Source organism: Carcharhinus amblyrhynchos, chromosome 20, assembly GCF_965287045.1.
Source record: "Carcharhinus amblyrhynchos chromosome 20, sCarAmb.v2.hapA, whole genome shotgun sequence".
NCBI lineage: Eukaryota > Metazoa > Chordata > Chondrichthyes > Carcharhiniformes > Carcharhinidae > Carcharhinus > Carcharhinus amblyrhynchos.
Genome location: NC_137343.1, coordinates 21,514,742 through 21,632,539, shown reverse-complemented (window position 1 = coordinate 21,632,539; position 117,798 = coordinate 21,514,742). Strand labels below are relative to the sequence as shown.

General features: G+C 44.7%; 1 protein-coding gene across 1 annotated transcript; it reads right to left on the bottom strand.

The window, feature by feature from the left end:
• Positions 1-56,678: 56,678 nt before the first annotated feature.
• On the bottom strand, positions 56,679-93,389 carry LOC145355814 (proline dehydrogenase 1, mitochondrial-like). The gene is made up of 14 exons (XM_080208207.1): positions 92,946-93,389; positions 91,256-91,464; positions 76,514-76,548; positions 72,263-72,412; positions 71,822-71,886; positions 71,574-71,690; positions 69,973-70,052; positions 66,799-66,880; positions 65,057-65,149; positions 64,292-64,438; positions 62,878-63,053; positions 61,881-61,979; positions 59,333-59,421; positions 56,679-58,646 (listed from the first exon to the last, which is right to left on the bottom strand). Exons 1-14 carry the CDS (start codon positions 93,387-93,389, stop codon positions 58,459-58,461), a joined length of 1,974 nt encoding a protein of 657 aa, XP_080064333.1. The 3' UTR covers positions 56,679-58,458.
• Between the last annotated feature and the right edge of the window lie 24,409 nt (positions 93,390-117,798).

Sequence of the window (117,798 nt, the reverse complement as noted above, 5' to 3'; positions counted from 1 at the left end):
TTCTTCCATAAAAATTCACCAGCAAACACTGTAACACGAGTCAAATTACAGAGTCGTTGTAAGGACTAATACACAAATTGCTCTCAAACCATTTCTGTGGTCACTCTTGTCCTTAGACTTCTTATAATGATAGCTTGTAGATTTAAATCCATAAAACTGCTTACAACATTCATGCATAAATGAAGATATAATGTGGGAAGAAATTAAATAATGATTGGAAAAGCAGAAAACATCCTGACACTTAATCCTCCATGAATTGGGGAAATTGATTCACACAGTCCAGATTCAATGCTACTTATGTTGCCATTGAACACGACCTAAAGATTTCATAAATCAATTCATTTGAGAAATGACTTAATATCCATTAAATGTCACATAACTGGAGAGGAAGCATTTTACAGGCAGGCTACGCTAACTGTTCCACATAAAACAGGCGTACACTGGGGACTGCAATTGGCTGGGTCATAAACCAATTGAGCAGTGTAGTCACTGGCACAAATAAAACATTCACTTCAGAGTTAAGTAGAATATGAACAAGGAGAGAAGAGAGTTGCTGTTCAGGACAAAAAAGATGAAAAAGACATGCTGGGTGTGAACTTCATTGGCAGGGCAATGGGTGCCTCTTTGCACTTATGCTGGCGGGCACTATGTCACCAGCTGCTTTTTTTAAAAAGTTTTTAGAAGTTTATTTATCAGTCACAAGTAGGCTTACATGCACTGAAGTTACTGTGAAAATCCCCTAGTCACCACACCCCGGAGTCTGTGTGCAGACTTCACACAGTCGCTGACCCAAGCCAGGAGTTGAACTCAGGTCCCTAGTGCTGTGAGGCAGCACTGCTTACCACTATGCCACTATGCCACCCTGGTTTCTGGCATAGTCTGCATGGAACTTCATTATTAAAAGCGTGATCATGCAGGTAATCCCATTGTGGGGTCCGGTGTTCTGACATGGCGCTGTCATGATGCCACAAGGCCCTACCAGCAGATGTGACTCTCCCATTCTCTTAATTCGGATCACATCGGATCCAGGGACAATTTTGTACATCACTCACTAAGGATCAGGTATCCTGCTACAAGATAGACCCTAAACCCTATATCAGGGACCCTCAGAGGTGAAGGGAGGTGAGGTGATTTACTTTAACTAAGGCTGGGTTTCTACAGTGGAACTCATCTGCTGCCTTGCCATCTGGAGAATTGGCACATGAGCCACTCTTTCTCACTGACCTGGCTTCAGCCCACTCATACTTGTTAACTCCAACTCTAAACTATGCACTAAACTACACACAGTTCCAGTGTGTGAGTTGGTGGCTGGGATCAAGCAACAACGCATCCTCATTACTGGCATGGATTGTTCATCCACTTGCTACTGGTGGTATTGAGACTGTCCAGGTGGCAGATGGTACAGGTGGTATCTGAAAGCAAACAAAAGGGTAACGGAAGGTAGGGAAGGGGAAGGAAAGAACGCATGAGATCTCCCGACCATCTGCAGCTTTCATGCCACATCTCAGTGTGAAGGTGAGAAGGGAGTTGAGAATGGATATGAGGCAGTCACCGAAGTCATTCTGGAGGCCTCAGTGACACCAGATGACTTGATTGTTATTCTAAACACTGTCTCCAAAATGAGGCTGCCAGCCCTTGTCCTGGATTCTTGGGCAACCTTGTCCTGCAAGAGATACAGCAGGATGTCATTGTTTATTGACATTGGGTGGCATGCCTCCCATTGCTGAATAGCTGGAAGCATATGGAAGCAGTGAGAGCTTGATATGGGGCTAGCATCAATGGAATATACATATGGGGGAGGTGGAGCATCTGAATGCCAGGCATGGGGTTGCGAGTTCCACTGACGGCTGATGTGGATGTTGTGCACTGAGCAGTGTAAGAGGTTGGTAGTGTGATGGGCAGGAGGTGTTATTTGAGAATATATTCACTGACCTTGACAACACTGCATTCATTAAACTTCTTGTGGCACTGCTATCCAACGTTTGTGGCTAGGCATTCGCCACAGTTGGCACATGCTCTTCAGAGTTTGCTATGAGGGCCTCCTGACCCCTGTGGGAATGCGGCCTTGCTCCTGGACTCCACCAGAGTCATCATTGTCATAGAATCCTACATTGCAGAAAGAGGCCTTTTGGCCCATTAAGCCAGCACTGACAACAATCCCACCCAGGCCCTATCCCTGTAATCCACGTATTTATCCTCCTAGTTCCCCTGACACAAAAGAGCAATTTAGCAGGGGCAATCAATCTAACCCACGCATCTTTGGAGTGTGGGAAGAAACCGGAACACCCTGAGGAAACCCACACAGACGTGGGGTGAATGTGCAAACTCCACACAGACAAGCTGGGAATCAAACCCGGATCCCTGGTGCTGTGAGGCTGCAGTGTTAACCACAGTGCCACTCTCCCATGTAGAGTCACTAAGTTGTGGAGGTGCCTGATGCCTGAATTTCAATGTTCCAAAATTGCTTTCTGTCAGCCTTCAGTTCATGAGTATAGTTAGCAAAGCATGCTAACATCAAGCTTAGTTTAAATCCCCTACATTGTACACACAGGCAGCCGGCAGTATTCAATCCTATTTATAGTCCTGGTAATGAGGGGCCACCAGGCATATTTCTCCAATGAAACCAATGTGGGCAGTTCATCCTGAGCCCAGAAAACAGGAAAGTCACTATTTTGAGAGTGCTTTCTATGGATAAAGGCAAGATGAAGCATATTTACTGGATGCTCATTAATCATTTGTTAAGAAGGTTGAGATGCAGTGTTCATGCACACAGGGGACCAAATCTGAGACGGATGAGAGGGAAACAGGCTCACAACTTTCTGCAGGCAGCCAGTGTGCCAGTCTCATGCCATGGTCTTGCCACTGGGCAATTTTCATGGAGGCAAGATTGGGTGTGGGGTGGTGGGTGGATAGGTGACAGTGACCCACCTGCAAGTAGCAGATAGACAATAAGTAGACTGAAGAGCCTGTTAAGGCCACTTGGCACACTGTAACTGGAATTTCCCAGTCAACGTGCCGGCCTCCTGCTGAGGCTGAAACAAGCCGAACGATGGAAGCGTATTCCCAATGGCAAACCAGGGTTTGCAGGTATAGGTGCACAGCCGTCCAACCATCCAGGACAGCACATTCCCAGACCCACCTTAACCTCAGAGCTGTATCTGGGGCAGCTGGCCACCCAGCTAAGGGTTTTCCCTTTCAGCTATGCCTTCTTTGATTTTAAAAAGTTGTGAAAGCTCTATGGAGGGAGATTCCATCTAGAGAGATGCTCCGTTTTTCTCCCAACGACACTGGCAGCTCCCATCCCTGAGAGTGGAACTGCTGACCATTCAGCATTGGAGGCCCCTCTTGTGTACCTCCAGACTCACGAGCCCTCTCCCCCATTCTTATTTGGACGGTGCTCCTAAAGGCAGCCACTTAATTAGCTGCTGCCTCAAAAATCACCCACTGGATCCCATCACTAACATATGGGCTCCCAATCCACATTTCCCCCCATCAGAAGGGTTGACACCAACAAACACAAATCCAGCCCAAGAGGATCCAGTCACTGAGGTAAGATGTACAGATTATTAATATTGCTTTCATCTACCAATTTTTACCACAGATCCTCAGATTTCTTTTCAAGTTGCGCATCAAGTTTTCCAGTGGTTGTTTTGAAGCCATCTTCCTTACTTTTGCGTCTCTTCTATTCTGACTTGTCGCTGTCTTACTTTGAGGAAAGTGTGAAGGCAAACGGGTGCATGGTTTACTGGTACTGGAGCCGTATGCAGTTACAAGACTTGTAGATCCAGAAGCTCGAGCAGGCATCAATTCTGCAAGTGATGCCAAGGGCTGTTGTGGGTCAGATACATGTGTCGTGGGTTGGCTACTGGGATCATGGGTGGTACAATGGCACAATGGTTAACACTGCTGCCTCACAGCACCAGGGACCTGGGTTCAATTCCGGTCTTGGGTCACTAACTGTGTGGAATTTGCACATTCTCCCCATGCCTGCATGGGTTTTCTTCCAGGTCCTCCAGTTTTCTTCTACATTCCAAAGATGTGTGGGTAAGGTTGATTGGCCATGCTAAATTGCTCCTTTGTGTCAGAGGAATTAGTAGGGTAAATATGTGGGGTTACAGAGATAGGGCCTGGGTGGGATTGTGGTTTGTGTAGACTCGATGTGCCAAATGGCCTCCTTCTGCACTGCAGGGATTCTATGGGGCACTGAGGCTAGGGGCAGGGGAAACTGGGGATCAAGATGGGGATCAGAAATGGTTCTTTTAATATGGGGTCAGACAGAACTTTCTTGACCTGGCCCAGTAGGCTATACCTATGTTTAGTGACATGAAATTGGCACTTGATCAGTATAATCAGTCTTGCAGAGAGAGTTCTCAAACAGGCTTTTGGCTGCTTATTTGCATAAATGGTGAGCCTAAATCCTTTTTCATGTGTGTGCAAATGTTACATAACTTTCGCCTTAAACAATATAGAGGGCAATGCTTTTTAGCCAGAAATAGACACATAATTCTTGTCTGCCATATTAGGAGCTTAGTAGTCCAAATGGTGCCTGTAAACACTGGCACAGTGGTTAGCACTGCTCCCTCACATCATCAAAGACCCAGGTTCAATTACAGTCTTCGGTGATCATCCATGTGGAGTTTGCATGTTTTCCTTGTGCCTGTGTAGGTTTCCACTAATTTCCTACCACTGTCCAAAGATGTGCAGGTTACGTGAATTGGCCATGCTAAATTGTCTCTTTGGCCCTGATATTATCAGCATGGCCGCCAAAGGCTCTTAAGATCGCGCCTGAGGCCAATGGGAAATACAGTTCTGCGATTTTGGGGCAGGAGTACTGGTAAAATCAGGGCCTTAGTGTCCAAAGATGTGTGGATTAGCGGGCTAAATATGTAGCGTTACACATGGCAGGGAGATGGGCCTGGGTAAGATGCTTCGTTGGAGAGTAGGAGCAGACATTATGGGCCAAGTAGCCTCCTACTGCACTGTAGGGTTTCCAGGAAAAATAAGTTTAATTCTATACTGAATGTAATAGAAAAATCAAGTTTAATAAAGAGATATTAAATGGACATCAAAACTTGCAAACATGTATCTGTGCCTTTCAGACACAATTTTCTTTTATTTTGCAAATTGTTTCTTCCGTCAGGCAGAGATCTAGTGGTCTGGATGTTAGAGGTTTCCAAGTCTAGATGGGATGATCCCAATGCTTTTGGTTTAAAGGATTTTTTTAAAGAGATCTGAAATATTTTGCATTTAGTTGATTCAATTAAGTTTAAGCAATTCCAGGTTGTGAAAGTTGTGTAAAGTACAGAAAGCAAGTGTCAGAACGGAGTTGAAAGCATCAGATCTCTGTGGAGTTATTAGATTCCGTAAGGCAAACCTCAAAGGAATTTGTAAACCTTTGGGGGCTGTGTCTGGGAAATTCAGGATGGTTCTTGTAACAACCACATCAAATAAAGGAGGCAAGACAGATGGACTAAGTGAACAATTATTCTGAGGTTAGTAATGAGGAAATGCTTAGCGCACAAAGCCCAGAAAGGGCACCATGGATTTAGAAGCTATGTGTCATGCTTGAGCAGAGTGTCGCAATTCTCTGAAGTGACAACTAAAGCAATGAGTGAGGCGTCTCCATCCATTGGATATAATTAGATATTCAGAAGGCATTTTTAAATTTGTCTGCCCGAGGCTTCCAAAGGTTAAGCTTTATGGAATTAATGGCAAATTAGATGTTAGACTGAAAACTGGCTTAGCAATAAGAATCAGGAGATGGTGATAAATTTGTACCCACCCCAGGGCAGTGACTAGACAGAGGTCCCTCAAGGTCCCTTTTCTAGGTCACCTGTAGTTCAGATTATTCAGATGAAGGCTGTGGGGATGGGACTTCTCATATATATACATATATTCTAATTATTTCAAGTTGTGAATTCAGGCGACTACAGAAAACTGGCCACATCAAAAGATGCAAGCAAATTAAATCTTAGAAGGTAGGGGCCGTGGTGTGCCGGGATACCGTGTGAGAAGCTGCATTCTGGGACTATGAGAGGGGAAATGGAGGATTGACAGTACTGACATCAATGGTGGAGTTTAGAGGAAGGTGAATTGAATCTGGATAAGTATATGATAAGCAGATTGGAGCAGGAAACGTTCACAGCCAAAGATCAAATGTTATAATTGTGTGCATGTGGAACTGAAAAGTATGTAGGCGTGATTTTTATAATTGATGAAGATGTAACGAGTGCAGTTGACAGAGGGGAACCGGTGGGTGTGGTGTTTTTAGATTTCCAGAAGGCGTTCGATAAGGTGCCTCACAAAAGGTTGCTGCATAAGATTAAGGTACACGGAGTTGGGGGTAAAGTGTTAGCGCGGATTGAGGATTGGCTGTCTAACAGGAAGCAGAGAGTTGGAATGAATGGGTGCTTTTCTGGTTGGCAGTTAGCAGTTAGTGACTAGTGGCGTGCCGCAGAGATCAGCGCTGGGGCCTCAACTGTTTACCATTTACATAGACGATCTGGAGGAGAGGACTGAGTGTAGGGTAACAAAGATGAGTGGGAAAGTGAATTGCATGGAGGACGCGGAAAGTCTGCAGAGAGATTTGGATAGGCTAAGTGAGTGGGCGAGGATCTGGCAGTTGGAGTATAATGTTGGTAAGTGTGAGGTTATCCACTTTGGAAGGAATAATAGTAAAATGGATTATTATTTAAATGGTGAAAAATTACAACATGCTACAGTGCAGAGGGACCTGGGGGTCCTTGTGCATGAATCACAAAAACTCAGTTTGCAGGTGCAGCAGGTGATCAAGAAGGTGAATGGAATGTTGGCCTTTATTGCGAGGGGGATGGAGTATAAAAGCAGGGAGGTCTTGCTGCAATTGTACAAGGTACTGGTGAGGCTGCAACTAGAGTGCTGTATGCAATTTTGGTCCCCTTATTTGCGAAAGGGTATATTGGCCTTGGAGGGAGTACAGAGAAGGTTCACCAGGTTGATTCTGGAGATGAGGGGGTTAGCTTATGAGGAAAGATTGAGTAGATTGGGCCTGTACTCATTGGAGTTTAGAAGGCTGAGGGGAGAACTTATAGAGACACATAAGATAATGAAGGGGCTAGATAGGATAGAAGCAAGAGATTATTTCCACTTAGAAAGGGAATAAGAACTAGAGGGCACAGCCTCAAAATAAGGGGGAGTCAATTTAGAACAGAGTTGAGGAGGAACTTCTTCTCCCAGAGGGTAATGAATCTTTGAAATTCTCTGCCCTTTGAAGCAGTGGAGGCTACTTCGTTAAATGTGTTTAAGTCATAGGTAGATAGATTTCTGATCAATAAGGGAATTAAGGGTTATGGGGAGCAGGCGGGTAAGTGGAACTGAACCACTATCAGATCAGCCATGATCTTATTGAATAGCAGGGCAGGTTCAAGGGGCTATATGGCCTACTCCTGCTCCTATTTCTTATGTTTTTATAATTCCTTAAATTATCTAGTGATTATGAGGCTGTTATCTAAAGGTTGAAACATTGGGCAGGGCTTTTTGGCACTTCCTGCCAGTGAGATCACCAAAGTTGACCCCCTCCCCGCCCCGCACCGTACAGCAAGTTGCCTGGCAGCAGAGCTGGAGACCCATACAAAACATTGTAGACCTAAGCAGGACCAGAACTTCCAACCAATAGCCAAATGAAGAACGCCTCTGCTTCCAGGAAATATACTGTGGGGGGAACCAGAAAATCTCAGCCGCTGTCTTTAACATCGAGTTATCAATTGAAGCTATGTATTTCAATCCATTCGCTGAGTGATATGTTTCTACTGCACAAAATCCATTGTTCACCTTTATTGGCAGTGTCTGCTACTTCTTCAAAGGAGTCCAATAAATTGTTTGAGCATAATTTCCCTTTCACAAAATCATGTTGACTCACCCTGAATTTTTTTAAGTGCCCTGCTGGAACATCTTTAATAATAACTTCAAACGTTTGTGCCATGACAGATGTTAAGCTAATTGACCTGTAGTTGCCTGCTTTCTGCCTCCCTCCCTTTTTTTAATCAAAGGAGTTACATTTGCTAATTCCCAATCTAACGGAATCTTCTCCGAGTTACTTAACTACAGTCAGAATAGTGTGTTCAGCTTCTCTATGAAGCATGCCAATTCTGTGGAGAATATGCAGAAAAGATTCACTGAAGTGATATGAGACATTAAAAAAATTGAAAACGTTTTCCTTAGGGCTGAAAAGGTGAGTCAAACTGATACTCAAAGTTGTGAAGAGTTTTGATTAGTCACAAGGAATATCCATTTCCATTGGTCAAAGAAGTTGACAACTAGAGGATATAAATTTAAGGTTGTTAAGAGAACAAAAGGGACAGCACAGTGGCAGAGTGGCTAGCATTGCTGCTTCACAGTGTCAGGGAGCCAGGTTTAATACGGATTTGAGTGATTGTAGGTGCGGAGTTTGCACATTCTCCTTGTATCTGCTGGGTTTCCTCTGGCTGCTCTGGTTTCCTCACACAGTCCAAAGATGCGCAGGTTAGGTGGATTGGCCATGCTAAGTTGCCCCGAGTGTACCAGGATGTGTGGTTTAGTGTGATTAGCCATGGTAAATATGTAGGTTTACGGGAATAGGGCCTGGCTAGAGTGTTCTGTTGTTGGTGCAGACTCGATGGGCTGAATGGCCTCCTACTGCAGTGTAGGGTTTCTGTGATTCTATGAAAAGGAGAGACTTATTTTTTAATCTCAAATGAAGTTTGTTGGAGGGTGGCATGTGTTACCAAAGGCAATGGTGGAAGCAAAACCCAGAGTTATTTTCCAAAAGGAAGTGGCTAAGTAACAAGAAACTAACTGAACTAAATGCTGTTGCAAATGGGCAAAGGGGAGCTGGTTTAGGTCCAATAGACCAAATGGTCTCCCTCTGTGCTGTAAAATTCTGATTCCATGATTTGATGTAAATCTGTGTCCATCACACCTCAGACATTGCAGTCCAGGCCCCAGATTCAGCATGTAAAGTATGTGTCATGTTTGCACCTGATTTGCTCAAATGTCACACTCAAAAAATAGCTACCAGCCACAGCTAAGAGGTCAAAACTCACCCAAGTAGCACACAGCAATAAAAACCAGCAATTAACATTTCCAAAAGCTATCAATTAATAAAGCTCCCAATAGCAAAAGAGTAAATGCTTTCGGTGGTCGTTTGCTCCCTCACACCTGCACACAAATAACTAATAGAATTAATAATGTAAAATTAAGTAATTTGCAAAAGAGGAAAATTAACTTCCCCATAAAATTACCCACTTTCTGCTGGAAATGGATCTATTAACCTAATCTCTGTCAGGAGGCTGAGCCTTGAGTTTAGTTTTAAAGCTGCAGCCTTTGTCTTCAGTGCAGTCCTATTCAACATAATCACAATCAGCAAAATCACCCTATTTATTTTGGGTGGCACGGTGGCATAGTGGTTAGCACTGCTATCTCACAGTGCCAGGGATCTGGGTTCAATTCCTGGCTTGGGTCGCTGTCTGTGTGGAGTCTGCACATTCTCCCCATGTCTGTGTGGATTTCCTCCCACAGTCCAAAGATATGCAGGTTAGGTGAATTGGCCATGCTAAATTCTCCCTCAGTGTACCTGAACAGGTGCTGGAGCGTGGCAACTTGAAGATTTTCACAATAACTTCATTACAGTGTGAATGTAAGCTTACTTGTGACTAATAAACTTTCTACTTTATTCTGCCTGCTTTTTCCTGTTATATGTGGGTCCTTAAACCAACTCACCTCAACATCCCCCAATGTCAACAACCCTAAGTGGCACAGAACCCTTCCTGTCTGGTCAAACCCCAATCAACTCCAATCTGCCATCTCCTGGCCAGCACAGAATCCATGCTTGACTCTGCTTCCCAATACCAGGCTGTGTTCTTGGGAGCAATGTTTCCTCTGAGGTGCATGTGCAAATTTCCATATAGCAATCTGGAATGTCCTGTGCATTGAAATGGACAGACCAATCATAACCTCATCAGGAGAGCTTTCCAGAAAAATGTAAGCCATGACTTTCAAAATGTAAACTTCCCAGTACAAAGACATTTAGTAGGAACATTGCCCCTGAGTCCTACAAGAGCACAGTGGTTAGCACTGCTGCCTCACAGCACCTGGAACCCAGATTCAATTCAAGCCTCGGGTAACTGTGGAGTTTGCACATTCTCCCCATACCTGCGTGGGTTTTGCCTGGGTTTTCCAGTTTCCTCCCACAGTCCAAAGATGTGCGGTTAGGTTAATTGTCCATGCTAAATTACCCCTCAGCATCAGGGAAATTAGCAGGGTAAATATGTGGGTTTAAGGGGTTTAACAGGCCTGGGTGGAATTATTGTCAGTGCAGGCTCGATGGGACAAAGGGCCTCTCTTTGCACTGTAGGGATTCTATGATTTCCATATTTATTGTGTGCTGCTGAGGTATTTGGGAATGGAAGAAGGGAGCTTAAGTCTGGAGAAAAGATATACAACTGAAGAAATCATAATGGTCGTGGAGGAGAAACAAAGAGAGAGGATTTGATTTATTTATTATTGTCACATGTATCAGTATACAATGAAAAGTATTGTTTCTTGCACATTATACAAACAAAGCATACCTTATATAGAGGAAAGGAGAGAGTACAAAATGAGGTGTTGCAGTCATAATTAGGGAATAGAGCAAGATTAATTTAATACGAGATATGTCTATTCAAAAGTCTGATGGCAGCAGGGAGGAAGCAGTTCTTGAATCGGTTGGTATGTGGCCTCAGACTTCTGTATCTTTTTTCCACTAGAAGAAGGCGGAAGAGAGAATACCTGGTGTGCGTGGGGGTCCTTGATTATGCTGGCTGTTTTCCCAAGGCAGCGGGAAGTGTAGACAGTGGATGGGAGGCTGGTTTCCGTGATGGACTGGGCTTCGTTCACAACCCTTTGTGCTGTTTATTGATGACTGTAGCCCTGTATTTGTTTCCTTTGTGAGTGTGAGTGAATATTGGGTAGCAATAACTGATGATTAGGGTAACAACAATAGATGTTAAATTAACAGCAACTGAGCAGCTCTCACATACTGCTTGTCTGCCCACACTCCAGAAGAACTCTGATGCTCCTGACACATGATCCCTTTGCCCCCGTATCATCCCAACGCTTATGTCTATAGTGAGAGGAGTATGAAAGGCATGGATACTTTTTGGTGGGTCTCTGCCCAAAAAGCCTTGCAATCTATTGGTGATATTTATTGCAAGATCCAGCCTCAAGCAAAAGTAAGTTTTAAAGAACCAGGGAGGAGGTGGGGTGAAATGGGTGACACAGTGGCAAAGTGGTTAGCACTGCTGCCTCACAGTGCCAGGGACCTGGGTTTGATTCCCAGCTTGGGTCACTGTCTTTGTGGAGTTTGCACATTCTCCCCATGTCTGTGTGGGTTTCCTTTGGGTGCCCTGGTTTCCTCCCACAGTCCAAAGGTGTGCCATGCCAAATTGCCCCTTAGTGTCGGGGTACTAGCTAGGGTAAATTTATGGGGCCTTGGGGAATAGGGGCTGGTTAGGATTGTGGCAGTCTTGATGGGCCAAATGGCCTCCTTCTGCACTGTAGAATTCTATAAATGTTTTAAATACAACATGTTGTCATGAGCTGGAATGAACTGCCTGAAAAGGGTGGTGAAAACAGATTCAAGATTAACTTTCAAAAAGGCATTGGATATATACATAAAAACTGAAAAATGACAGGGCTCGTAAAGAAAAAGCAGGGAAGTTGGACAAAATGGATAACTCCTTCAAGGAGCTAACACAGGTACAATGGGATGAATTACTTCTTAAATTGCATGATGCTATGAAAAACAAAAAAAATTAATGTGCTGAATTAACCCATCAGACACATCGAGCACCAGCTTTAAACCACAACATGATCAATTTATCAAACAGAGAATGCTGGAAAAGCTCAGCAGGTCTGAGTTCTCTGTTTGTTTCAGATTCCAGCATCCGCAGCATGTTGCTTATGTTAGTGATCAATTTATTGCTGTACAAGCTACGCTGTCAGAATGTACTTCTGATATTTCCAGGTCAGCTAACGCTTCCTCCCAGATTGCAAACTGCTGTTACTTTTCGGTCAACAGATAATAATCCCTACTCAATTCACACATCCAGCTAAATATTTTGATTCAGACCTTCAACATTTTGCTTATTTAAAATTAAATGTGCCCAGCACTTTCTCCTGCCAGTAGATTAAGGACAAGATTCTCTCGCATCCCCACGGCATCTTTCTCATGGTGGGAGTTAGCGCGCCATTGGCTGATGGCCGGATCTTCTAGCCCCACTGCAGTCAGTTAGATTTCCCATTGACTCCCACCCCACACTGCTGGGAAACCCATGGCGGGGTTGTGCCACCAGCAGGGCCCAAAAATCCGGGCCAGATGAGCAGCCGGAAAGTTCCAGACTAAATATCCTCAGTTTAGTTAGGTTCTGTCAATAGTGGCCTGTGCTCCACTAAGAAACATCCTCAATAGTCTCTTCAGCTATACTTTATCTTTAATGCCTCCTGCCTGTTACATTGTCAATTGGGTCTGCCACAATCCAGCACATCTCTTTAATTGTGTGCCTTTTACTGCTGCCCTGGGATCTGGCAGTCCCAAATCTGGGTTTACTGTATGTGTTAGACCTAAGCTTGTGTGTTGAACAAATTCCTTCCTCATGTATCTATCATCCCAACACTCATCTTCACTGTTACTTATCATCCAATTCACCCCCATGAAGTTTCATTTAGTCTCTTTAGTCTCATCCTTCTCCCTACTTAAAGTAAAATTTATTTATTATTCACAAGTAAGGCTTACATTAATACTGCAATGAAGTTACTGTTCGATTCCCGTCGTTGCCACATCTGGCACCTGTTCAGGTCAATGCACTTAACCAGCACATCTTTCAGACTGCTGGAGGAAACCAGAGCACCCAGAGGAAACTCACGCAGACACGGGGAGAATGTGCAAACTCCACACAGACAGTGACCCAAGCCTGGAATTGAACCTGGGTCCCTGGCGCTGTGAGGCAGCAGTGCTAACCACTGTGGGATGTACATTGGTTGTGAATATCCAAAGATATGTGGGTGGGTTGGGATGTGTGAGGTGCTCGCAAAATATGTTTCAGAACCTCTGCTCCAAGCTGATGGCTTTTCTTTGGCAATTACCCTGCGTCACCTTGGGGTTTGACTGCTTGCAGACATGGGGAGAATGCGCAAACTCCACACAGACAGTGACCCAAGCTTCGAATCAAACCTGGGTCCCTGGTGCTGTGGGGCAGCATGCCACCCCATCTGCCTCCCCCGGTCCCCACTGTTCTCCCTAAATGCCCCCTGCTTCCCCATTGGTGCTACGAGTGATCAACCCTGTCCTGTGGTGCATTTACGTCTCCCAGCATTTACAAACTGCAGACCATTGTAATCTTCCCCATGGCAGGTGGCATATCTCACTCTTTCCTTGTGTTGCTGGCTTTTGAATTCTACCAGTGAATAATAAATGGTCTATGTTAATTATATATTCATTAGATGTTTAATTGTCTTCAGGTAATGGGCATTAACTGGGAATTCACTTATGCTCCTATAAATAGCAGCAAAGGCAGGGAAGGAAAAGGACCTCCTTGCACATCTGCACTTTGCCAAACTCACCATAAACAGGTCCAGGCAGCAGGTGATCGAGGGGGTCATCCAGTCCGACCGCTGCCTCTCGACCGTGACTATATTTGCAGCTGGGCATCCCTGGAGAGGGTAGCACAGAGTGTCTGCCAACCCCACTGAGGCCTTCCGTGATGGATGGCCACCACGAGGCTTGGGCGTTTTGCAGACTCCTGTATCACATTTTGATTTGGTGTTTTAAGTTGCCTTTGTCATTTGTTTTTGTTTGACGCGGTATCCTTTTAAGAGGCTGCTCCTTTCATTTGTCCCTCCATTTGTTTCATTCAGTCTAATTCGGTTAGCTTCAAAATACTATACAAGAGCAGACAGAAATGGAGGTAAATGTTTGCAATGTGTACCTCTGTAACTGTTAAAAGACGAGGCAATATTCTATCCTTCACCTGTTTATCTTAGTAGTAACTAGTCCATATCCAAAACACGAACCTGTATTGTCTTGTTCAGAAGTTGATTCTTTTTTATTGAAGCTTTTTCAGTTTCTGCCTCTTCTAATGACATACACTTGGAGAAAGGGTGGATTTTCATGGTTGGAGAGAGAGAAGGGTATTTGTGGCTGGTAATTCCCAATAACTGTAACAGCAGTTGTCCATTCAGAACGTACGGTTTAAAACCCAATGGAGCTGGATGGTGTTAATTAACTTCCAGTGGAAGTATTTGTTGATGCTGAGACATGTTTCCAGACTTAGAGTTTTATACCTTTGAAATGAGTGCAGCAGATCTTGACAGGCTATCAATGTAAAACACAAATTTTGTTTACTTGCAGGTGTCACTGAGGGCTTTTACTTGTTTATCACTGCTCGCTAAGCTGTAAGCCAGGCAAAGCTCTGCAATGGATATATTGCTGGTTTAAATTTAAGTCGATGAAATAGCCCACAGTGCATCCACCGCCTTGAACCACACCATCACAGAAAGGGCCGATGAAACATCTATTTAATTCATGAGGAAATGAGTTGAAGAGTCGAGATCCAAATGTGCAGAATGTGGCTGGGGTTAATTGCTCTTGAGGGTGAATATAGTGGTTTGCTAAAGCAAAGTTTGTTATAAATTATGGTAGATAAGGTTTTGGAATCCTCGAAGACAAAGGGTCAGAGGCAGGGGATGGTGTGAAGAATATTGATTTGAACATGAAATACAAAGAACAAAGAAAATTTCAGCCCTTCGGTCCTCCAAGCCTGCCTCCGACCATGCTGCATGACTGAACCAAAATCCCCTATCCTTCTGGGGACTATATCCCTCTATTCTCATCCTATTCATGTATTTGTCTAGATGCCCCATAAAAATCACTATCGTATCTGCTTCCACTACCTCTCCCGGTAGCGAGTTCCAGGCACCTACCACCCTCTGTTGCCTCGTACATCTAAAAGACTTGCCTCGTACATCTAAAAAACTTACCTCGTACATCTAAGAGTAGAGGAAGAGAGAGGTAGATTTTCAAATTTTATCATGCCCCCACCCACCCCCTACCTCTCAACCCCAGCAAAAAAACTGTTGATCGAATGCTTGCAATAAAAATAAACTAACTCCCCCATCCCAATTTACATTTCTGCTGAAATCCACAGTTTTCATTTTAATACTGGAGACCATTTGAGTAATTTAACGAGCTGCTCAAAATTCTGAAGAAATAAAGGAATCTACAATATGGGGACATAGAAATAAGATTAAAAATGAACAGAGGGAGAAAATGTCTGTTTTATACAAAGGATTGTAAGACTGTGAAGTGCACCAGCACAGTTGCTGAATGAAACAGAGATATGGGACTAATTCTAACCTCTAAAAATGGGTGGGTTTGGATTGGGCAGGTAGCGAAAAGGTTAAATATTTCAAAATGGCCTCAACACTTCTGGTTTTAATGGAGGTGTTGTGAGAGGTGGGCAACCAATTTGTTCTCAGGAAGCGGGTCCAACGGGCGCCATCTTACTTGCTGTTCGCGCCCACGCTGCAGCCAAGTCAGAGAATTTGGCAGGCAGAGAAATCTCCGCTCACTGTGGCAGGATGGGAAAATCATGCTGGCGTGAACAGTGGTATTTTCCATTTCAGAGGCTACGTGCCTTCATTTCCTATTTTAAGTAATGTTGGCTAGGTTTTCCAGACCTCAAGAAACCCAGTCAGTAAAAGAACTGTTTGATGAACACTCGAAGAACAAAGAACAACTCATAGGGGTGAATTTTCCCATTCCACCCACCACGGGAATCTTTGCAGACAAGCTGCGGACCATGGAAAGGTCTGTTGACAGCGGGCGGGATTTTCTAGTTTCGGGATTAGCATGGCCGGAAAATCCCCCCCATAATGTTGATAAAATAGAGAGACAAGAAAGGTAAAATAGAAGACAGTTTAGGGGCTAGGAGAAAGAGATTAGATTACATTTGTTGTATTCCCAAATATTGAAGCAGTGTTGACATCTTGGAAAGACTTGTCTTTTGGGAAAATTTAAGGGGTTTCGAGGATAAGATTCTTTTGGCATGAAAAAGAAAGCTATGTTTCAGGGGGCCATCTGAATGCCTGATTAGAGAAAACAAGCTACAGCATATCCACTGTCTATTCTCTGTAATTAGCAACATCCCAGTCTTAAGAGCAGCAACTGCTATTAGTTCAGGCAATTAGCAGCATCTCTAATGCAACACTAATAATTAATAACTGCTCTGATATCGAACATAGTATAAAGCAGCATCCTTGGTACAGCTCCTAGTAGTTCTCTGGTACAGCTCCTAGTAGCAGTATCTCTGGTACAGCTCCTAGTAACTAGCCATATCACTGGTACAGCTCCAGCAATTAGCAGTATCTCTGGTACAGCTCCGGGTAACTAGCAGTATCTCTGGTACAGCTCCGAGTAACTAGCAGTATCTCTGGTACAGTTCCAAGTAACTAGCAGTATCTCTGGTACAGCTCCTAGTAACAAGCAGTATCTCTGGTACAGCTCCTAGTAACTAGCAGTATCTCTGGTACAGGTCCTAGTAACAAGCAGTATCTCTGGTACAGGTCCTAGTAACAAGCAGTATCTCTGGTACAGCTCCTAGTAACTAGCCATATCACTGGTACAGCTCCTAGTAACTAGCAGTATCTCTGGTACAGGTCCTAGTAACAAGCAGTATCTCTGGTACAGCTCCTAGTAACTAGCCATATCACTGGTACAGCTCCTAGTAACTAGCAGTATCTCTGGTACAGGTCCTAGTAACAAGCAGTATCTCTGGTACAGCTCCTAGTAACTAGCCATATCACTGGTACAGCTCCTAGTAACTAGCAGTATCTCTGGTACAGGTCCTAGTAACAAGCAGTATCTCTGGTACAGGTCCTAGTAACAAGCAGTATCTCTGGTACAGCTCCTAGTAACTAGCCATATCACTGGTACAGCTCCTAGTAACTAGCAGTATCTCTGGTACAGCTCCTAGTAACAAGCAGTATCTCTGGTACAGCTCCTAGTAACTAGCCATATCACTGGTACAGCTCCAGTAATTAGCAGTATCTCTGGTCCAGCTCCGAGTAACTAGCAGTATCTGTGGTACAGCTCCTAGTAACTAGCAGTATCTCTGGTACAGCTCCTAGTAACAAGGAGTATCTCTGGGACAGCTCCTAGTAACTAGCAGTATCTCTGGTACAGCTCCTAGTAACTAGCAGTATCTCTGGTACGGCTCCAGTAACTAGCGGTATCTCTGGTATAGCTCCAGTAATGAGCAGTATCTCTGGTACAGCTCCAATAACTAGCAGTATCGCTGGTGCAGCTCCTAGTAACTAACAGGATTGCTTGTACAGCTCCTAGTAACTAGCAGAATCCATTCCTGTTGCTGGTAACTAACAGATTCACCAGTTCAGCTCCTACTAACTAGCAGCATTCCTGATGCTGCCCTGGCAACTAGCAATATCATTGCAAAACTTTGTATGACAGCAAACTGAGCACCCTCTACTGGAACTACCTCAGGTCACAGGTTTATCGATTCAGGTGATTTCAGAAGGAGGGACATGAGAACTGACAGCTTGGTAGATTGTGGTGCGTTTATTGTTGCCATTGATGGGAGGTTCCTAGATTTGATGCAACAGTTCCCTGTGTTTGGGACCATGTTGCAGGAATAACAAACAGGATTAGTGCCTTCACTGCGATTGATTTGATTTGATTTTGATTTGATTTATTATTGTCGCAAGTATTAACATACAGTGATAACTATTGTTTCTTGCACACTATACAGACAAAAGAAAAGGAAATGAGAGAGTGCAGAAGGTAGTGTTACTGTCATACAGGGTGTAGAGCAAGATCAACTTAGTGCAGGGTAAGTCCATTCAAAAGTCTGACAGCAGCAGGGAAGAAGTGGTTCTTGAGTCAGTTGGTACGTGACCTCAGATTTTTGTATTTTTTTTCCAAAGGAAGAAGGTGGGAGAGAGAATGCCTGGTGTTGTGCAGTCCTTAATTATGCTGGCTGCTTTGCGGAGGCAGCAGGAAGTGTAGACAGAGTCAACAGTTAGGAGGCTAGTTTGCGTGATGGATTGGGCTACACTCACAACCTTTTTGTAGTTTCTTGCAGTCTTGGGCAGAGCAGGAGCCATACCAAGCTGTGATACAACCAGAAAGAATGCTTTCTATGGCGCATTTGTAAATGTTGGTGGCAGTCATAGCTGACATGCCCAATTTCTAAGGAAGTAGAGGCGTTGGTGGGCTTTCTTAATTATAGTATCGGCATGGGGCGACCTGGACAGGTTGTTGGTGATCTGGACATCTAAAAACTTGAAGCTCTCAATGCTTTCTACTTCATCCCCGTTGATTTAGACAGGGGCATGTTCCCCTCTACACTTCCTGAAGTTGATGACTATCTCCTTCATTGTGTTGATATTGAAGGAGAGATTATTGTTGCCGCACCCGTTCACCAGGTTCTCTATCTCATTCTTGTACTCTGTCTCATCATTGTTTGAGATCCAACCCACTAAGGTGGGGTCGTCAGCAAACTTCAAAATCAAATTGGAGGGGAACTTGGCCACACAATTGGAGGGGAATTTGGCCATGCATTGCTATTGCTGAAATTGCTTCCTGAGATAGTACTGAAGAAAGTTATTAATTGACAAGATAGTTTGCCTCTTTTGACTGCAATCTTGCTTGAATCTGAAGGAAAAACTGAAAATGTTTCAATTTGTGATTTTGATTTGAGAATGACACAATGATCCTGCTAATAAAACTGCTTTTATCAGGAAAAAGCTTTTCACCATCAAACCATTTTTATTAGTAAGAAAAAAGCTTTAAACTTTTGCAAAGCTTCTATTAACAAGACTCAAAACTTATAAAGGGTTTACAAAGCAATTTTTAGAAAGTATACAGCTACCCTTAGCTGTGAAGGTTGACTGCAGGATTGGATCTGATCCAATTAGGACTGATCTGGTTTGCAACAGAGGTTACTGGTTTAGAGTGGGTGATTTTGCTAAGTATCTCCAAATGAGGCACTGCTATGAGATTGCTCATGACCCAATTTGTACAGGAGTCATATTGCATGTGAGTCTGTGGTTGACTCTCCAGATGGTTCCCATTTCTGCCCACTGGTGGTTTGGTCTCACTAGTCAGGCTGGGGGCAAGAAATATGGATTTCCTGGTGTAATGCTTCAACTCCCACCCACTGCATGGTGACACTGTGGGTAACACTGCTGCCTCACAGCGCCAGGGGCCTGGGTTCAATTTTGGCCTTGGGTCAATGTCTGTGCGGAGTTTGCACAGTCTCCCCATGCTGCGTGGGTTTCTTTTGGGTGCTCCGGTTTCTTTCCACAGTCCAAAGATGTGCGAGTTAGGTGGATTGCTCATGCTAAATTGCCCCTTAGTATCAGGGGGGGCGAGCTGGGATAAATGCATGGGGTTATGGAAATAGGGCCTGGGTGGGATTGTAGTCAGTGCAGACTCGACGGGCCAAATGTTTCTTTCTGTACTGTAGGGATTCTATGGTTTGCCCCAATGGCATCCTGGACAGGAGTGTGTCACAGAGGCTTTAGACTTTCAGCCCCAAATGTTATGAGTTGTGTAAATCTGAAATGAAGAATGTTGGAAATAAGCAGAAGATTTTAATAATCTCAGGACAGCTTCATATGTAGACTGGGATGTTCATTTGGAATGCAATTCAATGGAAAAATCAAAGTACAGAAAATAACTTAGAAATCATAGAAAACCTTAAGTGCAGAAAGAGGCCATTCAGCCCATTAAGTGTGCACTGACAACATCCCATCCAGGCCCTGTCCCCGTAACCCCACATACTTACCCTGCTAAACCCTCTAACCAACACACCCCAGGACTCTAAAGGACAACTTAGCATGGCCAATGCACCTAACCAGCACATCTTTGGACTGTGGGAGGAAACCGGAACACCTGGAGGAAACCCAAGCAGACACAGGGAGAACATGCAAACTCCACACAGACAGTGACCCAAGCTGTGAATCGAACCCAGGTCCTGGAGCTGTGAGGAAGCAGTGGCAACCGCTATGGCACCGTGCCATCTCTGAGTCACTCCAGTTCTGACGAAGGGTTAACTCTGTTTCTTTCTCCACTGATGCTGCCTGACCTGCTGAGTATTCAAATCAGTTACTATTTTTGTTCTCAGAAATAAGAAGCTGCAGTACACAACTGTACAACCCCATAAACATCCTTTTAACAGCCCAGAAAATAACAGCATCAGCTCCATTCATCCAGAACTTCTTGAGTTCTCTGCCAGAGGGGAGATCCAACCCAAGCACCATTCCTTCCACCAGGGTTAGGGCAAGGAGGTACCCTGAATCCACCCCAGCTGGATCAGGGAATTAAAACCTCTCACTGTTGGCACCAACTTGATCCACACTAGCCATCCAGCCAACTGGACCCCTCAAAGGGGCCTGAGTTTATGTGGCAACATATACCTTTACGTGTCTCTTGTGGCCATGAGCTACGGATACTGAGAGCAGAGGCTCAAATTTCTTTCCATCACATGGCTGACCAGGAATTGCTTCAACTCTTACCACCTGCCATTAGCATACGTTGAAAGAATTTACAGGTTGACACTCATCCTGTTTGGCCACATTACGAACACACCTTCCTTGGTCATCAAGTCCTAGGAGCACTACCAACTGCGCCACAAGGCCTCCTCATGAATTCATATAACTAGCAGCATCCTTTATCCACACCTAATAACTAAGAACAGCTCTTGTATTGTTCCTAATAACTAGCAACATTGCTGGTACATGCCAAGGTAACTGGCATCATTCCTCACACAGTTCCTAGTAACTGGCAGCTTCCTGGGTATAGGCTCTGGTAACTAGCAACATCTCTATAAAGCTTCTCAAACCAATAATAATTATGCATTGAGCATGGAGCTGGGCGTATGCCCTCTATTGGAACACACCAGGTTACAGATTTATAGATTTTGGTGATTTCTGAAAGGAATTTGCAAGATTGCTAGCCAAGATTCATTAAAGGCTTCTAATGACAAAAGAAAATAAAAGCATACATAACACTTCCATCTGGTATGTTCTTGTCTACTTACCCAACCTCTCTACATTCCTCTTCAATGTTCTTGAAGCCTCACTGCTTGCTTTCCCACTTAACTTTGTATCGTCAATAAACTTAGATATGTTATATTCAGCTCCCTCCCTCATCTAAGTCATTCATATGAATTGTAAGTAGCTGAGGCCCAAGTGCCGATCCTAGTGGTACTCCACAAGCTGCAGCCTTCCAAATCAAAAAATGTCCTGTTTATTCCTATTATTTTCTGTTTATTCACTAATTTTGGAGGCAAATTTGCAGATGCTGTCCCCATATATCTGTTGCCCTTGATCTTCTGGCTGATAGAGGTGACAAGTTTGGAAGGTGCTGTTGAAGAAGCCTTGGTGCATTATTACAATTCTTCTTGTAGGTGGTACATACTGCTGTTACTGCGCGATGGAGGGGGTGAATGTTTAAGATGGTGGATGGAGTGTTGATCAAATGGATTGCTTTGTCCTGGATGGTGTTGAACTTAAATTCATAAAGTCATAGAAGTTTGCAGCATGGAAACAGGTCCTTCGGCCCAACCTGTTCATGCCGCCCTTTTTTTTAAAACCCTTGAACTAATCCCAATTGCCAGCATTTGGCTCATATCCCTCTATATCCATCGTACCCACGTAACTATCTAAATGCTTTTTAAAAGACAAAATTGTACCCCAGGCAGCTTGTTCCAGATACTTACCACCCTCTGTGTTAAAAAATTGCCCCCCTGGACTTTTTGTATCTCTCCCCTCTCACCTTAAACCTACGTCCTCTAGTTTTAGACTCCCATACCTTTGGGAAAAGATATTGACTATCTCGCTGATCTGTGCCTCTCATTATTTTATAGACCTTTATAAGGTCACCCCTCAGTCTCCTATGCTCCAGAGAAAAAAGTTCCAGTCTATCCAGCCTCTCCTTATAACTCAATCCATTAAGTCCCGGTAGCATCCTAGTAAATCTTTTCTGCATTCTTTCTAGTTTAATAATATCCTTCCTATAATAGGGTACTAGAATTGCACACAGTATTCCAAGTGTGGCCTTACCAATGTCTTTTACAACTTCAACAGGGCATTCCAACTCCTGTATTCAATGTTCTGACTGAAGAAACCAAGCATGCCAAATGCCTTCTTCACCATTTTGTCCACCTGTGACTCCACTTTCAAAGAGCTATGAACATGTACCCCTAGATCTCTTTGTTCTGTAATTCTCCCCAGTGCCCTACCATTATCTGAATAAGTCCTGCCCTGGTTCAATCTACCAAAATGCATCACCTTGCATTTGTCTAAATTAAACTCCATCCACCATTCGTCAGCCCGCAGGCTGACGACTGTTCTCTTCCAGTTGGCGAACACTTCAGCAGTCACAGGCATTCGGCCTCTGATCTTCGGCTAAGCGTTCTCCAAGGTGGCCTTCATGACACATGACAGCGCAGAGTCGCTGAGCAGAGACTAATAGCCAAGTTCGGCAACTTCTACGGCCTCATGTCATACTATTTGTAACCCCCATGACTTGCCTGGGCTTGCAACTGGGCAGAGCCCCGAAAGCTAGTGGCATTTGCTACCAAATGAACCTGTTGGACTTTAACCTGGTATTGGGAGACTTCTTACTCCCTTTAAGTATGGCCAGTTAAGCTACTGAAGGCTGAGTACCAAACTGAGCACCACAGACCTTGCCCATTCATAACTCAATTTAGCACTGGGGCCCTACAAAAGGTATAATCAGTTCTCAACTTTACAACGTTCCAACTATGATGAACAACACTAAAAATGGTTAAAAATTGACACCCTGTTTCAGACTTTACCTTTCCATACCAGTCTGTCTTTTACATTTTTATAAGTTTTGATCCAATCTGGGGAAACTGTAAAATCTCCTGTCAAAATATTGAGCCCCCCCCCCACACCCTTCACTCACCAGGCCGTACTTCCAGACCGACAGGTCGTTCTGTAGAATGGCTGCTCTGGCCTGTTGGCAGCACACTTCCCGGCTGAGCTCAGAAATCGGAGAACTATTTTTGAAAACCGGGAAACGAGGCTGCAGTTTACCAGTAGAAATCCTGCCTTTCCCTCTTGGCTGACCTTCCTTTGATTACAATGGGATTTTACACTCTTGTGGTCTGAAATCTTTTGCTTGGCCAGCTACAGACAATGGTTGCTATGGTGCGCTGACAGAGGTCTGAATACTTTGGGACAAACATCCAAAACCTGCGAGAAAGAAGATGGCAACTTGCTGATAAAAATGCCGCCCAGCTGATGGAACCAATCATCCATTTTTAACATGGGGAAATCAGATCTGACTTGTATGACATGGTTTGCAGGAACCAATTGTATCATAAATCTGGTCACTGCCTGTACACTGGACTCAGATTTGCATTATATATTATTATCTTATGCCTATTTAAATTAGGCACCAACTCACCAATGTCCAGGCCAGTGTGAAAAAGGCATGAAGCAAACCTTCAGCTTCAATGAGGTGCTGATTCACGATTTTCAACTTGGAGCTTTCTATTTTCAGCTAAGTTGGATTTGTCCTACATGGGGTTGCAGTGCCACTGTATGCAATACGTGTACGCTTTATTTAAAGCTAGATTGTGTGGGTCGTAACCACTTCATAAGCGTTTAATATTTTTATCTTCATGAGAAAAACTTGATGTAACACAGTAAGATTGGATTAATGCCACAATTCTCACAGGCCTAATTTAAAATAGGATCTTTTTTACATTAGCCTATGATTGATACTTGGAGAATGCCTTCCCCAATCTCAGAATCTGAGTCAGTTCAGGGATAGTTGCCACTCAGGTGAGAAACTTCCTGGGAATACCAAGTGCTTTTAAACCTCCCTGATTAAATCAGGAGTCCTCTTTCTAGGGAAAACACCTGATATATCTCCAAGGATTCTCTTAATCGAGAGACTAATTCAAAGACAGACGTTTTCTATGCTTCTATGTTTGGTATTACCATGTGATTTTATTAGCTATTTCTCTTCAAGATTTGAAGAGGAAATGTTTGTTGTATTCTGGTGATGTTGTGCTCAGTCCAAACCCAAAACCCTTTCAAATTAGTCAGTAGACTCTTGTGGTGCCTGTGCACAACTACTGGAATTTTTGTTCATTTCCCCTGCCCACACCATTGTATCTAATTCTTACAGAATACACATCAATTACCAAAGTAATTTACAAAACAGATACTGATTTATGATATGTATATTCAATCCTCTTGAGAAATTAATCCAATGAGATAGTAAACTGCAAAAATTCTTTGTCACAGTGGTTGCACAAAAAGGCTTTACCATATCTGCACTAATCACCCAGTCTTTTTAATACTGTAAAGTCATGACAATTGGCAAATATGAATAATCAGTTCCAGTTCAAATATGAACAAAATTACATTTCACGGTCAATTGAAGTTTTAAATACTACAATGCAAACTGAGAACTGTGACACACAGAATCAGGGGATAATCCTGCCATTCTGATTATTATCTTAATCTGGTCTCCCAGCGCAGGTGATTTTTTTTAATACATCATTGTGGAGAATATATTTTCAAACAATTCTATTTCTGATATAACTAATTACATATACAGTACTATATACATATACACAAAGAATGCTTTGCTCGATCATCACACAACATTTTGATCCTTTCGTACTATATTGTATCAGTCTGAGTGTGTCTTCATTTGCTTTGCAGCTTCAAGCTTGGTCAGCGTTCCTTCCCATTGAACAAAGTGCTTTGAGAGGAGCAGAATTGTTTGTGTTACTTTCATTGGGCACCTTGCTTTATGTAAGATAAAGGCAAAATACTATAGATGCTGAATCTGAAACATGACACAGGGTGGCATGATGGCACAGTGGTTAGCACTGCTGTCTCACAGCATCAGGGACTTGGGTTCGATTCCCAGCTTGGGTCACTGTCTGTGTGGGGTTTGCACATTCTCTCTATGTCTACATGGGTTTTCTCCGGGTGCTCTGGTTTCCTCCCACACTCCAATGATCTGCAGGTTAGGTGAATTAGCCATGCTAAGTTGCCCCTTAGTGTACCCAAACTGGTGCCAGAATGTGATGACTTGGGGTTTTCATAGTAACTTCATTGCAGTGTGAATGCAAGCCTATTTGTGACCAATAAATCTTAAAAAAACAGAAAATGCTGGAAAATCCTGGCAGGTCAGACAGTTTTTGTGGAGCTGAAAGCTCTATTCTCTCTCCACAGTTGCTGTTGGGCCTGCTGAGATTTCCTGACCTTGCTTTACATCTTTTCAGATCGCACGGTAATTCCACTCCTGAATTTGAGTGTAGCGCCTGTAGCTTTGAGGAGTAGTTTGCAACAACCTTAATGTGTTCCCTCTCCAGATACATTGTGTTTCTTTTCACAAGCCGGCCCTGAATTGTTAAGTGAATCGTGGCAAGGATCAAAAGCCACAAGTAAATTCAGGCTGAACAATTTTGATGGAGATGGGGCAATGGGAGCACGGTGACCAACCATCTCGTATTCCACACAATCATCCCATATAGTGACAAAGTATCTGCCAGACTCAAAACATCAGCTCTATTCTCTCTCCACAGAGGCTGTCAGACCTGCTGAGATTTTCCAGTATTTTCTGTATTTGTTTAGATTCCAGCATCCACAGTATTTTGCTTTTATCCTACACAGTGTGTTTGTTTGCCTGGGCCTTGTTTGATCCCCAGATTCTGTAACCAAGCCGCCATTTTATCTGTGTTTCCCTGACCCTGTTTAGCTAGCCGGGCTCTCTGTTTATTCCTTGGGCACCATTAGGGTCCACGGGCTGTGTGTGATTGTCGAGTCAGCACAGGGGCAGCCAGCACGGAGCCGCCATTTTACCTGTATTTCCTCCGGGCTCAGTTTAGTTACCCTGTTTGGGGTCCCTTGGCTCTGCATTGATACCCAGGCTCTCTCTGTATTAAAAGAGTCAGACTCAAAACGTCAGCTCGTTATTCTCCTCACAGATTCTGCCACACCTGCTGAGATTTTCCAGCATTTTCTCATTCGGCCTCTGATCTTCGGGTAAGCATTCTCCAAGGCGGCTTTCACAACACTCGACAATGCAGAATTGCTGAGCAGAGACCGATAGCCAAGTTCCGCACACATGAGGACGGCCTCAACTGGGATCTTGGGTTCATGTCACACTATCTGTAACCCCCATGACTTGCCTGGTCTTGCAAAATCTCACTAACTGTCCTGGCTGGAGACCATAAACATCCCTTTAACGTGTGCTTAACCCTCTTTTCACTCACATTGTTTGTACCTTTAAAACTTGATTACTTGTAATGACTCACATTCCAACCATTAATTTGTAAATTGAGTTTGTGTCTTCATATGCCGTGTTTGTGAACAGAACTCCCACTCACCTGATGAAGGGGCAGTGCTCCAAAAGCTAGTGGCTTGTGCTACCAAATAAACCTGTTGGACTTTAACGGGTGTTATGAGACTTTCTTACTGTGTTTACCCCAGTCCAATGCCGACATCTCCACATCTGTGTCGATCCCCAGGCTCTCTGTATATTACCCAGGTGCAGTTCCCCTGGACTGTGTATTGATTCCCAGGCTCTCTCTGTGTATGGCTCAGTGTGGTTACCCACCCCCACCTCCCAGGCTCTGTGTATGGCGTGTTGCGGTTCTCCCGTGCTCTGTGCATGGCCCGGTGTAGTTCCCCCTGTATATAGAGCAGTGTGGAGTGTCAGGAGAGCAGTGTACAATGTCAGGGGAGCAGTGTGGAATGCCGAGAGTGAAGTGCAGAGTGTCAGGAGAGCAGTGTGGAATGCAGAGAGTACAGTGCGGAGTGTCGGGAGCAGTGTGCAATGTCAGGGAAGTAGTGTGGAATGCCAAGAGTGCAGTGCGGATTGTCAAGGCAGCAGTGCAGTGTACTGAGTATTGTGTAATGTCACGGGAGCTGAGCAGAGCGTTGAAGGAGCACAGCCAAACTTCAGGGGTTAGGAGTAGTGCAGAATGTCAATGGGGCAGTGCGGAGCATCGAGAGAGCGGTGTGGAATATCAAGGGAGTGTTACGGGATCAGCATGAATGATGAAGGAACAATATGAAACATTGAGGTTGCAGTGGTGAGCATCAAGGAAGCAACATGGCACGCTGAAAGATCAGTGAGGAGTGTCTAGGCAGCAGTGTGGAGCGTCGATGGAGCAGTGTGGAGCTTGAAGGGAGCAGTGTGGAGCGTCTAGGGAGCAGTGTGGAGTGTCTAGGGAGCAGTGTGGAGCATTGAAGGAGCAGTGTGGAGTGTCGATGGAGCAGTGTGGAATGTCTAGGGAGCAGCGTGGAGCGTCTAGGGAGCAGTGTGGAATGTCGAGGGAGCAGTGTGGAGCGTCTAGGGAGCAGTGTGGAATGTCCAGGGAGCAGTGTGGAGCGTCTAGGGAGCAGTGTGGAGCGTCAAGGGAGCAGTGTGGAATGTCGAGGGAGCAGTGTGGAGCGTCTAGGGAGCAGTGTGGAGTGTCGAGGGAGCAGTGTGGAATGTCTAGGGAGCAGTGTGGAGTGTCGAGGGAGCAGTGTGGAGTGTCGAGGGAGCAGTGTGGAGCGTCGAGGGAGCAGTGTGGAATGTCCAGGGAGCAGTGTGGAGTGTCGAGGGAGCAGTGTGGAGCGTCTAGGGAGCAGTGTGGAATGTCCAGGGAGCAGTGTGGAATGTCGAGGGAGCAGTGCAGAGTGTCTAGGGAGCAGTGCGGAATGTCGAGGGAGCAGTGTGGAGTTTCTAGGGAGCAGTGTGGAGCGTCGAGGGAGCAGTGTGGAATGTCGAGGGAGCAGTGTGGAGTTTCTAGGGAGCAGTGTGGAGCGTTGAGGGAGCAGTGTGGAGCGTCTAGGGAGCAGTGTGGAGTGTCGAGGGAGCAGTGTGGAATGTCGAGGGAGCAGTGTGGAGCGTCTAGGGAGCAGTGTGGAGTGTCGAGGGAGCAGTGTGGAGCGTCGAGGGAGCAGTGTGGAGTGTCGAGGGAGCAGTGTGGAATGTCGAGGGAGCAGTGTGGAGCGTCGAGGGAGCAGTGTGGAATGTCGAGGGAGCAGTGTGGAGTGTCGAGGGAGCAGTGTGGAGCGTCGAGGGAGCAGTGTGGAATGTCGAGGGAGCAGTGTGGAGCGTCGAGGGAGCAGTGTGGAGTGTCGAGGGAGCAGTGTGGAATGTCGAGGGAGCAGTGTGGAGCGTCGAGGGAGCAGTGTGGAATGTCGAGGGAGCAGTGTGGAATGTCGAGGGAGCAGTGTGGAGCGTCGAGGGAGCAGTGTGGAATGTCGAGGGAGCAGTGTGGAGTGTCGAGGGAGCAGTGTGGAATGTCGAGGGAGCAGTGTGGAATGTTGAGGGAGCAGTGTGGAGCGTCGAGGGAGCAGTGTGGAATGTCGAGGGAGCAGTGTGGAGTTTCTAGGGAGCAGTGTGGAGTGTCGAGGGAGCAGTGTGGAATGTCGAGGGAGCAGTGTGGAGTGTCGAGGGAGCAGTGTGGAGCGTCGAGGGAGCAGTGTGGAGTGTCGAGGGAGCAGTGTGGAGTGTCGAGGGAGCAGTGTGGAGTGTCTAGGGAGCAGTGTGGAGCGTCGAGGGAGCAGTGTGGAGTGTCGAGGGAGCAGTGTGGAGTGTCTAGGGAGCAGTGTGGAGCGTCGAGGGAGCAGTGTGGAGTGTCGAGGGAGCAGTGTGGAGCATCGAGGGAGCAGTGTGGAGTGTCTAGGGAGCAGTGTGGAGCGTCGAGGGAGCAGTGTGGAGTGTCGAGGGAGCAGTGTGGAGTGTCGAGGGAGCAGTGTGGAGTGTCTAGGGAGCAGTGTGGAGCGTCGAGGGAGCAGTGTGGAGTGTCTAGGGAGCAGTGTGGAGTGTCGAGGGAGCAGTGTGGAGCATCGAGGGAGCAGTGTGGAGTGTCTAGGGAGCAGTGTGGAGTGTCGAGGGAGCAGTGTGGAGCATCGAGGGAGCAGTGTGGAGTGTCGAGGGAGCAGTGCGGAATGTCGAGGGAGCAGTGCGGAATGTCGAGGGAGCAGTGTGGAACGTCAAGGGAGCAGTGCAGAGTGTCTAGGGAGCAGTGCAGAGTGTCTAGGGAGCAGTGTGGAGTGTCGAGGGAGCAGTGTGGAGCGTCGAGGGAGCAGTGTGGAGTGTCTAGGGAGCAGTGTGGAGTGTCGAGGGAGCAGTGTGGAGTGTCGAGGGAGCAGTGTGGAGTGTCTAGGGAGCAGTGTGGAGTGTCTAGGGAGCAGTGTGGAGTGTCGAGGGAGCAGTGTGGAGTGTCGAGGGAGCAGTGTGGAATGTCGAGGGAGCAGTGTGGAGTTTCTAGGGAGCAGTGTGGAGTGTCTAGGGAGCAGTGTGGAGTTTGTAGGGAGCAGTGTGGAGTGTCGAGGGAGCAGTGTGGAGTTTCTAGGGAGCAGTGTGGAGTTTGTAGGGAGCAGTGTGGAGTGTCGAGGGAGCAGTGTGGAGTTTCTAGGGAGCAGTGTGGAGTTTGTAGGGAGCAGTGTGGAGTGTCTAGGGAGCAGTGTGGAATGTCTAGGGAGCAGTGTGGAGTGTCTAGGGAGCAGTGTGGAGTGTCGAGGGAGCAGTGCAGAGTGTCTAGGGAGCAGTGTGGAATGTCTAGGGAGCAGTGTGGAGTGTCTAGGGAGCAGTGTGGAGTGTCGAGGGAGCAGTGTGGAATGTCGAGGGAGCAGTGCAGAGTGTCTAGGGAGCAGTGTGGAGCGTCGAGGGAGCAGTGTGGAGTTTCTAGGGAGCAGTGTGGAGCGTCGAGGGAGCAGTGTGGAGCGTCGAGGGAGCAGTGTGGAGTTTCTAGGGAGCAGTGTGGAGCGTCGAGGGAGCAGTGTGGAATATCGAGGGAGCAGTGCGGAATGTCTAGGGAGCAGTGTGGAGTGTCGAGGGAGCAGTGTGGAATGTCGAGGGAGCAGTGTGGAATGTTGAGGGAGCAGTGCGGAATGTCTAGGGAGCAGTGTGGAATGTTGAGGGAGCAGTGTGGAATGTCGAGGGAGCAGTGTGGAATGTTGAGGGAGCAGTGTGGAATGTCGAGGGAGCAGTGTGGAATGTCGAGGGAGCAGTGCGGAGCATTGAGGGAGCAGTGTGGAATGTCGAGGGAGCAGTGTGGAATGTTGAGGGAGCAGTGCGGAATGTCTAGGGAGCAGTGTGGAGCGTCGAGGGAGCAGTGTGGAATGTTGAGGGAGCAGTGTGGAATGTCGAGGGAGCAGTGTGGAGCATTGAGGGAGCAGTGTGGAATGTTGAGGGAGCAGTGTGGAGTGTTGAGGGAGCAGTGTGGAATGTCGAGGGAGCAGTGTGGAATGTCGAGGGAGCAGTGTGGAATGTTGAGGGAGCAGTGTGGAATGTCGAGGGAGCAGTGTGGAATGTTGAGGGAGTAGTGTGGAATGTTGAGGGAGCAGTGTGGAATGTTGAGGGAGCAGTGTGGAATGTTGAGGGAGCAGTGTGGAATGTCGAGGGAGCAGTGTGGAATGTTGAGGGAGCAGTGCGGAGCATGGGGCGTTGAGGGATCTAGCAGGCATGCTTGATGTAAAGTATATCACGTGTGTGGAATGTTATGAATGGGTTAATTTTTTGTTGGGTGGCTTCCCTTTAAGTGGGGTATCTTTGTTGTTTTCACCTTACAGCACGAAAATGAAAACCATTATCATTTATAATCCAGCTTCTACAACAGCAGTAAAAAGGCTATAAATCCTCTGGGAGGGCAATCATCAGTTAACAAAGGTGCCACACATATAGAACTTGGATGTTTGTCAAGACCCACCGCCCCTCATCCCTGGTCTCATCAGCTCCCCAGTCCTCTGATTTTGCCAATCTCGACAACAATCTCCTCCAACCAACCACCCCCCCCACCCTCTCCAACTCACCCCCTCACCCTCCACCCTTCCTGAGAGCCGGTCATCCGAGCAGGGGGTTTGGGGAGGTGTGGAGGGTGCAGTTGGGGAGAGGGGCTGTGCCTTAATTCGCTGTGTAAATGATTCCTCCCCAACTAAATGCTGTAAACAGCCTGGATATTCTCGGCTCTTATAGCAGATCTCTGCCTTCTCTGATACTGACTGACTTAGGCTCCGTGTTAACCTAAATTGTACAGATTGCAACACCTGGTTGGCTGAGGTATTTCTCTTCTCTTGCAGCCTGTTTTGCTGGAGCTCAGGAACTGCTGCATATTTAATGCAGTTCTTCAGTGCTTCATGGCATTAAGTGTTTGACGTGTGGCTTTTTGATATGTCAGTTTCAGTGAGGCATCACACTTGCAGCTCAGTCTGTCATTTGGAACAAAGCCTGAGATTCCAACCAACCCACAGGGGCCCAGGTTACTTATTCATAAATGGCAGTGTTCCCGGCTTAAAGGGACAGGAATGTCAAAATGCAAAGACAATGAGTAGTTCTCAGCTCTCAGAGATTCTGAGATGGGTAGATATGAAGGAAAATACAATGAACTCTTGTACTGGATTTTTGAATTACTTCTGCTACTTCAACATAGGACAATCAGAATCAGGCTTATCCACAAAAACAAAAGGTATCAAAAGAAGTGGAAAAGTATGTTCGTTCATCTTTCAAAATACATTTAAAGATTTCTGGCTTTTTGACACAAATTTCACACATATCGGCATATATCATTCCCTTTTGTAGGCATGGCACCTTTGAGGTCACCACGGTTTTTATTGCCAGACAACAATGAAAACTCAACTACAGAAGCTGGATAGTCAGAAATGATTCATTTTCCTGAAATTACTCATTTTCCTCGAGTGCTTTGCAAACTGAATCCAGCTCACGCCAGATATTACTGGGTCATCTTAACGAATTTGTTGAAAGATTGGAGGGGATTGAAAGGGCTTGGATGAAATGGGTCGAACAATGAAAGGCAGAGGGAAGACCAAGGGGAGAGAAGCTAGACGCTCCAGCAAGGTGGCATGAAACACAGGCAAAAAAGAGGGTCAAATGGATAGTACGTGTAGCAGTGTATGACAATGAATACAGATTATGGGGTGGGGGCCTGTTCGTGTGGCAAACATTAGAGAAGTTTAGCACAAACGTTGAACAGGTCGGGCTACAGTAGTTTGTTGAGGTTACTGTTGTCCATTGTCCTCTTTGGAAACAGGAACTGGTGGGGGGGTGGTGGTCATCTTCCTATGGTGGAGGCTGACTGGGCTGCAGGATTCCAGGCTAAAATGTCCTTTATAGGTATAAAGTAGCCTTTATATTCTTTATTTATTGATTGTTTATAATTGAACGAGGGAAGAGTTGAAGTTTGAAATTTATTTATTGTTGTCACGAGGAGGTTTACATTAACACTGCATTGAAGTTACTGTGAAAATCCCTCAATCACTGCATTCATCATCCAGCCAGTTACTGGGTGAAATTCTCCCATTTTGAGACTGCCTGATACGGGAATCGTAGTGGGCGGGACATGGACCATGCAAAGGTCTGTTAACTTTGGGTGGGATTTTCCGGTCTTGGGGCTAGTGTGGCCAGAAAGTCCCACCCAAAGTGAGATGGTGGGCAGCTCTGGAGGCTCCTGTCCCACTGACCAGAATGGCATGATCCTGTGCCAGGTTGGAACCTCATTTGTTATGCACATATGAGTCCCCTTCTGATCCTCTTAGCAGGCCGACAGCTGGTATGTCTCCCTACACTCCAGGTCCAGGCACTATTAGTGAAACACCAATCCATCATACTCATATCACTCTCTCCAGCTCACCTGTCCTCAGCAGACCATGCAGGATGTCAGCGATCCAGAGGAAAAGGACTAGCAGCCTCAAGAATAAGGCTTTCAGCCTTGAGGCTTTTACTTGAGGAGCTCTGGCCCACTAGTATGTCCTCTACCACAAGGAAGGGTCAAAAAAGCACACCAACCTCATATCTCCAGCCTGGGAGGCCAGTACCCAGGAGATCAGGAAGGCTGTCACCCACCTGCAATGTACCATACACATACAGTGCAAGAAGTAGATGAATGATCTCAATGTCTGTGCCAGGGTAAGATCTCTCTCAGCTTCCTCCACTACCAAACTCTCGTCACATACTCAAATGGCTACTCTTCATAGATCTCAATCATTTAATCATGGGGCACCCATTAACACTCGCGCTCTTAACATGATTTTCACAACACCACCATCCCACCTGTCTTCTTGCTCAAGGTCCAATCTCTGTCCTTTCTGGGGATTGCTCACCACACAAAGAGGACATGCATTTCACCCTCTGCTCCATTTCCTCTGCTTATACCTTTCTTTTGTCTCTATACAGCCAAACTTGTGCACAGTCAGGGTGAGCGAGCCCAGATAGGGGGAGGGTCAGCAGAGATCCTAGGCTTCAATGAGTTTGATGTGACTGCTGCAGGGATCACCAGTGAGGACTGGGATCACGCCTGTGACAATGCAGAGCTTGGCCTCCAGCAACAACCTTGTACGGATCTCAGCTCCATTTCTTCAGTCAGTCCTGCAGTTCACACTGAGAGCCATAAACTCAGAATCAGCTTCAGGTCATCCTCTAAAACTGTCCTTTTGTGGGTACCAGCAGGTTGTGGCCAGCTAGCCAGCCCAATAGCTCCCTGAGGATGAGGAGGCTCAGGAGAGATCATCGCAGCCCTCACATGCAATTTCCATTGGCACACACCTTTCTGGGATGTAGCTGAAGGTTAGAATCAGGGTCACTTTCTAGAGAGCACTTCACAGATATGTCCCCACAGTGGTCAGAGACAGGGACAGCTCAGGTCTCTCTCAGGGCTGCTGCAGACCAGCTAGCTGCTCGCTGCCAGTCAGATGCTAAGCCTCTGGAAGCGATTGTCAGCTCACTGGTGAAGATGCAGAGGGAAGCTGTGGGAACATTGCCAAATCTTCAACAGTTACTTGTCAGAGAAGAGTGTGATGTACTTTTGCCTTGGCTGGAGACTGAGGACGACACACTGAAGTCATGAACCACTGTTTAAATGTCTCAAGAACAGCTCCTTTCCTGCTGCCATCAGACTTTTGAATGGTCCTACCTCATATTATACCTTGCAGTGACTGTAACACTAGATTCTGCACTCGCCCTTCCTTCTCTATGAATGCTTTGATTTTTCTGTATAGTGCACAAGAAAAAATACTTCTCACTGTATACTAATACACATGACAATAATAAATTTTAAAAAAAGCGAGTAGCCACATATCCCAGAAACAATCCCTTGTTTCTGGACCCTTGAAGATCCCAAGATCTAGGAGTTACTGAGGATGTAGATGTCATGGCAACTCACAGGGAACACTCAAGGATTTCCCTTTGATGGTCACAAGCCAACTGCATGTTGGCAGAATGAAAGCACTTGTGGATGATGAACTTCAAAGGCTGCTGCCAGGGAGCCTATATAGCCACATAATTGCAGTCCGTTGCTCTCCAGCGATAACTGCAAAGCCTGTAAATCTGAGCATGGCTATCCTCATCCAAAACAACTTAAACATAATGATGTCCCTCCTGGAAAGAACCTTGAGCACATAGAAACTGAAAGCAGGAATAGGCCATTTGGCCCTTTGAGCCTGCTCCACCATTCATTTTGATCATGGCTGATCATTGAATTCAATATCCTGATCCCCCTTTCTTCCATATCGCTTTAGTTCCAGGAGCTATCTCTAATTTCTTCTTGAAACCTGGCATTTTGGTCTCAACCTCTGAAGGCACCAATAGGTTGCTGACAGTGAAATGCCGCACACATCCTCAGTTGTTCCTTGGAAACACCCAGCAGCACAAAATTGAGTGCTGCCTTCACCTTCAGGGTGGGGGGGGAAGCCTCTAAATCCACACGGCATCAGATCTTCACACAGCATGTGGCGTATGTGGCACACCAGATATCTAAACTATCACAGCCTTCCCCTGCACTGCCTCTCATCCACTTGTAGAAAGGAGATTTGTGGACAACAGACCTTGGTGTTGCCAGAAACCTCCACAGTCTGGGTCTCTGCTCCTCAGCTGCCTGTTGATGCCTTGTCCCACATGCAGTGCTTCCTGCAGAACTGCACACGTAGATACTTTTCCCTCCTTCACCTCCTGCCTTGAATAAGGATTTGTATAAAAGTTCCTCTGACACTGGATCCATTCTCACCTTCGCCTTCGCTCTGAAGCACAATACTGAAGACCAGACTGCTGAAAAGAAAGGTGTGACCAACAGCCCAATGGGAGAAATGGAGCTGCTAAGTGTTGGCTTCTTAGGTTACATTGTTCCTCATGCCACCTTACCCCTGGGACTCTAGTACACATAGAAAGGTTAACAGCATCCCATTCCACTGATGTGACATCTGGAACTCTGTGGAGGATGAGAACTTGTGATTTACATCATTGAACCAATGTGGCTATGACTTCCACTCACTGACTTGTCAGAACTATGAGCACTCATTTGTTCATGATGAGTGAATGGAATTTGTTTGCCCACTGACGAATTGCCTTAATTTGTTCATCCATGACTCCCCTTGACTGATGGGATTGCGCATGTAAAGCAGCTGTGCCACCTTCCCTCCAATCCTGCATTACTGCCTTACGCATTGTAGCTTTTCCAGTTTTGATGTAAGGCTATTTAATTGTGGCTATCTCTTTACCAGTTCAAATTTAGATACCTGGTTTGCTGTTGCTTCCACGGTGCACATCCTGTATAATTGACCTGGATCCTATCCAATGTAGCAGTGATGTGGAGATGCCAGCACTAGATTGCGGTAAACACGGTAAGAAGTCTCACATCACCAGATTAAAGTCCAATAGGTTTATTTGCTGGCAAAACAGGTTTATTTGCTACCAAATAAACCTGTTGGACTTTAACCTGGTGTTGTGAGACTTCTTACAATGTAGCAGCACCAACATAAGCATCAACAGGAGACTGAGGGGCAGAGACCCAGACTGTGGAAGTTTCTGGCAACACCAAGGGTCGATTGTTCGTGAGTCTCTTTTCAACAAGTGGGTGAGAGGCAGTGCAGGGAAAAGCTGCGATTGTCTAGATGTCTGGTGTGCCACATATGCCACATGCTGTGTGAAGATCTGATGCCACGTGGATTTGGAGGCTTCCCCCCCACCCTGGAGGTGAAGGCAGCACTCAGTTTTGTGCTGCTGGGTGTTTCCATGGAACAACTGAGGATGTGAGCGGCATTTCACTGTCAGCAACCGATTGGTGCCTTCAGAGGTTAAGACCAAAACATCTGATTTCAAGAAGAAATTAGAGATAACTCCTGGAACTAAAGAGATATGGAAGGAAAGGGGATCAGGATATTGAATTTGATGATCAGCCATGATCAAAATGAATGGTGGAGCATGCTCGAAGGGCCGAATGGCCTACTCCTGCTTTTAGTTTCAATGTGGTCAATGTCCTTTCCAGGAGGGCCATCATTATGTGCAAGTTCTTTTGGATGAGGATAGTATATGTTCCGAAATGGAGCCCCAGAGCTCAGTTTAGTGGCCCTCCAACACTTCTGACTGTGAGGTCCACATAACCCCTGGACTGCCTATTTGCATGTTTCAGCAGGAATGCCTGCACTCTATGAAACCTGTCTCCCAGCCCCTGAACTTAAACCAGAAGTTTGATATAAGGTGGAATTTTCCAAGCCTTCCTGCCAGCACAATCTTCTGCCAAAGTTGAGCCCCCACCATGATGGGTTTCCAGAAGATCCTACCAGTGGCGATCTGCCTCCACTATAAGAAGATCCCTCCCCCGGCCATAGTTCCTGTTTCCAAAGAGGACAATGGAGAACAGTAACTTCAACAGACCCCACTATAGCCCCGACCTGTTCAATGCTAACCTTTGCTAATGTGCCACACAAACAGGCCCCCACCCCATAATCTGCATTCATCGCCATACACAAGTACATGTGCTATCCATTTGACCCCTTATTTGTCTGTGTTTCATGCCATTTTGTTGAACGTCTAGCTTCTCTTCCCTTGGTCTTCTCTCTGCCTTTCTTTGCCTGACCACTTCATCCACCCCCTTGCCTGTTTGTCTTGCCCTTACCCCATTCCCTCTTGCACAGTCTTCCTTCCACATCTCCCCTAGTCTTTGCTTGTTTTCATCATGCCACAGTATCAGATCCACTTCCACCCAGCTACGCCTTATGTTCCAGCCCCGTTCAACATTCAGACCATTATTATATGGTTGTACGAGTCCGCAACACAGTGCCATCCAAATGGACACTGGTTTTGGCATGGAGAGGAAAGTCCTGCCCAAAACCCAGACACAGTACTGAACTGAGATCATGACACAAGAGAGTCCATGGGTTCAGCAGCACAGTACTGTTCATGACGACCAGCTTGATATGGAGATGGAGGACCGGAACTGGTCTGTCCTAGCAGAGTGGTGTTCAGTGCATTATGAGCAACAAAGCTAGCCTTTGTCGTACTCACCTCAAAGTCTGCGGTGAACTGAGGGCCAGCTTGTGCACACCACCCTTTATCAATAATGCTTGGTGCTAACATGATTTCATGCTGGCATACCCTAAAGTTGGAAGGTCTGATGTGACACCGATAGGGAGGTGTTTTAATGAACATTCACTTTAAAGGCCAGTTGTTTGGAGGACAGGACAGGCATGTCCCCGCAAAAATGAAGGATAGGAAAGGTAGGATTTGGTAACCGTGGATGACAAGGGAATTTTTATGCTTCGTTAAAAAGTAAGTAATATTGTGTGGGGGAGATCTCTAATATCTATGCGTGGGAGGGGGAGACTGTATCTCGCCCAGGGGCGTTCTGTCAAGAGAGCTGTTTTTATTTTAGCTTTTTCTGCACATATACAATTTGTGGTTCTGATCTGAGCTGCTGGCTGCCTAGAGAATTAAACCCCACCCACTGTCTCTAGTGACTAGAAATGGTCTAGCCCACTTTTTCAAAAACTCAGCACATGAGACTTGGTGTGAAAACTCACCCAAAAAATGAATCAGGAACTCTCCCATTTTCACGCTCGCTGGACACTTCGAAAAAAATCTCCTAAAACTCCATCCCATGGCTCACGTTGAATGTACGCAGTGAATGTATCACAATTGTACGGAAGCACCTCAGAGTACAACTTTCTCAAGATCAACTTAAATACCCTTGCACCATTTGTAACGACCATTTTGAAGAATTTCTAACATTTTCTTGGCTATACTGAAGCACGTTGAGTGCAACATGATGTACGTAGAGAACCTAACTATCATTACACTTTGTGTGATGACCATTTTGAAATGTTTGTTATGTTCCTTCAGATATTTTATGAATAAAGAATATTTTTGCAAAAGAAAAGCATTCACCGAGACCTGAATTTCCTTATACACCAGTTGCTAATTGCTAAAAGTAAGTGTGCAGGTACAGCAGACAACAAAGAAGGCAAACAGTGTGTGACTTTCATAGCGAGAATACAGGAGCAAGAATGTTTTGCAGCACTTATGCAGGATATTGGTGAGATCACAGTGGAACATTGAGTGCAGTTTTGGCTGGATTATCTGAGGAAAGATGTCTTTGAGTGCAGTAAAGGGAGTGCAGTAAAGTTTTACCAGACTGATTCCTGGGGTGGCAGGACTAACGCATGAGAGATTGAGTTAGTTAGGATTATACTTGCTGGGTTGAGTGGATCTCATAGAAATATATAAGATTCTAACAGGGGTGGACAGGGAAGATGCAGGAAGAAAGTTCCAGATGGTGGCTAAATCCAGAACCAGAGACACAGCCTGAGGATACAGGGTTGACTATTTAGGACTAAGATGAGGAGAATTTTTTTCGGAGTGGTGAGCCTGTGGAATTTTCTACCATGGAAAGCAGTTGAGACCAAAACATTGTGGGCGAATGTTCTCGTCCCACCCCATGGCTATACATAGATCCGTTGATCATGGGTGGAACTTTCCGGTTTTGGGCGAGTGTAGCCAGAAAATCCCATCCTGTATGTTTTCAAGAAGGGGTTAGATATAACTCTTGGGGCTAAAGAAATCAAAAGATAAGGGGGAAAGCGGGAACAGGTTACTGAGTTGGACGATGAAGGATGATCATAATGAATGGCAGAGCAGGCTCGAAAGATCGAATGGCCTTCTCCTGCTCCTATTTTCTATGTATCTATTATTATGATATTCCTATCTGTTTAACAGTAGTGCTAATTCACTGTATAAATGAATTAACAGTTCTACTAACAGAGAATTCTATATGAACATATTAAATTAATACTGCTAATTATAGCTATTACTCCCATGCTGAATATTCACAAGAGAAGACATGATTGACATTACCTTCACAAACTTAAGTAAAATCAATGTAAATTGATGTTTATAAATTAATATGAAGCTCCCTAAAAAAGGTAGTAGAAGCAGATTCAATAGTTATTGAATGTATTATTTGAAAAAGCAATATAAAGTCATTGAAGTTTACAGCTAGGAAACAGGCCCTTCAGCCCAACTTGCCCATGCTACCTTTTTTTTAACCACTAAGCTAGTCCTAATTACCCACATCTGACCCATAACCCTCTATACCCTCCTTACCCGTGTCTAAATGCTTTTTCAAAGACAAAATTGTACCCGATTCTACTACTACTGCTGGCAGCTCATTTCAGACACTCACCACCCTCTGTGTTCAAAAATTGCCCCCCCGGACATTTTTGTATCTCTCCCTTCTCACCTCAAACCTATGCCCTTAGTTTTAGACTCCCCTTTGGGAAAAGATGTTCACAATCTACCTTATCTATGCCTCTCATTATTTTATAGACCTTGATAAGATCACCCCTCAGCCTTCTATGCTTCAGAGAAAAAAAATCCCAGTCTATCCAGCCTCTCCTTATAACTCAATCCACCAAGACCTGGTAGCATCCTAGTAAATCTTTTCTGCACTCTTTCTAGTTTAATAATATCCTTTCTAAATTAGGGGACCAAAACTGTACATAGTATTCCAATTGTGGTCTTATCAGTGTCTTGTACAACTTCAACAAGGCATCCCAATTCCTGTATTCAATGTTCTGACCAACGAAACCAAGCATGCTGAATGCCTTCTTCACCATCTGTCCCTCTGTGACTCCACTTTCAAGGAGCTATGAACCTGTATTCCTAGATATCCTTGTTCTATAACTCTCCCCAACATCTTACCATTAACGGAGTAAGCCCTGCCATGATTTGACCTACCAAAATGTATCACCTCCATTTATCTAAATAAAACTCCATCTGCCATTCATCAGCCCACTGGCGCAATTGATCAAGATCCTGTGGCAATCCTAGATAACCTTCTTCACTGTCCACTATGCCACCAATTTGCAAATTTATTAACCATGCCTCCTAAATTCTCATCCAAATCATTAATATAAATGACAAATAACAGTGGATCCAACATCGATCTCTGAAGCACACCACTGGTCACAGGCCTTCAGTTTGAAGAGCAACTCTCTACAACCACCCTCTGGCTTCTGTCATCAACTCCTATTTACCTGATGATGGGGCAGTGCTGCAAACATTTGTGGCTTATGCTACCAAATAAACCTGTTGGACTTTAACCTGGTGTTGTGAGACTTCCTGCTGTGTTTACTCCAGTCCAATGCTGGCATCTCCAAATTCTGTTATCAAACCAATTTTATATCCAATTGGCTAACTCACCCTGGATCCTGTGAGATTTAAACTTATGCAACAACCTACCATGCAGTACCTTGTCAAAGGTCTTGCTAAAGTTCATGTAGACAGTGTCGACTGTACTGCCCTCATCTACCTTTTTGGTTCTTCAAAAACCTTAATCAAGTTCGCAAAACATGATTTCCCACACAGAAAGCCATGCTGACTGTTTCTAATCGGTCTTTGGCTCTCTAAGTGTCTGTTGATCCTGTCTCTCAACTTACCCACTACAGACATATTAGGCTCAGCGGTCTATAGTTCCCAGACTTTTCCCTGCAGCCCTTCTTAAGTAAAGGCATAACATTTGTCACCCTCCAGTCGTCAGGCATCTCACTTGTGGCTTTTGCCGATTCAAGTATCACTGCTAGAGGACCTGCAATTTCCTCCTTAGCCTCCCATAACATCTTGGGATGCACTTTATCAAGTCCCTGGGAGTTAGTTACCTCAATGCGTAAAATTTACAGAGCTATGGGGGAATAATGGGGGAGCGAGTCGAATTAGGTAGCCTCACAAAGATGCACAATGGGCTGAATGGTCTCCTCTGCTATATGCTTCTATGGAAGTCAAGGTAGCCCAGAAGGGCTTGAAATCGATAGAGTGGTGGAAGCAAAAGCACAATAGACATTGAAGAAACATCTAGTGGGATGCTATGACAAGGGAAGCTGGGATGTTTCTGAATGGATGAGTCAAGGTTGACAAAGTGGCTTTCTACATCTTGGCACTGCCGCCTCACAGTGCCAGGGAGCCGGGTTCAATTCCGGCCTTGGGTTACTGTCTATGTGGAGTTTGCACATTCTTCCCATGTCTGCATGGGTTTCCTCCGGGTGCTCCAGTTTCCTCCCACAGTCCAAAAGACGTGCTGATTAGATGCATTAGTCATGCTAAATTGACACTAGTGAGAGGGGATTAGCAAGGTAAATATGTGGGGTTACAGGAATAGAGTCTGGGTGGGATTGTGGTTGGTGCAGACTCAATGGGCTGAATGGCTTCCTTCTACACTATAGGGATTCGATGATCTGTAATTGTCTCGTTATCCTGCTCTGCCTCTTCTTTCCCAGCTTTGCTACAGTCAGTACTTGACAATTACACATGGTGGCGCCACAGACCAGCACTGAATTATTAAAAGGACTTGTCCGGATTGCAAATCTGAGTAAACAGCAACTCTGAATTAAAATAGCTGGAGAGAAATTGCACTCATATAGTGCCCTTCACACAACAATCCCAAAGCATGATACAGCCAAGAATGTACTGAACTTTAGTCCCTGTATTAATACAGGGATGATGTGGAGATGCCGGTGTTGGACTTGGGTAAACACAGTAAGAAGTTTCACAACACCAGGTTAAAGTCCAACAGGTTTATTTGATAGTAAATGCCACTAGCTTTTGGGGTTTGCCCTTTCGTCAGGTAAGTGGGAGTCCCACCCTTCTGACGAAAGGGCAAACCCCGAAAGCTAGTGACGTTTACTAGCAAATAAACGTGTTGGACTTTAACCTGGTGTTGTGAAACTTCTTAATTCAGGGAAACAGCAGCCAAATTACATTCAGCAATGTTCTACAAACAAAACTATGATATATATTTTAGTGGAATTTGTTGATGGATAAATATTGTTGAGGACACTTTTTGCTCTTCAAATAGGATTGAACAAGGAACAGGAGGTGACCATTTGGTCCTTTGAGCCTGCTCCAAAACTTAATATTGTAGCTAATGTAATAGTATCCTCAAATCTGTATCCCCAATCACCTCCTCACTTTATTAAGCATTTATCCACTAATGCCTTAAAAATATTGACCACTTTTACTGGAAGAGAGTTTCAAAGTCTCTTGACCCTCTGAGAAAAAAATTATGCCTCACCCCTAGTTTAAATGAGTGACCCTTTATTTTTAAACAATGACCTCTCGTCCTAGAATCTCCCACAAGAGGAAACATCCTGTCCATGTCGACCCTGTCAAGACCCCTCAGAATCTTCTGGGTTTCAGTAAAGTCACCTCTTACTCTTCCAAACTCCAACAGATACGTGCCTAACCTGTCCAACATTTCCCCATAAGACATCCCATTCCAGGCATTAGTTTAGTAAGCCCCTAAACTGTTTTCAATGCATTTATTTCCTTCCGTAAATAAGGAGACCAATACTATATACAGTTCTCCACATATGGTCTCACCAAAGCCCTGTATAACTAAGCAAAAGCTTTCTACTTTTGTATTCAATGCCTCTCAATAAACAACTATCTTTCCTAATTACTTGTACCTGCAAACTAGCCTTTTGTGATTCCTGCATTAAGACACCCAGATCCCTCTGCAATTTCTCAACTTTTAGATGATAAGCTCCTCTTTTATTCTTCCTACTAAAATGGACAGTTTCATATTTTCCCACGTTATTGGGCGATTCTCCCAGCACACTGTGCTGCTCTAGCAGTGCAGCCGGCTGGGACACTCAAGCGGAGGCCGTGTAGTGGGCTTCCTGCTGGGCGTCATAGCCTCCGTGCACCTCCGGCCACCGGATTTCGGTCATCATCAGCTCCGAGCCAGAAATCAGCTCCGAGCTGTATAAATAATTACAATGAGTATTTGCATGTCATTAGCGAGCCCGGGGCTGAAGCTTTCAGGCCTCTCTCCCACCCCGCCAGGAGCGTTTCACTCCAGCAGGGTTTTCAACAGCTCCCCACTTGCGGGGAGCTGGCAGCCCGACCTTGCTGGAGTGAAGGGAGGGTATGAAGGCCCCTCAGAGAGTCGGGGGTAAAGGAGGGGGTGACCCCTGCGCATTGCCAACCTGGGCTCTGGCACTGCCCAAGGGGCAAAGTGGCAATGCCCAGGAGGCACCTTGACACTGTCCACTGGGGTGTGGCCTGAAGAGGGCAGGGTCTATAGGGGGTAAGACCTCTGGGAGGGGAGATTTGTGCACAGAGTATGGGAGATTCATTTTGAAAATCCCACTAGAAAAAGCAACAGGTTTTACTCCAGATTTTACACAAGTTCAGCATTTCAAATTGTTTTGGGGAAATCCCACCACATACTTCATTTGTCAGATCTTTATCCACTCACTTGATCTGTCAATATATTTTTATAATCCCATTCTGTCCTATTTACAACTTACTTTCCTACCTATCTTTCATCAGCAAATTTGGCAACCATCCCATCCATTCCTTCTTCATTTAATTGATATAAATTGCAAACAATTGAGATCCCTGTGGCACACCATCTGTTACATCTTGCCAACATGACAAAGACTCATTTATGCCTACTCTCTGCTTCCTGTTAACCAATCAATCTTTTACCTAAGTCAGTACATGCATTCTGTCCTTCCTAAGTATCCTTTATCCTTTAATAGTCAGGTCTTAATCCATGTCCTCCTTCAGCCATGTCTCTGTAATGATTATCAAATCATATTTATAGTATGTGCACTCACGGTTCATCTGCTTGTTTTGAATATTTCATGCATTCAGTTACAGAGACATTAGTTTTATCTTTTATTCTTTCTATAACATTTAATTATAACTGATTTACAGTTGTATCTGTACACTATTCCTGTCACAGTCTGTTTATCATTCCCTGTGACTCTTTTGCCTTGTTTTCACTCTTTGATTCATCACATCTTCTCAAATTTGATCCATGGCCCTGATTTTAGTTTAAAATCCTCTATACTTCCCTAGTTATATAACTCACAATAACACTGGTCCCAGTACAGTTCAGGTGTCGACCATCTGAATGGTACAGATCCCACTTCCCCAGTGCCAGTGCCCCGCGAACTGGAACCCACTTCTCCCACACCAGTCTTTCAGTCATGAATTCATCTGCTTTGCCCTGTATCAATTTGCACGTGGTTCACGTAATAATCCAGACATTACAGCCTTTGAGGATTTGCTTCCCAATTTGGTTCCAAACTCCACATGTTGACTATGCAGAACCTTCTTTGTCCTGCCTATGTCATTGGTAACCGCATGAACCAGTATGACTGGATTCTCCCTCTTTCACTGCTGGTTCCTCTCCAACTCTAAGCAGATTTTTAAAAAATTCATCCCTGAGACATGGGCGTCGCTGGCTGACCAGCATTTATTGCCCATCCCTAATTGCCCCTTGAACTGAGTGGCTTGCTAGGCTGCTTCAGAGGGCAATTGAGAGTCAACCACGTTGCTATGCTCTGGAGTCACATGTAGGCCAGACCAAGTAAGGATGGCAGATTTCCTTCCCTAAAGGAACATCAGTGAACCAGATAGGTTTTTCCAACAATGGACAATGGTTTCATGGTCATCAGTAGAATTTTTAATTCCAATTTTTTTTTATTGAATTAAAATTCAACCATCCGCCTTGGCGGGATTCAAACCCAGGTCTCCAGAATATTCTCTGAGTTGTTGATTTAATAATCTAATAATAATACCAGTAGGCCACCGCGTCCCCAGATGTCCCAAACTCAGGCACCCGGCAGGCAACACAGCTATTTGGAGTCATGTTTTTTCTTGCAGGAAACGGTGTCAATCCCTCTGACTACACTGTCTCCTACTACTACCACGTTCAACCCTTGTAGCAGATTAATTTGCCCTGGATCACACTGGATCTGAAATCCTGCAATTACCCCACATCACCTGCCCTGCTAGCTCCTATAGCTGTTAATTCATTAACAATTGCTAATGAATTAATTTATAGCAAAGCATACAGCTCTTAATAGGTTTCAGCACTGCCTGTAAATTTTACAATACTAATCAAGTAACACAATACTTATAACACTGATAAAACTTACAATTTCTAATCATCATTAGCTTGCTTCTTCTAATGCAACAAAGTGGAAATCAAATACTGGAAGCTGAAAAAGAATTAAAGGATAAAGCACTTCCTCCCTACTCTTCACCAAACTCCCCACACCTAACTTCTTGCAGTTAACCTTATCCAAAGCACCTCTTTTCCCCTTATGCACCGAATTCACACTTCAATTCAAATTTCCAAATGTACTCACAGCATCTGTAAGGAGATCTCCTTACAAGTGCTGCCAGACTTGTTGGGTTTTTCCAGCCTGGCCTGTTCTTGTTTCAGGATCCAGTGTCCGCATTATTTTGTTTGTTTGCGAAGAAACTCACTTGGTCTCTGCCTGTCAGGCGAAGCCTCCTCACTCACTGATGCATGCCTTTACTGATATCATGGGATATTTTGCAACAAATAAATGTAAACCACTTACTTACAGATATAAATAATTTCCACATGAATGGAGAAAATTGCTAGAAGTTTGAATGCAATTTAAATGCCTAACAAGTTCCACGGCTTAATTATGAATGTTTTATGCAATGATTTTATTGCTATAGGTAATGTTCCTATTGATAAGGGTTCATTATAACCCTCTGCATACAGCATGAGCAGTGCAGGCAGAAGTGGATGTGCAAGGGTGGAAATGACATTTCAGAAAGTTCAGCCCACGAGTCTGATGATTCCAGCCTGCTGGAGGCAGTACCATCCCAGGGGATTGGATGGTTCCTCCTCACTGGGACTCCAGCATCACCTGATTTTCATCCTGAGTTAAAATAGACCCTGTAGATTCACAGCTGACAGCCCCTCAGCCCCACTCATAACTCAGAGCTTTTTCCACCTCTCCTGACTGGTGGGGAGTGTCCTACTGGTCCCTGGTTGTGATCTTCTGCCAATACTTACGGGGACTGGACAGTCAATCAAACTGTACTACAAGGTTGTTCAGGTTTGTGAGGGTGAATGTGGAATTGGAGAAACAGTAACAGTAGAATGCAGAGAGTCACGTAATGGTAGAGGGTGTGGAGAGAGCATGAAGGGCTGGCACCTTGACAGGGCTATACTTTGGAGATATGTGTATAATTGTATGTGAACTGTAAACAGTTTATGTTCAAACATAAAATCTCCAGGCCTCTTATTGAGACACCAAACAATCTTGCAAACCTGTCTGGGGTCAGTTGACAATTATTCAAGTGATTTTGACTGGCGGGATGTCCGTGACCGCACCCTGCCAAATTCTCTGTCTGCTCCCAGCTTGCCCAGCTCCCTGCTTTCCGATTAATAAATTGGGACCATGATGCCCATTCCCACATCCCATTAACATTAAGAACAGACTTGGCGTACTTCTGGTACAGAAATGCAGCTTTTGGTCACCATTGGGATGCACTCACTTTCTGACCCCAGTGTAATTTTCTAATCAGAAGTAGAAACTCAGGCCACCACCGCCTTGAGAAAGTGGAGGTTGTAACACAAAAGGTTATCAGTGGCCCAGCCCAAGCAACAGAGCATAGTCTGCCTGCCAGTCTGGGCAACACGGTGGCACAGTGGTTATTACTGTTGCCTCACAACTCCAGGAACCTGTGGTCAATTCCCAGCTAGGGTCACTGTCCGTGTGGAGTTTGAACGTTCCCCCTGTATCTGTGTGGGTTTCCTCCGGGTGCTGTGGTTTCCACCCACAGTCCAAAGATGTGTGGGTTAGGTGCATTGGCCATGCAAAATTGCCCTTAGTGTCCCGGGATGCAGAGGTTAGCAGGATTAGCGGGGTAAATATATGAGGTTATGGGGATCAAGGCTGGGTGGGATTGGTGTTGATGCAAACTCGATGGGCCGAATGGCCTCCTTCTGCACTGTGTGTTTTCTACGAAAATGCCATTCTATGACTTTAACATTCTGGCTACTCCTCTCGAGGCTTCTGGAAGGTATTGCTCCCCAGCCTATTGAACAGGATCTGGACAAAATGAAATGGTCTTGATCCATCCGACTTTGACAGATCAGTTAAACTAGGGCTGCATCTATATTCATTGCTCAAATTAAGCTGCATCATCTTCGTGGCAACCATCTGCCCACACACAGAATGGGTAGCCACATCTGACTCTGATAAGTTCCCTATTCGTAGGAGGGAGGGAGAGAAGAATGAGAATATGCCCTTTGAGTGCTGTTGGGGCCATGCCTGGCTCAAGTCTACCAGAAAGCTTACAAAGCAGCCTAGGCCAGTGTGTAAGGTTGAGAGATTTTGGCTGGCGTAAGTCTCAGTTAAACAGTAACGCAGATAGGGAAAGTAGGTGAGATATTTTAACCGTTATCAGGCTGTCAGTGTCACAGGCAGTAGTTAGTACAGAAAATCTTTAGAGTCCCTTATCATATCTTGCTGAAATGCAAACTCAAAGGCAGGATCGATATAATAGCAATGGCATTTGCTGGAAGATTTCCCAGTGTAAGCTGGGTATACATCAAGTTTGTTTCAATCCTGCAATGTTGGAACTGCCTAATGAGGCCTGAGGAGATACCTGGAGTTCCATGCATCAGGCATAGCTCCATTAATTGCCAGTAATTGAGACGCACTCTATGAGCTCCATAGCCATAGGCTAGATTGATTGGATTGCAATGGCACATTTTGCACTAAATGCAGTGACTGTTATTAATATTTGCAAGATTGGGCTGAGCAAACTGTATTTGTATTACTGAGCGTCACAGCTTGTGCCCATCTGCCCGATCATTATTAGTAGTCTCTGACAGGCAGCCTGGTGCGGGCTCCGTGCATAATGATTCCTTCCGAAGTTTGCAGGGTGCTAAGCAGCCACGGGTTGTACACTAATGACAGCATGGTTCACACAAACAAGCTGATGGCCTCATTAAACTGAGGGTTTGACAGCCCGTGAGAGGGAAGCTGGCCATCTTTTTTTTCAATCACGAGTTGCCGGGTTGGAAAATGTTTTGTCTGCCGAGGCATTTTCATGGGCCACCGTCTGCTACTGCTCATTTTCTGAAACATGTCAGTGTGCTCACCAGAACCCAATGGGACAGCGATCAGGAATTAATTGAAGCCAACAGCATGGGGCTGAACTGTTTAGAAGAAATTATCTCTTCATGCTCCCAACAAAAACTCAAAAGGACACGAAAGGCTGATTGAAGGAGTCCTGACGGAGTGCCGCGCTGTTGAGCGTATCATCTTTCAGATGAGACTTTAAACTGCGGCCTCACCATTAGGCAGAGGTAAATGATCCAATGGCACTGTCTGGGAGAACAACAGGGAGAATCTCTCCTCTCCTTTGGCCTACCCAACATTCATCTCTCAACCAACATCATGAAAAACAAATGATCTGGTCATTGCCACATTGTTATTTGTGGGCGAATGCTGTGCATAAATTGGCAGCCAAGTTTCCTCCATTACAACTGTGACTACAATTCAATAGTACTGTATTGGCTGCAATGCACTTTGGAGCATCCTGTGTTGTGAAAGGCATTATAAGAAGCAAGCCGTTCTTCATAAACTAATTGAATGTTCCTTTCTACTCACAGAGACTTGCAGTTCTTGTAGGTAATGGTTAAAGCTTTCATAAAATCATAGCGTCAGTGCAGAAGGAAGCTTTTCGGCCTATCAGGTCTGCACCAACTCTCCGAAAGAGCATCCCACCTTCCCTCCGACAAGCACCACATACCTACACATTTTTAGACATTAAGGAGCAATTTAGCATGGCCAATCCATCTAACCCAGAGGAAACCCATGCAGACACAGGAAGAACTCCACACAGACAGTCACGAAAGACCAGAATTGAACTCAGGTCCCTGGTGCTGTGAGGCAGCACTGCCACCATGCTGCTCCAGCACTTTGATGAAGCTTTGGGTCACCTGTCTAGTCCAATGTTTTTAGGCGACTGAAAGATCATTTTTAAATACGCTAATTAAGCACTTTGGGGTATTTTGCTACATTAAGGGCATTATAACTGCAATTTGTTGTTGTTAAAACCCATAGTATTTCTCCATGAGATGTCTGATGTACTTACAGACAGATCCAGGGGCACCACCAACCCCCAAACAAGGAGAGGCAAGCTCCCTCCCACAGCACGCAGGCATGTGGGTGACCAGACCCCACCTCAGACCACCACCTCCGCCCCACCCCCCCCCCCCAACCCGTCCCCACCCCCACCCTCCGGCTCTTCCAGCCTTGGATCATTGTCTGTGTGGAGTTTGCACATTCTCCCTGCGTCAGTGTGGGTTCCCTCCAGGTGCTTCAGTTTCCTCCCACAGTCTGAAGGGTGAGCTGGTTAGGCGCATTGACCACACTAAATTCTCCTTCAGTGTGTCCCAACAGGCACTGGAGTGTGGAGATTAGGGGATTTTCACAGTAACTTCATTGCAGTGTTAATGTAAGCCTACTTGTAACAAGTTGAGAGCCCAGCACAGACCCTTGGAGGACTTCACTCATCACATTCTGCCAATCAGAAATAGAACAACTTATGCATACCCTCTGTTTTCTGCTAGCCAGCCAGTCTTTTATTCATGCTGATATGTATACCACGAGCTTTCATCTTCCACAATAGCCTTTGATGTGGCACATTATCAAATGCCTTCTGGAAATCTGAATACCATATGTCTACTTGTTCCCCTTTATCCACAGCGCATGTTACTCATTCACAGAACTCCAGTAAGTTGGTGAAACATGATTTCCCATCAGTATAAAACCCAAGAGGTCAAAATCTAGAAGATAGGGCTTGCTCAAACATGATTCTAGTTGCTGGAGACCATCCTTGTCTACTCTACCACTTCCTAGTGGGACATGATTGCATATCCGATATTGACAAAAACTGGAGGAGAAACCGTCACTTATTTCCTGTACCTGTGGAAAACAGCTACTGCCACTTTAAGTTACCATAGGTTTTTTAATTTGACATAGGATGAGTATTTTTAACTTTCTACTTAATTTGTAAAAGAGTTAACTGGACAAATTCCTGCAGGATCAGCAATAGCACCTCCTCCCCCCTCCCCCTTTAAATATAATGTAAATAGCATTGTGGATGCTTCTAACATCATAGAATCCCTCCAGTATAGAAGGAGGCCATTTGGCCCATTGAGTTTGTACCAAGCATAATCCCACCCACGCCCTATTCCCATAACCCCATACTTTTACCCTGCTAATTCCTCTGACACTCGTGTCAATTTAGCATAACCAATCAACCTAACCCGCACATCTTTGGACTGTGGAAGGAAACTGGCGCATCCGAGGAAACCCACACAGACATGAAAGAAAGTGCAAACTCCACACAGGCAATGACCCAAGCCAGGAATCAAACCTGGGTCCCTGGCGCTGTGAGGCAGCAGTGCTAACCACTGTGCTGTCCAAAAACCTTCTCCACCTGGTGTTCTCACGCAGTCTCCCATCCAAGTATGAGCTGGGCCTCGAGCCTGTTTAGCTTCCAAGATCAGACATTTTCAGACTAATATAGTTCTACATCATTTAATTCCCATTATATAGGTGGTGAAGAAGAAATTGTTGTAATTGTGTTACTGGAAGTTATCATCAGCAGTAAAAACAAGGAATAGAGCGTCTACATCAGAATTATATAATGTGTCATTTCACCAACAGAATTGGGAGGACAGTATTTCATATTCTGCTTTGCTGAAGTCAGCTTATATCCTGGAAACAGTGTGTTTTGTGCCATTGATTTTAATTTACCACCAAGCCTTTAAAGATTCATAAATATTTGGCGCACTTACTTCCTGACCTCTGTCTTACAGTCTCAATTGACGATTCTGCAAAACATTTCAAATTACTAAGTTTTTTTTCTCATTTATGCTACCAGATAGTCGACCAATAATCATTCAAACAGAATCTCATCCTCTATTTCACACCTTCTGGTCATCCAAAATGTACTTGATAATTGTAGCTAAGTTGAGTGCTCAATGATGAAAGCTTCAGGTACAGCAGATTTGTATCAATTCAACGGCTGCTTTCTACAACATTTCTCATCAATTAAGTGCTTTTTGATGTACTGATTCATAATTGCTGATCCCATTGTGTATTTATTCATCGATCTGTTTCTATGCAAGCTTAGGAATATCGCTAAACTCTTTTATACTGTCCAAATAGCACAGTGGATTAGCAGTGATAATGTACTTTATTTTTGTTCATTCATGGGATGTTAGCATTGCTGACTAGGCCAGTATTTATTGCCCATCTCTAACTGCCCTTAGGGTGCTGAGTTGCCTTTTAGAATTGCTGCAACACATGAGGTGTAGGTATACCCATCATGTTGTTTGGGAAGGTGTTCCAGGACTTTAACCCAGAGACTGTGAAAGAGCAGCAATATAGTTCCAAGTCAGAGATATCCAAGTGGGGATGCTTTCTGGACCTGCTGCCCTACGCCTTCTATATGGTAGTAGTCATGGGTTTGGAAGATGATGTCTAAGGAACCTTGGTGAGCTACTATAATGCTGCCATTGTGCAGGTGGTGGAGGAAGTAAATGTTTGTGGGATCCCTATCAAGCAAGCTGCTTTGTCCTGGATGGTGTTAAGCTTCTCCCATTTTGTTGGAGTTATACTGATCCTGACAAGGATCTTGCATTGCTGTTGCATTCTTGTGTACTAACAGATGGTTTGGAGTGATGTGACCACACAACATCACTTCTTGCAAATCACAGCTCAGCACTGTATAGATGGAATTGTGCGGAAAGATGCCATGAGGAATATCCGAAAAAGGAAGAACTAGTACTGCCAAGAAAAATTATTTTATTTCTCTCAGTATCACATGTTCAAACTCTTGCCAGTTCAACCAGCGGTCAGGTATTGCATAATAAGTATTTTGTTCTCTTATGTCTGTGGGAAAACAGGCCTTCATTCCGAATCTTCCCACAGAATGCATGTTAAAAACAAAGGTCCTCCAACTGGTAAAAACATCAGTCATTGGTTAGGAGATGATATCAAATGCATTCATTCTGTGGTATGTTATGCTGTTCAAAAGATGCTGGAGGAAGTCACTCAAGCTCATAATTTTTCAAAACAACATTTGCATGCTCACTTGCCCACAGTTAACATGAATAATTTGTGGGCTGGCAAGAGCAACCCTGTTCCCACTAGTTTATTTAATGACCAATTGTCAGGCATCCTGCTGGGGGAGGGAGGACAGGGGTCAATTTGTTACAAAGATAGATAACTGGGTTGATTTGCTGTGCAGAATCCATAATGGATACCTGCTGGAGCCAGTGGGTCGATAACTGACAAACCAACAAAGATCAGCAACAAGAATTGAAGGAACAGACTGACCTCAAGATAGGATTCTTCTTGCCTGCCTCCAGATCAGCTAACAAGTCATTGCTTGGGACGACATTGTTAGGTCAGTAGCCAGCAGCCCTATCCATGCTGTGTTAGAGTACACACCTGATATGCTAATGGCTTTTCCTCTTGGCAGATTCTGACTGACCAACTGTACGTTTTGATTAATACTTGGATGTTCACCAGCTGCTGTGTTCTGATTAACCGTGCAGTTAAGAGCCAGTGGGATCCTGAAATGTTTGCTCATTCCCAATTAATCTCTTTAAAGTTATGCACGTGGGGTGACTCTAAACCTCTGACTGGACAAACAAACTTTACTTGTGTGGATTGATTGGTAAAGTTAGGGGGCAGGGAGAAGTAAACTTAAAAGGACCAAAATCCTTAGCAGATATGTAAACATCTCATTGAATCCTTACAGCGCAGAAGAAGGGAATTCAGTCCATTGAATCTGCAGACTCCTCAAAAGAATAGCCCAACCAGGTCCTATCCCCGTAACCCCACATATTTACTCCCCTAATTCCCCTAACCTACACATCTTAAAGGGACAATTCACCATGGCCAATCCACATAAGTTGCACATCTTTAGGCTGTGGGAGGAAACCGGAGCACCCGGTTGAAACCCACGTAGACACAGAGACAGTACCAATTCCACAGAGTGAGTGGATCTGAGGTTGGAATTGAACTTGGGTCCCTGGCACTGTGAGACAGCAATGCTAACCACTGTGCCACCGTGCAGCCCCTGAAGTCAATGCGCCAATACTTCTATTGTTTGAATACACATTATAGTTGTCCTTTTTCCTGATGCCAAGGAATCTGTTGTGTATTTGCATCATTTGTTTTGAACTGCACAGTCAGTTGGACAGTCAAGCACGTTTGATCAGGTGTTCGGCTGGCCCGAACATTTAAAAATCAAAACACACACGTTGTAAGCAATCTACACACAAATATATTTATTGAAACTTGAAACACACAAAAAGGTAAATCAGTAGAGAACAGAGGAAAACTTTTTTAAGTTAAAATAAACCTCTTAGTCATCTCAAGTACATACAGATCACCCCTTTTCTCCAGTTTAAATAATCGGATAGCCAAGTGATCTCTCCAGTCATGTTCGCTGTAGGGTTGGCACTAAGCAACACTACATTAGCAGCTAAGACACATAATCAAACTTCACCCCTTATGGCCCTATGCCTCGGGCACTTTGCAGAAAACTAATAGTAACTTTGAAACAGACATTCTGAACCGATCAAGTCCTTCAGGAAGTAAGAACTTGCAACAACCTTACAGAAGTACAAGCTTATCTAAACGAATGGTTAAGAGTCCAATATTTTCTGAAGTTCATTTTGCTTTGCTTATTTCACATTTGTTGAGCTATACGTCCCTCTCCCCATCACAGTATAGCCCCCAAACCTTTCAAATGAACATTTAAAAATTCTTTGCACTGTAAATCTTTTGTCTAAAATGTCAGCAGCCATTCCAACCATTCATTCTTTCCCCTCAGACACAAAGACCAAATCTCCCAATTCCTAATCTAAGGGTGCAGTGCAATTCATGATCTTCATGAACATCTGCAAAGACAATGTCCCCCGCACAAAGAAAGGGATAAGGCATCAGATCCCTTCCAAAGGCACAAAGGAGAAAGTAACAGCAACAGTTCAGCATCCAGGCCAACAACAATGCAGTAGTGGTTCAGTGTGGCAGTGGTTCTCAAACCATGGTCCCTACGGGGTCTGTGTAGACTTTCCAAGGGGTCCACGAAACAATGTGAATGTGCTTTCCAAGAAGCGTTGGCCTACTGTTGAGCTACATGGGCAGAGGGGGTAAGAGGTAAAAGGAAAGTTTCCATAGTCCCAGATTTGAGCAGCACATGGTTAGCACAGCTGCCTCAAAGTGCCAGGGACCCAGGTTCAATTCTGGACTCGGGTCACCGTGTGTGCTGAGTTTGCACGTTCTCCCCATGTCTGCGTGCTTCCTCCGGGTGCTCCGGTTTCCTTTCACAGTCCAAAGATACACGGGTTAGGTTGACTGGCCATGCTAAATTGACCCTTGCATCAGGGGATTAGCAGGGTAAGTGTGTGGGGTTATGTGAATAGGGCCTGGGTGGGACTGTGGTCAGTACAGACTTGATGGGCCAAATGGCCTCCTTCTGTACTGAAGGGATTCTACGATCATGAGGGGCTGGGAGGAGACAGGGAGGGTGAGAGGGGCAGAGGGGGAGAGAGAAGAGGGCTGACTTGTGACGATTGACCCTGAGGATCAGACCGGGGTAAGGTTGAGAAGGCTGGGGCCTTCATGAATAACCTCAGCAGGTGTGGGAATAGAACGTGCACTATTATCATCACTGTGTCACAAACCAGCCATCCAGCCAACTGAACTAACCCAATCCAGACTGCAACATGGACAGCACAGATTGGGCTGGCTTGCCTCACCTCAGAGTGTGTGTGTATAAAAGGGGCTCTGAAAAAGACATGAAGGTAAGTAAAGATCAAAGTAAAAACCGGCTTGCTTCACAGTATCACTGAACATGTTTTTCATTCAGCACTTACATGTTCTGTTTATACAGCTACATTATCCAAAATCCAGCGGTTCATCATTCCGTTGTCACATCACAATCACCAAATATCTCGTGACCCACTCAGTAAAAAGTGAGCAAGTCTGTAACTAAACAAACAAAGTGTCTCTGGACATTTTTCTCTCGAGGGATCTGGGTGCTGGTCCCTCAAATCAAGCGAGCGTGGGAATGAAGGGGCCATTCCCAGGCTGATTCCAGATGACACAATCAGCGAGAGTTTGGCAGAGGACCAAAATCTACTGCAGCATGTTCTTCTACAGCTTCCTCCCACCCCCCGCCACCACCCTAAAGGTGTGCAGGGTTAGTCAGAGTGATGGAGCTGCATTCCAAGTCTTGTTGACAGATTTCCCACATAAAATATTAGCAGACACATTTGACAAGGTTTTGTAAATAACTCTCCCATTAATGGGCCTGGGCCCATTAATTCCTTCCAACTAAGATCCAATTCTTTTCCCCAAATCCAGTGAAGCGATTCAAAGAATGGGGGGGGGGGGGGGGGGTGGCGGTGTGAGATTCTGAGAAGCAGCAGTTAGTCTCTAGCACTGCAGCCCAATTCTAATGATGGATAATCCAAGATCCAGAATCCAGCATGGACTCTGCCCCGAGGGGGCTGGGTATTGGATATCCGACCTGTTGTTTAGATAGTGGGGCCTGGATTCACCGATCCTTTTGAAATTGGACCCTTCAGCCAAAAATATTCAACAGCCCAGTCCACTGCTTGCAGTATTCAGGCTTAAATCCCGCACCCCCACCCCAGACTCTCTTCTCTCTACAATGAAATCCTTTCTGAATGCAACATCAAGTGCTCACCATCACCTTTACAAGGCTGTAGGATGTCTGACGCAGATAGACACCCTTCTTTGATAAAGGGCGAGGCATGTTGTTGGATTGGAGAGAGAAAGAGAGGCTTATCCATGACTTGCCAGCCCACCAGGCATTCCCAGGCCTGGCACAAAGTGTTATCAACTCTGATGCCTTTGAAATGAGTGATGGAATAACGGAGGAGTTTGATTTTACATGTGGCAGTGGTTGATGGGACAAGTGCTCCTGATGGGAATGGAATTTTTACTCCATGAATAAAATTCCATTGTCACATCACAGTCATCAAACCTCTCGTGACCCATACAGTAAAAACTGAGCAAGTCTTTAATTAAAATGAAAAGAGTCTCTGAGTCAGTTCTGTATGCATTATACAGAGGTAAGTCTAACTTTCCCCTTTAAAGTAGGGTGCTTGAGGTTGACTGAAATACTGCAAGGTGCTTTTCCTAGTGTCAGGAGGATTAGCAAGGTAAATAGATGGCATTGCAGGAATAAGGCCTGGATGGGATTGTGGTCAATGCAGACTCGATGGGTCGAATGGCCTCCTTCTGCACTGTAGGGATTCTATGATTCTCTATTAGTGAGATCAGACAGCAGGTATAGAGTGTACACATAACACAAAAAAAACCACATGGGACAACACAAAAAAAAAATTGACTCGCATCCTTCTGTGAGTAATGGAGCGACTGAGCTTCTGAGGCCAAATTATAACAAAGCAATGGCACATTAAGGGTTGTGTCATAAACAATGCATTTACCTAGAACTCTGATAGATCACATAAGGAATAGAGCTAATTTTCACATTTATAAATTAAGTTACAATTGGAGATGATTCAGTCTATTTTCAGTGCTGAGGTTGAGGTCAATAGTGTGGAGTCACACTCATCAATACTCAGTAACTGCAGTAGTAACTTAATATTTACATACGTAGATACACCGCCAAAATCTAGCAAGCACAGTCCAAGTGGAATATTCAGCTCATATAATACATGGCAACATTCCTGTGAGATGTGCATAGTCTTCAATCTGTGAGAAAGGTCACATCCTGCACAGCAACTGGTGCTCACGTGCAAACAGTGTCGGAGTATAAGGACCTAGCAATCCAACTGCCAGGGAGATCTTGTGGCACTGTGGGTGATGTCCCCGCCCCTGAGACAGAAGTTCCGGGTTCAACACCCACTCCAGAACTTGATGGTCATGGGAGGTGTGTTCATAACTTGTCCAAACAGGTTGGAAATCAGCCTGTAAACCCTTCCAATATGTCAATGGCAGGTGGCAAGAGCATCTAAAAAGAGGGTCTCCAGGTCAGTTATGCTTTATGTGGAGTGGCACCCCTCAACCTAAAGTCTCTGTTTACAGGCTAAGTGATCTGTTCCATGTAAAACTACATGAAACACACATAAGCATGTATGTTTTTATCTGCCGCAAGTGCCATCAGACAAACGAAAGGCTCCCAAGTGCAGCATGGTGGCACAGTGGTTAGCACTGCTGCCTCATAGTGCCAGAGACCCTGGTTCAATTCTGGCCACACTCTTGTTTGTGTTGGGTTTGCATGTTCTCCCCATATCTGTGTGGAGTCTCCTCCGGTTTCCTACCACACTCCAAAGATGCACGGGTTAGGTTGATTGGCCATGCTAAATTGCCCCTTAGTGTCAGGGGGATTAGCAGGGTAAATACATGGGGTTACGGGGATAGGGCCTGGGTGGGATTGTAGTTAATACAGGCTCAGTGGACTGAATATCCTCCTCCTGCATTGTAAGGATTCTATAATTCTGAAATCTAATCCCCCTGTGAAGCCAGGCAGCCCAACACTCTTCCTGCAGCTATGAAGGTGGTTATTAAGATAAATATTTCAGGGAAGGGAAAATTTTGTCCTGCTGTTGCCACTTAAGGAAAAAATGAAAGAACACATGTGGTGAGTGACATGTACCACGATCGAGGAGGGCGGGGTGGGGGGGGGCGTTTTCGAGAGAGGTTCCTAGCTTGTCTACTGGAGCTTCTTGCAGTACAACAGCAGAAGCCTCAGAAATTTGCGCAGTGTCAACACCATTTAACTGTAGCCTTTCTACCAGAGTTACGCTAAACAAATAGAAGCATGTCCACAACCCATCTTCTTAATACCAATCAGGAATTTTTTTTAAAAACATATCTATATATTTATATATTTAAATATTTATATCACCAAAACGCCAACATATCCAATCGGCTAGGTTGACATTGAGTAGAAGGAAAGGCCTGAATAATCAGTCAGCACAAGCTAAGGAGCAAGGTCCAATGATGGTCCAGCTACTGAAGGCCACCAAGCAGGATTATTTTCATGTAGAGCTTTGTTTGAGGAAAACACTGGTCCCCAGAGCTTTGAGTGCTTCTCATCCAGTAACAGGAGAGTACGCCCTTCCCTGGCACTACTAAAACACGCTGTGCCTTAACACAGATAGACTATGCCCCCTCTCCCACATGAGTGGTCATCTTGTTAAACCAGAATGCCAGGCCCTCCTCTTGCACACGCCCTTCTTAATACGCAGCCTTGAATAGGTCCCCATTCAAAGTCCTGCGTTTCAGCTCATTCCACAGGAGTTCTCGTTCCCGTTGGGTTCCTGCCACCATGCCCCGGTTTTCTTGTGCACGTCTGGACAGGTAGGGCAAAACCTCTTCCACTGGACCATAGGGGACATACTTGTACACTGGATACCCAGCCTGGCCTGTGAAAGACACAATAAAGAGGGTTACCTTAAGAGCAACACTGCCTGGAGCACGAGTCAAGTGCGATTGGCCGTATTCCTGATATTTTTGGGGTTTTTTTGTACCTACAAAGAACAATACAGCACAGGAACAGGCCGTTTAGCCGTCAAGTCTGTGCTGACACAATGCCTCTCTAATCTAATATTTTCTTGCCCCTATGTGGTCCAAATCCCTCTATTCCCTGCCTATTCAGGTATCTACTCAGATGCCTCTTGAACGTTGTTACAGAATCTGCTTCCAACACCTCCTCTGTTAGTGTGTTCCAGGCATTCACCACCTAGTGGTACTATCGCTGGACCATTAACCCAGAAACTGGGGACCCGGGTTTGAAACCCGCCACAGCAGATGGTGAAATTTGAATTCAATAAAAAATATCTGGAATTAAGAATCTACTGATGACCATGAAACCATTGTCGATTGTGGGAAAAAAATCTACCTGGCTCTTCTTCAGGGAAGGGAATCTTTTGTTCTTATCTGGTCTGGCCTACATGTGACTCCAGAGCCACAGCACTGTGGTTGACTTTCAACTATCTTCGGGCAAAGAGGGATGGGCAATAAATGCTGGCCAGCCAGCAACACCCATGTCCCATGAATGATTGAATAAATAAATAACAACATAGGATAATTGCATTTCTGGTTCACATACCAAGGGGGAAGCTGATCTGATCAGACATGCCCAGTAATTGGCCAAAGTAGACTTTCTTAGCAGACGGATGGAGCCCAAGCTCATGCATTCTGTGAGGAAAAGAACAAGAGAGTTTATAACTAAAGGATAAACAGATTTACTTCCTGCACAAGCAGCAGAGATGGTCGGATGGCTAAGAGGTCAAGTCAGAAACACAACAATTCTCCTCTATTCATTAAAACTTGACTATAATTCCACAGCCTAGCTCAAGGACATAAGAACATAAGAAATAGGAGCAGGAGTAGGCCATCTAGCCCTTCGAGCCTGCCCCGCCATTCATTAAGATCATGGCTGATCTGTCGTGGCTCAGTTCCACTTTACCGCCCTCTCCCCATAACCCTTAATCCCCTCTCTTATCAAAAACCCATCAACCCGCGTCTTAAAAATATTTAGCGAGGCAGCCTCCACCACTTCAACGGGCAGAGAATTCCAGAGATTCACCACCCTTTGAGTGAAGAAGTTCCTCCTCAACTCTGTTCTAAACCGCCCCCCCTTTATCCTGCGGCTGTGCCCCCTAGTCCTACTGTCTTTTTTGAGCGGGAAGAGTCTCTCCACCTCTATCCTATCCATCCCATTCATCATCTTATACGTCTCAATGAGATCTCCCCTCATTTTTCTAAACTCTAACGAGTACAAGCCTAGTTTATTCAGCCTCTCCTCATAGCTCAACCCCCTCAACTCCGGTATCAGCCTAGTAAACCTCCTCTGCACTCCCTCCAAGGCCAAAATATCTTTGCGCAGGTGCGGCGCCCAAAACTGCACACAGTACTCCAGCTGCGGCCTCACCAATGCCCTATACAGCTGCAGCAAGACCTCCCTACTTTTATATTCAATCCCCCTCGCTATGAAGGCCAGCATCCCATTCACCTTCCTGACCACCTGCTGCACCTGCAAGCTGGGTTTTTGCGACTCATGCACAAGGACCCCGAGGTCCCTCTGCACCGTCGCCTGCTGCAGTTTTTCGCCCCGTAAGTAATAGTCCTTCCTACCATTCTTCCTACCAAAGTGGACCACCTCACACTTGCCAACATTAAATTCCATTTGCCATTTCCTGGCCCATTCGCCCAGCCTATCTAGATCCTTCTGCAGACTCTCCACACCCTCCGCACAATTTGCCGTTCCCCCAATCTTGGTGTCATCAGCAAATTTCGACACCCTACACTCGGTTCCCTCCTCCAGATCATCTATATAAATGGTAAAAAGCTGAGGCCCCAGCACCGACCATGGATGCTGATGCTACACAATCCAAGGCATGGAATGTCCTGAGCTGCAACGTTAATAAAAGCAAGAGAACATGAGAAAATCTGCAGCTGAAATATAGTGAGCCGTGTGTGTGCGTGTGTGTGTGTGTGTGTGTATATGTGTGTGTGTGTGTGTGTGTGTGTGTGTGTGTGTGTAAGAAATGATGATGCATTGAGGATCAGTAACGTGAAGAAAAGGAGACTCTAACATTCACATCCCTACTCCCACAATAAGGACCACAAAACATAGAACAGAATTAGGCCACTCGGTCCATCGAGTCTGCTCCGCCATTCAATCATGGCTGACATTTTTCTCATCCCACAATGTCCAGCATGTACTCCTTTCTAATGGATGAAAAATAATTCACGTACAAATAAAAGATTCAAAAGCTCTCATGAATCCACTCTGGAACCACTGGAAGAGGGAGTGGTTTCAAACAAGCAAGGACAATTTATTTTATTCAGAACATCCAGACTAGTTTTTAAACCAGTAAGAATCCTTTCAAAGATTTTTAAAAAAATTTTTACTCCATCCTTACAGTTACAAAGCCAATGCTCAGAAAGGTCCAGGCAAACACAAATCCATTCAAACTCCAACTGATTCCATCTCATGGTGTCCATAAAAGGGACAGCCACGATCCAAGCTGACAAGGTGAGGGATTGCACCCCACCTCAGGCTTGAACCGACACTGCTCTTAGCCAAAAAGCGACAGATGTTGGTGTCATAGAATAGAGTCATGGAATCCGTACAATGCACAAGGTCGTCATTCGGCCCATCAAGTCTGCACTGATTCTGTAATAAAGCATTTTACTCAGGCTCTATTCCTGCAACTCCATGTATTTACCCTACTAATCCCTCCAAACCCACACATCTTTGGATACTAAGAGGCAATTTAGCATGGCCAATCCAGCTAACCTGCACATCTTTGGACTGTGGGAGGAAATCAGAGCACATGGAGGCAACCCACGCAGACACAGGGAGAATGTGCAACCTCCACACAGATGGTGACTCAAGCCGGGAATCAAACCCGGGTCCCTGGCACTGTGAGGCAGCACTGCTAACCACTATGCTACCGTGCAATGGAAGTCAGGAGGAGGAAAGAGACAAGACAAGATCCCAACTGGCCGAACAATGCTCCTTCAATTCCACAACCCCCACCTTGGCAGAGTATAAAAGCACTGGTATAATATAACCATATTTCTGATCCCAGAATCACATCAGCAATGCGGCACCCAAAAAGATGCATGGTCAAACATTCTTCCGTTACCTGTGCAGTGTATATGCAACTGATTTTTCATTGTGCGATGCCACCATTACATTGGCCTTCTTGTTCACTTTGATTTCCTCCAGGATGTAATCCAAGCACCTGAATGACAACAACAGAAGATCAGGAACTCCAGAAACCCAGCACCTGTCCATCAGATACAAGGCCAGCAGGAATAATAAGCAACCTAATCGAGGCAGGGTGGACATAAACTGCTGACTGCCATTACTTTGACTTGAGTCCAGTTCTGTTCACACAGTGAAGGGCACAGTGGTTAGCACTGCTGCCTCACAGCACTAGGGACCTGGGTTTAACTCCCGGCTTGGGTCACTGTCTGTGCGAAGTCTGCACATTCTCCCAGTGCCTGTGTGGGTTTCCTCCGGGTGTTCCGGTTTCCTCCCAGTCCTAAAGACGTGCTGATTAGGTGCATTGGCCGTGCTAAATTCTCCCTCAGCGTACTTGAACGGGCGCCCGAGTATGGCGACTAGGGGATTTTCACAGTAACTTCATTGCAGGGTTAAGGTAAGCCTATGTGATGCTATTAAACAAAGGAACTGACCAGGTGGTAACCAGACTACACTGTGACCTCACTGAAGGACGGCAGCAACTTTGGAGGAAGCCCTCCTCCTGCATTCTATCATATCATTGTGTCGACTTGTGTGTGCATGTGAGCTTTCTTTAACATGATATGACTGGTTGATTAATTCACAGCCAAGCTAGAAGGTCTGGCAATGCCAGCCAACCTCCCTTAAAAAGGCCACTGTGATCAAAATGCTCCACAAGGAGCTGCTGAACCAAGATCAGAATGCAACATCCATCTGCAGACACACCCCAAGCCTTCTCATCAGCTAGTGCAGTTATGGGGATCTTCCTGTGCCGCCCAACCTCAACGGGTGCAACGCCTGCCTCGAAGGAGATGGTTAGAGAGAAACTCCTCTCAGTGCAGACGCAAAGCAAGCTCAATTCATTCCTTGTGCACAGATAAGGCAAGGATCCCTACCTGTGATACATGGCATTCGTGTCTTCATAGGTTTCATTGATGGGATCCTCGTACCCAATCTCCTGGGCACGTTTTCGTTCCTGGGCCATGTATGCACCCCGCACCAGCTTTGCTCCAAAGTACCAGTTTTCCCGGCGCGACAGTTCCACATCCACAGTAACGGTATCATAAGCGTCCTGGGGGGATAGAAAGGAAATAGGAAACCGTCAGTGTGGCTTTGGTACAGCAGTCCAGCGACAGAATCAGCCAGTGTCTAATTGGATTGTTCAAAACTTGGCTCACATTGCCTATCCCTTACTGAGCCAATGGACACTCCACACTGCTCGGGATGCCCTGACCTCCATCTGTGCTATTCACCTCCCTTCCTAGATCACTCATCAGTTGGAAGCACACTTGACAAAAGAAAGAATCCAAGAGCTCTAGCCCCATTTTATCTCTCAAGCACATAATGCAGGATGGCATACTGACGGACTATTGCACTGTTAAAGATGCCATCTTTTGGCTGAGATATTGTGGGATCCTTTGTATGGTTTGCTTCAATTAATGAAAAGACTTCATTTTAAGATATTTCTGCCTATGTAACTAAATGCTAAGCTTTTAGAACTAACTTGACCAAATTTTAAACTCAGCAGGCATGGTGGAACTAGCTTGAAAATTGACTGCAATCTTTGAAAGTACAATGCTAGCAGAAATGGCTTTCTCATAAGCCAAAACAAAGCTTTCATGGCCACAGCTGCAAATTGTTTATGAAAGTTGGAGACACAGCTCATACCAAGCGATTTCCATACGAGATAATGGAGAAGTTATAATTCTGTATACAGTCTTATGTGTCCAGTGAGGTTTGGGTCAAGCCTGTCAGGACTGGCTTTTGATGGTATCTATCTCTCTCTTTAACAAAGGGTCATGTGAACTCAAAATATCAGCTCTTTTCTCTCCTTTCGTATGCTGCCAGACTTGCTGAGATTTTCTAGCATTTTCTCTTTTGATTTCTAACCTTTTCTCTCTCTTTCTAGTAAATCTTTCTTTTCTTTCATTGTAATGTGTTAATTTTAAAATTCTAAGTCAATAAAACAAATTCAACGTACCACTGCTGTCTTCGTCTATTCTGAGGAATGAATGGGCCCTACAGATATCAAACATGGCCCAGTCTCTCCTTTCCAGTGAAAGTAAAAGATCCTATGGCGCCATTTGTAAGCACAAGCCACTAGCTCTCTGAAAGCTAGTGGCTTCTGCTACCAAATAAACCTGTTGGACTTTAACCTGGTGTTGTGAGACTTCTTACTGTGTTTACCCCAGTCCAACGCCAGCATCTCCACATCATGACTATCATTTGTGAGAGCAGCAGAACTTGTCCTGGTATCCTATATCTCACCGTTTTCAAATACTGTCTCCCCCTACCCCTGCAGTGCCTCACCTTCAGGTAGCACTGGTAGGTGTTGAAGATGACGGGCTTCTTGGTGTTGAATTTCCGCTGCATCTCCAGGGTCAGTCTGCTGATAGCCGGCTGGAAATAGGTCTGCTCGGCATCGACCATGAGGCGGACCTTCCTCTGCAAGGCTTCCTGTGGAGAGTGGGCATGTCAAAAAGTGACTGTTTTAGTCCCAGATCACGAGAGTTAGGACATCTCCGTGCTTCTCTCAAATAAAACGCAAACTTCACTGCGGCCAAAGTCAGGTCTTTGGCTGCTTCATCATGAGGTCATGTGGCACTGACTTTCTGACTGAACAAAAAGGGTCTGAGGGGAGAACATTTGTGTGCAGGAGAAATGTCGGAGAAGCAACAGCACTGTGGTTCAGGTGAACCGAGAGCGCCCCCTCCACACCATCATACACTTCCAGTGCCTCGGAAAAGCAGCCAGCACAATTAAGGACCCCACGCACCCCGGACATTCTCTCCTCCACCTTCTTCCATCGGGCAAAAGATACAAAAGTCTGAGGTCACGTAACAACCCACTCAAGAACAGCTTCTTCCCTGTTGCCATTAGACTTTTGAATAGACCTACCTTGCATTAAGTTGATCTTTCTCTATACTCTATGACTGTAACAAAACATTCTGCACTTTCTCCTGTCCTTCTCTATGTCTGTATAGCACGCAAAAAACAATACTGTATACCAACACATCTGATAATAGTAAATTGAATCAAATCAGTTGGAGCTCTGTGCCCTTTCGCCTCCCCTACCTTTGCCAAGACATCCATCCTCTGCAGCATCCTTTTCATCTGCAGCTCCTCCTCCTCTGTGAACTGTAGGAGAAGTGGTTCAACCTCGCCCGTCTGCAGGAAAAGCACAACCAGCCGTCACTCCTTCATAGTCATCTCTTGATGTGGATGCGCGGGTTAACACAGTCGCAGCAACTGCATACCAACATAGCTTGTATAAATAGCACCTTTCAATTTGCAATACATCCCAATGTGCTGTACAGGGCTTTATTCAGGAAAGAAAATCGCCACCAAGTCAAAGATGGTTACACTGGGACAGATTGTCTAACGCTTGATCAACAGAGTTTCTTTAAAAAGGAGAGTCTTAAAAGGTGAATCATAGTGCAGAAGGCAGCCACTCAGCCCATCGAGCCTGCACCAACAACAATCCCACCCAAACCCTATCCCCTTAACCTCCACCCTGCTAGTCCCCTGACACTATGGGCAATTTAGCATGACCAATTAAGACGACCTGCATCTCGCTGGGAGAAGGCCAGGGAGTAGCACTAGCTAAATTGCTCCTTGGGAAAGCCAGTGTGGGCACGACAGGGGTGAATGGCCTTCTTCTGTGCCTCTGGGATACAATAGAAATCTTAGAATCCCTGCAGTGCAGAAGGAGGCCATTCGGCCCATCGAGCCTTGACTGACAACAATCCCACCCAGGCTCAATCCCCATTACCCCACTAATCCCTCTAACCTACGCATCCCAGGACACTAAGGGGCAATTTAGCATAGCCAATGCACCTAACCCGCACATCTTTGGACTGGGAGCTTCACATCTCATTGAACAATGGAATGCTGGTGAAATAAAACAGACAAAGCTTAATCCGTATGTAAAGGACTCTACTGTCCATTACATCAAAACCTTCCAGCAAGCAATACGGGGACAAAAATAAAAGAACTTCAAAACAGAAGTATGCAAAACAGCTTGGCTAAAAATACCTGGGGAGTAAAGTGTCAAGAAAAGGTGAAGCTTCAAGATACAAGAGTTTCTGAAACTCCTGGGGTTTAAGGGATAAAAACAGTCTTAACAACTTCCAGAGGACCACAATTTGGAATAGTACCTCAATCAGCTTGGATCGTGCCCCATCAAATTATGGTCTTCTGGAGTGGGAGAAAGTCTGAGGGGCTTGTATGCTCTCACCTTCGGAAGGGTTGTGGAGTCTGGGAGAATTCTTAATGTGTTCATGTGGAACTATGCTTGTTTTTAAGCAGGGATTGGCTCTACTATTGGTGAAAAGGTGATCTCCAGGCCTTTACTGGATCAGGGTAAGTAAGCCTGGAGGACAGCGATTACTTCATTCATTCTGAACAGACAGTGTTTTAAACGGGAAGCAAAGACATTCAGCAGATTTTTTTTCCCCTTCAGCTCACAGCGTCGGTGAGCCATTCTGGCTGCTGTCAGGTGAACTGGGGCAGAACTTGTCCTGGTATCCTATATCTCACTGTGACACAGCTCTCAAGTGTGAGGCACCACTTCCGTTATAACGTTCCCACCTCTAGCATTAGGGGTGGGGATTTCTGAACTGGCTAGGGTGGAAGAATCAGCATTAGCAAAGTTTCCCCCCCAGGAACTGCAGAGTGAAGAATCTGCCAAGCTCTGAACTAAAGAGAGCAACGTGGCACTGGTTACCACCCTGACTTACACAGGCATCATTTCCTCAACACAAAATATCCCGTACACGTATAGCCCAACTCTACCGACCAACACATTTGCTCCGCACCTTCAGATTTGGAACTACAAAGAGCTTGGCAACTTTTGTGCGGTTGTCAATCAGGTTGTTCCAATCCAATAGGTCTACCGTGCTGAAAAGGAGACAAGATACACAAGAGTCAGTATCATGATAAAGGATGTGCTGATGTCAGCAACCTGACACAAGCCAATAGTGAGCACATGCGTGACAATTTCCCCACGGGACATGTGCACCAATGAACGAAAATGGACACTCTTTCATTATTTTCACCAGTTCTTTTGCTACCTTTTCCCCATGTCAACTTCCTTCATTCTCCTCATACAGACACACGCCGTTTCTACAATACTGTTTCTTGGACACCAACAGCCATCCCACGTGAACAAGTATTTACACAGAAAAATGTGACGTGATACGTTATGGTCAGAGGAACAAGGAGACAGGATAAAAGATACAATTCTAACGTGGGTGCCGGAGCAGAGGGATTTGAGGGCATGTGCACAAACTGCTGAAGGTGATAGGGCAGGTAGAGAAAATTATTAATGAAGTATACAATATCTTGGAATTTATAAATAGAGGGACAGGGTACAAGAGCAAGGAAGCTATAGTGAACATTTATAAAAATATTGGTTCGGCCTTAACCGTAGTAGTATGCCCAATTCTGAATGCCACATTTTGAAAAATATCTGAAAGCTTTAGAAAGAGTGCAGAAAAAGGTTTATCACAATGTTTCCTGGAATGAGGGACTTTAGTTGCACAGATGCACAGTGGCACAGTGGTTAGCGCTGCTGCCTCATAGTGCCAGGGGGCGGGGGGGGTTTTGATTCTAGGCTTGGTCACTGTCTATGTGGAGTTTGGACATTCTCCCTGTGTCTGCATGGGTTATCTCCAGTTTCCTCCCACAGTCTCAAAGATGTGCTGGTTAGCTGCATTGGCCAAGCTAAATTCTCCCTCAGTGTACCCGAACAGGCGTCACAGTGTGGCAACTAGGGGATTTTCACAGTAACTTCATTGGACTGTTAGTGTAAGCTTACTGGTGATACTAATAAATAAACTTTGAAAGTTGGGACTGTTCTGCTTGCAGAAGAGAGCTCTTCAAAACAATGAGGGGTCTGAGGAGAGAATCAGGGAGAAACTGTTCCCATTGTCAACTTGTTCCTAACACTACTGCCAGATTTAAAGATGATTGACAAAGCATCAAAGATGACATGAGGGAATACTTTTATTTTTACACGAGTGGTTAGGAACTGGAACCCTCTGCCAGAGTGTGTGGTGGGGACAGATTCAATCATGGCATTCAAGAGAACTGAACAAACTCCTGAAGAGAAAAAGCAATGCAAGGGCTTGAGGGAAAAGATGAGGGTGGAACGAGCTGAATTGCTCTTGTAGCGGGCTAGCACAATCAGGACAGGCCAAATGGACTCCTTCTGTGCTACAACCATTCTATGGAGTGTGCGAATCTGGACAATGAGGTTATTCAGCCATACAGGAAATTAAATTTGCACTCAATCATATTCTTATTCACAATTTATACAAGTACTCTCCAGTAGGACTCACTGAGCATCATTCAAGAGCAGAAATGGGCTGATTTTATCGTTTGCTGGTCCAGGGCAAAGTAAAAATCATTGAGAGCTTCAGGTTTTTAGGTGTCCAGATCATCAACAACCTGTTCTGCCACCCCCCTGCACCGCCCCCACCCCCCATGCCAACAATACAGTTAAGAAAGCGCACCAACGCCTCTATTTTTTCAGAGGACTAAAGAAATTTGGCATGTCCGCTACAACTCTCACCAATGTTTACAGATGCACCATGCAAACCATTCTTTCTGGTTGTATCACAGCTTGGTATGGCTCCTGCTCAGCCCAAGGCTGCCAGGAACAACAAACGATTGTGAATGAAGCCCAGTCCATCACGCAAACCAGCTTTCCATCCATTGATTCTGTCCATACTTCCCAATGCCTCAGAAAAGCAGCCAGCATAATTAAGGACCCCCTGGGCATACTCTCTTCCATCTTCTGTTGGGAAAAAGGACACATACCAACTGACTCAAGAACATTTTCTTCCCTGCTGCCATCAAACTTTTGAACAGACCAATCTCGCATTAAGTTGATCTTTGTCCATACCCCAGCTATGACTGGAACACTACATTCTGCACTCTCTACTTTCCTTCTCTATGTATGGTATGCTTTGTCTGTACAGCCGCAGGAAACAATTCTTCTCACTGTATAGTAATACATATGACAATAATAAATCAAATCAAAAGGAGTAGTTCATCCAAAGACAACCTTGGCTGAGATCAGCTAACTTAATACATACAGAAGCTAAGGCCCTGCTGACTAGTCTGGAACAGATCTCACTGACTTATTAAATGTAGCCAAGAATGAGCTTTACTTCAAGGCTCCAAAGTCTAGAAGTTGCTGCAGTGGGGCAAGTCCTAGCAAGCTCCATTATTTAACAATCCTTTCTCATCAAGAATTTTTGCCCTACAAGTTGCTTTAAGTGCAAGCTATTAATTAGGATAACCAGGGCATCTGGACCCTGGGAACAATAGTCCAGCTCCTTACTCAGCAAGATTTAACAATGAGGAAGAGATTGAGGAACAACACAGAATGAAACAGGATAAATTTTGAGCCAAATTAGATACTAGAAAAGGAAAGATTTGATTGTGTAATAGGAGAAAAAGAGAAAATTTAAAACTAACAAAAAAAATTCCAACAACAATTTATTAGCTGCAGGAATAAAGAGTCCAGTTTCAATTATTACATACCAAATTAATAACTTTAGACAATGGATGGGGGGAGGGTGGGATGGTGGTTGGGGTGGTGGAGAGAGCGCACATGCACAGGGCAACTGACCATCGCGTTTACAGAGTTCAACCATACCTGTCAGAATACCTGAGGATACCTCTTAATGCTGGAGGATCCTCATGTGACTGGTTCATTAAACTTGTTCACGCGCTACACCTCTTCCTGCACTTGAAAACTTGCACTTCCCCAAGAGGGCCTTCGCGTGGGTACCAGGAATCTCCCTCGTATCTCTGCTGTGTAATTAACGTTAATGTCAGCACTGCTGGGTCACAGCCCATGAAACTTGCACAGAACATTCTAGAAAAGCAGAGGATGACAGTAAACAGCGCCCACAGCCATACACACACACACATACGCACACAGTGAGATACAGAGAAATGCGCTTGAACCAGGTGCTTACCCAGACAGTCCAATGTTCTCTCCAGTAAACCAGTGGCTGATCTCTTCCACGGTGGCTATGCCAAGTTTGGCCAAGCTGTTCTGTGGTAGAAAGCAAAGAGAAAACGGTTTGGAATGTAGAGAATGGAGAAATTCCTCACCCGAGGCCAAGGCTCCACTTCCTTTCCAGGATACAATAGCAACTTCCAGAAATTACCCAAAACCCGCTGGAACAGAAGTGAGATTAGCATTTACCACCTCTAGCCTTCCTCAGCACCGGGACTGTCCTGATGCTGACAGGAGGGTTTATATAAAGGGAGTTGGGAGCACACCATCTCACATCTACCTAGGTGTCTTCCCTATCAGCGTGAAAAAGGACGACAGCTTTAGCATTAGAACTCATTAACACATTTCCAAAAATGAAAATAGCATTTACTATTGCCAAATCAGAAATAGAGCCTCCACTTTAACACCCACCCCTTGGAATCCCTACAATGCAGAAGGAGGCCATTTCACTCATCATGACTGCACCAACAACAATCCCACACACTTCATGACCCCACGTATTGACCCTGCTCATCTCCCTGACACTAAGGCGCATTTAGTATGGCCAAACCACCTAACCCACACATCTTTTGGACTGTGGGAGGAAACTGGAGCACATGGAGGAAACCCACGCAGACACAGGGAGAACATGCAAACTCCATGCACAGTACTGAGGCCAGAATTCAAGACAGCTCTCTGGCGCTTTGAGGCAGTAGTGCTAACCACTGTGCCACCGTTCTGCCCAATGCGAACCTCTATCACATGGGCAACATTGATTGGAGCAGCAAGAAGCTGTTTGACAAGGAATATCATCGCAGTAGCTCTATGTTAATGATGTAGTAATGAAAGCAGGTTGGTAGGATGGAGTACGGGCTAGATTGGAGAATGAGACATAGACCCAACAGAACCTGTGGACTGCCTGTCTGGTTTGTGCTAATTCTGTTCCCTCCAGTCCCCAGGAATAACAAAGATAAAGGCAGTATCAAAAGTTGTACATTGATGTTAATATCATTAAGGCCATAGAATCTTTACAGTGCAGAAAGAGGTCATTTGGCCCATCAAGCCTGCACTGCCAACAATCCCACTGAGGCCCTATCCCCCTACCCCCAAGCATATATCTTGCTAATTCTCCTGACACTAAAGGGTAATTTATCATGACCAATCCATCTAACCTGCACATCCCTGGAGTGAGAGAGGAAACCGAGGAAACCCAAACAGATACAGGGGAAAGTGCAAACTCTATCCAAGGCCAGGATTGAATCTGGGTCTTTGGCATTGTGAGGCAGCAGTGCTAACCACTGCGCCGCTGTGCACGCAAGCCAGTGCTGCAGTACAGTGCAGTACAACTGATGATACCTGGTTTGAATCTTTCTGTGCCCCAGCCAGTGCCCACAAACCTTAACCATCTTCTCATAGAAACATAGAAAAAAAACTACAGTACAATACAGGCCCTTCGGCCCACAAAGTTGTGCCGAGCATGTCCCTACCTTAGAGATGACTAGGCTTACCTAATAACCCTCTACCTTACTAAGTTCCATGTACTTAAAAGACTTTTAGATAAAAGACCTGCTCACTCACCTGCAGTCTCTCCAAATCCAGCTTTGTGTCCACAGCAGCCAGATCCTCCTTTCCCTGCTCAGCAGCAAACTGGTGGAAAAAACCACGCCATTTCACCAGGACTTCAGAGAACTGCAGCTACAGAGATGGGAGTAAAAGCACAAGAATTGCAGAGGAATGACAGAACATCAGATTCAATCTCAGATCACCGTCCCTGCAACTAATCCTCTCCTCTCCCCCCCCACCATAAAGCAGGATTAGAATCTTACCAGGAACTGTGGTCTCCCCAATGCTGTCAACTTGATAGCAGAAAATCCATCGTCAGAACTGCCAGCTGCAAAGGACACCAAGAGAGGTTAAGAATTGCCACAGAACAGCCATCAAACTCCACGTTGAAAAGAATAACTGGCTACTTAAGGAGCAACCCATGTAACACAAGGCAGCATTGTTGCTCCCAGTGAGAAAACATCAGTAAGGAACAACACATTTGCTACCAGTAATACTGTACAAACTGCCACTCACCAACAATATCTACAGATATTGTACAAATCCTAGAAACATGCCCACCTTAGCTGGTGCCATAAGACGAATCAAGTAACCTTTAATAGCCAGCTACAGAAAGATATAACACCTTTACCCTTTACCAGAGCCCTCATGCCATTCATTCTGTAATAAAGTACCCTCAGCGCCAACAGAAATGGTAGTCATACCAGATGCTGCGATGCATTTTAAAAAGGTCTCCATGTATTGGTCACATTTGGACTCATCTGCGTAGAAGTATGTCCGAGCACTAATGACATTCTCCCTGCGATCTCCGAATCGACGGTGAGGCCGGAATTTCTTCTCTCTGCGAATGTCGCCTGCGGAGATGAACAACAGTTCAGTAGAATGTTCTGGAGACACCATCAGAGGCAATGTCTGGGTCTAACTGACAAACAATGGTCACAATGAGCAGGTTCGTTCCTTTTACATCCAATTTTTTTCTTTTTAAAGAAAATTTATTTTCCTCTTTCCTTCCTTGGAAGGCACGGCTGGGACTTTCTGGCCCTTCCCACCGGTGGAGTCTTGCCAAAAGCAACACCCCGGTGGCAGAATGGACAAGCTACCAAAATGCTGTAAAAATCGACAGGACTGGAAAGTCTCGCCATATCCACTGACGGAAAACACGCCTGATGGTGGGCGGCGGGGGGCGAGGGGCGAGGGCAGGGTGGAATTCTGCCCACTGACTATTGGGTTGCTACTTTTAGAGGCACCAATCATACTTCATTTATGTCAAACCTCAAACATGGGGATAATTGCAGGTAAGCTCAGCACTTCTGTGTTGTTCCTCACTCATTTACCACTGAGTCACTGTGGATCAGGGCATTGGAATTCGCTGTTTTCCTTCCCCCAGCTGAGAGCCTTTTTCTCGATTCCCTCCCTATCCCAAGGGCAGAGTCTAATTACAGTCTGCAGTGTAGACTGAAAGCAGCTGAGCTGAGGAACTCCCTGCGCTGTACAGTTAAAATCAACCATCATTTTAGAATATAGAACACAGAACAGTACAGCACAATACAGGCCTTTCGGCCCTCAGTGTCGTGCTGAGCTTTGTCTGAAACCAAGATCAAGATATCCCACTCCCTATCACTCTGGTGTGCTCCATGTGCCTATCCAATATCCACTTGAAAGTTCCTAAAGTGTCCAACTCCACTATCGCAGCAGGCAGTCCATTCCACATCCCAACCACTCTCTGAGTAAAGAACCTACCTCGGACATCCCTCCTATATCTCCCACCATGAACCTTATAATTATGCCCCCTAGTAACCGCTACATCCACCTGAGGAAATAGTCTCTGAATGTCCACTCTATCTATCCGCCTTATCATCTTATAAACCTCTATTAAGTCACCTTTCATCCTCTTCTGCTGTAAAGAGAAAAGCCCTAGCTCCCTCATTCTTTCCTCATAAGACCTACCCTCCAAACCTGGTAAATCTCCTCTGCACTCTCTCCAATGCTTCCACATCCTTCTTATAGTGAGGTGACCAGAACTGCACACACAATATTCCAAATGTGGTCTCACCAAGGTCCTGTACAGTTGCAGCATAACTCCACGGCTCTAAAATTCTAACCCCCTGTTAATAAACGCTAACGTGCTATAGGCCTTCTTCACGGCTTTATCCACTGGAGTGGCAACTTCAGCGATCTGTGGATATGAACCCCAAGATCTCTCGGTTCCTCTACATTCCTCAGAACCCTGCCATTGACCCTGTAATCCTCATTCAAATTTGTCCTACCAAAATGAATCATTTGCAGACTTGCAAGACTTGTTCACTTGCAGACATTAATATATTCAACAGGCCAGATCATACTAATCAAGACAGCGATTTGATTGGAAATGACTTTAAAAGAGCACAGTTTGTTTCCCTGCTTGGGTCTAATACCCTCTGTAAAAGGGAATTTTAAATCAGCTAGTGAGATTCATAGACAGATATAGGCTTTTCAATGACAGGATAGCGAGAAGGGGTTAAATGATTCTTTATAACAAGTTAATACGGACAGTTCGCTCATATGTGAATTCAATAACAGTATTAAGACAATTGATTATGATTTTAAAGTTAATCAGTATCAAAGCATTGAATGATTTTAATGCATAAAATGCATTGTTCATCTCGTCAAAAAAAGCAAATGCTGCAAAGTGTAATGGTAAGATCAGAAGGTTAGAGCTATAAGCTGGGAATCACTTAATTAGCAAAAGTAACTATTAGAAACTTTCAAGTTTTTGGAACAAATGTTGTAATATTATAATGACATACATTGTCCAGACACGTGATGATGCATTTTTAGGGCCCAGAAATCATGCATCTTTCTGTCCTGGCAATGTGACTGTGGGAAAGGTTCATCTGTGGAAAGCATCCATAGTTACATAACAACCAGGAAGTGGGTTTAGCTAAAATGGGAAGATGTCCGGATTGAATGGATTAATGAGATATCATTGCACTGAGTGGCAGATTGCAATTGACTGAGATACTTGTCAAAAACAGGACTGATATGTGAACACTAAATAAAATTGATTTTAAGCTAATGAAGACATGTATTTTAGATAACAAAAGGTATAATTGTTCGGTATTTGGCTGAGTGCCTCAGATCTTTGGAGAGGTTTCCCAAGTCTAAACCTGAGCGGTTTAACCCCTTGGAGACCTCCGAACGGCCATACGTTAATGTACTGATCATCCTGTTTGACTTGTGTGCTTTAAATAAATCTAGTTATGTCTTTTGAACAGCGACTTTGCCTTTTGCAAGTTTTTGCGTACAGTCTAAGTTTTTAGACATAAATTGGTCACTCTTAAAAATACCTCACTACACCCTCCAATTTTCCCAAGATGGTGCCCGGGCTATAGTTTCACGGTACCAGCCAACTGTCAGTAGCTCACCCTCCACTCTCCCTGCATGAGCCTAAAGTAGTGAATGGTGGCAGATTAAACTGAGGGCTTCTCGACTCTCGAGTCTCAGTTGGGAGCTCTCTTGTCTCGGAGTCACATGGTTCTGGGTTCAAGTCCCACTCCAGGGCTCGAGCAGAGTCTCGTGCTTGAGTGTATGCCACACTGCTGGAGATGCCAGCTTTTGGTTAAACAATGGTCTCACCTGCCTGCTCAGGTGATGGTGATTTCAAAAGAACAGGGGAGTTATCCTCACTGTCCTGGTTAATATTTATCCTTCAACTAACAAGAAAACAGATTGCCTGGTTCTGATCAGATTGCTTTTTGCAGCAGCTCGCTTTTTTTAAAAAAAAATCATTCATGGGACATGGGCATCGCTGGCTGTGGCAACATTTATTGCCCATCGTGAGGGCATTTAAGAGTCAAACACCTAGCTGCGGATCTGGAGTCACGTGTTGGCCAGACCAGTTAAGGATGGCAGATTTCCTTTCCTAAAGGACTTTAGTGAACCGGAAGGTTTTTTTTTCAAAACAATCGACAATAGTTTCATGGTCATCATTAGACTTTTAATTTCAGCATTTTATTGTATCCAAGTATCACCATCTGCCATGGTGGGATCTGAATCTGGGTTTCCAGAGCGTTACTCTGGGTCTCTGGATTATTAGTCCAGTGACAATACCAGTACATCACTGCCACCCACCATCACCACCCCCAGTCCACTCCCTCCCCCCCTCCTTTCCTACATTACAACAGTGACTGCTGTGCCCAAGACTGCAATAAACTACAAAGGGTTGTGAATGTAGCCCTGTCCATCTCGCAAAACAGCCTCCCATCCATGGACTCTGTCTACACTTCTCGCTGCCTCGGCAAAGGAGCCAGCATAATTAAGGACCCCTCGCACTCCGGACATACTCTTGTCCACCTCCTTCCGCTGGGAAAAAGATACAAAAGTCTGAGGTCACATGCCAACCGACTCAAGAACAGCTTCTTCCTTGCTGCCATCACACTTTCGAATGGACCTATCTTGTACCAAGTCGATCTTTCTCTACACCCTAGCTATGACTGTAACACCACATTCTGCATTCTCTCCTTTCCTTCTTTACGAGAGGTGTGCTCTATATGCATAGTGCGCAAGAAACAATACTTTTCACTGTATGTTAATACACATGACAATAATAAATCAAATCAACTACACTTCCAAAGTATTTCATTGGCTGTAAAGTGTTTTGGGATGTCAAGTGATTGTGAAAAAGACTATGCAAATGCAAATTCATTTTCTATGCTCCTATAGCCTGAAATGTTAATTCTGTTTCTCTCTCAACTGACATTGCTCGATTTACAAAAAAGAACAAAGATTTACTGAGCATTTCCAGAAATTTCTCTTTTTAGTTGAAACATCCAGCATTCTCAGCATTTTGCTTTTAAACAACAAAGAAGCCACCATCGCAGAGAACCTGTCTCAAGACTCAGCACTATTCATTGCCCAGGTTGTTCCTCCAGCTTCCCCACTGGAAAGCACGAGCAAACTGCAAACATCAGGCTCACCTTCGACTTTCTTCTCTGCCAGAGACTCGCACGACCTGGAGGACAAAATACAAAACATTGAAATTGGCTGCACTGCTTCAACTGAAAGACAAAAATGAACAGGAGATGAAGGGACGGGAAGTATGAGCAGTAACAGGCACCTGGAGTTGGGAAACTACAGGGAGAAGAGGAAAAGTGGGGAGAGTAAACATTACATAGCCTTAGAGGGAGAACTGGCTATTACATCACTGGCAGGCGGCGGGGGGGGGAGGGGAGGGGTTTGGTGTTTCATGGGGTAGGATGTCAAATTAGCAACCGTAATTAAACAATGTTAAACCATTGTAATGGGAGTCGACAGTTTTCAATGTTGAAATTCGACATAACGGGGAAGAGAAGAAAAGGATTCTGTAGAGGCAGGGAAAATGTATCATTCTGTATAAACTGTGAAAAAAAATAAACCATCTGCACAGATAGATCATTGTCAAGTCAGCCTAATTTGACTTGTGTACACATTTCTTCAAGCTGGCACCAATCACAATTCCAACTGCTTAGTGTCATTTATTTTAAATTATGTAATTATTTGGAATTTTCTACAGAGCTGGGTTAGACCAGAGACTCGACAACACAACCTACTCTTGCCTTCTGTATTCATACAAACTTCAGTGAAAGCTGGAATGCTGGGTCAGCATTCCCACTATTCCAGTTAATATGACCTCCGCACATGACTCGCATCACAAGTCACAAGGCAGCACATGGATCTGGCTACTGATTATGGGAAGGCAAATGGACAAGGAAATCACTCGCATGTGGGTGCAACTACCCACGGATGCATGCAACAAGAGGAGACAGAAAGAGGCAGAGAGAGAGAGAGAGAAAGACAGGCAGAGAGAGACAGGCAGAGAGAGAGAGAAAGAAAGACAGGCAGAGAGAGAGAGAGAGAGAGAGAGAGAAAGAAAGACAGGCAGAGAGAGAGAGAGAGAGAGAAAGAAAGACAGGCAGAGAGAGAGAGAGAGAGAGAAAGAAAGACAGGCAGAGAGAGAGAGAGAGAGAGAAAGAAAGACAGGCAGAGAGAGAGAGAGAGAGAAAGAAAGACAGGCAGAGAGAGAGAGAGAGAAAGACAGGCAGAGAGAGAGAGAAAGACAGGCAGAGAGAGAGAGAGAGAGAAAGACAGGCAGAGAGAGAGAGAGAGAGAGAAAGACAGGCAGAGAGAGAGAGAGAGAGAAAGACAGGCAGAGAGAGAGAGAGAGAAAGACAGGCAGAGAGAGAGAGAGAGAGAAAGACAGGCAGAGAGAGAGAGAGAGAAAGACAGGCAGAGAGAGAGAGAGAGAAAGACAGGCAGAGAGAGAGAGAGAGAAAGACAGGCACAGAGAGAGAGAGAGAAAGACAGGCAGAGAGAGAGAGAGAGAAAGACAGGCAGAGAGAGAGAGAGAGAAAGACAGGCAGAGAGAGAGAGAGAGAGAAAGACAGGCAGAGAGAGAGAGAGAGAGAAAGACAGGCAGAGAGAGAGAGAGAGAGAAAGACAGGCAGAGAGAGAGAGAGACAGGCAGAGAGAGAGAGAGAGACAGGCAGAGAGAGAGAGAGAGACAGGCAGAGAGAGAGAGAGAGAGAAAGACAGGCAGAGAGAGAGAGAGAGAAAGACAGACAGAGGAAGGGAGAAAGAGAGAAAAAAAGAAAGAGAAAGAGAGAAAGTAAAGAGAGAGAAAAAGTCAGGGAGACCATGGCCAAGGACAAGGAATTGAAATGTGCTGCTTTGAGTATGTGTACTGACTCTAAATTGCAAAGATAGAATGTGTAAGGTTACCTGGATGAGGCAGGGGAGTGGGACAAAAGAGGCAGAATGTTCTTTCAGAGAGTCAATGCAGACTCAATGGGCCGAATTACTACTTTCTGCATGGTAAAGATCCTGTGATTCAGTAAACATTTCATAGAAACCACTATTCTTCTCATGAGGTGGGAAAATAGTCACATATTTCCTCGTAAAACCCACAGACTTTAAAATCCAAACTGGCACTTCTCCAATCAATACTTTCTGATTTACATGATCCTTATTCTTTTCAGTCTTACTGGTTGTTGTATCTATTGGGTTTCAAGCCATGGAGATTTGTTTTCCTTGGTTTTGGTGTTTAAAGTTCTTCCCCTAATCAATCCCTCAGTCCCTATGGTCCTGCAGAAAAAAAACCCACAAGGTGCCTGGATGAAGCTTGCATATTCTCCCAGCGTCTGGGTTTCGTCTGGGTGCTCCGGTTTCCTCCCACAGTCTGAAAGATGTACAGGTGAGGTGGATTGGCTGTGCTAAATTGCCCTTTAGTGTCCCAAGATAGTGTTAGATAAGACGATTAGTGGGGTAAATGCATGGGGTTATGGGGATAGGGCAGAGAGTGGGCCTGTGTGGGATGCTTTGTTGGAGAGCTGGTGCTGACTCGATGGGCCAAATGGCATCCCTCTGCACTGTCTATGATTTGAATTTGATTGGATTGGTTTGCTCCCTCAGATAAATGTTTTGATAAAGTCGCTCAAACATTGGCTCCAGACCAGCTGCCGTGTCAGCTACGAAAACCATATTTATTAACGCTGTATGGGCCACGACAGAGAATCAGCTGCGTGGGCACATTATGGATTTAAAAAGTGTTTAACTTTCCCCACATTTATGCCTTGCACTGAGGATTTGCACCATTCAGCCTGGCTGCTCAGCAGAAACTGATTACCCAGTAGTTCAGATGCCACTGAGCACCTGCACTGATTCGCACAACTTCTGCACGCAAGTGTCAGTTACAAGGCTTGCCAATGACAGGAAAGCTATTTTAAATGGGAAACTTCAGTCAACCAAATAAAAACATGTGCAACCCAAGTGGCTTCGTGCCAGAGTTGGCAAAAGCCTGCTTCATGGGCCACTGCAGCAAGAAAACTGCTTCTGGTGGCTTCCATCTTCACCCTATGTCAGTAAATGACCCCAGAAATTAAAACTGGTGTAAATGATCAAGTTTGACATAATATCCAAAACTAAAAAGGAGCTAATTTTAAAGAGCTAAGAATAAATAAACCAAATGGATTGGAGGAAGACATTCAAAAATATCTAACTAAATATCTATTAACGTTTTTGTCTTTTCACTCCGCAGGTGGAGGTCCACCTCGTTGTCAAACGAGGGGCATGCACACGGTGGGTCGTGCGTGGGCTGCTCCTGGAGGTTCCGGGAGTGGCCTAGTACTTCGTGTCGGTGTGTGTGCTTGATCCTGGACCGGTAGACGGGCGCCGCAACAGCTCGGTGACTAGCACTGCTAGCTGTGCAGATACATGGATTTGGGCCTGTGTCTGTGGGAGTTTGCGCATTCTCCCTGTGGTTGCGTGGGTTTCCTCCGGGTGCTCCGGTTTCCTCCCACACCCCAAAGATGTGCTCTTAGGCTGATTGGTTTTACCAAATTGACACTATTCTCCCCTGAATCTGGCTAAGTCAGGGGTTCTATTTGTAGATACGCAGGGTAGAATAGGTGTAGGGTGATGCGGCGGTGCGGGCTTGTTGGGCCGAAGGGCCTGTTTCCCGTGCTGGGTTGTTCTTTGTTTGTTTTGTTTTTTAAAAGGCAAGTGGAACACCTTCAGAGCAACAATCACAGAATGCCTCCAGTGTAGGCGGCCCATCGAGTCTGTACCAACTCTCTGACAAAGTATCTGACCCAGGCTCTCTCCCCTGCCCTATCCCCATAACCCCATACATTTACCATGGCTAATCCAGCTTCCCTACACATCTTAGGACACGAAAGGGTAATTTACTATGGCTACTCCACCTAACCCGCAAATCTTTGGAGTGTGAGAGGAAACTGGGGCACCCGGAAATTCATGCAGACACGGGGTGAATGTACAAACTCCACACAGTGACTGGAGGCTGGAATTGAACCCAGGTCCCTGGCGCTGTGTGAGGCAGTAGTGCTAATCACTCTTGTCACCATGTCGCCCTGAGAATGAAGGATGGTTTACCTAATAGGCAAGATCATACTTCACCCAAGAGAAAAAAATAATCTACTTCTAGCGAGAGAAAGGGAATGGGATTCACTGGGAAAAAAATACAAGAAGGTTGAAGCAAATGGTTAAAGTGACCTAGAGGGAAACGTAATTTCAGGATGGGAAGCGGGAATGGCCTTTGAAGAAGAGGTAAAATCTAAGCTTATAAATGGGTTCAAAACTGGAGGGTATGAACTGAAAAGTTAGAATTTATGGTAATCACTTCCTTCAAATGTTTATTAGGGGAATCTTTAGCAACATATGCTCCACCCCATCCCCCCTACCCACCCTATCCAATAAAGTCAGTCAGGCTGGAATTATTTACGTCAATATAAGTACGATGGAAGCCATAGACTCAATAAGAGCAATCACAAGCGAATCCTCAAGATGGGGCTGGCTCCCAATATGCTAATAAGTAGGGAGTTGGAAAACGTCCAAGATTTTCCATCGAATACATTGAAACAAGGAGCCATGAAAGCTCAAAGCACGAGTTCCTATTTCCTAGAATCAGCAGGACCGGGTAAACACCACAGCAAATACTCAATGGCAAAATTTACGGTGAGTGAGCAGTTGAAACTGGTGCTAGAAGAGGCAGCCAAGTGTGTGTTCTCACCTATTAACAAGCTACAATAAAGATTAGAAACTTTAAGAGCACCATCACATTATCTATCAGCCCCATTACTACACCTGACACTGTGCCAACTGAGTCTCCCGACAACAATCAGCTGCACAAGAAGGCAACGCAATCCCTAATCTTCCAGTGATCAGCAGCCTGATGTTGTAAGTGCTTTTGCCTGTATCAAATTGCAAGCACTCAAGGATCTAAGAATAAACCTTCTAACAGAAATCTGGAACAGGCTTCATTTGAGTCAGGGTCTAAACTGGTCAATAGAACAGCAGTTCCCAGTCTGTGCTGGGTGTCACTTTACACACACACTCACGCACAAACACACGCACGCGCACACACACAGCAATCATCAGCTTCAACCCTTCATATTGAACTCAAACTTGGACCAAAAGAGAGGGCGGCGTGGTGGCGCAGCAGTTAGCAGTGCTGTCCTACTGTGCCAGGGACCCAGGTTCAATTCCGGCCTTGAGTGACTGCATGGAGTTTTCACATTCTCCCTGTGTCTTTTGCGGGTTTCGTCCGGTGCTCTGCTTTCCTCCCACAGTCCAAAGATGTGCAGATTAGATGGATAGTCCATGATAAATTGCCCCTTAGCGTCCAAAGATGTGTAGGTTAGGTGGATTAGCTGTCGTAAAATGCACAGAGTTACGGGGATAAAGTGGGGGAGTGGGCCTGGGTAAGATGCTCTGTCAGAGAGTCTGTGAGGACTTGATAGGTCAAATGGCCCCTTTCTGCAGTGTAGGGATTCCATTGTTAGCACTCAATTAAGAGTTCAAAATCGGAGATCTTAAGCAGTCAACTGTCCCTGTGCTGCTTCAGAAAGGACCTTATCTCTGGAATAAAGGCAAAACACAAATCCATAGCTTATACCACCAAGCACTCAGACTCAGGATGTGTGTGTGGTGGGACAGGACAGAAAATTAGTGTGAGAGTGGGTACGTGGGCCGATATATGGTTGTGTCATAGAACTTTACAGCACAGAGAAGTATGTATGTGCTGGCCATCAAGGACTTATCTATTCTATTCCCATTTTTACACATTTGTTGCATAGCCTTGTATGCGATGGTGTTTAAGTGCACAGTGAAGCTGGAGAGATGGAGGAATGTAGTGGCGGCACAGATCTGAATGTAATCATTGCCTGCAGGAAGGAAGAAAAAGCACAGACACTAAAAAAAAGGTGTGTCAGAACCTAAGAGGGGTTAATTGCGGAATCAAATTCAATAATTATAAGGAGAGTGCTTCTTTTAATTCTCCATTTGCTGGTGCCTCAGAGGAAAACATTGTTATTTTTGATGCGACAGAAAGCAAGAGTCATTTTCTGAAGCATATTTATCAATGATTACAAATACTGGATGGTCACACATTGCTTCTGCACGGAACTGCTGAAAACAGAGGTGGAAATTTTCCACTTGGTTTCGAGCCAAAGGTTATGAAACATTCCGATATTTGTTGTCATTGACTGAATACTTTCTCCTCTTAATTCCCCCTTGTATTTTGTGGCCCCCTGCCCCTCCTAATGTACCAACTACCATTGAGAAAAGCTCATTCCCAAAACACTGCCAAAGTTACTTATTACAGTCAGGCAACTGAGTTAAGAGGTTTGCATGTTCAATCAAGAATAATCCTTAGAAAAGTCTTTTCCACTCCCTCCCAAACTTCTCAACATTTCACACACACAGCATTAGTACAGCTCACTGAAAAGACTTAAATTATGCATGGGATGCTTTGTGTGCATAATCTTCCATTCTTGCAAACTCCTCCCGCTTAACTCAGAAAAAAAGAGGAAAATTGTCAGTAAGAGAAAATGTTGGTGGCACAGTGGCCAACACTGCTGCCTCACAGCGCCAGGGACCCGGGTTTGATTCCAGCCTCGGGTGACCATCTGTGGCGAGGGTGTACGTTTTCTCCATGTCTGCGAGTATTCCCTCTGGATGCTCCAGTCTCCGCCCACAGTCCAAAACTATGCAGTTTAGGTGGATTGGCCATGCTAATTTTCCCCTTAGTATCCAAAGATGTGTAGACTAGATGGATTAGCCATGAAAAGTTATTAGTTTATTTATTAGTCACAAGTAAGGCTTACATTAACACTGCAATGAAGTTACTGTGAAATTCCCCTAGTTGCCACAGTCTGGCGCCTAAAGGCGCATAGTTAACGAGATAGGGTGAGCCTGGTTAATATTCTTTCAAAGTAGCTGCAGACTCAATGGACACCAGCCTAATATTAAAAAAATCATGCGCCTGAACCACTGTCAAGGAGATCCTTCATCAATTTCTGGTAGAAGAAAAGCACCCACATCACCCCTTCCTCACTGACATTTCCCCAACACTATGGGCAGCACAGTGGTTAACACCGCTGCCTCACAGCGCCAGAGATCCAGGTTCAATTCCAGCCTCGAGTCACTGTCTGTGTGGAGTTTGCACATTACCCCCATGTCTGCGTGGGTTTCCTCCGGGTGCTCCGGTTTCCTTCCACAGTACAAAGATGTGTGGGGTAGGTTGATTGACCATGCTAAATTGATTCTCGTGTCTGGGAGATTAGCAGGGTAAATATGTGGGGTTACGGGAATAGGGTCTGGGTGGGATTGTGATCGGTGTAGACGCGATGGGCTGAATGACCTCCTGCTGCACTGTAGGGATTCTATGAACGTGCACAGATTTAAAATTCTCATCCTTGTACTTAAATCTCTTCGTCCATCTCTGCAACTTCCTCTAGCCACACCCCATCCTTCAATCATTTGATTCTTGTGAACATCCCCCTCCATCTGCCCACGATGGGTAGCTGTACCCTCAATCACCCAACATCCTCCAGATACGCCCTCTATAATCCACCCTTTTCTCCTGCTTTTGAAGCCTTCTACTAAACTCTTATTTCTGTGGCTTTACACCCGCTTGGTTTTTGATTACTCTACAGTGGTGCATCATCTTGCCAGAAGTTGTCAATCAGTAACACAGAGTTGTTGTTACCAATGGAGCAAATCCAACTGTGTCCTTTGCCAAATCCTTCCCATCACGCTCACTAATCTACGCTCGCTGTGGGAATAAACTGGAGCTAATCAGCTTAATCTTCAAATATTTATAAAACCTCCACCAGTCTTTCGTATTCTTCAACACATTTCACTCTCCAAAATGTCGCCTTTTATGCATCGCCTTCATCACTGATGTACAAGTCAACCCCATTCTCTGGAACACCCTCTCTCAATCTCCTCCAACCCTCCAGCTTTAAAACACTCCTCAAAACACAGCCTTGCATCAAAACTTGTCACCATCTCCCCAAACTACTCCGTTACTATTTCTTAATTATTTGGCTGTTTGCAAACTCAATGTTGTGTTTGACCTCCCCAAGATGTGCTTCCGACCACTTGTCTACACCATCAATAAGACTGTCTATATTTACTTCCCTAACACTGCCATCTCCACCGTTACCTCAGCTCATCGGCTGTGGAGGGTCTCATCCATGTCTTTGTTGCTTCTGGATTTGAATATTGCTATGCACTCCCGGCTGGCCTTCCACATTCTGCCCTCCACAATCCTGGACTCATCCAAACCTCTGCTGCTGGTGTCCCTTCTCACACAAAATCCTATTCATCCAGAACATCTGACCTACGCTGGTCAAACAATGCCTCAGTATTAAAATTCTTCATCTTTGTTTCCAAATCCATCCATGGTCTCAGCCTTCTCTATCCTTGTAATTTCTTCCAGCCTCAAAGCTCTGAGACATTTATACTCTAATACTGGCCCCTTGAGCATCTCCAAATTTAATTGCTCCACCATTGATGGCCATATTTACAGCAGCCAAGGCCCCAAGCTCTGGAATTCCCTCCAAAATCTCTTTGCCTGTCTGTCCTCCTACAAGGTGCTTCTTAAAACTCACCTCTTTGACCAAGCTTTGTATGGCCTGTTCCCAATAGCTCACATGGACTGGTGTCAAAATTTGCTCTGCAACTCTTCTGCAAAGCACCTTGGGATGTTTTATTGCATTGAAGGTTCTATATACATGCAAGTTGTTGTTCTGAACAACACCTAGATACACTTCCCTGCACTGAAGACACTAAGTATCCTGGTTACCATTGACCAGAAACTGAACGGGACTAGCCATATGGATATGGTACATCTAGACTTCAGGAAGACATTTGTCAGGGTGCCGCATAAAAGACTGATCCAGAAGGTGAGATTACAGAGGATTGGGGGTAGAGTACTGGATTGGTTTGAGGTTTGGCTGACTGACAGAAGGCAGGGGGTCGGGATAAATGGGTCCTTCTCTGGCTGGCGAAATGTAACTGGTGGGATGTCAAATGGGGCAGTCCTCAGACCGCAACTGTTTACAATCTATATAAATGATCTGCAAACAGGACAGAGTGTAACATAGCAAAATTTGAAGATGATACAAAAATAGGTGGGAAAGCGAGCAGACAGCGAAGAGGATATAAAGATTCAAATGACAGATATAGATAGGCTAACAGAATGGGCCAAAATTTGGCTGATGGAATTTAACGTGGACAAGTGTGAGATTATCCATTTTAGCAGGAAAAAAAATAAAATGGCAAATTATTACCTAAATGGAAAGCAGATTCAAAATGTGTCCAGGCAGAAGGATCTGGATGTCTATGTTCATGAATCACAGAAAGTCGGTATGCAGGTGCAGTACGTAATAAAAAAGGCAAATGGGATGTTGGCATTTATTACAAAGGGACTGGATTATAAAAGTAGAGAAGCGTTGTTGTAATTGTATCGGGTATCGGCGAGACCACATCTGGAATATGGTATCCAGTTTTGGACTCCTTATTTGAGGAAGGATGTGGTGGCATTGGAGGCAGTTCAGAGGAGGTTCACCAGATTGATTCCGGGAATGAAAGGGTTGAAGGATGAGAAGAGTTTAAACAGTTTGGGCTTATACTCACTGGAGTTTAGAAGGATGATAGGGAATCAGATTGAAATATATAAAATTTTGAAAGGAATTGATAAAATAAGTGCGGACCAATCTGGAACAGAAGGTCACAATATAGGTTGTGAGGCAGTGAATTTAAAACTGAGATGAGGAGGAATGACTTCTCACAGAGGGTGGTGAACTTGTGGAACTCGCTGCCCCATACTGCAGTGGAGTCTGAATCCTCGAATGGTTTCAAGAGGGAGATAGACATATTTTAATAAAAAAAGGGAAAGAGGGATATGAAGATTAGGTGGGGAGATGGATTTGAGACCAGGAAGAGATGAGCCATCATCTGATTGAATGGCAGTACAGGCTCAGAGGGCTGCATTTACCTACTCCTGCTCCTAATTCCTATATAGACACTGTGGCTACGAGAGCAGTTCAAATGCTAGTAATCTTGTGGAGGATATCTCACCTCCCATCTCCCAAAAGCCTGTCCACAACCTACAAGGCCCAAGTCAGGAGTATGAAGGAACATGCTCCACTTGCTCAGATAAGTGCAGCTCCAACAACACTCAAGAAGCTCAACACCATCCAGACAACAAAGCAGCCTACTTGATTGGCACCAGTCCACAAACATACACCATCTCCACCACCACAAACAGTAGCAGCCGCGTGCACCATCAAGATGCACCGTAGGGACTCACTATGGCTCCTTAAGTAGGCAGCACATTCCAAACCTAGAACCATTACCTTCTAGAAGCACAAGCGCAGCAGACACCTGAAAACACCACCACCAGCTGCAAGTTCCCCTTCAAGTCACTCACAATCTTGATTTGGAAATATATCATATTCCCTCATTGTCACTGGGTCAAAATCTGGGAGCTGCCTCCCAACAACACTGTGGGTGTACCTATACCACATGGATTGCAGCAGTTCAAGAAGGCACTCACCACCTTCTCAAGGGCAATGAGGAATGCCCAGTAAACGCTGGCTTAGCCAGTGAGGCTCACATCCTGTAAAGATTTGTTCTAAAAATGTGAAATTATGTTGTCAATTATTGTTCTTGGAGTTCAGACAGCAGTGGACACGAGAGATAAAGAAAGAGAGAGTAAGACTTGATGTTAATGATAGAAATGGAGCAACAGAAGAAAGTCACCTGGATCAGTAAAAGAAGAGTTAGAAAATAAAGATGCATCAGTCAAATTTTTTGACTCAACATTTTCCTCCAAATTTATCCTTCCACAGCAATAAAGCCAATAAAATTGAGAATAACAACACAACTGGCTAAAGGGAGCAACAGCAGCATTAAGACAAGACATTGATGCTTCTTTTCAGTAAGGTTATGCTTAGTGGCTCTAAAAATGAACTGCCAGAAGGTACAAGCTAAAATAAAGTAGGTTTTCACGATGCTTCAGACTGATAAAGACACCAGACTCCAAAGGCAGAATTTTGGCAAGGCAATAAAGAACAGAAAGACCTGAACCCAGATGCAGTAGATCATCAGATCAGGCTGATGAGGAGGAATGTGGTGTAACACCTCCCATGCTAACCAGAATACCAAGAATTACTTCACTGGCATAGTGAATGTAGTCAAATTAGGGCAAAAATAAGCAAAGAATTGCCAAAAGATCAACCATCCTGCATGGTTTACAGAACCAATCAAAATTGAACTCACCTTTCAGTGTGGTATTCTGAGATACAGTTACTGTTGAGAATGTAAAAGAATTGCAACATTACACAATTGTCATAGCTAAGGGTTAAGGCCTTACTTATGAAGAGTGCTGTGGAGAACAGAGGACAATTTCCATTTTGTTCACAGTAAGCACACAGATAACACTGGAAGTGATAGTAGAGGTGAGGCTTCCGATTGTATATTGCTCCTAACAAAAGCGCGTTAGACCCCACCTCAATATATTCCTTCTTCTTGCTTGCAGAGTAGAGTCTGGCCACACAACTCTAGTTGCCTTAGCATCAACTTGGGACAGTTAATTACAGAGAAAGGGCATTGTGTCACTCACAAAGCTTTTTGGGAAATAATCCAGAATGTTATTAGCTATGAGGAGAGGTTAGAGAAACTTGGTTTAATTTCACTGGGTTGAGGTTGAGGGGCGATCTGATATAAATCTACAAGATTATAAGGGGCATGGACAGAGTGGATAGTCAGAAGCTTTTTCCCCAGGGTGGAAGAGTCAATTACTAGGGGGCATAGGTTTAAGGTGCGAAGGGCAAGGTTTAAAGGAGACGTACAAGGCAGATTTTCTTTATTTACACTGCGAGTAGTGGGTGCCTGGAACTCGTTGCCGGGGGAGGTAGTGGAAGTGGATACTGTAGTGACTTGACAAGTACGTGAATAGGGTGGGAATAGAGGGATATGGTCCCCAGAAGCAAAGGGGGTATTAGTTAAGTCGGGCAGCAAGGTCGGTTCAGGCTTGGAGGGCCAAAGGGCTTGTTCCCGTGTTATAAGTTTCTTTGTTCTTTGTTGTGAACCGGTGAGATTTGGACTTGTCGCATTTCTCAGCTCAGGTCTTGTCTACCTCCTAACCACGAAGCTGTAACTTGTAATACACTCAGTACGAAATTCAAACCAGCACTTACTCGGTTTAAATCATCAATTAAGCAGAGTTGAGTCTGGCCACACAACTCAAGTTACTTTGTGGTGTAGCACAGGATATATGAAATAACCTGTTTTTCCAATTGCTACAGCTGTTCAAAGCCAGGGATCACTGTTCTATTGGATTTTTTTGTTAATTTGTCCTGTTTGACAATTGTAGATTAGGAGTCCAACTTCTGAACTTATTGGTGGATAAATCCTAAACTAAGACCATGCTTGTAGCAATATATACAGTTTAACAGAAATGTAGTCCAAGTTTAAACAATCTAACCCTGATACCAGTTCCGAGCTCTCCCCAGCCCCATATCAGCTGGCAGAGAATCAGACAAAGATTAAAGACTTAACCATATGCAAAACATCACCAATGGGTCACGCACTTCATCCTTTTTACTGCAGTGTGAAACCCATCAACTTTGTCCATCTTTCCTAAAGCCTGGAAGGGGAAGTGCACCCTGGGACCTCTCCAGGATCCATTCATCCTGCTTCAGCCCTAATGGTGATCACCAGCCCCAGTCCCACCCCTTCCAACTCTCACCACAGCCCACTGATGTCAACTTTTCTCTCCCCTGATTGCCAAGGTCCATTCCCCAGAATCCCCCATCCCCTGTATTTGATTTGATTTATTGTTGTCATACAGGGAAGGTGATGGGCAGCAAACAGAATAAATGAAATGATTAGCAAGTTCCGCCGTGAGGTTCAATAGGACTGCTGCATCTCCTCGCTGCCAATATTGCTGATGCTCATTTAATTTAGCAAATGGTCAACAAAATAACCACAAAATAAGTTTTGTGTGTGTGCGTGCACGCATGGGGGGATGGGGGTGGTGGTGGTGGTGGTAACAGCCCTTTGTGATATACTGCAACTAAAACAAAGTCTTGAAGGAAATTTAACCAACTAAACTAAAATGTCATTCCCCTGGGGAGGAGGGGAGAAATGATGCACCCACCAGCAGTCTTGGAATGTGTCAGCGAACACCACGAGCTCCCTCTGCAAGGCCACCTGGCTATGAATGTACCCGGGGCAGAAGCAAAAACAAAAAAAAATGCTGGAAAAGAGGGGCAGACAGTCAGGTCGGCCATTCTCCCTCCCCCCACCCATTAACCATCCACTGCCTGGACGTATCAATGGCCAACTTAGGCCCAGAAACAGGCCAACAAGGAGGTTCTCCCCACCTCCTCGCCAACCCACCATACCCATCCCCTCCACACCAGGTATATTGCTTACACACAAAAAGTTAAAAAAGTTTATTTATTAGTCACAAGTAAGGCTTACATTACACTGCAAAGAAGTTACTATGAAATTCCCCTAGTTGCCACACTCTGGTCAATTCACCTAACCAGCACGTCTTTCAAACTGTGGGAGGAAACCGGAGCACCCAGAGGAAATCCACACAGACAGTGACCCAAGCTAGGAATTGAATCCAGATCCCTGGCGCTGTGAGGCAGCATTGCTAACCACTGTCCTACCATGCCGTCCCATGTGGCCTTGGAGGCTTAACAATATGCATCACATAGCCATAATCTAGGCTGTACTTGATTTCAATGGAACAGCCAGGACGAAATACGCTTGGGACAAGTTACCATGCAAATAGTCCACATGGTGAGTATACACCAAGGTGTCAACTTTGCTTTTATTTGAGCAGTTTAATTACTAAACAAACAGCTAAAGAACAGTAAATTGAGGTTATCGTTGCTTAATGTACTGTAAAGTAAAACATGAGACTTGTACACAATGCAAGTTCTATTTTAAAACTTCACTAGCAACGACGCAAATGGACATGGCTGTGGCTATCAGCTGCTCACTGTAAATTTCCATTTAATGCTGGTTATCAACATGAGCATCAAGCGCTGGAGCACAGCACAAGGACACTAGTTTGAAAGGTTATATTTACTACGTATGGTACATTACCGAGCCATCACAAAGAACATAATGGAAAAATTTCAGCCACCCTGTCACACAGGATTGAAGGTTACAAGGACAGGTACCTGCTGCTGGAACAATAGGTGGTGTGCAGATCAAAATTGAACAGCATTGGTGAAAGACAAGACAAATATCCAAAAATGTCACTCAATTACTACTAGGAATCTTGTTCTTCCCAGGATTTCACCAACTATTGTCACCATCAGGAAGAGAGAGTGCCCAAATCAGAGCAAACTGACCATCACCTTTGACGGTTCAGTGAAAAAATTCAAAGAATTTTAATTAAGTCTCTACCTGATACAAGTTTAACTGGTCCGGACAGAACAGTCTGTTGAGGGGTTATCAGAGGAACACGATAAAGAATTTCCCCAGTGTAAACATGGAGGGTCCAGAACCAGGGGATCGATATAGGGTAGACCGTTTAGGACAGAGATAAGGAGAAATTTCTTCACCCAGAGAGTGGTCAGCCTATGGAATTCACTACCAAAGAAAGTACTTGAGGCTAAAACATTGTAGCAATTTAATATAGCATTTGAGGCGAGGGGGGGTCAAAGGATATGGGGGGGAAGGAGGGAAATCAGGATATTGAATTGGATGATCAGCCATGATCATAATGAGTGGTGAAGCAGGCTCGAAAGGCTGAATGCCTCCTCCTGCTCCGATTCCTTTATGTATCTATGTAAACCCTTGCTCTGGTGTCTTTCTCTCATTAAGGGAAACATAATTTGAAACTAACTTACTCCATTTCTTTTTTCTCTGCTTCCTCTTGGGTCAGGTCCTCTTCAACGCTGTAGTCCAGGATGGAGCCCACTCCAAACGAACGGTTATGCTGAATCAAGGGCCTGATGTCATCTTGGTCCTTTCCAGCCACAAACTGTCCGTAAAAGGTCATCCTCATGACCTTCTCGAAGAGCCATTTCCCCAGCACCAACCTGCTTAGATTGATGAGCTGTAAGAATAACACAGTGGCCTTTACAGAACAGCAAATTGCCCTTCCTAAACAAACATAGGGGCTTTTATATTGCCCATATACCTCAAAGCCCTGCAAAATAAGCAAGTATTGTTTTTGTTTCACAGTGACTGAGGAAATGTAAAAGATACTCTTCTTTTACAGGAAACTCCTGCAAAAGATATTCTCCTTGGTGAGAAAGCCTGGCTGATGTGAAGATGATAGATTCTGGTGTTACCAGGAGGCTGTTTGCCCAGTTCCACATATCCCAGACCCTGTTGGTGCCCATGGACCTGCAACCCGCCACTGACCAGCTTTTAGCCACTACCCCCTCAGCCATCCCCCTGCCCCTCACACCCCCCGATCACTCACATTTCCCCACCCCAGCTTCGCTGCCCATTCCCCGGTCATCCACCTCCACCCCAATATGAATGCATGTAAACATGTGCAACCCCGCCAGTGTCACCACCTCTGGCCTATCTCCCAGGCCATTTTGCTGCCAGTGGACCTGTACTCCAGCAGCCAGAGTCACTGTCAGTGGAACTGTCAGTTAGGAGTTAATGCCCAGTGGAACTGTAACTCAACATACTGTCTTCGGATCATAGAATCCCTACAGTGCAGGAGGCCATTTGGCCCATTGAGTCTGTACTGACCACAATCCCACCTAGGCTCCATCTCCACAACCCCACATATTTACCCTGCTAACCTCCCAGATACAAGGACTAATTTACAATGACCAATCAACCTAATCCGCATGTCTTTCGGACTGTGGGAGGAAGCTGGAGCACTCGGAGGAAACCCACGCAGACATGGGGAGAATGTGCAAACTCCATACAGACAGTGGCTGGGAATCAAACCTGGGAACCTGGCACTGTGAGGCAGTAATTCTAATTATTGTGGCACCATGCCACCCAAGCAGGGAAAAAAAATCTAACCCTCTGAAAGCAGCAGAGAGTCATAAACAAGGAGGCTGACTGACTGGGAGTGAGAAAACTGAAATATGATACATTGCTTTCCTGTGGTGTAACGTGTACACAACAATTTGCAGAGTCACTTCTTCATATAGATTTTAAAGGCTTGAACTTCTCACAATCCGGACGTGGGGGAGAATCTATTCTTACACAAGCTTTCAGAAACATTGAGGAAGGAGGGAACTGGATTCCTCTGAACGTTTTGTAACACTAGCAAAAGGGAATGTGGCTGTGTGAGAGCTTGCACCAGTCACAGGGCTGAGACCACCCAAAGGAGGGGGCTGCTTCCAGGAAACATCAACGATTCTTAGAAAGAGCAATTCTTAGAAGGAGCAGAAAAGGCGGATTGAAATACACTATAACAGGGAATATACACAACATAGAGCTCCCTCCCCCAACCAGCCTAGATGTGAATTCTATCCAAGTTGTAAACGCTGTTCTCCAGATATTTGCTATCTGAATCTGAACAGTGGCAGACTGAAACACATGCAGCTCTCTCCTTCCCCTCACCTCCTTGTGCCTGTCCACCAGCACGCTGTATGAGCAGAGGCGGAACACCAGCAAGCTTCGCACCAGCTCGGCGCTGCTCTTGCTGCGATACGCCTCGCGGTGGTTGCTGAAGTCCGGGATGACAGGCGCGGTGGTAGCAGCGGCAGCGGCGGCCGGGCTCCGGACGCTCCCCAGGGGAGACAGAGAGGGGGTAGGGCGGCTCTTCTGCTTGGAGGAGGAGGCGGCAGCGGTGGAGCAGAGCCTAACGAAAGGACGGCGCGGCCGGAGAACAACACGACTCGCCATCGGTCTGGGCTGGGCTGGGCTGGGGAGATGATGGGGGGTGGGGAGAGTCTGAATCTCTGCCGGATCACACCACACTATCTCCAACTCCAACCTGCTTCCGGAGGGGCGAAATTGTATCCAATTACTACCCAATCGTGTGCCAGGGCGCCAAATTTCCATTCACAAAAGGAGATAGCCGAGCCCCGCCCACACCATTTGTTACGATCCCCGCCCCGCCCCAGATACTACCAGGTACCCCCTGAGATGTGACAGTGCTCTGAGCCCTGGTCACAGTGCCCAGGCTGGGGCTGGGCTGAACTGTGACTCCTTTCTGCCAGTTAGGATGACACTTTTTAGTTAAGATCAAGCCCAAAGATAAGAACATAAGATGGTGTGTCTTGCCTTACCTTGTCAGCTTGGATCTTGTTTTGATTTTAATTGTATTTATTAGTGTCACAACATGTGTCATCCTAACTTTCAAAAAAAACTACTGCATTCTTACAAAGTGATGCGGAGATGCCAGCGTTGGACTGGGGTAAACACAGTAAGAAGTCTCACAACACCAGGTTAAAGTCTAACAGGTTTAACAGGTGATGTTCTGCCTCTGCTCCAAAGAACAAATTCAAAATCCAATAGGTCAGATACATTGAGGGAGAATTTAGCATGGTCAGTGCACCTAACCAGCATGTCTCTTGGACTGTGGGAGGAAGCCGGAGCACCCAAAGGAAACCCACACAGACACAGGGGAGAACATGCAAACTCCACACAGATAGTGACCCAAGATGTGGAGATGCCGGCATTGGACTGGGGTAAACACAGTAAGAAGTCTCACAACACCAGGTTAAAGTCCAAACAGTTTACTTGATAGTAAACCCGCAAGCTTTCGGGATTTGCCCCTTCGTCAGATGAGTGGAGAGTTCTGGTCTCAGACAACATATAACAGCACACACAGTTTACAGAATACTGATTAGAATGCGAGTCTTTACAGCTAACCTGCTCTTCAAGTCTTAAAGATGCAGACAATGTGAGTGGAGATACCTTTAACCTGGTGTCATGAGACTTCTTATATTGACCCAAACCAGGAATTGAACCTGGGTCCCTGATGCTGTGAGCCAGCAGTGCTAACCACCGTGTGGACAACGTGATTTCACTGGATTTTAAATTTGGTTTTTGGAGCAGGCAGGAAATGGATTTGGGTTTGCCGGGTCCACTCTGACTTTGTAACTTTAAAGATGGAGTTTTTTTAAAAAAAAATTAGGATGACACATGTTCATCAACTAACCAATTTCACAAACAATAACTTCTGTTTCATGGGGACACAAGTGATAAGCTCCATGTTATGCATGAGGCCAAATGACCAAAGCAAATCACAATGTTTTGCAAGTGCCAATTTTAGGGGGTGGCACAGTGGTTTAGCACTGCTGCCTCAAGTGCCAGGGACCCAGGTTTGATTCCAGCCTCGGGTCACTGTCTGCATGGGTTTCCTCCCACAGTCCAAAAGACATGCTAGTTAAGTGCATTGGCCATGCTAAATTCTCCCTCAGTGTACAGGTGCCGGAGTGTGGCGACTTGGGGATTTTCACAATAACTTCATTGCAGTGTTAATGTAAGCCTACTTGTGACACTAATAAGTAAACTTTCAATTTCAAACAGACACAGGGAGAATGTGCAGACACTGCACAGTGACCCAAGCTGGGAATTGAACTTGGGTCCCTGACACTGTGAGGCAGCAGTTCTAACCACTGTGCCTGGCAACATGATTCCATTGGATTTTGAATTTGTTTTTTGGAGCAGGCAGGGAATGGATTTGAGTTTGCCAAGTGCACTCTGACTTTGGAACTTTAAGGATCGAGTTTTTTTTAAAGCTTAGGGTGACGCATCGATTGACTAATCAATTTCACAAACAGTGACATCTTTTTCATGGGGACACAAATGACAAGCTCCAAATTATGCGTGAGGCTAAATGATCAAAGCAAATGACAATGCTGTTGCTGGTGCCAATTCCGCAAGATGCCTGAAGCATGCTGGCAGACATATCTCCTGCTGCCCAACACTCAGTTAATACCAGTAGTTCATTAATTGACCATTTAAGAAACTCAATTTGCAATGGATCAGAGAGGCCTTCCATGGGCCTTCCCACCACAACACTTAATTGCAGTAGATGTGGGAAGATAGTTCGGTCCTCACCCACTGCCTTTTTTCCCCCAAAAATATACTTTATTCATTGGAAATCTGCAAGAACATTAGACACATTTCAAAATGGCCATCACAGAAGAAGCAATAATATTCAGGTTCTTTACATACATCAAGATGCTTCAAAACAGTAAAAGAGACATTTCAGACATTTTACAATGGTCTTACAAATATGCCAAGTTATTTTAAAGGTCGTCTACATAGAACAAGCTGCACTCTGAGGTGCTTCAGTACCATTGAAATACATGTAATGTTCACGGTATGCATTCACAGTAAGAAATCTCACAACACCGGGTTAAAGTCCAACAGGTTTATTTGGTAGCACAAGCTTTTGAAGCACTGCTCCTTCATCAGGTCTCGCCTGCTTCAAAAACTTGAGCTACCAAATATACCTGTTGGACTTTAACCTGGTGTTGTGGGACTTCTTACTGTGCCTATCCTAGTCCAACACTGGCATCTCCACATCATGTGTGCATTCAGTGAGCCATTCAGCCCAAGGGGGGTTCTGCTCCCCTTGATTTACTGTGATTGAATGGTCTCAGACAGTGACAATGCTCTCTTCCACCACTGCCCTCCCACCTGATTAAATGCCCTGGTCACCAAGCTAGCCATGGGGACGAGCATTAATTTCTGTCCACTAACTGTTTTCACCTTTTCCACTAGATTGACCACAGTTGAATTCTTTAAGACTCCAAGAAAGAAAGACTCACATTTATTGAGCACTTTTCACAACAACCAAAAGAATCCCAAAGGCTCATAACAGGCAATATTCCTGCCTAATTTAATTTGAAATAGATTTTGCAACTCCAAAGTTTTAAAGTGTATTTATTTATTAGTGTCACAAGTAAGCTTACATTAACACTGCAGTGAAGTTACTGTGAAAATCCCCCTAGTCGCCACACCTCAGTGCCTGTACACCGAGGGAGAATTTAGCATAGCCAATGCACTTAACCAGCTTGTCTTTCAGACTGTGGGAGGAAACCAGAGCACCCAGAGAAAACCCACACAGACATGGAGAGAATGTGCAGACTCCACACAGACAATGACCCAAGGCGGGGATCAAACCTCAGTCCCTGGTGTCGTGAGACAGCAATGCGAACCGCTGCCATCGTGCAAATTACAGGCTCTAGGGTGACATCATTGGTCGGAGGTGAAAATTGCATGCAATAAAGGGATAGCGTTCATGAAAGAGATGTCGTATCACAAATTTAGAAAGCTACTGCAGAGAATTAAATGGAATCTTTTATGCTGAGGATGGAATTAAAAAGCAGCAGGCTATTGTCACAGTGATCACCAGGTCCAAGCAAGATCCTCCAACTTAGTGATCCTCTGACCCAGCATATGGGCTTCACTCTAAGGCAGTTAGAGTTCTTTTAGGCTGTGCACCTGCTCCTTTGAGGCGGGTTTTCCCCTGTGGGTAGAAACTGTAGCATGTTTCCAAGGAGGTATGGCCCCAGCTAGCGTACTATGCCTGCATGTGTGCTTTTAAATGTTGCTGGTGTCTTAGCAGCAAGTGGCAAGATTTTGAAACAGACCTTGAGAAGGCAGCTTACAGCAACCAGGCCTAGGGAGGACCTGCCAGGGCCTGCAGAAAAGGTTGGTGCCACCTTGGCACATATATAGAGATATTCCAGTGTAAAAGATAGATAGGTATTCATGTCTCATTGTGATATCGCCAAGGAGCTTCTGATACTCTATAACTAAGAGGGACATCCTCCACTTATAGTGTTGGCTACCTCTCTCTGAAGGCACAGGTAAGATGCAAAAGAACACAGCTGTGCAGCACATCTATTCCGACATCCTTTTGTTTGTCCTCTTTTCCTCTGAACACACAGACGTGGAAAATCCTCTGGCGCCAAAAAAGGACATTCAAAGTAAAAATAAGCAAATAAAGGAATTTGACATTAAGGTTCAGAAAGTCTTCAGTTCCAACTGACGTACAATATAGGCTTTTACAAGCATAATAAAATATGACATAATGTTGTTATCAAAATTAAAATCCATGGGTCTGAAAGGAGTACGCACATGAAATTGGCTAAGGGATCTGATTAGATCTCAGCAGTCATACTGTGTGCAATTCTGGCCACCACACTTTGGGAAGGACAGCAGCGCCTTAGAGAGAATGCTGAAGAGGTTAAATCCCACCAGGTCTACTTTGGTAGCACCTCCCAAACCTCTACAGCCTGAAAGGAGAGGAGAGAAGTGCTTGGGAACTCACCACTTCCAAGTATGCCTCATAATTACACATCAACCTGACTTAGAAATATATCACCATCATCGCTGGGTCAATACCTACTAGGACTAAGGGCATATCAAGCAACTGCAGCAATTTAAGAAGACAGTTCACTGGCACCTTCCTAAGGGCAACTAAGGATAAGCAGTGAATACAGACTTTACCAATGATGCCCACATCCCATGAATGAATCAGGAAAGCAACAGAGTGGTGAGACTATGGGCAAGATTCTCTGGTCTTGTCCATGACGGGACCTGTTGTGAGTGAGAACAGAAAATTTGGTGTTCCAGCTAAAACTCCATTCACTCTCGACGGCACTGGAAAATTCCAGCCTTGAGGAGGACAGAAAATGCCTGCCTATGGAGCTTATCACTATGTATGTTACAAAAGCCAGGTTTTATGTTTTGGATGGTATGTTCTGACATTGTGTTTTAATATAGGGAGTATTGGAGGGATGAGCCTGAGTACAGCAGCCACTCCAGTGACAAACCTATTGGGAAAAACTGTGAAAATCAGAGTCCTGTCACACAGTCTTTCAGAAGTTAGAGGTCATATTAGAAAATTAGCCCAGTTTGGTGGCTCAGAATTTTACTGAGTTATTTAATGCAGTGACTTGGGAGTAGGAGCGGTATTGCTCCAAGAAGATAATGCTGGTACACAAAAACTAGTCTGTTATTCCACTAGAAAACTTTATAAGGAAGTGCTCAACTACTGAGAAAGAGGTAAAAACAAATTACTGCGGATGCTGGAATGTGAAACAAAAAGAGAAAATGCTGGAAAATCTTTGGACCCATTGGCTAGAATTTTACTGACAAGCCTGCCCCGGAATTGGGACAGGCGAGGCTCGCCGAACAGCATTCTTCCTTGGCCTCGAGCGGGATCTTATGAACCTCCAGTTGGTGAGGTGGTAAAATTCCAGCAGTTGGTTCTATTCTCTCTCCACAGATTTTCCCGCATTTTCTGCATTGAGAAAAAGGCTTTGAGTAAAGTTCAGAAAAAGCTGGGAAGTCATCAGTATTTTGCCTTTAGCTTCGAGTAATGTGTTGTCTTTTCAACAGTTTCAGGTATATGAAACTAATAATCAAGGGGAAATATTTGTTTATACTGGCTATATTCTGACTTTGGAGCTGCACGGTGGCACAGTGATTAGCACTGTTGCCTCACAGCGCCAGGGACCTGAGTTCGATTCCTGGCTTGAGTCACTGTCTGTGTGGAGTTTACATGTTTTCTCTGTGTCTGTGTGGGTTTCCTCTGAGTGTTACAGTTCCCCGCCGCCCTCCCACTCCACACACTCCAAAGATGTACAGTTAGGTACACTGGCAATGCTAAATTGCCCCTTAGTGTCAGTGGGATGAGCTAGAGTAAATGCATGGGATTGTGGGGATAGAGTCTGGGTTGGATTGTGATCGGTGCAGACTCGATGGGACGAATGGCCTCCTTCTGCACTGTAGGATTCTGTGATTATATCCCACAGGTATTTTTTTATTGAAATTCCAGACTACAAACCTCATTGGAGTTTATTGAATCATATATAATCCCTACAGTGCAGATGGAGGCCATTCAATCCATCGAGCCGGCACCAGCAATAATTCCACCCAGGCCCTATCCCTGTAACCCCAAGTACTTACCCTGCTACCGTCTACCCAAAACATTCTCCATGTTACAGGAAAAAGCAATCTGATTACAGATGTGCTATCTACAGTTTAAATAGGGGAAAGGTGTTTGGCTGGCTGTTTGGTTCATCCTGGACAATAAAGAACCTGCAGCCGTTCAAAGAAAATGGAGATCCAGCATTAGAGCCTTGGCCAAGTGGTTCACAGGCTAATTCTAAAGAAAAAAAAGGGACATAGTGAAGCTATGTGAGAAGAGGCATTGTAACGGAGGATTTCATCTCGATTTACATCTTCCACCTAATGGAATTCAAAACTCACGAGGATTGGCAGCAAGTAAGTCTTGACAACGTTACCCAAACTGAATTGATTAGGCAATTTTTTAGGATATCGAAACCCTCTGTGAAATTTACTCAACACGTGGAAGCAGATTTACTGTGATGTATAACGGAAGGCCAAGCTATTAGCAGCAATACAAATTCTCGTCAGAGGAAGAACTTCAAAAATCAACATAAAATGGATTTGCAATCTTAACTGAAAGAAGTCTTACAACACCAGGTTAAAGTCCAACAGGTTTATTTGGAATCGTGAGCTTTCAGGGCGCTGCTCCTTCATTATGTGATGAAGAAACAGCTCTTTATTGAAATTCCAGACTAAAAGACTGTTGGACTTTAACCTGGTGTTGTGAGACTTCTTACTGTGCCCAATCCAGCCCAACGCCAGCATCTCCACACCAATCTTAACTTCATGGATTTGGTTGATACAGGTTAAACATTATGATGCTGCCAAGATGGATGGTTTAATAGTGAAATGTGACAGCACAAGGGAAAAATATCACTGTACTAAATTAGTTGTTGACATCTGTGGAATGTAATAAATTGATACATTTTGGATTGTGTTTTGGACAGCTCGTCACTATGGTGATAACGTTTCAGGTTTTAGAGGGAGGCGTTGCAAAGGTTTTATAAGATTTTTATGTTTTGGGACAATGTTTTAATAAAAGGTTTAATGGAGGCGTCATACAATCTGTTTTGAATTCTACTGAGGGCGTGATTTTCCCAAAAACATTTGATGTGTCGAGCGAGTGAGAAGACAGGAGAAAGTCGTACTGATTTTTTCCATAAACTGTGGGTTGCAGTCTTAAGGTACCTAGTGCAAATGAAGTGCCAGGATACAATTCTCACCAGTGAGGGGGGAACAGAGCCTGAGCTCACGAGTGAAACGGATTGCTGAGCTCTTGCAGCACCACTGCACAGGCACTCCGATATGCCTGATAACTGGGAGACCTCTTGCCACTGCACACCCCCCTTTACCCCTCATGGACATTGGAACTCCCCCTGCTGATTTGCCCCCTCTGTCCGTCTATTGCCCCACCTCTGCCAGTTGCATCCTACACCAATCTAACCCCGTCCTCTCCCTTCCCCTCCCCCTCAATCAACCAATCACCCCCTGTGCTGGTCTAGATCCCTGCTAATTGCCCCCTGTGCTGTTTTACCCCCTGCCCATGGACATCACCACCCCACCCATTGATCACCACCCCTGAAGAGTTTCTCCCCTTCACACCCTGATCACACCAGTCTGCAGATTTCCCTTCCCTCACCAATCACCCCTGCCTGCAGAGTTCCCTTCTCTCCCTGATCATCCTTTTTGAGCGCAAGACTAATTTCACTGGTAAAACAGGGCCAGTACAACCAAGGTTGGGGGGGGGGGTCAAAAAACTGGGCACGTTTCTCATTTTTTCCTCTTGCCAATTGAAACACCTTGCCTCGCCGAAAGATGGGCAGGACAAGTTCACAAGATCACACCTGCGTGTTTTGATGGTTAAAAATCAAAGGGAGGTCCAAGTTCCTTTATTACATTGAAGGTGTAAGGAGTTTGCACTTGTGGACCAAGAGCAGAAACATCTGTGCTGACAGTGGATCTACAGCAAAGCTTGAATTTCACTCAAGAGTCAGGACATTTTGCAATTTTTCAAATTGGAAGACCTAGAAGAAAGTGCCCTGAGAATTGGGATATTCCTTCCAGAGTGGCAGCCTTCTCTGGGAATTGGCCTTGGAGACCCTGCAATAAGTGCAGAAGTTTCCAAGTGCAGTGACAGTCTGGGTGTAAGGCCTGTCTTGATGTCCCACCACTTTTTCAAAGATTTTCTGAACAGCCTTAAAGTTAAAGAAAGACAACCCTCCAACCTCCTCCCTTCACAACAGCTCACCACACATACATCCTATGCTCCAAATGTGCCAACCTATGCCACTTCATGCCCTCTATCCAGCCCCATGACCTCTCCTACCCTCCATGACAACATATGCTCTCCATCCACCCTCTATGGTCATTGAGAACCCTATGTCAACTTAGTGCCAACTCATGCCAACCCTGTCCCCCACCAGAACCTTTTGCCATTATACCTATCATGCCAACTCACCTAGTATCCACCAGGGACCCAGGTTCAATTCACAACTTGGGTCACTGTTTGTACAAAGTCTACACGTTCTCCCCGTATCTGCATAGGTTTCCTCCAAGTGCTCTGGTTTCATCCCACAGTCAGAAAGACGCGCTAGTTAGGTGCATCGGCCACGCTAAATTCTCCTGCAGTGTACCCGAACAGGTGCCTGAGTGTGGCGATTAGGGGATTTTTACAGTAACTTCATTGTGGTGTTAATGTAAGCCTACTTGTGATACTAATAAACTTTAAACTTTATAGGCAGAACTCAAAAGCAATGCTGAGATAAAATCAAATGCTGAATATCAATTCCAGATTTAATTTTTAACACTCTCATTCATAAAAACTCATTTACATTGAACTATCTAATTGCAGGTAAGAACAAACACTTCAATCAAATACTTAATTTCTGATGAAAAGAAACATTGGAATTCATCATCTCTGTTCAAAGACTTTAAAACCAGTTGGAGCTGTAATCAAACTGTGAAATGGAAGGCACTCCACTGTCACAATGGAAAGTTGTGATGCCAGTCATGCAGCATAAATGTAAAAATGCTAGTCCTCAGTCTTACATTAACAGACAGAGTGAAATAGCAAACAATGATTTTTTAAACATTCAACAGTCTTTTCCCCACCTGACGAAGGAACACCATTTCCGAAAGCTTGTGAGATTGCTATCAAATAAACTGGTTGGACTCTAACCTGGTGTTGTGAAACTTCTGAATTCATGCCATGATTTCAAAAATTTTGGGCAGTATAGGGACAAAAAAAAATCAGCATTAAAATCAGCCCTGTTTCTCAGACATTATTATCACATGGATTTTAGTCCCCCAAATGTAGAAGTTCCAATTCTGAGTTACTCATCACTTTGTGAATTAGAGTCTCAGGAACAGACTGTAGCAATCTAAGACTTGCCAACTTATGCCAATTACCGTGTTTCCACCCATATTCTCTGTTATCATTGTCTCTTTCTATGACCTGTTCTACATTAGGGGCTATTACAACATTGCTCATTTGACCAATAAGCTGAGTACAATCAAAACAAAACATGCATTGATTGCACGCTCCTGCTCATGAATTGGTGAGACAAACAATAATCAATGTAAGAGTTAATTCTGGACATCCTGGCCCCCTAATATCTGATTGCCTCGCTCCCACATTTTTACCAATAAGAGTGTTGCCTCAGCACCAAGATGGTGTTCTCTCTGAACACTCCAGTTAATGCCTTTGCCTAACTTTATGTAGCGGAATGTGTATTCAGCAGCAGCGAGGCGACCCAACTACTTATATAAAAAAATTATCAACAACTTTTAGCTTTGGTGCTGATTGTTTGCTCTTGGCTTCTGCTGAGTTATCAGAAGTGTTTGGAAGTTTGTGCCATTATTTAAAGTTTCTACATTCCGCAGGGACTGATGTGGCACATGATGAAAGCCTTGGTTCTGCATCCAAGGGTTCTGTTCAGTCCACTTGCTCAACAGTCATGATTGCTGTAGTTTCTGTTTCCCTTGGTCTGCAGGGAGTACAAACTGTTCAAAGACAGTGGAGGAGGAGAGGAAGAAAGGCAGTGTCTGGAACATCTCCACTCCCCTAAAGGTATGCTTTTTGAAATCTGCCACCTGTACAGACACAACTGCGGCCTCCGACCAGAGTGGAAATGGCATTGCCAAATCTGAGAAGCTGTCCATATTTACATAGAGACATACATAGAAAATAGAATCAGGAGTAGGCCATTCAGCCCTTTGAACCTGTTCCACTATTCATTATAATCATGGCTGATCATCAAATTCAATACTCTGATCCCGCCTTCCCCTCATATCCCTTGATCCTTTTAGCTCCAAGAGCTATTCCTAATTCCTTCTTGAAATCACACAAAATTTTGGCCTCAACTGTTTTCTGTGGTAGTGAATTCCACAGATTATTTCCAAGATGGCGCTGGAGCGAGACGACTTCTTGCAAGCTGTGCCCAGCATACCTTCTAATTCTATCTCTTACTCTCGTTCTATGCTATGACTATAAAACTACATTCTGCATTCTCTCATTTCCTTCTCCATGAACTGTATGCTTTGTATAGCACGCAAGAAACAATACTTTTCACTGTAACTTAATAAGTGTGACAATAATAAATTTAATCAAAGATTCACCACTCTTTGGGTGAAGAAATTGCTCCTCACCTCAGTCCTAAAAGGTTCACCCCTTATCCTCAAACCATGACCCCTATTTCATACCATGTCCATGAGTCTTTAAGCACCCAGCCCTTCCTAGTTGGGAACCAATGACAATTGCAATTTTGCACAGTTTGCCATTTATTATTCCATAGAGGATATTGCTGAGGCTCTGTATGCCTCACATACTCCACTCAGAGCTAAGCAGGTGGACCTGGCACATGGCTTCACCAGGATATGGTACCTTGCCTTGGTGCAAGGTACCATTGATTGTGTACATATAATTTTGCTGGTATCTTAAGTCAACACAGGGCTGTTCAGCTATCGGAAGGGATTCCATTGCCTTAATGCCTTAATGTTGATGTGCAATAATATACATTACATCATGACTCTCAATGCCCAGTATCCTGGCAACGGGTTACTGTGCTTTCATTCTGTGATGGTCACCATGTCATCAACATCTGGGCCATAAAAACAAACCAAAGGGTAACCTTTGGCAACAAGGGTTATCCCTTGACCTCCTACCTAATGACATCAGGCATGATTGGGTAATGAAAGCCAGAAAATATGATTGCACCAGTCATTTTGGTGCTTAATCAATGCTTCCATTGCCAGAATTGTAAAAATATGTAAGTAATATGGCTCCATTATGTTGCAATGATGGTGGCTCATTGATGAGCTCGTGAGGCTTGTGTGTTTCAACATAAGCACCTATTGTGATTGTAGTGTCTGTCCCTTTAAGATAGCACAGCAGAAGAGGGTCACCCATTTTGAAGGAACAATGGAATGGAGTGATCACCCTACACTATGGAGTCCGCTGTCATGCAGAGTCATCGAGCAGCTATGTAATAAACATGTAAGGACTAGAGCTCTGCCCCAAGCAGCCATGGGCTACAATTCCCTGTAACTGATTTCTCTCTATCAATAAACACCTTTACTCCCAAATGAAGCTTGAAGATATAACAGGCTCTAGGATGAAGGCATGTAAAATCACCGGATCCAACGCACTCCTTCCTGATGAGCTCAATGCATTCTATGCTCATTTTGAGCATGAGGTCAGTAAGAACATGACCTCCATCCTGGAAGCCCTGGATGAACCTAGATCTGGGGTCACCATTGCAGATATCAGAGCAGCTTTCTTGAAGGTCAACCCACAGAAAGTGACTGGCCCAAATGGGGTACACGGACGAGCACTCATATCCTGTGCGGATCAGCAGACGGGGGTATTCACAGACATCTTCAACCTCTGTTTAGAGCAATCTGAGGTCTTATCTGCTTCAAGAAGATGACCATCATCCCGGTACCTAAGAAAAACCAGCGCCGTGCCTTAATGACTATCGGCCAGTGGCTCTGACATCCATCATTATGAAGTGCTTCGATAGGTTAGTCATGGCACAAATCAATTCCAGCCTCCCAGACTACCTAGATCTACTACAGTTTGCTTACCGCTGCAACAGGCCCACAGTAGACGCCATTTCCCTGGCCCTGCACTCAACCCTGGAACACCTAAATAACAAGAACTCCTTTGTCAAACTACTATTTATTGACTACAGCTCAACCTTCAACACTTATTATTCCCATTAAACTCATCTCCAAACTCTGTGGCTGGGGCCTCGGCACCTCCCTCTGTGACTGGATCCTGAACTTCCTAACTCACAGACCACAATCAGTAAGGATAGGGAACGACACCCCCTCCAAGATCAAGTCCCACAAGGCTGTGTTCTCAGTCCTTTACTCCTTTACACCTATGACTGTGCGGCCAAATTCCCCTCCAACTTGATTTTCAAATTTGCTGACGACACCACCGTAGTGGGTCGGATCTCAAACAATGACAAGACAGAGTACAGGAATAAGATAGAGAATCTGTTGAACTGGTGCAGCAGCAATAAACTCTCCCTCAATGTCAACAAAACAGAAGAGATTGTCATCGACTTCAGGAAGCATCAAGGAGAACATGCTGCTGTCTACATCAATGAGGACAAAATAGAAAGGGTCGAGAGTTTCAAGTTTTTAGATGTCCAGATCACCAATAGCCTGACCTGCTCCCCCCATGCCGAAACTATAGTTAAGAAAGCCCACCAATGCCTCTACTTTCTCAGAAGACTAAGGAAATTTGGCATGTCAGCTGCGACTCTCACCAGATGCACCATAGAAAGCATTCTTTCTGGTTGTATCACAGCTTGGTATGTCTCCTGCTCTGCCCAAAACCGCAAGGAACTACAAAAGGTCGTGAATGTAGTCCAATCCATCACGCAAACGAGCGTGCCATCCATTGATTCTGTCTACACTTGCTGCTGCCTCGACAAAGCAGCCAGCAAATTAAAGACCCCATGCACCCCGACATTCTCTCTTCTACGTTCTTCTGTCAGGAAGAAGATACAATAGTCTGAGGTCAAGTACCAACCTACTCAAGAACAGCTTCTTCCTTGCTGTTGTCAGACTTTTGAATAGACATACCTTGCATTAATTTGATTGTTCTCTACACCCTAGCTATGACTGTAACACTATATTCTGCACTTTCTCGTTTCCTTCTCTATGAATGGTATGTTTTGTCTGTATAGTGCGCAAGAAACAATACTTTTCACTGTTTGTTAATACATGTGACAATAATAAATCGAATCAAATGAAACCAAAGTGTCTTGACATCACCCATGAGGTATCGTGCTATTACAACATATTTGTTGGTAGGCTTTCAAAATTTACAGTTCCTAGTCTTGCATGCTGTTGTTCCCACCATGCAGGCTAGCTGCTTACAGAGTCTGCTTCTAGCCTGTTCACTGACCACATGACTACATGTGACCAAAGGTGACCGAAGAGGTGTATGAGGGTAAAGCAGTTGATATAGTGTACATGGATTTCAGTAAAGCGTTTGATAGGTTCCCCATGGTAAGCTATTGCAGAAGATATGGAGGCATGGGACTGAGGGTGACTTAGTGATTTGGATTAGAAATTGGCTAGCTGCAAGAAGACAGAGGGTGGTGGTTGATGGGAAATGTTATCTAGTTACTAGTGTTCAGTTACTTGTGGTGTACTGCAAGGATCTGTTTTGGGGCCACTGCTGGTTGTCATTTTTATAAATGACCTGGATGAGGGCATAGAAGGGTGAGTTAGTAAATTTGCGGATGACGCTAAAGTTGGTGGAGTTGTGGACGGTGCGGAAGGATGTTGCATGTTGCAGAGGGACATAGATAAGCAGCAGAGCTGGGCTGAGAGATGACAAATGGAGTTTAATGAGGAAAAGTGTGAAGTGATTCACTTTGGAAGGAGTAACAGGAATACAGAGTACTGGGCTAATGGTAAGATACTTGGTCGTGTGGATGAGCAGAGAGATCTCGGTGTCCATGTGCATAGATCCCTGAAAGTTGGCACCCAGGCTGATAGGGTTGTTAAGAAAGTGCATGGTGTGTTAGCTTTTATTGGTAGAGGGATTGAGTTTCAGAGCTATGAGGTCATGTTGCAGCTGTACAAAACTCTGGTGCAGCTGCACTTGGAGTATTGCGTACAGTTCTGGTCGCTGCATTATAGGAAGAATGTGATGCATTGGAAAGGGTGCAGAGGAGATTTACCAGAATGTTGCCTGGTAGGGTGGGATATTCTTATGAGGAAAGGCTGAAGGACTTGAGGCTGTTTTTGTTAGAGAGAAGAAGGTTAAGAGGTGTCTTAATAGAGGCATACAAGATAATCCGAGGATTAAATAGGCATGACAGTGAGAACCTTTTTCCTTGGATGGAGATGACTAGCACAAGGGGACATAGCTTTAAATTGAGGAATGATAGATATAGGACAGATGTCAGAGGTAGGTTCTTTACTCAGAGAGTAGTAAGGGCGTGGAAAGCCCTGCCTGCAACAGTAGTGGACTCACCAACATTAAGGGCATTTAAATGATCATTGGATAAACCTATGGATGATATTGGAATAGTGTAGGTTAGGTGGGCTTTAGATTGGCTTCACAGGTTGGCTACTTGTCTTAACTTCAGCCAAACCATTTTGGCTTCACTATTGACCAGATCTGTCTCTGGTAAAGTGTTGACTTGTTTCCATTCTGCAATTCCCTTCCTCTCCTCTTTCTCGTGCAACTCACTGCCTTTAGCTGCCTCCTTTCTGACGTATTTCTTTGCAGTCCTTGCGGGATCTTTTATTACCCTCACTGGGGAGTCTTTCACTGCCTTCCTTAGAACATAGAACATAGAACACTACAGCACAAACAGGCCCTTCGGCCCACGAGTTGCGCTGATCACATCAACACCTATCTATAACCCCCAATCCCATAAAACCCCATATACTCATCCAGAAGTCTTTTAAAAGACCCCAGCGAGTTCGCCTCCACCACCACTGACGGCAGCCGATTCCACTCACTCACCACCCTCTGAGTGAAAAACTTACCCCTAACTTGTGGGATCTTTGGTGTGATGAATGAGAAGCGCTTCGAAAGCTAGTGGCTTTTGCTGCCAAATAAATCTGTTGGATTTTAACCTGGTATTGTGAGACTTCTTACTGTGTTTACTCCAGTCCAACGCCAGCATCTCCACATCTATTCTCTCTCCACAGTTGTTGTCAAACCTGTTGAGATTTTCTAGCATTTTCTGTTTTTTCAGATTCCAGCATCCACAGTATTTTGCTTTTTTTTAAGAAGATTTTCTGCATCTGCCTTTCAGTTTATTTAGTCTACTGAACTTCTTGGAATCGCCACTTATTCTACAATCTAAGTACAGGCACTTTTCCATATTTTGCTCACTCTTCTCGTGGATTCTGATCCAAGAGTCTTGCTGTGTTCTCTATGTTGCTCACCCTTGTAGTAGCTGCCTATGTTCTCTTACTCTACATTATTTAGGGTTTGGAGTGTCTCTCTACTTAAACTTACAGTTCCAAGTGGGATCATACATGGTGTTTCTCCCATCATGCAAGCTAGCTGCTTACAAAGTGTTGTTCTAGACCATTCTCTGACCATGTCAGTATATATTCCAGTTCAATCTCAGGGTGGTATCGAAGTCTTAGTCTGCCACAGGGATCAGTGCTAGGGCTTCAAGTTTTTACAAGTTATAGAAATGATTTGGATGAAGGGACTGAAGATATGGTTACCACATTGGTTGACAACACAAAAATAGGTACGAAAGCGGATTGTGAAGAGGATGTAAGGAGGCTATAAAGGGACATATGTGAATAGGGCAAAAATCTGGCAAATGGAATATAATGTGGGCCGATGTGGAATTGTCCATTTTGGCAAGAGGAATAATAAAAAAGAAGCTTGTTATCGAAATGGTGAGAGATTGTAGGGCTCTGAGGTGCAGAGGGATCTGAGTGTCTGAGTGCATGAATCATACAAGGTTGATATACAAGGACAGCAATTAATTAGGAAAGCTGATAGAATGTTACCATTCATTGTGAATGGGGCACTGATTACAACATACTCATCGGAATTCTACCACCCCACCACCACAGAACCGGAATGGGCGAGGAACGGATAATTGAAATGTCTGTTGACCTCGGCCGTGATTTTCTGGTCTTGGGTTGAGCAAGGCCATAAAGCCCCACCCACTGAGTTATATTTTTAGAAACTTTTTTTCATTTTTTACTCCATCCTTAAAGTTACAAAGCCAATGCTCATTAAAGAATAGGAACTGCCCGATCAGCGTGGCAAGCCAATAAAATTGCCCCCTAAGTGAGTACAGGACACAGGACTCATCAGGCTGAATTGCACGCACAATCTTCTTCCTAATTGCTGATGACTATCATTTGAACTCGGCTGGGGTTACTAAGTGCCGGCTGGTTTAATACATAAGTGCTAATTGGGTAATTTTTGCGGGACAGTATATGTGGGCTTCTTGCACTCACTTTCACGAAGGTGAGACATGATGTACATCAACACATTGCAGGACGGTTCAGAGGCCAAGGGAAGAGGCGTACAGGTCCTCAGGCATGACGCTGTTAAAGGAGGTCCTGGGAAGTTTAGATGTTCTATTCTCTTAGGGTCTACGTTGTTCCTATGTCCCACCTGCTTCTCTCTCCTGCAGAAGCTGGTGCTTAATAGTCTTGTTCACGTGTCTTCTGCAGGATTCCACGACCAAGCACTCCCTTGCTCTTGTTATTTCCATAAGGCATCAAATAAGATGAAATAAGATATCAAACAATATTTCTCTTTATAGATGGTGTTCTCAGAGAAATGACCCAGAAAGTCCCCTAATGTTTTTCAAGGGCCCTCTTCACACACTGACTATAATGACCATGAAATTGTGAGATATCCTTTGAGGCAATGCTTGGAAATGACATTGTGTTGACCTCCAATTAGCAGTTTACTGTTGGGAGAGAGCACTGGCCAATTCTTTAATGAGTGCTGACAGGTGTTTTTAACAAGCAGCCGTTGCTAAAACTGACTTCAACTTTTTTCATCCAAGGTGACATCTTGCATTAAATCTGAACTAAGCCAATGATTCAGCTTAACACCCCTGTTTACCTGCCTACTTTCATGAAAAACACCCTCATTGTACCTTTCAGCTCATGTGTTTAAAAAGAGCTGAGTGTGTATACGGTTCTTGACTTAAAATATAAGATATTAGAAAATCACATTTGAAAAGGGAACATTTTTCAGCTGGCGTTCCTTCATCAAAGTCATTCTTGTGGGCATCATTTCTGGACCTGTAAAGTCATTAAAAAAGAGGGAATATAGCCTTGCACGAAAAGATCATAATCATTGTGCATCAAAAATCACATCCATGAACTCACTGGGGCCTAATCAAAGTTATTGGGGAAAAGTGAGTTCCAGGGGTGGTGTATTGATTATGGAATGTCTGGATATTTTTTCATTGATATTCCACAAGGTAAAAATCAAATCTCAGCTCAACTATGTAGCTTCCTATGATCAGTGAACTGACTGAAAGATTCTTAGCCTCATTTTCTGATTGTTTAATCATTGAATCCCTATAGTGCAGAAGGAAGCCATTTGGCTGACACCAACCACAGATTCACTCAGGCCCTTTTCCCATAACCCCACATATTTACCTTACTAATCCCCCTGATACTAGGGTCAATTAGCATGGCCAATCAACTTAACCTGCATATCTTTGGTCTGTGGGAGCGCACTGGAGCACCCGGAGGAAACCCATGCAGAAATGGGGAGAACATGCAGACTCCACACAGACAGTGATCCAAGGCCGGAATTGAACTGGGTCGTTGGCGCTGTGAGGCAGCAGTGTAACCACTATGCCACCCTGCCGCCCACAACCCAACTTAACATAATGCTTTCTTTAACCATAGGGCAGTAATAAATCTTTGGCTTCCACTGGCACTGTGTAACTCCTTCATGTAAATCCCCCATCTCTTGCTCCTTATCATTAATGGCCATTCTTTCAGCTTCTGCAACCCTTTAGAATCCCTACAGTGCTGAAGAGGCCATTCGACCCATCAAGCTTGCACCGACTCTCTGATAGAGCTTCTTACCCAGGCCCACCCTAGGTCCCATTCCATAACCCTGCGCATTTACCATGGCTAACCTACACATATTTGGATGCTAAGGGATAATTTAGCACGGCCAATCCACCTAGCCTGCACACCTTTGGACTTTGAGAGAAAACTGCAGCACCCAGAGGAAAGCTACACAGACGCAGGGAGAATCTGCAAACACCACACAGTCACACAAGGCTGCTAATCACTGTGTCGCTGTGCCACCCATACATTCTTCCCTACATTAATGCTCCTTGTCACGTATCCCACTGATTTCAAAACCTCATTTATTCTCTTTCATCGAGGAGTATACAAGCTATAGAGCGACTGCAGCAAAGAATCATCAGACTGAATACTGAGATGGCAGGATTGTCACATGAGCAGAGATTGGGTCAACTGCGCCTGTTTTAACTGCAGTTTAGAAGAATGAGAGGAGATCTCATTGACGCGTACAAATTTCTGACAGGGCTGGACAAAGTCGATGGAGAGATGTTGTTTCCTCTGGCTGGAGGGGTCAAGAACAAGGGGTCACAATTTCAGGATATGGGGTAGGCTAATTAGAGGTGATATGAAGTGAAATGTTTTCACTCAAAGGGTGGGGAACCTGTGAAATGCTCTACCATAGAAGGCTACAGAGGACAAATCACTTAATATATTTAACAAGGAAGTGATAGATTTCTAGACTCTAGTGTCAAGGGGTATGGGGAGAGAGTGAGAGTACAGTGCTGAGATAGTCGAACAGCCATGATCATGCTGAATGGTGAAGCAGGCTCAAAGGGCCAAATGGTCTATTCTTGCTCCTACTTTCTCTGTTTCTATGTATGTTTTCTATTAATCTCCCACAATATTTTCCCCTTCAAGTTTTGTAGAAAATTTTTCCTGCTCCCTATAAAATATAATGATGTTATACACGAAAGGTTCTATAGAAATGTGAATTGTTGTCTCATGATTTATGCACTTCACCTTTAACAGCTGGGTGAAAGTGCTAAGAAAGTTCACTTACTTAACTCCTCGGGCAAAGAATTGAATGAAGAAGAAGAAGTTACTCACAAACTAAGACAAGCAAAAGTGGACAGATTGGAGCAGTCTTGAAAAGCAGGGATGAATTAATTCCTTCTTTTGCACTAATGGTTCATCCTATGGATCTGCACTTGGTCTCCTTCGACTTATCACCTACGAGTTCCCCCTTAGTAACAACATCAGGAAACACGATAGCAGATTCCAAATAGATGCAGCACGGTGACACAGTGGTTAGCACTGCTGCCTCAGAGTGCCAGGCACCCTGGCTCAATTCCAGCCTCGGGTGACTGTGTGGAATTTGTACATTTTCCCTGTGTGTGTGGTTTTCCTCTCACACTCCTAAGATGTGCTGGCTGGATTGATTGGCCATGCTAAATTTCTCCTGTGTCAGGGAGATTAGTAGGGTAAGTAAGTGGTTAAGACCTGGGTGGGATTGTCATTGGTGCAGGCTTGATGGGCCAACTGGCCTCCTTTTGCACTGGAAGGATTCTATGATTCTATTCTATGATTCCACATGTGCGTCTCTTTCTCACGATTACCTCTCAACCCTTTCACTATCTGATTGTCACATTATTTGTGGGACATCCAGTCTCGGGGAGGGTGGGGGAATAGAAATTTTCTTCAACTGGATATTGGGAAGATGAAAGCTATTGGCCGGAATTTTATGGCCATTCATGCCAGCAGGATTTTCCCAACCCACTGGGTTGACTGGGTGCCAAGTTCTCTGACTCCGTTCCCATATTGTCTTTTCCCCACCTACCCTGTTCCCTAGCTTCCAAGTCCATCTCTCTGCTTCACTGCCTGAGGCTGAAGCAGACAGTTTGCAGTTTTGAGATCTTGATTTTAATCCTCTAATACTGGCTGCCTGTCTTCAGCTGCCTCTGCCCTAAGCTCTGAAAATACACTGCCCCTACCCTTGTCTCTCTCTCTGCCCCTCCAACTTTAAAGCCTACCTCTTTGACGACGTGTTTGTCACCTCTCTTAATATGTCCTTCCGTGTAATGTGGCTCAGCAACTTATTTTCTTACATCAAGGATGCTATATAAATGCAAGCTGTTGTTGTAAAATTGCTGGCACGTCTGCAGAATTCTTTGTGAAAGCCAAGTCATCCTGTGATCCAATTAAGGAGAATGAAGAGCAATTTTAACAGGCAGTCATTATTCCAAATTCTTCTATTTGTTTCAATTAATCTACTTTCTCTCGCAAGTAGAAAAATGTTGAGGGAATGGATTTTTCAGATGCTGGACGTGTGGACACCATGTACACTTATGCAATGGGTTTTAAACTACTGAGGATTAAATGGTTTGGAAGTGGCTGCGTGCTGTGCATTTTAAACTGCAGTAACATTTACAAAGCTCGTTTGAAGGCTTGATTCCATTCCTGTAATTTTTATAGCAGGCTTAGGCTGTGCCAGTTCTTTTCCAAAACACTGAGCTCTCTCAAAGATTGGAACTGAATAAATAGCATATGATCCCCTCAAGGCCTCTGTTGCCAGGTAACAACTCCATTTGAAGGTCACCCAGTACTTCTTTGAGGAGCTGGATGATTAAAATTAATGGGAAACTCTATCTCAAACTGTGAGTTATATAACTCAGTAGATGTGCCCTAAAGTGTGGCCCCATTCTCCCATGTTTAGCTATGATGCATCCAGGAACTATCTTTTTGAACCGTCTCTTGGCCCTGAAGGCATGGACTCCTTTTTTTTTGGTTCAATTACAGATGCACACTCACAGCCCTCCATTTACCCAATCAACTATTCTTCATGGTTGAGACTAAGCACTCAGAGCTGACAATGATATTAGATCATAGTAGGAACCCAAGCCAAGAACAGCCATCATTCACAGGCTTTGTTTGCAACCAGGCCCAATTGTTATAATTCAGATCAAGAGATCCAAAGTGTTCTGCGAAGTTTGCCTGAATCATAAGTTTTGCACTTTGAATTTGGCTCGGGTAATCATGATATGCTTCCCTTCAGGTATGATTCTAATGACCCACCAGGGAGTTTTAATCCAACAAAGCTTATTGAAGAATATAGTTAACACATATGGAAAGAAAATCAGCAATAACTTTTGCCAATTACAAACAAAACAACTGTGATATTGTATAAAATTTAACAGCTAAACACCATTCCAATGAAGTAAATCCTAGAAACAAAACTTTTACCATAGGTTTCACACAGCAAAGACTAATGCTCACATGTTACTGGAATGGAGTCCTTTGGTTAGAAGATTAAAATTCTGACTTCTCAGCCTTGTAACTTCTAGCAGCCCTCTGGATACCCCCAGAACAGGTTGAAGTCAGAACAGCTTCCCAAAACACCAGGCAGAGAGAAAGACTCTTCGCAAGCTAGCCACCAAGAGCAGATTTTCTACTATAGTGAGGAAAGAAGCCTTGCTTTCAGCTAACCAGCAGAACTTCTAATACCAGGGAGAGAGAGAGAGAGAAAGAGACACTGCTTTATGTCTTATGTCCACTCTCTTATAAAATTAAATCTGCAGCCAGCAACCAAACAGAAAATGAAAGCTTAAATTCACTAGGAAGGAGAAAAAGCCGCCCAAAACACATCATCTGCCTACCAGTTTTCCTTCTAATAATGAAGCATCATAAAACAATCCCAGAAAGTACCAGAGGCCCAAAGTAAAAATGTTTCTTAAAGGTACACTAACATCACACAATGGATTGTAGTCAAGAGTCAGAAATGTGACTGATTTTCCTCTCTCTCACCCTGAAGTGCTGGTGCCAAATTGGACTATACTTGTTGCTATTGTAGTTAAGATAGGAGTTATGTGTTGCAGCAGAATTACACTATTTGTCCTTTGACTAATCTACTAACTGCTACTGTGTGGCAGTAATAAATGCAAGTAAACTAGGACAGGGAGTTTTCTAGCCAAGAATAGCTAATGGAGAAGTACAGGAACCCTAGATGGCTGCAGGCATTGGGAGGGGATTTTGGAAAAAGGCTCCCCCCAGTGCTAACCATCACTGTCAAATATTTGAAAATAGATTTTCTAGCAATCTTATCTTGTCGGGTAATGGGAAGATACTTTGGAGAGCCTTTCAAGTTTAAAAATATCATTTGATGTATTTGTCTGCTCTGATACCAGCGATTACAGGTCAAATCCCAGTTTTCACTTGTCTTCTTTTGCCACCCAGTGTCCAGTTTTCCAACAGGGGATGGGTGATTAACATCTGTAAAAAGATGTTTGATAACTTCAGAACCAAATTGGAACATATAAGCAGTACACTCCATGGTACTGGATTTGTACCAGTGTATGATGGTTTCTGGGTTGCTTGAATCCTGGAGAACATGGTTTCATTAATTTCAACTGAAATCAGGTTTGGTAAGTGCAAAACTGACGATTAATCTGCGAACACCTTTCACACCTCGCCAAAACCATTTCCTAACAAATAAAGAACTCGATCTTAGTTGAAAGGAGTTTCTGGAATTTTATTTGATCTTTTGAAAGGGGTGAGGGTTCATGAATGAACTTTGCAGGGTTCTTTCTCTCAGAAATGGGATGAAATCTATTGATATAGCTTGAGCATAGAGTGAGGAAAGGTTGGGATTGAAGTCAAAGTTAGTTGTACTGTTGCTGCGTAGACTGTTGACAGGTGACACTAATACTGGTTAGATGTGTTAATTTGTAGATCTCTCCCCTTGCAGCCATTTGACTATCTAAATTTTATTAGGAACGTTCAGGAGGTGCCATACATCACACACTAATGTCTAGTGGGTAAGGTCTTAGGAGGTATTCCAAGAGGCATTTACAGGCATTTAGAGAGGCAAGGACTGATTAGGGACAGTCAGCATGCCTTTATGAGTGAAAAATCATTCCTTACAAATTTGATTGAGAATTTTGAAGGGGGTAACCAAAAAGGTAGATGAGGGCAGTGCAGTTGATGTTGTCTACACAGACTTTAGCAAGGCCTTTGACAGAAGACCTACTGCATGGTAGGCTGCTGCATAAGGTTAAATCGCATGGGATCCAGGGTGAGGTAGCCAATTGGATACAAAATTGACATGATAACAAAAGACAGAAAGTGCTTGTAGAGGGTTGTTTTTCAAACTGGAGGCCTGTGACCAGTGGTTAGCCTCAGAGATCGATGTTGGGTCAACTGTTATTTGTCATTTATATTAATGATTTGGATGAGAATTTAGGAGACATGGTTAGTAAGTTTGCAGATGACACCAAGATTGGTGGCACAGTGGACAGTGAAGAAGGTTATCTAGGATTACAATGGGATCTTGATCAATTGGGCCAGTGGGCTGACGAATGGCAGATGGAATTTAATTTAATTTCCTTAAGGCACCTATTGCAAATTATTAATGGGCCATCTGAGGGTCTTCTGCCACTGTAGAGGAAACAGGAGGCTAGAAAGGTCACACATCAGTTGGCACCAAGGGGAAACATGATGGTCACAAACAACAAGAATATTGCCAGATTTGCTTCCAATGAAAATTGTGTTCTTTTGTCACTGACAGATACATAAAGAATGATGTAGGCTGAGACGAAAAAATGTCAGCATGGTGGCACAGTGGTTAGCACTGCTGTCTCACAGCACCAGTGATCTGGGTTCAATTCCTAGCCTTGGGCGATTGTTTGTGTAGAGTTTGTGCATTATCCCTGTGTCTGCGTGTGTTTGCTCCAGATGCTCTGGTTTCCTCCCCCAATCCAAAGGTGTGCAGGTCAGGTGGATTGGTCAAGGTCAATTACCGCCTAGTGTCCCAGGATGTGTAAGCTTGGTGAATTAGCCATGCTAAATGTGTAGGGTTATGGGAATGGGGCAGAGGGGAGGGCCTAGGTAGGATGCTCTTGCAGAGAGTCACTGCAGACTTGATGGTCTGGATGTCCTCTTTCTGCAGCGTAGGGATTCTATGTCTACATGGGACTATTCCCAAATGGAAGCCTTAGTAGTTGCAGAGAAGAGCTACATGTCAGCAAATGAAGGAGTTGAGTTTGTTTCCCACGAGACCACAGCTGTCCAGCAGCTGGCAGAACTCTGCCACATGTTTGGGCGATTAATCAGTCTTGAGTTCAGCATCACTGGTCACTCCCAAAAACACATGTTGTTACCTCTGTAATTGGCAAAGCAAATATCGCAATTTTTGGATACCAAGGATAATAACAGAGATGCTTTACTCTATGCACCAGTTACTAAATATATCACACGCCAACATTTATTAATAGCAGACTGGGTATACTCATATTAAATCTCAACTGAGCTTTTGAATGAATACATGGTTTATTTACATGAGATATTAATGTAAAGGACACAGTGTTACTCAGTGATATAGATATTTTCCTACACGTCTTAAAACATGAAATAATGAAGTTGTCGTTCTAAACATGGATCTTAACAGAGATCAGAGACTGGAAACTTTCTCTAACCTAACTTTTCTTGTTAACTCACTGCGGCTACAAATATCAAACATGTATTGACAGCTCCTTGGAGTTTGCCTGTGGGTTGCTATTCCAATCTTTTAAGCAGGAGTCTC

What these genes read in the sequence shown, in the direction of transcription:
- LOC145355814 (XM_080208207.1), bottom strand. Translation starts at nt 93,389, where the DNA reads ATGGAAATTTGGCGCCCTGGCACACGATTGGGTAGTAATTGGATACAA. An exon ending in ACGAATGCCATGTATCACAG is followed by an intron (nt 61,980 to 62,877) that starts GTAGGGATCCTT and finishes GTTGTCATTCAG; the next exon opens with GTGCTTGGATTACATCCTGG. An exon ending in TCAGATCAGCTTCCCCCTTG is followed by an intron (nt 58,647 to 59,332) that starts GTATGTGAACCA and finishes TGTCTTTCACAG; the next exon opens with GCCAGGCTGGGTATCCAGTG.